The sequence below is a fragment of the Cavia porcellus genome, unplaced genomic scaffold (genome assembly GCF_034190915.1).
Source record: "Cavia porcellus strain 051 isolate PalLab524CR breed Dunkin Hartley unplaced genomic scaffold, mCavPor4.1 scaffold_17, whole genome shotgun sequence".
NCBI lineage: Eukaryota > Metazoa > Chordata > Mammalia > Rodentia > Caviidae > Cavia > Cavia porcellus.
Window position 1 is genome coordinate 66532435 of NW_026947500.1, and position 107780 is coordinate 66640214.

Consider the following 107780-nt stretch of genomic DNA (forward strand, 5'->3'; position numbering starts at 1 on the left):
TACAAAGTCTCCGTGCAGCACTGTCCACTGAGGTTGGAGTTGACCCACACCGCAGGGATGATCAGTGGCCGGTACTCTCCATGTCTGCAAGAGCATCGGGAGGGCCGGTGATCAGAACCTGAGTGGTTATGGCTCTGATGTCCAGGGCCACCACGGACTGTGAGACACCACAGTAAGGAGCAATGGTGCTGACACCTGAATCACGGGCAGGAGGGGAGGGCGATGGCTCTGACATCTAAAAGGGTAACAGTGCATGGGCTGTAGGCACAGGGGATGTGTGCTCCCACTGCCACACTGATAACAGCATGCAAGATGTAGATGATTGTGGAGCAGCGGTTGGTCTGAATACAGAAGCACAAGCGTGCACAGAAGTTCAGTGGTTTGGGGTTAGACTACCTTTATTTGGCAAGTAAGACAGTGAGCAGGGAATCAGCATCTACATATGAGATCTGGGAGTCATGCTGCAAACCATGATGCTGGGGCAGTGGCTGCACTGTTTCAAATGATCTTGGGATCATTTCAGCCACAGAGCAAAGTCTGCAGTGCAGTCTAGTGAAGGTCAGCTGGAGGCTAAGAATCAGGATGCTTTCAGGGTGGGAGCGGGGACAGCTTTTTCCCAAACAGAATCACAAGTGGCCACTGCTCTAGAGGAGGAGGAGGAGGAGGAGGAGGAGAAGGAGGAGGAGAAGGAGGGAGAAAAGGAGGAGGAGGAAGAAGAGGAGGAGGAGAGGTGTGTGATCACAACTCCCAGCCCTGGATTGGCCACAGAAATGGACACCAGGGACCTCCATGGCGAGACTCCAGTATCCTCTCTGGAGCAGGAGACCATGCTGGGTCCTAACCATGGCTCACAGCAATGGCCCCTACTTACCCATCGTCTAGGGAGTTAGTTTTGCTCCACTTAGTACTTGAGAAAAGTAACTTACAGGGGGAAGGACCTGGGTTGGCTTCTGGTCAGGGCTCTCAGTCCATGGTCACTTGGTCCTGCTGCCTCCGGTGACACAGAACATCACAGTGAGGAGCCCAAGGGGGGAAGAGCAGCTCAACTGTGGGGACGAAGGAGAGAAAGGGAGGCACAGGGACCCTGCTCCCCCTTCAGGGGCAAAGGAGCCATGAGGCTCTGTGGGACCTGCTTAATTTGTCCCACAATGTTGGAAAAGATGGCGATGCTTGTGTTAGTGTGGAAAAGATGGCCACACTGTGTTGTCACCCGAGGCAGAATTTGCAAACAAAAACAAAGCTTGCCAAATGTTTTGTTTGTGAAGCAAACTGTTGACTAACAGGGGCACTCATGAACCGAGGTGCCACTGTTTCCTCCATCCTCCCCATCCCCAAGGACCCTTTTCCTGGAGGTGGCTCTGTCATCTGGGGACCAGGCGTCAGCCCAGGAGCCTCTGGGGCCACTTAAGAGCCAGACCGCATCACTGTTCTCTTACTATGCAGACCAGCCAGCAACTTTTGCATGTAAATAGTATTCTCTGTTTTGGATTTGCTTTATTATAAAGAAGGAAAAAACAAAGCAAAATACAAGAAAAACAAGAAATAAAAGAGACAAGTAAACAACAGAAACAAAAACCCAAAACAATAACACTATGGGCTTCCAAAGCGAGGGGTTGGGGGCTTCACAAAGGTTAGAGCCCTTGTTAAGTTTTGCGTATTTTCAAAATAGTCGCTCAGATTACCAGGTAGAGATGCACAATACTGATCTAATCCTATGAGTGTTAACTGTTTCAGTCCGAGAACAATCAGGATTAGTAGTGCAATCATTTTAGCTATCTGAAAGGTAACATTATTCTCTTTTTTTTCTCCTTGCTTCAGATTATTTAATGGACCTTTCAGCCCTTTCTGGCATTTTAAGGTCTCTCTGGCTTTATCTGAGGTGATTAGATGTGCTGTCTCCTCTACCATATTGCTCATACCAAGTGCCTGAATCATCTTTAAAAACAGAAGTCTGTTCAATAATTCCTCCCCTCGAGAATCCACTGCCACGCAGATGAAAATTCAAAATCCCCAGCGTCCTACAAGAGTCCCCATGAGCTGTTTCTGCCTCGCTCTAAGAAACATCTCCTTCTCCCCAAAACATGTCTACCTGTCGCTAAGCTGGATGCTAAGTCCATGCACAAATGTTAAAGTGGAAACACAGACAGAGGAAAGAAGACAGAGTGTATTACTCACAAGAGTCAGGACGTTAGCAAAGCAAACACCCACCAGCTCTCCAAGAGCAAAATTCCTCACACAGGACAGCAGAAATACTCAGGAACGTTGCTCTCAAATAAAAGTGGCTGCCCACGGTCCTCTTCAGGGTCCTTAATAATATTCTTTCTGTAGGTCCAACAATGGATTTTAGAGCTCCTTCCTAGAGGGGTTTTTAGCAGCTGATTCCTTTATACCATTGTAAGTGAGAAATGTCACCCATTCCTGAGAGGTGGAAATGTGGGGGGGTCACCCAGGAATGAAGCAGCAATCAGATATGAATGCATAAGGATTCAGAGCCTCAGGGTAGGGCTTCCTTTTGGCCAAGAAAGGTCTCAGCTCACCGACTACTTCTTTAAGTAAAGACAGTGCCCCCACGTTGATAGCTGCACGGTTTGTAATACCTAATTCTTTTCCAGAAATTACTCATCATATGTTTCAAGAAATATTGTTTAAGATGGCAAGGTGTTAAATTCATATTTTAACTCAGGTGTGAATGTGTTAGTGTGTAGTACTGATTTTTCCCATGCATAGCTGTATGACTCTTCCCATGTACCCTTGTTCACTAATCCTTTGTTAACATGCATCATGTATCTATGTCTAGTGTTTGTTTTATATACATTTTATATATAAATCAGTGGGGAAGGGACAGATGCTGTCTGGTTGCCCTGCTGTTGTAGTAAATGATGGGACCTAATAGCCAGGGAGGACACTGCAGCAAACTGTCCCAGCCCACTGGGGGGCAAGGAAGAGAAAAGGGGAGTAGGCAGGAGGTCAGTCTGCTATTGGTAGGACTGCTCAGCCCCTCCAGCTGGAGAGTGAGTCAGGTTCTTCTACTGTCACCAATTCACTGAGGCAGTGTGTCATTTTCAGTGACTGAAATAATATTCCCATCAGGCTGACCCAGTCCTTGGCAAAACATAAACTCTTTGACCATGATGGTTGAAGTCCACCTTTGCCCAGTTATCATCAATTGGGACCTGTTCATTTCTTAGGAGAGTGTATTTTCTTTTCCTAAGATGTTTTTCTTTGAAAACAAGAATGCATACATATGCCCACAGCAACAGAAATCTATCAGTTAAGCATACCAAATATCATCATAAAATTTCTTTTTAAGCAAGGTAATGTCTGCAAAAGTCATGATAAACACTAAGCGTCAGGGGCACTTCAAAAAAAGAAAGTGAAGCTATGACAGGTGGCCAGCCAGGCTTTTCACCACTCACCACCACGCAGGGTACCAGACCTGGGACCAGAGACAGGAGAGAAACAGGGAAGACTTTGAGGCAAAGAACTCGAATTGCTCATATCCACTGCAAAGCACCAAAAAGGACAGCATTTTTAGCTTTCAGAACAACCATTCAAGTAACCACTCCCAGAATATTAGGCAAAGGCATATAGTAAAATCAAACTTCGGTCTTTAGTAAGAGGATCTATCAAACCCTCGCACTGCCAGGAGAGTTCCAGGAGCACGGCAACAGGGCCGGGTTTGTGATCGGAGACCAAATCATAGCTTGTGAAGATCAAGGCAGCTCTTCGATTTTGTTTCCAGAATATCAATCTTGGCCAGAAAACAGTGCACAGCTCAGTAGCACAGCTCAAACAAAGCCACGCCCCCTCTTAACCAGAGGGGGGCGGGTCCAGAGCGTTCCTAGTGCGCAGGCGCGGGGATGGGGGCGTGGCAGCGCGGTCCCTGCTTCTGGGACTCGCGGCTGTGGAGGCGCGCGATTCCAATTCAGAATGGTTGTTTTTGTTTTCTGATAGGAATACTCTATGGGACTTCAGTAACCCTGGAACTCCTATGCCATGTCAGTTTGGCTCTAAGTGAGGAACTCAATTCATTCTCATGAGATAGACATGAGACTCTGGGAACAAGGTGCGGGTGTAGTACCTTTTAACCTGAAATGCCCCTCTAAAGTCTGTGTGTGGAAATAGTTGGATGGGAAAGGGAGCATCCTCTGCAGAGGACTTTTCCCCTGATGGGTTCAGGGAGTAGATGAGCTCTTAGGGTGTGAGGCTGCTGGGAAGGGTGTTGCTGGTCACCGTGGCCTGAGCATCTTTCCCTCGGCCATGTCCCTCTTCCCTCCTGTTTCTGCCTTGCAGCCAGTCAACCAGAGACTAGAACTGTGAGCCCAAAGAACCCCCTCCTCCTCTAAACTGCAGGTGTCAAGCATTTTGTCCCAGAGATGGAAAGTAAGAAAGACATGAAGGTTTCAGGACACGTGCCAAATGCAGACAAGTTCTTTCTGACCAGAATGTAGCATGCACAGGAAGTTCCCATTTGAAACCTCCTGACACTTGGCTTCACTCTCTGCAGTTTGTCAGCAATCTGGCCGTCTGAGCTCCCATCAGAAACACCCATTAGACTTTGCTTATGGCATTGCAGGGCTTCTCTAGCACACAGCTGTTAACATCCCCAAATCCCTTCCTCAGGACTGTTCCAGATGCACTGAACAGCAGGGACTCATGCAGTCACTGACTGGACTCCACTTCTTTAGTCCCAGTTCTTTGTGTTTGCTCACGGGATCCAGTACCTGGCATCCACAATTGAAGGAGGACAGTTTTCTGTGGCCCACAGTTTCAGGAAACTAAGTCCATGTTTGGCTGGCTCTAAAGCAGATACATCATGGCAGAAGGGCAAAGCTGCTTACTTCATGGCAGCTGGGGGTAGGCGGAGCAGATTGATTTTCCCTGAGAAGATGGCACCAGGTGTCTGATATAACACCATGTGTTACACGTCAAGGACGCATCACGTGGTGTGGTTTCCTAAACTGCCTGTCAGTTCTAAAGTTAATGCAATCCATCTTTAGTGCCACTGTAAAGCTCCAGTGGGGTTCTTATTAGAAACAACACAACTTAGGACACAGATGAAATGACAAATGTTCATAGAACTAAGTTGGTTCATCAGCTTACCATTAGTACTGAGCAATGTCTTCCAAAATCAAAATGAAGTTCATGTTTCTGATATACAAAAGTCAAAAACTATGACAGCACCAGCTTTCCCTACATAGTGGATTCAAGTGAGTCCTATGTTCATAGGAAAATTAACTGCAAAACAGAAAATGTATTAGTGTTGGGGCTGTAGCTAAGCTTAATGGTAGGGTTAGTGTTAGAGTAAATATTCCTGATTAGTTTTTGTGTGCTGATTTTGGCTGAGCAGTTGAGTGCAAATTTGGATGAGAGCTCAAATATACATTTCAGTTAACATTATTGATTTGCTCTGTCTTGAAGGAAAATTATCAAAATAATCTAACATCTCAAATAAAATCTGCAACCAGTTGCAGACTTTATTATGAAGCTAATTACTTTTCTGAAAGGTCCTGATGCTGTGCTGTGAGGACTCTGGATCCCTGCACTAATGACACAGTGCATGCATGAGAGCTAGAGCCACCCATGGGGTCAGGGCACCAGGGAAGCTGAGTCCACGCCCGCTCAGCGATGGGAGAAAGGGCAAAGCTGCATCCGTGCACCCCTGAGGTCCACTGGAATGCCCTCTGCTGCTTCCTGGGAGGGTCTGAGCCCCCCCATCAGTGCAGCTAACATGTTTCCATGACACCGCTTCTCTGAAGGGCAAGAGGAACACCAAGACTGCAGCCCTGAGCACACATTCAACAGAACCCTTCATGCTCATGGTAGGAGAAAGGAACTGAAAGTTTGCTACTCTTTGAAGGCTAGGTTGTCTGTAAAATCACCAGAATTAACTTTATATTGAATATTTTCCAATTTCATTATTAAAAGCTCAATATCTTCCTACCTACAAGGTTAGAGTGCGCTTTGGAGGGCCTGCTGGGATTATTTTTCTCTGATTGAGGGAGAGCAACCTCAAAAAGAAAGAAAATGCATTGGGTTTCAAACTTGGCTCAGGCTGCCATGAACCTGTGCCTGGATGCCGGCCTTTTCCTCCCTCTACAGGCAGAATCCTTCACTCTCCCAAGACAAGAATAGGGCATTATCACATTTGGCCAGTAACTGCTGTTCATAGGTCTGGTATTCATTCTACACCCTATGATTAAACCCTCAGGTAAATCAAAGCTTCCTAATTCCATAAGTGAAGCAATGAGTTCATAGGGGAGTAGGATAACATTCCGTGATTTTTTGATTTAACATTTGCTTAGGATAGTCTGGAGAAATATAAGAATTTTACGGAAGAGCAGAAGAGCCAAAAGACACCCGGTGAGCCTACTTGCTTCTCAAGTCCCATTTCCCCATACACCACTATCAAGGAGACTGTGCTATGGGAGTGAGCGCTCCTGCTTGGGTGGGAACAGCCAGGGCCCAGGCCCCTGAGCACCAGCACAAACTTACAGCAATGTCAGGGAGGACCTGGGACTTCCCAGATCCACTGCTGGTTGAAGAACAGGAGGACAGGAGCAGTTGCACTCAGGCTGAGCTCTCTCCACTGCAGTGAGGCTCAGCCGGTCAGCACCTCTGTCATCATCTGCCTCCCTCGTCCACCTGTCTTCCATCCCCACCCAAACCACCACCCCCTGCCATCTCCAGACCCATGGCAAGGGCTCCACCTGCCACGCCTGGTGACCAGAGAGGATCAGGGTGGTTCCACTCACAAACTCACCCCACACAAGTCAGACTGAGTCTGTTTCCACCATAGAGCAGCCATGAGCACAGCCAGGCAGAGCTTCAGCATCATGCAGATCAGCATCAAAAGCATGATGTCCTGCAATGCAGGGTGGTGGAATGACCCATGGCTTCCCACCTAGATGAAGGTGACTCCACCATCAGAGAAGGAGCAAGGCCATGCCCTTGCCATGGAGCTTCATTTCCACTGGACCTGTGTGGGCCTGCTCATCACAGAAGACCATAAAGCTCTTCAGTTTGTCTCAGATATGAGAGCTGAAATGAACAGGAACAGAGTCTGTGTAGCCTTTATGAAAATGGTGTCAACTGCAGCTGTGTCATATCTCTCAGCTATGCATAAATATGATATCCTGACCACAGATACATCACCAGTCAATGTGGTGCTTATTTATTATGATACTGATAGTATAAATGATGTGAACTACAACATAGTACAAAAATTAGTGACATGAAAAATCTGGATGACAAACTCAAAATGGCATGTGACCTGGATGGAAGAAATTTCATACTTGATCCATTCCATCGTGTTCTTGTATTTTCACACAACCATGAAGAGATTCCGGGTTTTTGAAATTTTGTCCAGGAAGCTACACCTTTCCAATAACCAGATGACACTTATCTGTTTACGTATTGGTATAAGAATTTCCATTATTCATCCTCTGAGAGTGACTGCACATTAGTGAACTGTACGCCCAATACCTCTGTGATTTGGTTGCCTCCAAATCATTTTGACACAGTGTTATAGTCAGGAGTTGTGCAGAGAACAAGTAGAATCAGGACATGGAGTTTATAATGTTATTTTCATAATGGTCACCGGGAGTTATCACAAGGAAATGCAGGAAACCTATCCCCAACACCAAAGACATAGAATATTTAGTCAAGGGCCTAAATCCCACAGCAATGTCCCACATAAGTCCAGATGAAAACCCAGAGCTCATGACAATGCCTCCCACGAGGCCAACTGGAGGTCCAAAGCCCACAAGAAGGACACCTGCAAGGCACCTTTATGGATCCGTGCTGGGAAGACCCAAAAGTCAGGCATGGAAGCCGGAAAGTCCATGCCAGGAGGATGAAGCAACTGTGCAGGTGGGATGATGGTTCTACACTGGAGCCAAGAAGTCACACACAAAAAAGACTTGGGCTGTCCTGAAAGGCACCACAGCCATCCTCAGTGACATGGAGCCCCGAGTTCCTCCAACGACAAGCACAGTCGGGGACATGCCAGGAAACCAGCATGATGAGTTGATCCTGGAGTCCAAGCAGCACAGTCTTCCCCTTCAGAGCCATGAAGCAATGCTCGATGTGAGGGACTAGAGCTTCTCCAGGAGAACCAACAGCTCAAATAGGAACTCATAGGAGAACCCACAATGGCTCCATGCAATAACACATTAATACCTCAACTCCTCAACAACCTCCTTCCCCTTCTCCACCTATCCATGCTGGCAACTTTCCTCAGGTGGAGCATCTGCGCTCAGTACCATGCTAATGGTACCAGCTGGCATTAAGTTGACTACCAGGTCTTAATCCATAACACACAAGCATGAGTGATAAAAGCTACAATACATACAATGGTGTGTACCCTGTGGCCCATGACCTCCATGCAATACTTTTCAAAGAATTACAAACACCACCAATGAGAAACACACAAAGGATGTTCCCCCCCCCTGGCAAGTAATGTGTCTTCCTTTGGATGGCATGCAGTGTCATCAAGGTGTCTCTCTCAAGGTTTTCAACATGTTTCACTAAAGAATATTAGAACCACTTCTACAAAATACATGACATTATATTTCAAATATTGTTAATGGAATAATTCTTGAGTTTAGTAAAAATGATCCTCAATCGACTTCCAGGAGAACATGGGGGATAGATAAGAGCAGCTATGCAGGCTGAGATACCCTGCTTGGAATCCAGGAATGGTGGGAATCTGTGAACGGAGTTGAGAGTGGGACTGGCAGGGAGCCCTGCATCGACCTGCAGTGAGCGAGCAGAATGGCAACCCTTCCATAGAGTAGGAGGCTCCAGCAAAGGACATTCTGGGACCAGGCAGACTAGCCAGAACAGGACGCTGCAGTGACTTTAGTCACATATTGCCCTCTCAAGGGGGATTGGTGTGGAGGGCTTGCCCTGGGTGATGCCGCTGACTAAGACCCAGTAGGCTAGCCCAAACCAGGTCCCAGTGCCTGGAGGTGCACCCTAGCAGTGAAGCCTTTGGTAGGTTGACCTGGAGGGGCGGGCCCAGCAGAGGCTGCCAGGTCTGTGTCTCCCTAGTACACTGCAGTGGGAGGGAACACCTAGCCAGTGCAATTCAAACAAACTGTAACAGACAAAGAGAAAAAAACTGGGCCTCCTATATTCGTTTGTATGGAAGGAACAAAAAGTATGGGAAGAGGAAGCAACAAGAAAGCATCCTCGGTCCCCAATCCTGAGAACACTGATCCAGGAAAGATGAATGCAAAGGAGAATGAGGAAAGAAAACATGCAATATCAGACATGCCACCGATAGACACAAAGCGATATTTCCAGAGCCTCATAGATGAGTTCAAAAGAGAAGTATTTAATGAAATAAAACAAGATGTAAGTAGAATAGTTAGAGAAATGCTAAAAACCACCCAAAAAAAAAACAGATGGTATAATGGAAGAACAGAAAAAAAGGGGAGAATTGTTTGATGGCGAAAAAGAGAAAACACACAATATTTGAAGCAGGTTCAAAGAGATTACCAGGAAACTAAAAACTCTATCGAAACCTGGCATAACAGCTTGAAATAAACTAAGGATAGATTATCTGAAGTGGAGGGCAGATTTGTAATGTGGGAGCATGAAATGAAAAACTTCTTAAAAATAACGAGAAAACAAGCAGCAATAATACAAAGGCTAGAAGATGATAAGAAGATCTATAACTTAAGAATTAAGAACATAAAAGAAGAAGTAGGGACACAAACAAATGGACTACAAAAGCTACTCACAGAAATAATCCAAGAGAATTTCCCTAATTTAGCAAAAGGTAAAGATACTCAGATGCATGAGGCATACAGGACTCCAGCCACCTACAACCCAAACAGAGCTACACCCAGGCATATAATAATCAAAATTCCAGAAATCCAATATAAGAACAGAATATTAAAAGCCGTCAGAGACAAGAAACAGATCACTTACAAGGGAACACCCATCAGAATTACAGCAGACTTCTGGACACAAACCATCAAATCACAAAGAGTGTGGGGGGAAATAATTCAAGCTTTGAAAGATAATAACCTCCAGCCAAGATTGACATATTCTGCACAACTGTCCCTAGAAATTGATGGAAAAACAAGGTGCTTCCAAGATAAAAGGAACTAGGGGAATTTGCAACCACCAGTTCAACTCTACAGAGAATCCTGCAGGATGTTCTAAAAAAGGAAAATACCAAGATTCCAGAAACAGTGGCAGAGAGGCCACAAGGAATGGAGCAGAAAGTGAAATGAAGAAGACAAAATGACAATAAACGACAGAAAAAGAGCTCAACAGAAATGAGGCAGAGAAGATTGGATGGCAGGAACAGCTATTTTGGAGACAAGACATTATAATAGCTAGTGCTGATTTAATATCATCTTGTTTTGAAGTCCCATCAAGCTTTTATTTTTCTGTCTCCATCAGTCTTAGCAGGTTTTATCTTATTGGATTTTATCGTATGTGATAATATAAGCAAAAACTTTTATAGATAAGGAGATTATACAGAAACCATTGTTCATTTTCTGATAGCTGGTTCTAAATACCCTGTAATACTGTCATTTTCTTGAATGGTTTTACATTGTCTTGATATGATTGGGGCTACATTATATGAAGTTATACTCAAAGATTTCAAGGAAAGAGACACTATGGTAATTGCTTTTGTGTCAGAATATCTTATCGTGAAACACTATTTTGCTTAAATGGTTATGCTTTGACCTGTGCTGTTTTGTTGTTATACCCTCTTTTATCTCAATCTCCTTTTTAAAATTATTTACTTTTTTATTTTTCTCTTTTTAGTTAAGGGAAAAAGAAATAAAAAGTAGCAGGATACATTATAGTAACCCACTTTGATTTCCTATTAACTTGATTTGAAACCCTGTATTGCCCTCACCGTCTTGTTTTGACTGATTTTCCCCTATTCTGCTCTGCTTGTTCGAAAGTATAGGCAACAACGGTGAAGACAGTAAGATTTATTATGATGCCCATTCTGGTTGACTATTATGTTCTTTTAAAGTCCTGTAATGTCTCCAATGTTTTGGTTTTATTCTTTACTGTTTTGCTCAATTTTATTATAACTGATGATATAGGCAATTCTTTTTAAGATAGCAAGAAGCAGTATGGTAACCATTGTTGATCGCCTTGCATTTTGTTTGTAAATTATGTATTATGTCCATCCTTTTGATTTGACTATCTCTGTTCTGTTATGTCACATTTGGTCTTACTCTCTCCAAAAAAAAGTAATAAGAACTGTGGGAGGGGCTGGGGATTTAGCTCAGCGGCATAAGCGCCTGGATTGCAAGCAGGTAGTGGTGAGTTCGATCCCCGGAACCAATAAAAAGGAAAAAGACAAAAACCAAAAAAACTGTGGGAGTAATAAAACCCAAAATGTGTAATTGTCACTGTACAAAAGAAAGGAAAAGAAAGTGCTCTAAATGATATAACTGCATGTATATTTAAGTGTATAAGATAGATAACCATATTACTGAGTTTTATAGAATCACTGAACAGAACTGTTTGCAGTCTCACCGTTTGAAAGTCCACTTTATAGGCTTTAATTTTGTAACTTGAAAAACTATTTCTAAGATAACAATATGTAATGTATTAACTAGTGATTTCCTACTGTTTATTTTTTCTGAAATTGTGAATAACTTGTACCCTTTTTCTGTTTTTTTTTTCTCCTTAAATAAAATCTAAAAAACAGAAAAGAAAAGGAAATACAAGTAACTGGGCCACGGATTTAGCTCAGTGCCTTCAGCACCTGCCTGGCAAGGGTGAGGTGGGGAGTTCGATCTCCGGTACCAAAAAAAAAAAAAGTAATTTCATAGCACTCTATGCTTTGAAATCTATAAAATCACTGGAGAACAGCAAAACTGTCCTAAGAAAAAATTAAGTCTCTATAGCTATAGTATCTCCATATTACCATGTCTCTTAACCTATAGGAGTATGTAGTATACTATTTCTCTTCAAATATTTCTTGATTAATAATATTAACAGTGAAATTTACAAGCACTCAAAGATATATTAATGTTAACCTCATTCGTTCAAAGCAGAGGGACAGAGGAAAATCAAGTCATTTTGTCAGGAAATAAATTGGGTTACTTATAGCTGAAAGCATTCTTAGAAGTAACAAAGTTCACAGTCGGCACTCCTTTTTAAACTAAATTCACATGTCCTATTCCAAATTGAGGCGTGTATTTCAGGGATGGCATATCATGCGCAAACTCAGTTTATAAAATATAGTTCAATGTACTAGCTCTTAGTAAAATAAAGCTGATGCTACTAAATGGTGATAATAGAATAAAGTTGGACATCACTGTGATTTAAAGACTTCAAAATTATTTTTTGCCAAATAAGGTGCAGGAGAATGTCTGTAACTGCCCCAGTACTCGTGTTCATGTTATCCTGCAGCACACTGTACAATGTGTGGTCCATTTTGGAAAGAAACAATGAGATAACAACTTCCACTACCATGCCACTGCCACACTCCACACCATGGGCAGTGCAAGAAAGAAAACATACGAAAAAAGGCAGAAATTCGAATAGCAGGATTTTCCAGTGACAATACTTTCTAAGCAAAAATTTCATATGAATAAATAAAGTGATCTTGAATTTCCTAGCTATGGAATACAAAATTATCACAAAAATGAAACCTTTTTCCACACCTCAGTCATAAGTTGCTTATAAAAAAATTGTGAAAATTGATCTTTGTAACATTTAAAAATCATGAAATATGTAGTGATATATCCTGTAATGTAACTTTGAAAGATATCAAAGTTAAATTACTGAAATACTCCTTTGACAATAAAAATTAAATCAGTGGCTGCAGAACGCCTGTTCCCAGATGGAAAGGCTCAAGAACGGAACAGTTTCTCTTTCAGTGTGTCTTCATATGGATTTCCCTGGGACTCAACAATCATGTTGGCTTCCTACTATGAGGTTGTTCATTGAAGACCTGGGAAAAATGCATAAAGTTTTGGTATAGATGAAATAAGTGAAGTAAGGGAGTAATCAAGGCACACTCTGTATTACTTTGCAAAAATAGAAAGATTTCATGCATCTGCCAGATGTGAAAGGAGAATAAATCGCAAGCAGTAGTATACAGGAGTTACTCTCTATATACTATTCTTTTATTTTGTGTGTAGAAACAAATGCAAAAGTGATGTGTGATGATGCACGCCTGGAACCAATGGCTCCCGCGAACTGAGGCAAGAGGATTTTCTGTGAGAACACAGCATTGGCAACAGAGTGAATGAAAGAGATCCTTTCTCAAAGTAGTAAAATGTAAAAGGGTTAGGAATATAACTCAGGGCAAAGCTTCTGAATTCAATCCCACATACTGAAAAAGAGAGGAAAAAAACAAACACTTAAATTATTTAATTCAAGTGGAGTAAGTTTCTGGGAATGATTTTGTTGGGGGGAAAGTGAAATAATATACTTAGGCAAGTGACAGTTTTAATTTTTAATAGATATGGAGCAGTGTGTGAAGTGTCTAGACCATCAATATGCCAATATTCAAAAAAACCACTGCAAAGCCTGCAAAAAGCTGTGACCTTTTTAGCTTGTGCAGATCCTGTGGGGAAAGCTCTGGCTGGCACCGCCCTGAGTCTCCCTGTCCTCACAGCTGCTGTCCTTGGGAAAGAAATTTATCAAAGGGACATCATATTGGTTGATCAATTTTGCGTGCCTGTATCTGATAACGTGAGCAACTAGTTTTTTTGGGTTTTTTTTTTTTTGTCTTTTTCTTTTTTATTGGTACCGGGGATCGAACTCAGGACTGCCTGCTTGCAAGGCAGACGCTTATGCCGCTGAGCTAAATCCCCAGCTCCTTGAGCAACTACTTTGAAGACAGCAATGTATAATACAATGATCATTAAATTCCTATCATCTTGTTTTGAATCCTGTATCACCATGGCTTTATTGTTGTCATTTGACTTTTGTTTTTTGTTTGTTTTTCTGTGCTTTTTTCTCTTTAAAATAAACAATTGTAAAAATCTATCAATGGGCTCAATTTTAAAATAAATAAATTTTTAAAACAAATAATCACTGAAAAAAACAAAGAGCCTCTCAAAGAGAGAGGGTTTGGGTTCAGTTGTTCTCACCTCCTGGAACTGTTTTAATAAGTGTGATTCGGGCTGTGTTTTCCCCACTTTCTTGTTCCTGGGGTACAATTCTGGGCAGCCATAAACTTGAGGGAGGTGAGGTGTCCTTTAGTGTCGATGTCCGCTCCCGGCCGGCAGGAAGGACACACGACAAAGTCTGGCAGTGGACAACCTTTTCTTTTATTTTTCTTCTCCGTACAGCCTGCCCTGGGATCGCTCCCAGCCGAAGCCTCTTCTGGTCCGCTCCCCGCGGCTCCTTTTGGGCTTCGCTCCGAAGCCTCTACCAGTCCGCTCTCCGCGGCTCCTTCTGGGCTTTTACTTCTGGGCTTCTTCTTCCCCCCCAGGGGTGGCACCAGTATATATACGGATACAGTGTCCAATCATGTTAAAGTAAGCAAGGCAAGCTGATTGGCTAACATCATCAGTTGCCAGGCAGACTATATTGTTGAGCGGGTTGCTTACGCGGTAAGCAGGAAACTAACGTGCTCGATGGGAGGGGTAATCTACCTCAGGCTTTACTCTTTACTACAGGCCTCACGTCCGCCAAGTGAGGCGACCGGGCTCGGGGCTGCGGCTCCCAACATCTCCCCCTTTTTTATTTTTTATGAATGTGTGCATCGTAGCCCTTCCTGGACTGGGTGCAGAGGCTTATGCCCTATGCGTAGGCCCACCGTAGGTCCTTGGCTTAGACCCTGGTCGGCCGTCCCATGGTCTGCCAAGGCCCTGAGGCCCTCGTCCTTTTTTTAGGGCCAGGCACAAACTGGACGGAACCTGGATGCACACAAGCTTGCACTCATCTTCTCTCCGTAAAGAAATCCCCTCGGAGAGAAATTTAGACCTGGGCAGCATCTAACAGTCCAGCGGCTTACGTGCAGGATGGGGTAGGGCCTGGCTTAGGCTGAGTCTCACCGGGGGAGTACGCTCTTACCCGTCATTGACTCTCCTACCCAGCTATGTCATAATTTTTTAGAGGAGGAGTGTGGGAAGCTCACCACCCCTAGACTCGGTCGTAGGCTAGGCGAGCGAGCCATGCATATGCCTGAGGATCTTCTTGTCCATTTCGGGCTACCGCTATTTCTATTCATCTTATTGGTTGGTCTGTGATGGATCTCTGGTAGGGCAGGTCTGATCTTTAGTCGAGGGCTTTGTCGCCCGTGTCAGTCTCTCCGGTACCCACAGTGGTTCTCGTCCCGATTCCTGTGGGAAAACACAAACCGCGCCTCGGTTCCAGCTGACCACTGGATCCGGGCCCATCCATTGTCCTGTCAGGACATCTTTCCACTTCACCCACCCTTTATGGTTGGGGGAAGGGTTGCAGTGCTCCACAGCTGGGGAGCGATTATCATTATTTAAATTTAAAAAATTGTGTGTGAATAGTGCCATGGATAATCGTGCCTTTGGGGCCAGGCCTTGGCCTACTCCCCCTTTTTGTTTTTGTAAAATTTCTTTGAGGCTTCTATGAGCCCTTTCAATGATTCCTTGACCTTGGGGATTGTATGGGATACCATGTTTTAATTGAACCTCCATCATTTTGCAGAACTCATTGAAGGCTTTGCCTATATAGGCTGGTCCATTATCAGTTTTTAATATTTTTGGTTTGCCCCATGCGGCCCAAGCCGCCAGGCAATGATTGATCACATTAGACACTTTTTCACCTGTTTCTGCTGTTGCAAATATGACGTGAGAACAGGTGTCTGTGGAAACATGAACATATTTAAGAGTCCCAAACTCCTGTATATGTGTGATGTCCATCTGCCAAACATCACCAGGGATCAAACCTCGAGGGTTTACTCCCATCGGTATGGCAGGTTTGTATGTGGCACAGGAGTCACATAGTCGCATGATATCTCGTGCATCTGCTCTGGAAACATGGAAATGGTTTGCTAGTGTCCTGGCATTAACATGAAACTTATCATGGAAGGCACGGGCTCGCTCGATTGGTGTTAGTAAGGTAAAAATCCATAACGGGCGAGTGGCAGTATCAGCAGCCGCATTCCCCTGTGCCATAGGCCCTGGCAGGGATGTATGTGCTCTTATGTGGGTGGTGAAGACCTTATGGTGTCTGTTCTGAAGCAATGTCTGGATAGACAGGAACAGCCCAGCCACTGTGGAAGTGGCTCTAATTAAACCGGCAGTCTCAAGCACTTGCATAGCATTGACCACATACCTAGAATCGGAGACAATATTAATGGCTTCTGAGAACCGTTCAAGAATCATTTTAACGATCTGCAGTTCCACCACCTGAGGCTGATCAGGTTCAAATTGTATGGTAACCGGGGGCTTGCCTAGGATCACATAGGCGCCTATCCCCGTCTTGGAGCCATCTGTGTATATTGTAGTTGCTGGGACTAATGGCTTAGAGGCAGTAACCTTTGGAAAAATTATAGGGTGCTGAGTGACAAATGACAAGATAGGGTCTTTAGGGTATTGATTGTTTATATCCCCATGGAAAACACATCTCAGAATGGCCCATGTATCTATGCAGGCAGCCAGGGTCTTGATCTGGCTGGCGGTATAGGGTACTCGGATGGCTTGTGGTCCTGAGCCAAAATGTTGGACAGCTCTATCATGCGCTTCAAGGGCCAATGAAGCGACTGCCTCCGGGTAATGCTCTATGACTTTTGCAGGTGAGACCTTAGGGTGTATCCACAGTAATGGTCCTTTCTGCCAAATCACCGCTGTGGGCTGTAGACTAGTCTGTAGCAAACAGACATCAAAGGGTCGCCCTGGTTCAATTCTGTGTAAGGTAGCCCCACCTAAGGCTTTTTCCACTCTCTGTAAGGCAGCTCTTGCCTCAGGAGTGAGCCTCCTGTGGGAGGCTATATCTGGGTCTCCCTTTAGAAGGTCGAACAGGGGTTTGAGATCTGAATTTGGTATATGTAAATATGGCCTAATCCAATTAATGTCTCCCAATAGCTTTTGCATGTCATTTAGGGTCCTAACGCCATCTGTCCTAATGGTGACCTTCTGTATAAGTCTGGAGGCGACACTGAGGTCCACACCTGCTGACCCAGGGGTGGCCCTTGTTGAAGGCTGCCATCCTGAGCTGTCCTGTCTCTGGGGCGGGGGCCCGCCTGTGAAGGGGGCCCCCTCTGGCCGTTTTTTGGCTCTCTAGCATCTCGTCCACAAATACGGTTGCCCTGAGCATCAAAGACCGACCTACACTCCTCAGCTTTGTGTGATCCCCTCTTGCATCGCCCACAAACATATGGTTCTTCATTCCTAGGATGGGGCCTAGCATCTGCATTGTTTGGGCAGTGACGTTTAATGTGTCCTGGCTCCCCGCAGGCAAAACACCCTTTAGCCTTACATTCCCCTTCTAACCCGCGAGGTCCCCTCTGCTGTACAGCCGCGGCCAGGAGAGCAGCCACTCCCGAGTTGGAGAGCGGCCCCCCTATCTCTCTACATATCCTAATCCAGGCGTTGAGGTCCTTGTTCTTATGAGGAGCTATCGCTGCCTTGCACTCCTTTGTACATTGCTCAAAAATCAGCTGCCTTACCAGCGGTCGAGCCACTCCCGGATCAGAAAATATCTTATCGGCAGCATCTTGCATTCGGGCCACAAAGTCAACAAATGGCTCTGTGGTACCCTGAATTACTGGGAAAGAACCCTGCGACTCCTTATCGAGCGACTTAGGCTCCTGACAGCTGGTCTCTTTGGCCTCCTTGCCATTCAACTTTCCCTCGTCCTCGGAGTCAGACGACTCCGAGGCTAGAGCCCCATCCTTCTCCTTAGCATCTTTGTTCCCCTTGACGGGCCCCTCTCGGGAGCTCCCCGACTGGGCCTGCTCAAATACCCTGCGTACTTTTGTAAGCTCTTGAGAGCTTTCTCCACAACCACCCTCGCTCTTAGTGTTGCTACCTAGCATGTTTCCCATCTTTTAATATGTTACTCACCGCGTGAGGCCCAAGGAATCCGCCACTTACGCGTGAGCCTGAGGGGAGTCTAAAAGCCCTGTAGGTGCGCGCCACCCAGAGCCCAGGCTTATCCCCAACTCACCTGTCTCGCAGCTCTGTACTGGAGCGTTGTCTGCTGTCACGTCTCGGGGGTGATCAGTCCCCGTGCGGGCCTCCAAATGTCGATGTCGTTCCCGGCCGGCAGGAAGGACACACGACAAAGCCTGGCAGTGGACAACCTTTTCTTTTATTTTTCTTCTCCGTACAGCCTGCCCTGGGATCGCTCCCAGCCGAAGCCTCTTCTGGTCCGCTCCCCGCGGCTCCTTTTGGGCTTCGCTCCGAAGCCTCTACCAGTCCGCTCTCCGCGGCTCCTTCTGGGCTTTTACTTCTGGGCTTCTTCTTCCCCCCCAGGGGTGGCACCAGTATATATACGGATACAGTGTCCAATCATGTTAAAGTAAGCAAGGCAAGCTGATTGGCTAACATCATCAGTTGCCAGGCAGACTATATTGTTGAGCGGGTTGCTTACGCGGTAAGCAGGAAACTAACGTGCTCGATGGGAGGGGTAATCTACCTCAGGCTTTACTCTTTACTACAGGCCTCACGTCCGCCAAGTGAGGCGACCGGGCTCGGGGCTGCGGCTCCCAACACTTTAGCTCACATTTTCAACTCACATTCAATTGGCTCCAAAGCAAGAAGGCCATGGTGAAAGGGTCCACCTCAGAGGAAAGCTGCTCATACGTGGTCCCCAGAAAGAGCGAGGAGGAGACGCAGGAGGAGGATGCACACTTACAGGTGCCTCCTCCATAGCCGGTGTCTCCCTCAGCGCCTCCTAGGATCAGCCAGCTATAGTGTCCCAAAACCAGTCACTGTCCACAAGCCCCACTGGTAAACCGGTGAGCCTTAGGAGGCCACTCCCACAACAGGCTGCAAAAGTAACGCCTTGGAAATCATTGAAGATCGTCCTTTATTTCCAAGCTGGAACGCTGAAGGCTGTCCGACGGGCTTGCTTTGAGTTTGCAAAGCTGTAGATATCTGCAGAGTCCTATCTGGACACCCAGTTAAGCCACCTCTCACAGCTCCGCTCCAGACACATCGCCGGCAGTCCGTCTATACTGTGCCCTTCACCTTGAGGAGAGAGGGTTTGACATCAGTGGTACATTTTTTATATTTTATTTTAAAAAGGGTAAAACTAAACAAAATAAAACAGGTCTGAAGAAAACAATGTAAGTGACACAGATTTCAAAACAAGACAACAGGAGATCAACAGTGGCTACCATAATGTCTCTTGTTTTCTTCTAAATAGTTATCCATATCTTCACACACAATTAATTCATACAAAAATGGTATTAAACTGATCAGAACAGAATGAAGAAGGCATTTAAGCCTTCAAAACCAGACAATAGGGAAGTAAACAATGGCTGCCATAATGTCTCTTGTTCTCATCAAAATAGCTGTTCGCACCTTCATGTATGTTGAAATTAAACAACACATAACAGAGTAAAACCACTCTGAACAAAGAACAGAAGCATTACTGGATTTCACAGATGACGATACAGAATCAGCAATGGATACCTTAGTGTCTCTTTTTCTTCAAAGTAGCTGTTCATTTAATCACGCATAATATAATCGATTCTCATAAACTGTTTAGGAGAAGTTCTAGGTATGCGTGAGTCTCTACATGCATACCTATCCTTTTTGTATTAGAGAGAAAAATAAAACAAGACAGATTACTAGAAAGCCATGAAACAAAGAACACAAAAAAATAGCAGTAGCAAAGAGCCCAAAACAACGACGATACAGGCCTTCAAAACAAGGTGGTAGGATCATAGCTAGGGTTGTTATTTATATAATGAGCTTCAAGATTTCCTCAGATCACCAGACACTAACATGCACGATTGTCCAATCCTATGAATGTTAGCTGCTTTGTTCCAAGAACTTAAGGAATTTGCAGCACAATCATCTTAGCTTTCCTCCATTGGCAAGTCTTTCAGTGAAGTTGGGTGTGGTTCCCGTCTCCAACCCCAACTTCAGGGAAAAGAGCTCAGCACTCACAAGGTTTGGAAAACCGCCCCTAATGTTATCGCTGAGAGAGCAGGGACTCAGTCTCACGGGTGAGGGAATGCCCCTGTGGAAAGACGAACACAGGAGACCGAGTCCACGAACAAAAACCCCCGGGAAGGGGAAACACGTGTCTGGAAAAAAACAAGATGATCCTAGAGATACTGAACGAGCGGAACTCAAAAGTCCCTTTCTGTTCTGGTTTCCTCACTCAGGGAACCTAATTGTTCAGAGGATAGAGGCACACAGGACAATTAATTTAATGAGCACGCTTTAGAGTGTAATTTCAGTGTCCTACAAGAGTCCCCATGAGCTGTTTCTGCAAATAGTGCTGCAGCCCCATCAGCCCCTCAGCTCGCCCTGCTGTGCCAGGAAAGGGTGAGCTCCTCTGCGCCTTGCAGAGGGCTGGACCTGATGCCATCTTCCTGCTGACCTGGCAGCTGAGCTGGACTTAAACCACCCGAGGCAGAGAGAGTGGTCAGCAGGTCCTGATGTGGGCAGCAGGTAGGAGGCGGCCGGTGGTGACGGACGAGGTGGTGAGACTCCCTTCATGGAGAGAATCCTAGGTGCCTAGTTCCCACGCCCTTCTGGGTTCTGTTCCACCCAGCATCCTCTCAGATGGTTTTCTCCTGCTTCTAAAAGCCAGTTCTGAAGCTCTCTGCCTCCCTAGCCCTGCACCTGCCCCAAGGACCAGCATCTCACAAGTGTTTCTTATCCAGCTTCTTATCTTGGCCTTGTGTCTTACAAGGGTCTCTATTCTCCTCTGTGCAAAATGTCAAGCATTCATTACCCTTGTATGCTGCTTTTGTGAACATTTAATTTGCTCTGTATTTTCCACAGTAGTGCATTGGTCTATAATTTATATACAGGCTGCGTAAGCCATTTAGCTCAGTGGCATAAGCACCTGCCCAGCAAGCACAAGGTCACAAGTGTGGTCCCAGGTACCAAAAAACAAAAACAAAAGCCCCATCATTCTCGCATTCTGATATTCTCCAACAATGTTTTCCTTGATAGTTTTCTTAATTTATAACTGTTATGACTGTCTTTACTTTTCTTATTTCTACCAAAAAAACATTTTTTCAGGAAATACTGGTACTTTCCAGGAATATGTTGTCAAATTTAAGTATGTATTGTTTATTTCTTTATGTCTCTTTTAGAGAGCTGAGGTACTGCTAATGTTTCAAAATTATTTTGAATTAGAGAAATTAGTATAATGTCATTTCTCTAAATATTTAAGTAATCATTAAACATTTATTCATAGCCTTACAAATCCCCTCTAAAGCACCCAGGAACAAGAGCTACAAGTTAATATGATTTTTAAAGTAGTGAGTCATGTTACATTGCAAAACTCCAGGACTATCCCCTTTGCAAGAAAAATAGGAATTCTGAACCTCACAACACAGTTTAACGAGGATCTTGGATTTTTGCAATGGTAAGTCAGTAAGACCCCCAAAAAGCATTATGTATTAATATTATTTAGGGATTAGAAATGTATGTAAAATAATTAATAAAGAAATGCAGGACCAAACAAGATACATCAGTACAGAAAATCAAAACCTTTATTACTGTACTAGAAATAGAGATATAATATGGAAGAATAGCATTCTTCATGGCATTAAACTTAAGTTGTGTTAAAAATTTCTTAACAAGAAATAACACAATCTACAAGTTAAGATAAAACTTCAAGAAAGCATACCAAAAAGTGGATTGAGATATACAGACAGGTACATACCTGTTACTGGAGCAAGCAGGTGAGCATAAAGAAAAGGGGACTCTTTTCCTAATTAATTTATAACTTTAATGGAATCACAAATAAAATTCTAACAGTATTTATCTTTTACCATGACTGGAGATTGCAACATTCATCCCCAGCGCAGATTGGCACCAGGAACAGAAGGACGATAGCAGTAGATAATCCCAGGTGACCTTCATGCTCAGCTTTTCGCTATATCATAAAGGTTTGAAAGCATGGAAAATAGTAGCTATGTCATAAGAATGTGAAAAAAAAGAAATATTTGGAATTATATGAAATATTTGAAATTCTATGACTTTTGAGCACCTGGCAAGAAGCCGTTAACTGATTACCTAGAAGGAAATATAAAATTAAGATGAACCCAAAATATATTCACCATAAGTAAAACTAAATAAGAAAGTTACTGTTCAAAATAGGCAAACAGAAAGAGCCATTTCCATATGGTGGTCATTTTGATCCTGTGAGGATCATACAGTGGAAAATGTAAGCTCCTATTCTGCACTTAGAAACTCTAGGATATGTTATTTGACTGTTGCAGGGTGCATGGTCTGAGGTAGGGAATGTGGTAATTAAAATGCTATAGAAAAGGGAATTACTAATGCACATTTTCTAGCAGAAGGACCAGCCAAAGAACAAAGAATGGGACGTGCAAAAATTGCAAAAAGCCAGCACAATAAACAAAGACCTTTCCAGTGACTGACAGATCTACTAGATTTAGGAGATTTTATTCCCAGGTGCACGCATCCGAACGTACCAGAGGAACCCCCAGGCATGCTGCAGAAGGAGGATTCCTTAGAGATGCAGACACACCCGTGTGTGAGTGTGTGTGTGTGCCACAATCAAAGAGGCCTTCTTCAGACCCAGAATGTGGGAGGAGGTCACAGGTGACCCCGAAATGTACACTTCTGACAACTGTCCTGAATATGTTCCTACTACCCTTCTGGGGACCAGCATTTGAGAACCGCTGACCTAAAGCTGATGTTTTTCAGACAAAAAAAAAGATAACTACGACTTGTCTGCAAACACCCAACAACTAGCCAAAAGGCAAGATTTCTCGAGTTCCCTGAATTTCAGTCGTAGTGAATGGCAAATCCCTGTAGAGTGAATCTTGATTTTATTTCTCCTCCCAAGCAAATTCAGGGGCCTCATGGAAACCGGGAATCAGACTGGATCCCCACACTTCCTCCTCCTGGGATTCACAGAGGACCCGGCCCTGCGGGCCCTGCTCTTGGCGCTGCTCCTGCCCATGTACCTGGTCACCCTCGCGGGGAACCTGCTCATCCTCCTGGCCATCACCTCCGACCCCCACCTGCACACCCCCATGTACTTCTTCCTCTCCAACCTGTCCTTGGCCGACGTGGGCTTCACCTCCAGCACCATCCCGAAGGCGCTGGCGAACCTGCGGGTGGAGGACAAAGCCATCACCTTCGCGAGCTGCATCTCACAGATGTTTTTCTTCATCTTGTTTGGCTGCCTGGAAAATCTCCTGCTGACTGTCATGGCCTACGACCGCTTCGTGGCCATCTGTCACCCCCTGCACTACGTGGGCATCATGACCCCGCGGTTCTGCGGGAGGATGGCTCTGGGGTCTTGGATGGTCGGTGTCGTGGGGTCCCTGTCCGAGACTTTGCCCGTCTTGAGTTTGTCCTTCTGCCCCAACACCGAGATCCCACACTTCTTTTGCGATCTGCCCGAGGTCCTGAAGCTCGCCCGTTCCCACACCATCCTCCACAATGTCGTGGTGTATTTGGGGACCATCTTCCTCGGGGTTTTCCCTCTGACTGGGATTCTTTTCTCCTATTCTCGGATTTTCTCCTCCATTCTGCGAATCTCATCAGCTGGGGGCAAATACAAAGCCTTTTCCACCTGCGCCTCTCACCTCCTGGTGGTCTCCCTGTTCTACAGCACAGGTCTTGGGGTCTACCTGGGCTCAGTCGCCACGCTGTCCACTAAGGCGAGCCTGATGGCCTCGGTGGTGTACACCATGGTCACCCCCATGCTGAACCCCTTCATCTACAGCCTGAGGAGCAGGGACCTGAAGGATGCCCTGCGGAGACTGCTCAGCCAGAGGGTGCGGGTCAGCGAGCGGCCCACGGCAGGACCCGCATGACAGCCTGGGCCTCTGCACCGGCTCGCGGGCTCCGCTGCTCCCCACACTTTAAACCAAGGCTCTCTTCACGTCTGCGCCCGGGTCTTCCCTGCTGTAGGCATTCTTTGTGACTTAGGCGATGGATCAGGCTTTTTGTTACCTAACGGGAACCTTAACTTTCTGGGAATGCTTCAGGGCTGATTGTCAGCTGTATGTAGAAGTGATTTGGGCATTTTATTTTTATGCATTTTGTTCAGGAGTGAAAACACACATAGGATGTGACAATGAAGTACATGTGTATAGGTAACGGTCAGATCAGGGAGTAGCATTTCTGTCTCCTAATCACTTTTTATTTCTTGTAGCTTTTTAATGGATTTTTTAAAATTTGTATTATTAAAAAAATTTGTATTGTTACATACGTGTTTGCCATTCATAATGACCACGTTCATCATAGAGGGTTTGTACATATATGAATATATAGAGAGAGAAAATTTGTTTTCGTAAATTTATTTAAAGAAAGACTAAACAAAAGAGAAAATGGGTAGAAATAGTACATTCATTCAGAGAAAAAATAAACAGTAAGAAATCACTAGTTTTTAGGGGTGTTAAATAGCTGACTATATCAATGTTTTTGGATCATTGAACACAGCTGTTTGCAGTCTCCCTGTTTGAATGTCCACCTTGTATGCTTTGATACTGTGATTTGAGCAACTATTCTCAAGATGATAATATGTAATCTATTAACAGGTGATTTCTTACTGTTATGGTTTTTTTTTTTTGTAGTTCTGTATTACGTGTACCCTTACACCGCTTTGTTTTGTTTTGTGTTTTTCTCTTTTTCCTCTTAAATAAAAAAAAAAGAAATCACTAGTTGATGTTTACATACTGTCCTTTTACAAATAGTTGTTCAAGATACAAAAGTGGAACATATAAAGTGGGAATTCAAACAGCGAGACTGCAAACAGTTCTGTTCAACTACCCAACAAAAACTTAGATATATGGTTGTCAATCCTATATGCTTAAACATACACACAGTTATCCATATCTTCATTTATGTTGAGATTAAACAAACTAAAGCAGGCTAAAATCATTCTGAACAAAGAATAATAGAATATACTGCTGGATTTCACATCATGACACTCTAGGATCAGCACTGGGTACTGTAGTGTCTTTTTTAAAATTTTTATTTAAAGAAAGACTAAACAAAACAGAAAATGGGTAGAAATAATACATACTTTCAAAGGAAAAATAAACAGTAAGAAATCACTAGTTGATGATTACAGATTGTCCTCTTACAAATAGTTATTCAAGATACTAAAGTGGAGCATATAAAGTGGGGATTCAAACAATGAGATCAACCAGTTCTGTGCAACTATCCAACAAAAACTTAGAAATATGGTTGTCAATCCTGTACACTTAAACATACATGCAGTTATCCATATCTTCAATTATGTTGAGATTGAATAAACCCAACCAGGCTAATATCACTCTGAACAAAGAATAATACTATTGCTGAGTTTCACATTATGACACTCCAGGATCAGCACTGGAAGACAGAGAATTTGTGTAAATATATACAGACAGAGACAGAGAATTTGTATATACATATATATCTTAATCTTTCTTTTTTCCATTCCTCTCCCCTCCCTCAGCCCTTCTCTAGTCCCGTTTATAAAAGCTTTGTCTCCATTTTTTCCTTGCATCCTCTTTTAAAGCCCTTTTCCTGTCTCACCCTTCCCCTCTGCCCTCCACGTTCCCCTTCCCATTTGAACACCTCCTTCCTCTACCTCATCTCCATTTTGCTTTTTATTTACCCTTTGGGTTTCTGACACAGAGAAGCAATGCAATACTTAAATTTTCTTATCTTATTTCACTTATAATTACGGCCTTAAGTTGCAGCCATTTCTCTAAGAATATACCAAGTTCATCCTTCTTCACAGCAGAGTAGTATTCCTTTCTATAAATGCCAAATGTTCCTTGTCGCTTCCTCTGTTGAGCACTTGGGCTGTTTCCAAGATTGAGCCTTTATTAACAGCGCTGCTATAAAGAAGGGTGTTCATGTACCACCCTGATATGATGCTTTTAACTCTCTCAGGAAGATAGCAAGAAGGGGAATAGCTGGGTTGAATGAAACCTCTAGTTTTAGTTTTTTGAGGAACCTCTGACTGATTTCCACAGCCGCTGTACCAGCTTACATTCCCTCCAACAATGGGAAAGAGTTCATTTCCCCCACAGCTTCACCAGCACTTGTTATTGGCTGATTTCTTGATAATAGCCATCATTTCTGGAGTAAGATGGAATCTCAGTGTTGTTTTAATTTGTATTTCTCAAAGGACCCGTGATATTGAACATTTTGTCTTGTATTTATTTGCTGTTTGTGCTTCTTCATCTGAGAATGGTATTCATTTTAGATGCCAATTTTTGAATTGAGGCCGTACCTCTCTACCTTTAATAAAATACACTGTAATTGTCATGGACTGTGGTCACTCTCCTGGGCTTTAGGACATGATAATGTGTTTCTCTTACGTGGTTCCCATTAGCCAAACTCTCTGGCCCTCTTTACCCTCCCTAATTCCTAGTGACCATGATTATGCTCTCAACTTGCACAAAAACAATTTCTTTTGCATTCACAGGGAACCAAGATTATGTTGTGTTTGCCTTCCTGGTCTTCCCAATAAGTCTGTCTCACATGCTTCAAATATGTCTTCCAAAGAGAAGGCATGTGTGCCTACACCATGGTGAAAGTGTTTTCTTGTGGGGACATCTACAGAAATGTCCTTTAACATGAATATAAACAAAATTAACTTGAGGTTTTCACTCTCCTTACCTAATTCATTTGCCTGTAAGTCATACTAATTTTATTGAATCTTTTTCCTCACCCACAGCATGGATTCTTCGATTTCCAGCACTTATCTTATGCACCTCTAAAGTGACAGCAGCCAGCTCAGGTCCTGCTTAGGTTTTCTTTTCTTTTCTTTTGGTGCCGGATTTGAACTCAGGACCTCGCACTTGCCAGGCAGGTGCTTATACCACTGAGCTACATCCCCAGCCTCCTGATTAGGTTTTAATGTGCACTGTGTCTTCACTGTACGGAGAAAAAGGTAGATGTGTGCATGGTTTAACATAAAATAAAACCTGAACCAAAACCTACACAGTTATTAATCGAATAAAAAGCTTTAGCAAGAAATTCACATCATCTGTGTATCAATGGTAACAACACTCACCCTGGCTGCCACTACACCAGTTTCTAGATACATTATCTCACTAATTTTCCAAAAACTCATGTAATGTATGAGTTTATTTTTCGATGCTGTAACAAAGGAGCTCAGGCTGGACCCTTCATAACGGTGGTTCCCAACCACTTATGGCATGAGGAACTGGTTTCCGGGGAGGCAGCATTTCTATCCTTGAGGGGAGGACATTTCTAGCAATGAGGGTGGTCCAAAGGCACACACACCTCGTGCCTCATGAGCTCACAGCAGGATTTGCACTCCTACGAGACCCTGACTGTACTGCTCTCACCGTAGGCAGAGCCCAGGCGCTAACGTGAAAGCCTGGGGGTGGCTGGAAATACAGAGAAAGCTTCACCCCCACACCCTCCACTCACCTCCTGGTACCAATCCATAGCCCAGGGGTCATGGGACCCTGCTGGGTGCCATGTATTTATCTCACGGCTGTGGAGGCTGGAACATCCACCGGGTAGCACGACCCTGATTGTAGTCTGGATATGTCAGACTTCATCACATGGCGGAGGACAGAGTCACAGTAAGAGCACTTTGCAAAGGAAGAGATGACACATGAGATGGGGAATCTCAGGAAGATGGGGAGGGTCTGGGCTCGCCCTTCAGGACCACCAAGTCCCACAGACAGCAGCTGCGGAGACCGCTTCTCAGAGCAGAAGCCTGGCCGAGACTCCACTGCTTCGAGCTCCCAGCAGGACCGCACTGAGGACCAATCTCCCCACACGGGAATGAACCTTGGGTCGACACAGAACTTAGGGGTCACGGTGTCAACATTCCTGAGAGAGAAGCTTATTTCTGTGAATGTTCATGTCGGTCAAGTTCAAATTAAATAACCTGAAGATGTACCTGAAGGTTCGAGGAAACAAGAACAGTGAAAGCACAAGCCTACTACAAGGAAAAAATCATAAATACCCAAGTGGATATTAATGAAACTGAGATTAAAAATAATACAAAATACCAATGAGTCAAAGATCTGGTTCCTTGAAAGAATAAGACAATAGACAAACCCTGAACCAACCAGCATTTGCAGAAGGTCTTTCTTCCTTTCCTATTATCTACCTTTTATTTTTCTCTTTAAATTATTTACACATTGGTTTATTCATATAAGAGTACCCTTGGGATATTTAATCTTGTTTATCTGCTTTATTTTACTTTAGCTATATTTTTAGGGGGGGTAATACATTTCTGATACATATTACATATCAAAGACTTGACAGATGCATGTGCAATCAAGGAGCCAAAATCAATGAATTTCAAGAGAAAGGAAATATTCTCTGAGTTATATAAATTATAATTTATATAATTATAATAATATAAATTCAAATATTATATGAATTTGCTGCATTTCTATTTTGTTGAATTCCTAGCAAGATCATGCCTTGTGATCATCTGTTACAGTACCTGCAGGAGACTAATTCAGGCCCTAATGGAGGTTGTTGGAGTATTTGGAGTGTCAAGAGAATTAGCTCTCATTTTGTGGCTCACATTTTGCAGATGACCTGGCTCTGCGATTTCTATATTTCTCCCTCAGCTCCACTGCCCCTGGGCTAAGCGTGCATGAGCTCTGACCCATGAGGAAGGACTCTGGGCACTGCAGGGTGCAGTCATAAGATATGGAGGAAAGAGCACAGAGCAGACCCTATCTCACCCTTGTGAACTTCCCCCCCTCCCCATTCTGTATCCATCTTCCCTCTTCACAGTGAAAAGCTAGTAACACGCTTTATAACCGACTGCATCTGAAAATAATGTATGCCTTGTTCTGACCACCACAGAATGAAAATACAATGTGACCCCGTGTATCATTCCCCACAAATAACCTGTCTCCCCGAGCCCAAGAATGCTACAATCTGGAGTTTCCCCAAAGGTCCACGTGTTAAAGTCTCAACCCCAAGTTTGGTGCTGCTGGAGGTGATGGATATTTTGGGGCCCAGTGGGAGGTCTTCGGGTCCTTAGAATGGCCCCCAAAGAGAATACCGGACCCCCATCTCTTTGTTTCTCATCCCACATACTAAAACCTTATTATCAAGGCCATTTGTGACATCATGGAAAGTTGGTGAAAACAGACTTAAGAGAGAAAATCGGCATGGAAGAGGCTCCACGGGCCTTCGTCCCTTGCCCATCTCGGCTTCTTCCCACAGAACCTTCTAGAGAGACAGATGGCTGGCCATGGGCTGGGGTGGAGCGGAGCCAGAGGCTGAAATCCCAGTTGGAGATGGGGGGGCCTGGGAAAGCTCCCTGGTGTCCCATTGTCATGGTTTATGTCTGTGGCCCCCAGGCCTCATGAGTGTGCATTGGGTATTTGTGATTGGTTCATGGTCTAGTGCTTGGATGATGGTGTCAGGGCTCCACCCACAAAGGGGTGGAGCCAGGATGTGATGTAATGGCAGGAAGAAGGTGTGTCTTGCTCTTTGCTGGTTCCTGCTTGCTGTCAGCAGCCGCCATGAACTGCGGCCCAGCCATGTCCGCCTGCCTGGGAGTCAACTGAGTGTGGACTGAAACCTCCAAAAACGGTAAGAAATAAACCTTTCCTTTCCCAACTTGGGCTTCAAGTATTGTGTCTCAGCAACGAGTAAAAAGTAACCAAGACACCCATGAAGAGTTTCACAAGCCAAAGCGCCTCCCGCCTCTAGAGGCGTGGACCCCAGTCTCTGCCATAAATGTCTGCACTGCTGACACGTGGACTGCAGATCGCTGGCTCCCTTCCCCGTATTTCTCAATTGGGGGTTGTATGAGAACCCTAAAGAATCATGAGGAAAATGTCCTCAAACATAAGTGCACTTGGATTCCCCCCCACTTGGGGCCATGTGCTCACCTGAAACTCAACTTGGTTTAGAAAAACCGAATATTGCTTTTTGAGACCAAGGCGTCGTCAAGGTTTTGCTAGAGTCGGGCTGCCCTCCGTGCTGTGATTTGAGTGTCTCGGTGCAGAATGATGGATTGGGGGGCCTTCGGGTACAGGGACAGAGCCCCCATCAATGGATTGAAGTCCTTCTGATGACCATGACCTAATGACTGTGCACCTTTCTCTCCTGATTTCGTCTGTTCTCACCGCTGCTGGCCCCCAACACAAGGTCTTAACCGATACCTCCACCCAGTGTTGGACTCCTTAACCTCCAGAACCATGAGTTTAAGTAAACGTCTTTATTGTATAAATCATTCCGTCTCAGCATAGTTCTACAGGAATAGAAAATGGACCAAGACACTGTATTTATTTATTTTGTGTCTTCCCCAAGCCTTTGGGGTCCAACCTGATTCTTCAGGCTGCAGGACAATAATATTCCTGCAGGACAGGACATAAACACCCATGAGACCAGCGGTGGGGAAGCGGACCCCGTGTTCTGCTCAGTTCACTGACCCAGTTATGGACCTAGTTATTCTTGGTTTCCAAATTTGGAATCTGTGCGGTAACGTGTTCATTTAGGTCTCAGGGTGTTCAAAACCCGCACATCCCAGAGAAAGAACCGTTATCTGCCTGTGTCCTGGGAGATGGCGCCTGAGTTTCTGAACAGCTAGGGGGTCTGTGACTGGTCACCTGGGGCCATGCCAGGTAGTCTATGATGACAATGTGATTGACGTGGGTCATGGTTTGTTCACATGATGCCTGGGGCCAGGCTGTATCAGACTGACCTATGGGGAAACTGAGGCATTAATAGCTAAGCTCCAAGGTGACCAAGGCTCAGTAGAACTTGGGACACCACAGCTCAGGTGGGCGTCCTGGGGCCATGCGTCATTGCTTGGAGAGGTCAGCACGGACAGTGATTCCTTTCAGGGTCAGGGGAGGTGGCTCCAGGAGACTCCTGAGCGTCCTCTCCTGGACTATGCTTGGTCCGCACCTTCCCTTTGCTAGCTGTAATCTCTACCATGCACTGTGATCGACCGGAGTTGGGGGAAGCGTGGCTCGTCTGAGCTTCATGAATCGCTGTGGTGAATCACTGGATCTGCTTTGGAACCCCAACACCAGGGCCATGAATACTGTTTTATTGTGAGCCAGTGGTTTCCTGTACGCTCTTCAGCTCCCCTCTGTTCTTGAGGAAAACAGCAAGAGCTGGCCTCTCTCCTCCTGCTCCCAAATCCAGGAGAAATCTCTCCCCTCCTGTCTCGGTCGCCCCCTCCCAGAGTTCTCCGCACACAGCCAGGGACAAACAGACACCTGACACCTTTCATTCCTGCTCCTTTATCTCACTGCCCCCCTGAACAAGCCAAGCAGACTGGGGGTTCAGCCGTGGTCAGCCGGGTTGCAGACTGTCCCCAGAGCGCCCTCCTCGAGAGGCAGCAGACCCGGAGGACCCTCACATAGCACTCTCGTTGCCAACCCGGCCTCTGGACACCCCCTTCTCCTGTGCCATGAGTGACTTGTAGGGCTTCCCCAGGCTGGGCATGGTGAGCTCCACTTCCTGCATGTCCAGCTCCTGCTGGCTCAAGTGCTCGATGACGGCCGCTCCGATCGAGTCCCCCAGCACGTTGGTCATCGTGCGAAGCCGGTCACTAGCGGAGGAGAGAGAAAAGCTGCCATTAATGGGAGACCAGAAAGCTTCATGGGGAGGAGACGGCAGCCGGGGTTGGGGGATTCCAGGCTCACACCCCAGCCCCGTCCAGGACGGCAGGACCTCAAGCCAGTCCCTCCTCCTCTTCTCTGACCTGGGTTCACCTCCTAAAACTCAGGCTGCGTCACCTCTGAGACGCTGGGTTTGTTCTTAGCACTGTGATTCTTTTTCTAAAGATGTCGTATCTGAATCAGACAATGAGGGGGTCTCACACTGAAGCACATGTAGAAAAAGAAGGTCATGACCAGGAGTAAACCAGGCCAGGACCGGGCAACAGAGCAGCTGACCAGCACGGGCTGCACCGCCCAGATGGGACCTGGCTCAGGGGTCAGCCTGCATACGGGAACCTGGACTTTACTGTTTTGTTTTCCTGTGAATTTACTGTTGTTGTTTTTAATGAAAGAAGAAAGGAAGAGAAGGGAGGATGGAGGAGGAAGGAGAGAGATGGAAGGAAGGAAGGAAGGAAGGAAGGAAGGAAAGATGGGAAAGAGGAGGAAAAGAGGGACCCCATCCATCTGAAAATGCTGTTCCTATTTCCTTTACCTGTGAACATTCTAGGCCACAAATCCACCAAAGCAGTCAATTGAAACTACTTTACACATCCTACGGGAAATTCGGTCCATCCAAATTCATCATTGAATGTTGTGGATACACTGAATTTCCTCTCCACTTATAAAATCTTTGTCTTTAAAAATAAAATATTTTTTAGCAGGAAAGATAAAAACGTCTGCTTTTCAAAGATGGGAATTTAAAAAGAAATCTGTCCCCTGGTTTTTACGATTTCTGCTCGCAGTGAGTCCAAGAGGGGCTGTCTGGGCTCAGGGGTGAAGCCCTCTTTTCCCGCCATTTTCCATGGCTAATTCAGTGGACGGGCGGTCCCCAAGCCAAAGCCTGCAGGTTTGCTCAAGGGCCCCCTTTTTCTCTTTAAAATTCTAGATTTCTGTCTTTGCAGGATCCTGCATGGGGGAAGTGGTCTGGGAAAGACGGTTCATCTCAGGTTGCGTCAGCTCTGAGATGCTGAATGATTTCTTAGCACGGCAAACACCGACGCCAGGGGCCGAGGGGCACTCACAGGAACCAGTCCACCGCTATGATCAGCGTGATGTCCTCCGTGGGCAGCCCGACCGACGTGAGCACAATGACCATAGTGACCAGACCCGCCTGGGGGATGCCGGCAGCCCCAACGCTGGCCGCCGTGGCTGTGATGCTTTGGGAGAAGAGAGAACACGAGAATTCAGGAGGGGGCCAGGGAGGAGGAAGGGCTCAGAGCCCCAGGGCGCCTGCAAAGTTAAATTCTTGAGCCGGCACAGAAAGGAAAATGCTGCGTGATCTCACTTAGAGAATCTTTGAAAGTCAGACTCCTGAAAGGAGACAGTAAAAGATGATTGCCAGAGGCAGGGTGTTTGGGGGAAAACAGAGATGTTGATTAAAGAACACACAGTTTCGGTTTTAAAATATCCATGTCGGCATGGTGCCTATAGCTAACAAAACTACACTGCATACTTGTAATTTTCAAGAAGAGTAGATTTTAAGCATTCTTTCAAAAAAGGGGAAAAGAATAAAAGACATGTAAGATGAGAGAAATGTTAATTAGTCTGATTATGACAATCATTTTTGGAGGGTTGTTTTGAGACAGGGTCTCCCTGTACACTTTGTAGCCCAGGCTGGTCTCGAACTCACAAGGATCCTCCTGCCTCCGCCTCCCGAGTGCTGGGATGACAGGCGTGAGTCATCACGCCTGGTCGTGACAATCATTTTATAATGTATCCCTACATAGATCACCACATTGTACACCTTTAAAACGTAATTTTTATTCATCACTTATACCTCAATCAACCTGGAAATCAAAATTATTGTCTATATGTGCAGTTAAATATATACAAAATAAAGGCACAGTGCTGGTCTAAAGGAGGTACGCAGGTTGCTTACATGGCTCCCTATAACTGCGACAGTTCAGCTATCAGCGTTTCAAAAACGTGGAACTGTGCTTCCTTGTTATCTCTAAGCAGCTCTGGTTTAAAGGCTGCTTTGCTGTATGTTTAAAGTGGATTATAATAGTGTGGTAGCTCATAAAACACTTTTTTTTCTTTTGAAAAAATTTGTATATGGGAGGAGGGTGGAGCTGGGAGGAAAAGAGAATTATTAAATTATTTAAAAATAAAAGGACTCAGACTGGGAAGACTGCATGTTAAATGCTGTCTCAGCTCTGACTGTCCACCCACCCCTCTGCCCAGTGACCTCTGAAACTGTTCCCCAGATCCCACAGTCATGAACACGGAGTCATAGAAGAAGCTTGCGGAGGAGAGAGAAAAGCTGCCATTAATGGGGGACCGAAAAGCTCCACGGGGAGGAGATGACAGCTTTGTCAGAACAGCGAGGGCACGCACAGCAAGTGGTCTTTGGAACCCAGATTCCGGTCCTAAGCTGGACAAACTTGGACTCGAACTCAGAACCTGCGTTTCCTTATGCGTGAGAGGGTGAGAGACACGGACTCTCAGTGAGCCACGGAAGATCACTGCGCTGGCACACAGCGAAAGGCTCAGTGGTATCTTTCACTGTTATCGAAAATATAAAATGTCATTTTTTTAAAGATCACCCAATTTCTCCTCTGTGTGTCCTGTTTGGATTTGGGTTCCTCAGAGAAAGAAAAAGGGTGCAGAGCTTTATGAGTGAGGTCTCAAGGCCGGGCCCTCAGGATGGGATGAGCTAATTCCACCAGGATCTAAGATGACAACTTGAAAGCCTTCGGATGGAGTTTACTTAAGGTCCAAACTAGGATCCCCCAAGCAGCCAGTCACAAACTGCTCAAGATTTCTCCAGGATTTCCCAGGAAATCTCAGGCTGGCCCATGTCAGCAAGTCTCTCCAGAGGTCCCCAAAGGTAGAAGTGATGCTCGGTCCTTTGGTCTGCTTAGGGACACTCCCTGAAAGGTCTCCCATCCTCTCCTTTGTTCTAAACTTCCCTCTACCAGTGACCTTAGAGTTTCCCCTCAAGAAAGGGATGACTTTCCTCCCTTCCAGACACCCAGAGTCATCCAGCCAAGACTCTTCAAAGAGTGTTGATGGATCTACACTCCCAGCACCACAGGCTGGACACCTCCAGGCGCTCCCCGGCTCGCACTGAGGCCACATCCTGGGGTGGGTTTCAAACGCACTGAGCACACCTAACCATCCCAGCCTGGACACCCAGGAGAAGATCTGCTATTTCCCTCAACTGAGGAGGATCTGTAGCTCAGCCTCTCGCTATGAGAGAGTCTTACATAAATCATTAACCTGGGGAGGGAGCCAAATTCAAATTCAAAGTAATTCTGTACACGAGGCACCCAGATCACTGCAAAGTCAAAGTATCGTAAACCACCGGGCACGTGGCATTTGTCTGTAGCTGCAGCTGCTCAGGAGGCTGATGCAGGGTGATCACTTTATCGAGGTTGGACATCCCTTATCAGAAATACTGGAGACCAGAAATATCTCATGTCTGGGGTATTTCTCAGATTTTGGAACACTTGCGTCTACATAACCCACTCTCTTGGGAACAGACCTCAGCTCGAAACAAGAAATCTATTTCTGTGCCACACAGACAGACCTTACACACGCAGCCTGCAGGTACTGTGTTCCTTTTTTATTTTTTATTGGCACGTGTTTGCCGGACAAAATGACCCCACTGAGAGCTGGAACACGCACACCACACTTTTCCTCCCCACTCTGTCTCGCCTTCCCTTCCCCTTTTGCAAAAGATCTCCCTGTCCGTTTCCTCCTATCCATCTTTTACTTGGCTCTTTATTGACATTTTGAATTTTTCTTTTAAAAGAAACCATGCAGTGTTTATTCTCGTGTGTCTGATTTATTTCAGTTAGCATCGCGGTCTTGGGCTGCGTGTATTCACCTACAAATCACTCAGGTGTACCCTCTTTGCGGCACAGCAGTACTGCAGGAAATTTTAAACACAGTTTAAACAGAAGCTGGGTACGCGTAGCCGTCAGAGGTCAAGCGTGGGGGTTTCCGCGCATGGTGCCCTGTCAGAACTCGAGAAGTTCGTTTTGTGAGCATTTTGGATTTTAGGCTCTCGGGTTCGGGGTGGTGCCTTTGGGATGGCTAAACGGGAAACACTGCAGGTGGAGCCCAGAGATCCATACTTACAACAAAAATGTGGAGTTACCACAGGGCACCCACCATTTCAAAAGCCTAGCGTAAAGAGAACCCCAAACACCACGCGAGGCAAGAAGGGGCTGCGCTGGGTGTACCAGTCCCCGACAATCCAGGTGCCAAAGTCTCACCGTTGGTGTCCCAGACACCCCCCACCCCAGCTTCCAATATCTGAATGTAACGCAGGTCTAGAATGTTCCTCGTATGTTCCGAGCTGGCTGATCATGGAGGAGCCAGCCTCGTCCGTGGATGAATTCCTAGCCAGATAGAGGAAATGGGGTCCCCTGGAGGAGGTGGGTTCCCGGGGCTGCACCACCCTTTCTGTCTCCTGGTTTCTTTTGCTGCTCGCTGGTCTCCACACCCTGAGCAGTTTCCTTCTGTCCCACCTTCCCCGAGCCCCTTCTGCCTTAGAGCCAGTAAACTATGGCCTGCAGCCTCTAAACCCTGGGAACTAAAATGAACCTCTCTTCAAATTGTGGGTGCCAGGTCCAAGTCACGAAGAAAGTGATCTAAAATAGCCTCTTCATGTGCATGTGTGGTGCTGCAGGCTGGACCGGGGCCTTTATCACCCCTGGCCATTTCATTTTTTTCTTTGGAGACCGAGTCCTTCTAAATCGCTGAGCTGTCCAGACTGCATCCTGGCAGGGCTCAGAGCGCCGAGATGAGTGGGGTGCACCCCTCAGTGGGCCCTGAGGCCTCTCCCCACTTCTGGCCACAGATTTCTCCTCCCCCAGCCAAGCCCGTGACCCCCCAGGCCCCGCCCGAGTTCCCTCACCTGATGGTGGTGATCTGACCAAGGTTGAGCTCATAATTATTGACCTGTGCAATAAAGATAGCGGCCAAGGCCTCGTAGAGCGCGGTGCCGTCCATGTTGACGGTGGCCCCGACGGGCAGCACGAACCTGGTGATGCGTCGGTCCACACCCAGGCCCTCCTCCAGGCAGCGGAAGGTGATGGGCAGGGTGGCCGAGCTGGGGGAAGAGAGCACAGGCATGTGGCAAAGGTGGGGGACCCTTGGAGACATGGAGGGGCCAGGAGAGGACTGGAGCAAGAGGAGGTGGGTGGAGGTGTGGCAGGGGGAGAGGGGGGCCCGTGGGGTGCAGAGAGAGCCCAGCATTGGGGACCCCGACTGAAGCCAATAACTGAAGACCAGTAGTTTATGCCACCAGTCCACTCCCAGAGGTTGAGGGTCCCCCGCCCGAGGGCTTAGAGAAGCGTACTGTCACCCAAGGCCTCCATTCCCACTGCCCCCCACACAGGAAGCGACCTAAACTCTGCTTCCCTCCATCTCCCCAGCCACCCCCCAGAGAAGGAAAAGGGCTCCTCTGATGGCTGAGTGTGATGGGAGGAATGGGGCAGCCACGGAGGTCAGCTTGCCCAGAGACACGCGCTCTACCCGGTCAGCCCTGAGTCACACCGTGAGGAGCCAGGACTCACGGGCAGGATCTCTGGGTATCCGGCCCCGTGGTGACCTCATGGGTTTAATTTGGGGTACAGTGCTGCCAGTCTCACTTGGGCAGGCACCAAAACCCACATCGCTTGTGGGCAGTAGAAAATGGTGTTTTCTTTCATCTGCTTGGCTCTTGGGATCCTTTTCCAAATTGCTCGGAATTTGGGCAGTCAGAGTTTGATGGGAGCTCCTCATTAAACCCCCCCCAAAAAAACAGGAGAGGGGAGCCAAGAGCCCCAAGGGGCTCTCAAGGGACAATAAGACCCAGGGTAAGGAGCAGCCCTCAGAGGCAGGCAGCCGCCTGCTTCTAGGGACCCGAAGAGCTGTCCATGGCGGGGAGGAGAGGACCCCAGGAGGAGCCCACGGAAGGTGAGGGGGGAGCAGGTGGGAGAGCATGGCCCTACCTGGAGGACGTGCCCATGGCGGTGATTAGGGCCTGCAGCAGGCCCCCGATGAAGGGGAAGGGGTTCCGGTGGGTAACCAAGAAGTAGATGAGGGGCAGGACACCCCCGGCGTGGAGGAACAAGCCCACAATGACGGTCAGCGTGTACATCCCCAGCTGACCCCCAAGGACGGCCATGTCTTCCATTTCCAGAATCTTCCCCGCAATCAGGAACAAGATGCCCACGGGCGCATACCTGGGAAGCCACACAGCCATTAGACGACATCCCCGCCCCCCAGTTTTTTTCAGCACTGGGGACTGAACACAGGGTTTCTCACGCTGACCTGCAGCCCCATCCATTTTTTTAAATTTTTATTTTAAAACAAGTTCTCACTAAGTTGCCCATGCGGGGTTCAGACTCGCAATCCTCCTGCCTCGGCCTCCCAAGTAGCTGGAATTACAGGCCTGGATGGCCGCACCCTGCTTAGGGATCCCTTCCAGCCTCCCCTACAGCTCTGAAGCTGGGATTTCAAAGCTGTTCCCACAGACACCTCGGACCTAGGTGGAGGCTGGTGTTCTGCATCCTGTCCACACCGTACCCCAGTACCCCATATATTAACAATCCATTTCTACACCTCTGTGCAGTCACACTTCATCCCGATGGCAGAAACGGGCCGGTGCAGCCTTTCCACGCCCTCCTCCAGCCCCCCACCGAATCCTCTCGGATTCCACATAATCAGGGCCCACAGGGCCTCTTTCCTAGACCCCACTGACACAACCCCTTCTCGCTGGCCTTCTAAACTTCCATTATTTGCTGCCCCAAGTCCGTTCTCATCCTTAGCCCTAAGGCCCCAATTACTTTCCCGCCAGGAGAGAATTCACTGCCCCCCACCCGGAGCTCTTTCCCTGCTTCCCCACATCTCAGACCAACTCTCCTACCAAAACCGTCTGTGTGTCCTTCACCAACACAAAAAGTACCCACCGAGCACCTCCTGCGTTCCAGACACGCACTCCCTGCCCCACGTCGCCCGCAGTGGCTGAGTACCTGTGTCCTCCTCGGTGGGATCTGTGCTCTTATAGAGAAACCTGAGAGGAGGCCTCCACACCCTCACCACAAGGACGTAAGGGGGAGATGCCTCGTGTGCACCGGAACACAGCCCTCGCCAGACAGCAGAGCCCTGGGCGCCTCGATCTGGGGCTGTCCACCCTCCAGACCCGGGGAGTGAGCCTTTGGGGCGTAAGCTGCCCAGCCAGGGCTATTTTTGTTGTGGCAGCCAGTTGAACCAAGACACAAGAGATGCACGCAGAAACACACAGAGCAGTCCCCTTCAACCCATGGAGGCTGTGCTCCAGGACATCCTCAGATGCCTGAAACCACGAATCCTACCATGTTTTATATACGACAGAGATTTTTCCCGCAGAAAAAGGTAATAGAAAATGCATGTATCTATTTGTAGTCAGTGTGTGCAATAATGTTTCTTTGCTACATGCAGTCGCTGCAGGCCCGCAACACACCTGGACCCGTCCTCTAGCGCCCCCTTCCGGTCTGAGGAAGAGCTGCCTCCTATTCTGTGCCTTTCTGTTTAGCTCTTGATTTATAATTGGAGTTTAATTTACAAAGTAGGCACAAGTAGGAATTCAGTAACGTAATTGGCAAAATAAAAGATAAGAGAAAAGGGGAAGATAGAGCTTTCACAGAAGAGAAGGATACCGAGAGACAGAGGGAAGAAAGAGGAAGAAAAAGTAAAAACAATGATCACTGTGTCCATGCTCCCATTCCCCCCCGATGAACTGTACTATAAAAGCCAATTTAAAGAAATGTCAAACAAGAGACCAACAATGCTACCAATAAAATAGGAAATTATAAAAATGTACAGCCACAAACGTTGTTTAAAGCCACGAAGTGTTTACGTCTAGGATATTCCACCCACTATTGTTTGGAGCACGGTTTACTGTGGGTAACTGAGTCCCACAGCTCAGCAGAGAGAGGTGCTGTACATAAAAATGTTAAGTGGTGAGCCAAGGGCGGTGGCACACACCTGTCATCCCAACACATGGGAGGCTGAGGCAGGAGGGTCGCTGTGAGTTCGAGACCAGCCTGGGCTACAAAGTGAGCTCAAGGCCAGCCTGGACTGCACGGCGAGACCCTGTCTCAAAAAGACAAAAAAAACTGTCCAGTGGTAATAAGTCCGTGAGAGGTCCCTGGAGGGGGCTGCTTCAGAGAGGAGGTCAGGAATGACTTCTTGGAAAAGATGACATAGAAACAGAAGCCTGGAGGGTGAGAAGCCCAAAATCAGGGCCCCAGCATGCGAGGGTTTTTGTACCGTAACACAGTGAAAGGCATCAAAGGACAGGAAGAGAAGCCATCAGCTCAGGGCTCTGTTTACCCCACTTACAAAACACTAATCCTCTTATCAAACCCCTTCGCTGCGACCTCATCTGATCCTAAAGGCTGATCCTCTCCCAGAGGCTGCATGTTCGAATCCAGTCAACACAGGAATCTGAGGATGAATTTTCCCACATACGGGCTTCCGCGGGACGCATTCCAGCCACAGCACCTGGACACCAGCTCTCTGCTCAGTCCTGTGAGTTTCCATCAGTGTCGCCGTCACTCACGCATCCCGGGCTTCCTTTTTTGCTCCTCTGTCTTCAAGAGTCCAAGTCCCTCTGTGGTTTCTCTCATGAATGCATTGGAGGAGACAGGAACCACGTGGGAAGTTGGTGTCACCGTGTGGGTCAGAAAGGAGGCTGCGGGATGCTTTGCCCTGTCACCTCTGTGTCTCCAAGCGGGGCTTAGGGTGCACTCTGGGGTAGGGTTGCAAAATTATCTCCAAGTCTTGATGTCTAGATCTCTAGGCTGTGCATTCCCCCCTCACTGCCTCACCTCCTCCTTCTGCCTCACTCTTGCAAAGTTCTGCAACCCCAGGTCCCTTGCACGTGACTTGGTACTCAGCTACTCAGTACATCTGCACATTTCACCCAACCAGGCCAATCATCCTGCTCTATATCCACAGTCCTCAGTTTGGTGGCACCTCCAATCCTCCCTGTGAATCCTCTGGCAGCCTCAATGACCTCACCCTTCCATTTTTTGGGCCTGGAACTGTCTAAACAACTATGAACCCAGTAAATCTGAAATTATTTGGGAGGTGTCACAGTTTGGATGGGTTCTGATTGCATCCCTCAAGGGTTCCTAAAGGTTAGGTCCTGGGATTTTTGTCTTCAGGGTGGCAAAATTAAAGAGTCAGTGCCACCTCTACAAGGTGGAGCCTGGCTGCAGGTCCTGCCTGGCCCCTTTCTTTCAATCTGGTTCCCGTTTTACCTTGTGATCTCCCGTCCTGCGTGAGCTCTCATTGTGGTGATGCCGTCTGGCAATGAGTAATCACGGCAAAACCAGGAGGCCTGGGCCAGAGCTGCACTGCTCCAGCCCTCTCTGCCCGATGCAGGGTCACCCCCCAACTCTCCAGTTAAGAGTCCACAGGCCTTTCAGTGTCCAGCTAAGAGCTGAGCTTCTCCACAGCTCCCAAGAACCTCCCTTGCACATCCCTCTGTTCTCAGCCGCCTCTGCAGTAGCCGACACTTTGCTAACATGCTTTTTGGTCCAGAACCTCCCACTCGGTGTGATGTTTCTCTCGCGTGCATCCCCGCCTCCTCCCAGACTGCAAGTTCCTCCAAGACCAAGAGTGAACACAGGATATCTCTGGGTTTCAGAGTTTGATACAAAGTCACCCGGGGCCAATGCCTGCTGGAGGAAGTGGCTATGAGGGAGGCAGAATTCAGACAGTGGCTGAATACTACTGTCATGGTTTATGTCTGTGGCCCCCCAGGCCTCATGAGTTTGCATTGTGCATTTGTGATTGGTTCATTGTCTAGTGCTTGGATTGATGGTGTCAGGGCTCCACCCACAAAGGGGTGGAGCCAGGATGTGATGTAATGGCAGGAAGAAGGTGTGTCTTGCTCTTTTGCTGGTTCCTGTTTTGCTGTTTGAAGCCGCCATGAACTGCGGCCCAGCCATGCCCGCCTGCCTTGAGCCAACTGAGTGTGGACTGAAACCTCCAAAAAGTGTAAGAAATAAACCTTTCCTTTCCCAACTTTGGGCTTCAGGTATTTTGTCTCAGCAATGAGCAAAAAGTAACTAAGACACTACTGAGCAAGAAACCAGGGAGAAAGGAGCGAGACAGGAACTATTTGGAAGGAAATGAGAGAAAAATAAATGTACCGATGAATGAGTAAGTCTAGGAAAGAATTCAAATAAGTATCTGATTTAGGTTAGGAAACAATGTAACTAATGTTGTAAATGATGTAACTAATTCCCAGACAAAGTTATGAATGGATGCAACTAATTCTTGGACAAATTTATGAATCGTTGTAACTAATTCCCTGCCAAAGTTATGAATGGATGCATGTGTGAACTAACTGATGCATAGAAGAAATTAAAAATATGAGTGAACGAATACATGGAAGATGAATATGAATGGGAAAGTGACCAATGCGTTACTCGGTGCATAGAAACATAAGTCAACAGCAGATGGGTGAGGTGTGAACAAGCCAATAAATCATTGCAGGAAAACATGATCGGTGTATGAATTAATGAGTGAAAAATTAGCCGATTTGTGGGTGAAAGGCCTTGGTCGAGGTCTCCCCAGGGCCCCTCTGCCTGGCCGATCGGCCCCAGCCCTGATCCTCCGCTCCTTTCTCAAGCCACTGCCGTCCACCCAGGCCCAGTCCCGCACTCACCAGATGATGATGCCCACCAGCCTCATGATGGCCTCATTGAGGCTGTCGAAGAAGTCCCTCAGGACCCGGCCCTTGTGCTTCATGCCACCGATGACCAGCCCAAAGGCCACGGAAAAGACCACAAGGCCCAGCGCGTTGATGCCATTGGCAGACCCGGGCACGGGAACGGTCTCCTCGAAGCTCAGCACCTCCTGTAGGGTGCCCAAGGCCCGCGTGACATTCTCCAGGATGCTAGTTTCATTCTCTGCCGAGGAGGGCAGAGGCACAGAGGTGCCTAGCTCGGATCCATTCTCTGTCCTCACAACGGTCCTGGTCACCACCCTTGTGCTGTACTGGGTCTTGAACTGAAACACAGAAAGACAGAGCCCACATGCTCAGCGGCTACGCCAGAATCACGGAGAGGAATTCCTGAGCTCACCAAGGAGAAAGTCTTACTCGGTAGATCTGAATTTGTGATTCAGTAACTTGACCAAGGCACAGAAGGCATGAATAATGTCCAGCTACCCTGGACATTACAGAACACAGAATGGAGATTCCATAGAAAGCTAGAAATAGAACTTTCATGCCACCCAGCAATCCCACTGCTGGGTACCTAAGCAGAGGACATAGAATCAGCATCTCCAAGCGATACAGAATAAGCATCCCTAATCCAAAAATCCAAAGTGCTCCAAAATCTGAAACTTTTCAATTAATGAAAATCCAAACTGACCTTGCCTGACAGGACACAGACAAAACACAAGTGCACTAAACATATTATATAAAACTGCTTCCACACTATGTTCCTAAGGCATACAGGAAGCAAATGAACTTCAGGTTCAGGCTTGGTCTTATTTGCCAATGTAGGTCATGAAATAAATGCCAATATTCCAAAAAAATTATTTTAAATTTCAAAATCTGAAACACTTCTGGTCTCCAGCATTTAAAGTAAGAAATAGTGAACCTGTATCTGCATTCTGGTGTCTGCTGCAGCCCTGCTCACAACAGTCAAGAAATGAAACTTATCTCAGGGTCCTCTGATAGGTACACGATGGACATGTGCTACATACACAAGGTGGAATACTATGCAGCGTGTAAAAAGAAAGAAATCTTGCTATGGGCAGCTGCATGTGTGGCCCTAGAGAACGGTGTTTAGTAAAGTATACCAAACCTCACTGACACGTGAAATCTGAAACAGCTGGTGTCATAGATGCAAACTATTAGAATGGAAGTCATCAATGGCTGAAGTAGAGGGCAGTGATAGCTGGAAAATAATCTGGAATTCCAGTCAGACAGGAGTAGGAGGTTCAGGGGACCTGCTTCACCACATGTGACTATGCTTAGCAACCTTGTATTGTGTACTTAACATCACTGAAAGAATGGATAGTTTCAAGTTCTCCTAAAACACTTAAAAAAGATTAAATCTACAAGATAATATGTATATTTTTAAAGAGGATAAAAATAAACAGAACAAAGCAGATCAGAAGTAAATAATCTAAGTGACACAGATTTAAAAGCAAGACAACAGGAGACCTATAGTGACTACCATAATGTCTCTTGTTTTCTTCTAAATAGTTGTCTGTATCTTCACACACAGTGAATTCATACAAAACAAAATAGTATAAAACTGATCAGAACAGGGTGATGAAGGCATTACAGGCCTTCAAATCCAGACAACAGGAAAATCAACAATGGTTACCATAATGTCTCTTGTTCTCTTCAAAATAGCTGTCCATACCTTCATGTATGTTGAAATTAAACAAAACAAAACAGGCTAAAATCACTCTGAACAAAGAATAGAAGCATTACTAGATTTCACACATGACGATATGGAATCAGCAATGGATACCATAATGTCTCTTTTTCTTCAAAGTAGCTGTTCATTTCATCATGCATTATATAATCGATTCTCATAAACTGTTTAGGAGAAGCTCTAGGCATGTACAAGCCTCTACATGTATACCTATCCTTTCTGTATTAGAGGGGAAAAAACCAAAACACATTATTGCAAAGCTAAAAAACAAAAAAGATAAATAAATAACAGTAGCAAACAACCCAAACAATGAGACACAGGCCTTCAAAACAAGGTGATAAGAGCATAGTTAGGGTTGTTATTTTATGCAACGATCTTCAAGAGCTCCTCAGATCACCATGAGTTCCTCATTTTGCAACATGCAAAATTGTTCCAGTCCTGCGAATGTAGCTGTTTTGTTCCAAGAACTTATGGAATTTGTAGCACCTTAGCTACCCTAAGTGTGTTTATACAGTTGATAGTATGTATATTAGCTACTTTAGCTCAGCTGTTCCACAAGGTACACGTAGTTCACAGCATTGTGTCAGAGCCTATAGATACATACCGCAGGGCTTCCATATCCATGGGTTCAACATCATGGATTCAACCAACCATGGCTCACAAATACCAGGGCAAAAATTGGTCTGTACTGAACATGCAGAGAGACCTTTTAATCATCCTGCTCCCTAACAATAGAATGTAACTACTTGTATAATATCTGTATTATCAGGTCTTCTAAATCATCCAAGGGCGATTTCAAGTAGACAGGGGGGGACAGCAGGCTTCATGCAAACACTCTGCTGTGTTAGAGAAGGGATCCGAGCAGCTACCGACCTTGGAACCTGCAGGAGACCCTGGAATCAGGTCCTGCCTATACCAAAGGATGAAGTGAATGAAGAAGCGAGTGACCCGCGAACAGAAGCATGAATATAGAGTCTGAGTTTTTTTCCCAAGCTGCTTTGGCAACGCTCGGCTAGACCATGGGGCCTCCGTCTTCACCACCTGGGTCATAAGTGCTGGAATCTTCTCCCAGCCGCAGGCCTCCTCCTGCCATGCCCAGGCAGCCACGCCCTAAGCCATCCCATCACCCTCCTGTGGTTCTCAGACTCATGAGATATATATTTATTCTCCCAGGCTGCTCCAAACGTCCCTTCCCACTCCTCTCTCAGGCCCTCCTACCTACCCTCAGCCATGGAACACCCAATCAGCAGCCTTGCAACACCCACCCAGCAGCACTGGAACACCCACCCAGCAGCCTTGGGACACCCACCCAGCAGCCCTGGAACACCCAATTAGCAGCCCTGGGATACCCAGCATCTTAGGACACCCAATCAGCAGCCTTGGAACACCCAATTAGCAGCCCTGGGACACCAGCATCTTAGGACACCCAATCAGCAGCCTTGGAACACCCAATTAGCAGCCCTGGGACACCCAGCATCTTAGGACACCCAATCAGCAGCCCTGGAACACCCAATTAGCAGCCCTGGGACACCCAACATCTTAGGACACCCAATCAGCAGCCTTGGAACACCCAATCAGCATCCATGGGACACCCACCCAGCAGCCTTGGGACACCCAATCAGAGCCTTGAGACACACACCCAGCAGCCAGCCTCCCACCCCCCAAACTTTGTCAAACTGCATGCTTCACCCTGACCTGTTTGAAGCAGGCCTCCACGAGGTTGGGTGGAAACATATTTCTGCAGAGAAACAGTAGAGAAAGGTATGTAGTTAGACTCTGCAAGAGAACCCGGGGTGATCATTGTAAGGGAGAAAAAAGCCTCAGCAATAATCACAGTCAACCAGGTCAGACACTCAGGGAATTTCAACCATCTGATTTAAACACTGAGATAATTCTAGAAGCCAGTGCCACTGATGCTCTCATTTGAGACACCAAGAAACCTAAGGACAAAGAGTGTACAGAAGTTATCCAGAGCCACACAGCTACAGAAGGTGTAGAAAGGGCTTGCAGGGTTCTGGGTATAGTTTGTCTCCTCCCAAACTCATGCTGAAATTTGCCTGTGGATTGCGGTGGTGGACAGAGGTAAAGCCTTGAAGGTGATTAAGTCCTGTAAGTTCTCACCTCGTAAGTGGAGAATCCATTCACAGATAGTGGATTTACGGGCTCGTGGGGAGTGGCTTTGAATCAGAGCAAGCTCCCTTGGGTATGCTTGCTCTGTCTGGCCACGGGGACGCCCTCTACATGCTATGAGGCCCTCACACAATCCAGTGCGTACTCTCAGCCCTCACAGCCCCCAGAAGCACAAGCAAAATAAATCTGTTCTTCACAGCTCAGTCAAGTATCAGGTATTCTGTGACAGCCGTGGAAAACAGACTAAGAAAGACCAGCAGCCCTGGTCTACGAGAGCCTCCATGTCTTCAAACACACATGCCAAGGGTACCCCCCGCCCCAAATCACAGGGAATCAGAACGTTTCCAAAGGAGCTGGGGGACGCCAGGCAAATGGCAGCTGTTCGGACCCCAAGATGCCACAGCTGCGGCCTCCCCAGGTTAAGGGCATGAGATTATCTGCTAGGCGAGGCTCCCAGAGTAAAAAGCGGGTCACCAAGTTGAGAATTAAGCAAGACTTCCACTCCCTGACCAGGTCCACCGTCCCTTTTGTCTCTTCTTAAATGAGCTGTCCCGTGCACCTCCAGAATCCCATCGACATGGGAAAGAACGTACCTGACCAGGTCCATGAAGGCGTCCGCTGTGGGGATGGTCTCGATTCGGCCCTCCCGGTGCAGCCCCTCCTTGGAGCCCTTGCCAGGGTGGATGATGGTCACCATGAGGATGCCGATGAAGACCGCGATGACCGTGGTCACCATGTAGTAGACGGCTGCCCGCATCCCCATCCGCCCGGTCGCCTTGTTGTCCAGGGATGCCATGCCTGGAGGACACACAGTGCAGTCCCCACGTCTCCATCCATCCACCCCGCCAGCCCAACAACCACCTCCACCGGCAGCCCTCCTGCTCCAGCCCAGAACACACACACTCATCCAACCTGCCCTCCAGGGACCCCTGTGCCACATGGGTGCCTCAGTTCTGCACAGCACTGTTTGTTCCTCTCATGGGAAATCTCCCTCTGACCCAGTGCTCTGTGCCCTCTCTGCACGGAGACCGCAGGTGCCCCACCCAGATGTCCACTGCACCTACCCCTCCTGAGAGCTGGCTGCTAGCCATCATTTAAGAAGAGACCAAAGGGACGGTGGACCGTCAGGGAGTGGAAGCCTTGCTTAATTCTCAACTTGGTGACCCGCTTTTTACTCTGGGAGCCTCAGGCCTCTCCTCCTGAGACCTGCCCTCCGCAGACCCACCCAGAAAGGCCTCGGGGGCAGCCTACAATCAAGGCTTGACTGGTAAGGGGACTCAAGAGGTCAGTTCTTCTGACTCAGGTAGGGTCACAGAGGGTCAGGGTAGGATGGGGCATGTCTGTGATACTGCTCACACTTCACAGCTGCCCACGCCGTGATTTTCATGGATGGCCCCAGTGCTGGGCACTAGCAAACTGCCACTCCATGGCCAAATCAGGCCCACTCTTTGGGTTTCGTGTGGGAACACACGCAAGTTCCACATGGCTTATGGTGGCTTTTGTGCTACAGTGGCTGAGCTGGGTCATTGCCAAGGGATCAAATGGCCTCAGAAAATCAAAATCCTGGTTCTGAAAAACCCATCTTCATTCCTGTCCCACTCCATCCTCCGTCCTGACCTCTCCGCCTCACTCACCCGTGACACCCTCAGCACCCCGTGCCTGCTCAGCCCGGCTGGATACCAGCTCTGGCCACTCCTCCCCCTGCAGTCTTCCTTCAAGTCCTCTGGATAATATGGCGGCACCCACAGGTTGCCATTTTGCTCTCAATCAGAAGTACAAGAACATGCACTAAGGTAAGTGGTGTGGGTCTCCAGGGGGCTGGAACCTGAGCCCAGCTGGGACTGGTTTTAGCCAGGGACCCAGCTCCATGCCCCAGACGTTGAGTCGGTACAGCGATCCCATTCTTGGGACAGCCGTGGTTTGCTCCTCGAACCTGGGCTCTGAATGGGTCTTGGAGGCCAAGCCTGGCCTGGCGCGCTCACCTGTGACCAGGCTGGAGACGATGAGCGGCAGCACCAGCATCTGCAGCATCCGCATGAGCAGCTCCCCGGGGAACGAGAAGTACTTGATCTGCCGGTAGGTGAGCTGGTACGGGCGCAGCGCAAAGGCCAGGCTGACACCTAGAGCCACACAGAGGGTCTGTGGAGGGGAGCGTGGGTCCCCGGCCCCACGCGGGATCCCTCGGTAAAAGCGAGTGTAACGGACAGCGAGAGAGACACATTCTGTTTGTGTGGGGGGGGGGGGTTTGCAGGTGTATTTAGGATCATCAAAGTGTGGCTGTGTGCTCTGGGGAACTCACGCCCTCGTTCACGCGAACCTGGACTTGTGTTTACGAATTCTAGCACAACCTGCCCTTCAGAGCCCCAGGTGCCAAGCTGTGGAGCCAACCAACTATGGACGGGCCGCAGAGCAGCTATGCACAGCGGTCACTGTCACAGGTGCCCTAAGTCACCTGGACTCCAGGGATGGGACAGGCTAGAGCCCAGTACACTACTGTATTTAAGAGACTTGAGAATGCATGGAATTTGGTGCCCACAAAGACCCAGTCTCCCACCCAGGAGACCAAGGGACGATCGTCTGTCCATGCACGTGTGCACGGGAGTTTGCACCTGCACCAGTAAATCCCGTACATGCGTAAAACCACGCTCCTGCTTGTGCGTGCCTCTGCACACTGTGTCTGCACACGCGCGTGGACACGGATCATGTGACGCGGTGTGCGCGCCCCCAGCTGTGTCTGCACAGCTGTGTCCTCACAGGGCACCAGCGCAAGGCGTGCACCCCCAGAACGAAGGGGCGGGGCGGGGCGAGGTTCCCGGAAGTCCCCCTCCCCCACCCCGCCCCGGTGGGGGGAGGGGCCGAGCTCACCGATGACCACTGCGCTGACCGTGAGCAGGATGAAGGCGTGGCGGCGCAGGAAGCGCAGCACGCGCTCGCGGGTCAGCGTCTGCAGGCGCAGGCGCGCGCGCAGTGCCCTCTGCTGCAGGCCGTCCCGCAGCCTGGGCAGCCAGCCCGCCCGGCCCAGGCGGTGGCCGCTCTCCCGCAGGAACAAGCTGTTGGCGTGGCTGCTCATCGTCCACCTGCAGGGAACAGAGGAGCGCGGGCCTGGTGAGGGAGGGCGCGGGGACACACGGGGAGGGGGGTGCGGGCAGAGCGGGGAGCCCGGGGACCCTGGGGCCGGGTCACCTCCTGGCCACAGAGGTGGAGAGCTATTCCCGGGGCAGAAAACCGAGAAAGAATGGAGGCTGCCGGGGCTTCCGGCTTGCAGAGCCCTCCTCGTTTCCTGGGACCCTAAAGGAGCACTGCGGGGCTGGCCCAGGCCTCAGACCAAACTGGCAAGGCCTTGCTGACCGCAGAGCCCTGCACCGAGCGCCTGTGCACCGAGCGCCTGGGCACCCAAGGTCCGCGCAGGTCGAGGTCCCCTCCTGGGGCCTCCCTCCCCCCCCCCCCCGTGAGCTCCCCCACAGACAAAATCACTGAGCTAACAGTAGGCCCCCAGTGCTGGCCGCTGCTCCCCCGGGGAGCAATCACTTGGGGCAGACAGGGCGACATTAAAGGTGTCACCCTGGGGCCAAGGCATGGTGCTGGTTATTTCCCCAAATTCACTTGGTGTCTCCTCTTTACATCTGGCTTTCCCTGCGACCTTGTTTACTTATTTATTTAAAGTTTCGAAAAAGGAAACCTTAGGTCACAACTTGTAATGTTACATTTTTTATTTCTTCCTTTTTTCTTTCTGAATTTTGCCACACAGGGGAGCAAACTCAGTGCCTTACGCCGAGCTAAGTTTCCCAGGCTGAGCTCAGTTTTTGCCCGACCTCTGGAATCCTGAGATTATAGCTCTGTAGCCCATACTGTGCTTATGTGTGTCATAAATACTACGTGAAACTTGCATAAAAATAAAAACCAGCCCATCTTTGTTCTCATCTAAACAGCTCACAGGGGGATAGGGTGGGGGCAAGCTTAGAAATTTTGATTCCCATGAACGGGAGGGACTTTTCGCTTCCTGGATCCCTTGCTCCGTTAAAAATTTTAAAAAGTGAATGAAACTTATATTTCCTAACTGCATTGGTATCAAGATAAAGATGCCCAGTCCTGGCTCACAGTGCTCTGACTTTATGATGTTACAAACAGTGACACAAACAGTGACACACATTTGGTAGAAACTGTACTTTGAATTTGGATCTTTCCCAGACTAACTAGACACCATCTAATAACTTTCTGGGGACGGTTGGGGCCGGAAGCAAACCCCAGCTGGTCGTCTACCCCTCCATCCCTGGGGACACACTGGAACTTGCCCATGGGGGTATGGCTAAACTGAGATGTCCAGAGGCAGATTCAATAATACTTTTGGTTTTTGGAATGGTTTGTTCGTTTGATTTTGCGGTGCAGGGGACAGAATCCAGGGCCTTGCATATTCCAGGCAGGCATACAGATCTCACCACTGAGCCACACTCCCCCTGTTCGGTGCATTTTGACTTAGAGAATCTTCAGCTTATGATGGGTTCCTCCAGGCATCGCCCAGCACAAGCCAAGGAGCCTTGGGGGTTATTTTAGACCCTCAGGGAGGTGAGGACCACAGAGCACTGAGAGTATCAAACACCACTGAATGCCATTTTCCGTCTGATGTTATGTGATGTGAATTTTGCCTCGAGTTAAAGCATGGATTTATTAAAATCCCATTTTAAAACGTTTCCTTTGACCTAAAAGTTTAAGGGGTTTTTTTCTAATTTGAAAAGAATTAAAATGCTTCCTTTGGTCTCTGAAATCATCATGAGCTTTAGACATTGGGCCTCCTGCCCAGGAAGAGAAACAAGGCTAGCCTGGGTGGGTCCCCTGGCCTCCCTGGGCCTGGTGGACGGGAATCCTGCTCCCCGCTCTGCACTGACCCCCAGCCTCCTCGGTCTCCGACTGGCGTCCCCTTCAGCCCGGCAAGTGAAGCATGGAGACCAAAAACAGTTCCCTCAGTGACAGTTCCTCTGCCTGTGGCCGCTCATGGGCCACTCTTCTGCTTCAGCCAAGACTGCCTGGGTCCTCGCCCCGCCTTTTCACCCTAGAAATGGTGACATCTCCTCCCAGACGCTGGTCTCAGTGCTGCCCCACCTCTGGTGACTGCTTTTGGGGTCCACACCTTTGTAAAGTCATGGTGCAAGCCTGTAACCCTAGCTCTAGCAGGCAGAGGCAAGCGGGCTGGGAATCAGAGCCCACCCGGGGCTGATGAGCCACTTAACAAGATGCTGTCTGGAAATTAAAAATTAAACGAGGGAGAGGTGCGACTGTAGCTCAGTGCAAAGGCCCTGTGTTCAATCCCCAGTGTGGAGAAAAGGGAAAAAGCCCTTACCCTGAACTCTTACCTGAGACCTAACCTACCCAGATGTGCTCCAGGGCCCGAAGGCTTACAAGGCGTAGTATGGAATAGTTTGTACCCCAAACCCACCATTCTGTACCATGGAATCAACCAATCTCAGATCAGAAATATGCAAGCTGGAGTGTGTGCTAAGCCCCTGGTCCAGTTCCTAACACCAATAAAAAAATCGCGTCTCTACCGGGCACGTACAGGGTTTGTCTCCATTATTACTCAGCAGTGAACACCACAGCTGTGCAGATAGCATCTCCATCGCCTAGGCGTGCAGTAACAAGGCAGGATTTCATTCTCACGGGAGATGCACACATATTGTGCAAACACTGTGTCAGTTGACTAAAGGGAACTGAGTATGAGGGGTCTTGGTATCCCTGGAGACTCCCAGAGCCAATCCCTGCACAGAGCAGCAGCTGACAATGTATATATCTGCAGGCCTCCTCTGGCCCACTCCCTAGCTTTGCAAATAAAGTTTCATTAGCACACGACCCTGTTATAGCGAATTATACATTATCTATAATGGCCCTCAAGCCACGATGGCTGGCTGGGTTCTTGGAACGTACACGGCATGAGCTGAGAAGCTGAAAATATTTACTCTCCAGCCCTTTAAAAAAATGCTGACACCCCACCCCTCCCCCACGCCTCCCCCACCCCTCGCCCACCCCACCCCCAGCTTGGAGACAGACACCGTGAGCCCTGTCTCTCAAATCCCTGCTCCACCCTTCAGGAACCGGCCTAGGGCCGCTTCACAGCTCACAGGACCCCTAGACCTGATCCTTAGGACACCCCAGAGTGGTCACAAAACAGCCACCGAATGTGACAGATAAATGCAGGGACTCGTCAGCCGTAAAATGGAGAGAGAAAAATGCTGGGGGGGGGGCTGCCTTATTGACTTTGCTCAGTCCTGTCTGCACTGCCCTAAATATACACAGCTGTAATTTGTCAGTTAAAAATGATGCTACGGGCGGGGATCTAGCTCATGGCATAAGCACCTGCCTGGCAAGCACAGGGTCCTGAGTTCGATTCCTGGTACCAAATGATAACGATAGTGCTAATTTTTATTGTTAATCGACACAATGATTATACATATTTGTGGGGTAGGGGGCAATCATTTAAGACATGAACATGGTGATGATGATCAAATTCGGGTAATGAGCATTTCCATCTCTTAAGCATTTATCATTTCTTTGAGAGCCTTTTAATCTCTTTTAGTTCTTTCTAAAACATATACTTAAATTGTAAATTATAATTATCCTGGACAGGGGATAGAGCTCAGTGGCATAGTGCCTGCCTGGCAAGCGTGAGGTCCTGAGTTCGATTCCCGGTACAAAAAAAAATAATTATATATGACGTCTGCTCTGGTCTTACCTCCTATGAGATCAGTTTTGTTCGCCTGCACCTATGACTGAGAACAGATAGCATTTGTCTTCCGGGGCCTAAAGTATAAAAATAACTTTCTGTACAGGAGATGGAGCTCAGGACCTTCACACCGAGCTACACGCTAAGCTCTTTTCTTTTCTTTCTTTTTTTTTTAATCTTGAGACGAGGTCCCCAGAGTGGTCTTGAATTTATGATCCTCCTGCCTCAGTCTCCTCAAGTACTGGGATTACAGCTATAGGCCACCACGCCTGGCTAAAATGATGTCAGTTTTTAAAAACACTTGATTCTCTGGAGTTTCTCAGGACCGTAAAGTCCTCTTGGGCCTTCCTGGGTCTCTACTGGCCCATCGGGATTCTTCCCTGGCCTGGGCCTGGGGGTTTCTAGTCTGTCCAGATTCTAGATCTTCTCTTGATCTCCTTTGCTAAAGTGGCCCCTCCAGCATCCTGGAATTCGAGGTACAACCGGGAAGAGGTAGGTGCTCCCGCAGGCCCCCGGCTGTGGGGCACTGTGTGGTCATTCTGGTGAGCTTGGAACACAGGGCTGGAGGGGAGAGTTTCTCTTTTCTTTCCTTCCTTTGCTTGTTGATTGACTCGGAAGCTGTGCGTTACAACTGCCTGTTTCCTCTCCTGCTCCTTTCTGCCTGGCTTCTGTCTTAGCTTAGCACCCCCAGAATCCCACGGAGGCTCCGTGCGGGGAGGAGAACGCGTTTCTGCCCACTTTACCCCAAAGCTGTGCCAGCCGGAGTGGGTGGGGGAGGGGAAGACGGGGTGGAAATCGTGCACATCGCACACACGGACTGGCACGAGCAACTTCACACGTCTATCGTGTGCAACCGATGTGCAAACCGTCACCAACACGAACTCTTCAAACGCACAGTCCACCCACACCCAGAAGTACAGCTCTGTGCATGCAACTCTAGTCACACAAATCCCATGCACACGCACACACACGCTGCCATATTTGTGCACACCACCACACAACCGCATACACACTTTCACGGCCTGCACAACCACCTTTTACAAGGTAAACTCCATGCAATGATTTTCTAACAGTTCTCTCTCTCTCTCTCTCACACACACACACACACACACACACACACACACACACACGCCCACATACCCTGACGGTCAGACAGCCGCACACAGCTGGCTTTTCCTCCACATGTAAAGTCAGCCTCACTGGCACCCACGCGCACCCACTCACACCTAAGCCTCCTCTGCAGCGATGGTCAAAGCCTCACACCCAGCAGATGCGCCTGGCGCTGGCAGCTTGATCCCCGGTAGGAGAAGAAGCCCTCGGGGAGGGGTGGAGAGAGAGAGGCTGAGGCCCGCGGCTGGGGAGGTGGGGAGGTGGACCGGAGACCCTGGGTCACCATGGAGACGGGACACTCAGCAGGGCGGCCTGGGCGACCACCTAAAGGGCGGGGAGGAGCGGGGATTAAGGGTGCCCGAGAGCTGAGGGCGAGGGCGCAGGACGCGAGCGTCCCAGCTGCCCCGGCGCCGGCCACCCGACCCCGCCTGTCCGGAGCCCCAGCGCGCCGCTGTCGCCCCACTCACCGACGCCCGGAGCGGCGGGGGCGGCCTGCCGGCCTCGGCCTGCGCGCTGCCCCCGGATGCAGGAGCCGGAGCCCGGCGATGCGCCCGGCCGGGGCCGCGGGGACCCGCCAGGGACGTGCAGCGCGGACGGCGAGGCGAGCGACCGCGGAGGCTCCGGCGCGCAGCCGGGACGCGCTGTGCAGGCGGCGGGAGCGGGGCCGGCCGTGCGCTCACGTGGGCGCGGGGGGACCGGGGCCGGGGAGGGGGCCGGGGGGGCGGGAGCCCCGCCGGGATGGCCCCCCGCCTCCCACCCCGCACCCAGCTCGGGCTCCGAGAGCCGCGCGGGAGCCGGGGGACCGCGTGCTCGGCGCGGGAGGGAGGAGGGGACGCGGGGCGGCGGGGGTGGTGCCCGCTCCGGCTCGGCCTCCGCCCCTGCCCGGACCCGCCCCCCGCGCCGCCCGCCCGGGCCCCAACCTCCCCGGGGTCCACGCCGCGCGCCCGGGTCCGCCCCGCGTCCTCCGCCGAGGCCGGCGGCCCGGGACGGGAGCGGCTCCCCCGGGGGCGCTGTGCGCCCTCGGCGCAGCCCCTCTCCCTCTCTGAGCCTCCCTTCGTGTCTTAGCGAGGGAGCTGACTCGGCGACCCCGGAGAAAATTAAAGCTGAGAAAATTAACGCAGCGCGCGGCCGTGGAGAAGCCCCGCGCGCGGAGGGCGCTCAGCAAGCGGCAGGCGGATTCGGGCTGGCGGGATCCTAATTCACAGCTGCTTTTCCACGTCCAGGGTTGCGAGGTGGCGCTCCGCGTCCTCCCAGATGGCACCAGCTTGGTGGCTTCCAGGGCCTTCCCCTCTCCAGTGCGCTAAAGCCTTTTACAGAGCTGAGCCTCCAACCCGGCATCAGCATAAAAATTCCCTGAGGTTACTGTTACAGTGTAAAACCTTATTATTACAATGTAACACACCTGGTTACAGTGTAACACGCGGTTACAGTGTAACACACGTTCGTTATTAGCTGTAATACACTATCCGTGCTGTTATCATTGTTGCTAACTGAGCAATTGTTGGCCGCAACCTCCTGGATTAGGGCGGCTCTTTACTCCTATTCACCCACGCATCCCGTGACGAAGACTCCGTGCCCGAGCTGCACTCAGCTCAGTTAAATCAGTTTCCCTGGGAATGGAGCCCAGGCATAGATGGATTCCAGTATTACCCCACCACCCAGTGATTTGAAAATGTAGCGTGGAGGAACCCAGCTCTAGCTGTCAGATGCCCCAGGGCCACACCCACACCCACAACCCGCTGCCTTCTCCTCAGGCGTCGACTGTGCTCCAGGTTCTGCTCCCTTCTCCCAGCCTGGGCCTGCTCCCAAGCACCTGGCGCTTAAGGTGGTTTACTCCACAAATATTTATTCTGCACCCAGGGTTCCGGGATGTGCTGGAGGCTGGAGATGCAGAGGGAAATATTCGCTTTGTTACGTAAGATAATAAGCGAATCAAACAGCAAGCTAACTTCTGGGTCTTCCTTTAGGCCCTTAAAGATCAAAGAGGACCCCAAAACCCTGTTTCTCAAGTTTAATCATGAGGAAAACATCAGACAAAAAGGGGGGAACACATTCTACAATCTACCTTACTGGTCTCCCCCAAAACCTGTCAGGTTCAGAAGCTGTCACAACCAAGGGGAAGCCGACCACATGGGACAATGTGATGTAAGCTGGGATCTTGGAACAGAACAAGGCCACATGCTGACCATCTCTAATCTGAAATCCTCCAGATCCAAAGCTCTTGGAAAGCTGCTGTCACAGCACAGGTGCAGAGTTCCACCGCACCCAGGTGACGGGTCACAGTCCAAATGCAGGTGCCCAGAAGGGTGTGTGTGTAAGCTGCCTAGGAAAACCAGGAATCCCATGTTTAATTGTGGGTGCCACCCCCAAGGTGCCTCACTGTGATCTGTTGTATCCCAGTGGTCCAAAATCTTGGGGAAGAAATTCAAACTTGAGAATATTTCTGACCCCAAGTGCTGGGTTTCAAGTAAGGGATACTCCACCAATCTATGTCAGGGGAAAAACAACCAGAGGAAATGCAAAGGGAATATGGTCTGTAGTCAATACCCCATTCATGTACTAGTAACCAAAAATTACATATTGATGCCCATGGTATTTAGTTAGTAATGTATCAATATAGTAATGTATCAAGTTCATACCTGTAATCCCAGCGCTCAGGAGGCTGGGGCAGGAGGATCTTTGCAGGCTTGAGACTGGTGTGGGTTACAAAGTGAGCTTAAGGCCAGCCTGAGCTGCATAGTGAGACCCTGTCTCAAAAAAAAAATAATAATAATAATAATGACTGGCATTATTTTTTGTCTTTTTCCTTTTTACTTTTTCAATTGCTTTAAAGTCTAGCTTAATAAAAAGGGGCATTCTCATACAGCTGATCATTTATATTCTTGAACTGTGCATGTATGTGGTAGTCACCACCTTACTCAGTTTTGCTTTCCACAGTTTCCAAAAATATTAAATGTAAAAGGCCAGAAACAAATAATTCCTAGGTTTTAAATTGCATGCTGTTCTGATTCATATGAGATCTCTCACTGTATCAACCCGTCCTGCCCCCTGGAGGGACCCCCTAGCACAGTGTATCCACTCTGTATACACCACCCACCTGTCACTCCTTCAGTAGCTGTCTCCATTATCAAATCAACTGTGAGGGCACTGTGGTGCTGGTGTTGAGCTATCTTTACCTAGAGGCCTGAGGCCACTTTTGTCAATCCCTTCATGTCCTTGTATCATGCCGGTGCCGTATCATGACCCATCATCCCAAGAAGGATGAGTCCAACATATCGAGAGACAGCAAAATCATGTTTATATAATTTTATTACAGTACTTTATTACTGTTTGATCAGTTATCAATCTCTTACTGTATCTAATTCAGAAATTAAATGTCCCCAAAGATGTGTCTGTGCAGGAAAAACACAGGACCTTTAGGATTTGGTATCTTCTGCAGTTTCAGGCTCATGGCAGCCAGTGGGGGTCATTGAACATGTTCCTTCTGGGTGAAGGGGAGCTGCTATATTTGCAAATTCACTTACCCACTAAAATTTATTTACAACCCACAGGGTGTGTTCCCAGTCATTTTGGGACATGCCTGGAGTGATTTAAATATACATATACATATATATATATATATATATATATATATATATATATATATACTATCTCAGTGTATGGTTCTGTAAGGCAATAAGATTTTGTTCTCTGTTAATGATTTTTTCTTCAAATTGTGCACTTTCTGCTGATTTTGCTGCTAACAGTAGCCCCGGGCCTAGTGCTGAAGGACTGGGCATTGCTTCTAAGCACTGGACAGCTGTAATTTGCCTTAAAGAGGGAACCATGCCAGCTAGACAGGCTTCATTCAGACACGAATGGTGGCTGCTGACCGAAAGCCAGTGCTCATGAATCAACCGCACGTGTGCGCTTGTGTGTGTACGTGTGTGTGCATGGTGGTGCTTAGAGCACGTGAGCTCCCTCCAGCCCCCAGAGTGCAGCTCACACTCCACAAACCCCACACTAGGGACCTGGGAGGAAACCCAGCCTGTCCTTACCTTGGACAGAACCTGCTGGGAGATTGTTCTGTGTTGTGTTTCTGTTGTTGTTTCCTGTTGCAGAGCGAGGAGGAAGTTTAAGGATGGAGGGAAAGTCAACAAGGGGAGGCAAAGAGGAGAAAAAGGCTAAGATGCCATCCGTGCATAACCAGCTTCCTACCGTGAGCGTATGCATTAGGAAAAGCAAGCAGCTGTGAACAAAAACTAAAATTAAAAATAATAATAATAAATGGTGCCAGGAAAACTAGATACCTCCATGCAAAAGAGCCCATCCCTGGTATCTCCATGTGGCCTGAGGTGTTCCCATGGCAGCAATCTCCTGCATGTCATAAGCATGACTTCTATGCCAGGCCCTGACCGGGAACTGGCCTGCCTGAGTTTGAAATCCACTCCTCCCTTGATTAGCTCTGTCAGCTTACCATACCATGCATAGTCACCAGGCCTCAGTTTCCTCATCTGTACAGTGGGAGTGACAGGAACCTCTCCGTGCAGTTGGAGTGGGGGTCACACTAAAGACTCAGTACTGTCATCCTCCAGGCTCACAGAAGGGGGAGGTCAGTAGGGCTCGGGCTGTGGGTGAACAGTCCTGGTGAATGCTACACCAGATAAACCTCAGCAACATTAGGCTCAGAAAACAAAGAATCTGGGTTAAAATGGTCGAAGGAACTGAGCAGACATGTCTTGAAAGAAAGAAGGGTACTGTTATGCTTTGTGTCTGCATGTCCCCCAAAGCCTCATGCATGCAGTCATGATGGTGTGAGTGTAACCTGTTCCCCACGTGTGACTGTTTTCTACTCACAGCACAAGGGACACAAAGAGTCTTCTCTCCCTGCCATCCTCCTGCCTCAGCCTCCCAGCGTGTTGAGGTTATGGGTCTGAGCCACCGACCTGCCTGCTTTTGACACTTGTGCTGTCCTCGGCCACCATGAACAGTTGCCCCCTGCCTGAGCTGCTCTGCCTCAGAGCCAGCTGAGTATGGGCTGAAACCTCCACAAACTGTGAGCTAAATAAACTTTTCCGGGCCCAGGGATTTAGCTCAGCACTCCAAGCGCCTGCCTGGCAAGCACGAGATCGTGAGTTTGATCCCTGGTATCAAAAAAAAAGATTAAATAAACTTTTCTGTCCTTTACTTTGAGTGTCAGGTATTTTGTCTCAGCAACGAGAGAAAAGTAACCAAGACAGGTAGACAAGGGGCCAAGTCCATCACCAATCATCAGAGAGCCCCAAGTCAAAGCCACAGTGAAATATCACCTCGTGACGGTTGGGATAGCAACTACTATTTAAAAGACAAAAAAAAAAAAAAAAATAGATCAATCCAGACCTGGTGGCACATGCCCATAATCCCAGCTACTCAAGGATGCTGAGGGGGGAGAGGGAAAGTCCCAAACCAGCCTGGGCTGCTTACTGAGAACATATCTCAGAATAAATATCTAGGAAGAGCTGGGTATGGAGATCATGGGAAAGGATTTACCTCATGTGCAAGGGCCCTGAGGTTAATCCCGGTACTGCAGGGGGGGGAAAGGCCAAAGGAAAGCAAGCACATGGCAAATCACACCTAGAAATAAGTACGCTCTGAAAAAAGGCGGACAGAAAGGTCACAGAGAATATGAGTCTATATGAAATGTCCAAAATAGGTGAATCCAGAGAAATAGTCAGCTGGGGAGGGGGAAGAGCTGCCAGCCGCAGGGGTCAGGGTTTCCTTTTCTGAACTAAAATCAGCATGGAATTTGATGGGGTGAAAGTCACACAACACTGTGAATTACAGTAAATGCTACTGAACTGTAGCCTTTGAGATGGTAAAAATGTATGTAATGTGAGTTTCACCTCAGTCAGACAGAAGTCAGGAAACACCCAGCCCCTCGACACTTAAATAATATTTCAATGCAACAGTGTTTAATACTGCAAATTTGACCTCCAAAACACCCAGTACATTTACCAAAAACACAATCTCTACTACATCCAGCATTAAAAGTGGTAATACAGTAAAACCAATACATAAAAAATCCACAAGGAAAAAATATCAACATGGTAAATAAAGATAGGATCAGAATTCTTAGCGAGGAAGGTCGGTGGCTCGGACCCACAACCTCAACACGCTGGGAGGCTGAGGCAGGAGGATGGCAAGTTCAAACTCGAACAATTCAGCAACTTAGCGAGACTCTGTCTCAAAATTAAAAATGAAAAAATGATCTAGAGATATACAGCTCAGTAGAAAAAACCTGGTTCCATCCCAAGTACAGGGGGAAAAACTCAGAACTGCTGATTTTTCTGTCTCCGGTTCCTCTCTGCTTAGCTATGCGGAGTTACTGATTCCCTTGTTAATACCTGGATATTTTATTTGCCATGATTTTTTTTTTTTTGGCAATTATTTTTAAGGGTCTTTAAATTATTGGAGCATTACTCGGCTAATTGCCGAGTTTGGCATTTTACATAGCAGGCAAATATCTGACCCCGAGAACTGCTGGTTCTGAGCTCCCTCAGAGATGCAGAGGGGGCTCCTGAAGAGGTTAGCATCAGCTTGCAGGGTCAGTGCCGGGTGGGGGCCTGGGTCGGGCCCAGGAGAGGCTGAGAAGCCCCCAGCCGGCCGGCCCAGGTGATCTCGGACCCAAGGCTCACCCAGGGAGCCTCCCTGGCTGCAAGGTGGGGGCCTGGACCCCGGCTGAGCCTCCTTGGCTCAGAGGAGCCAGAGACAACAGAATCCAGGCTAATTCCTCTGTGGGAAACGCTCCTTGTCAATTAATTAGGACAGAGCTAGCCTGAGGCAACCCCGGAGCCCCCAGAGTCATTAAGGGGGGGCCTCTCATTTGCAGCCCGCAGCTTCCCCGCTGTTCCCAGGCCCCAGAGCAGAGGGGAGGGGAGGGAGCCGGCCAGGTCTCCCTGTCCCCTGCCCCTCTCCGCCTTGGGGACCGCCTTGGGGACCACGGTGACCTCACCTTCCCGGGAGGTGTCTGGAAAGCAGAGGTGGAATTTCAGAGGGAGCGAAAAGGGGAAAGTCAGCAGTGAGAGTCTAAAGATCACGCCCTCCCCGTAAATTCACGCTGCTGTTAGGGTTCTGTGAAAGTCAGAATATGTCAGTGCATAAGGACAGAAAGCAGATGAGTGGCTGTCAGGGACGGTGGTGGAGCAGAGACGATTGTGACAGGGACCAGGGTTCCACCGTGGGGTAGGATTCAGTTCTGGACCTGCACGGAAGTCAGGGAGACCCAGCATCGGGACTGTCACATTCCGCTCAACCATGCACTTTCTGTCCATTTTATGTCACACATTTTTTGCAACTTTAAAAAAGCAGCCCCACTATTTGGTCATTAAACAAAGAAGGAACCTGAGCAGGGTGACGCATCCTGTCATCCCGTCACTCTGGGGAGGCTGAGGCAGGAGGATTGCAATTTGGAAGCCAGAGTGAGCCGCTTAGCAACTTAGCAAGGTCCATCTCTAAATAAAATATGCAAAAGGGCTGGGGTGTAGCTCAGGGTAAAGGACCCAGGTCCCATTCCCAGGGCCACAGAGAAGGAAAAAGAACAGGAGGAGGAAGAAGAGGACAGGGAGGAGGAAGAAGAGGACAGGGAGGAGGGAGAGGCTGAGGAGATCCTGGAGCCTGGAGGGCATCATGTTAAGTGCAGTAAACCAGACACAAAAAAAATAAACTGCGCTCCCGCCTAGGTATGGAATCTAAAAGGAAAATCTTCACCTCATAAAAGCAGCCAGTAGAATAATAGGCAGCTGGCAGAGGGAAAGCTGAGACAGTGTTTGTCAAAGGATACATAGTTGCAGTTAGATAGGGCCAATCAATTTCAGGTCTGGTGTGCAGAAAGAGGAGGACAGTCATCGATACAATGTTACAGTCTTAAAAAGTAACCAGGCAGTGTTAAAAGTGCCCAGTCACCAAACAATGATAACTAGAGCCAGGCGCCAGGGCGCTCTGGGAGGCTGAGGCAGAAGGGTCAGGAGATCAAATCCAGCATGGGTAACTCAGTGGCTTAACAAGCCCCTGTCATTAAAGAATACAACTATAAGAGGTCATGCATTTGTTACTTAGCTAGATGTAACCATTGCATAAAGTCAGCCCTCCGATCTGAAGGTTCAACTAAACTTGCATGGAAAATATTTAAGCAAAAGTCACCAGTGAGCACATAGAAGATTTTTCCTGTCAGTGTCCCCTAAACGACAGTAATATATGTAGCTCTGGCTTTGTATTAAGTGTTTTGTTATCTAGTGATGATTTACAGCCCACAAAGGGCTACATGGAGGATCTATGTGACTCTATACAAGGGACTGGATCCCAGGCAGGTTTTGGTATCTGACAAAGGTTCTAGAAGGCTCTAGAAGGTTCTAGAAGGCTCTAGAAGCAATCAGTTCCCTGTGGACACCAAGAAATCACTGTATTCTTCCAGGCCTTACATTGCAATATTAAGTGACATAAACCAGACACACAAGCTTAAATATTGTAGGGTTTTTTTCACCTGAGAAATTCAAAATATAAATAAAAAGCAAAATAAAACATAGGTAACAGGAAACTAGGGGATAGATTCTACCACAAATGAAGAGATCAAGAGGTAGAAAAGAGGAGACATAAAAATGAATTAAGGTTGTCACATACAGGTACCAAACACCCAGAATGAAAGTGGTCATTTGTATATCACAGATATTTATGAATAAATAGATTTTTCTGGAAAAGAAATCCATAGATGAGAAGAACCACATGATGGGCCAGCCAATCACCATGTGTAAAGACTTTTGAATATTTATTCCCAATAACAACCATAAATCTGGATATATTTCAAAAATTACACTTTAAGTCAAAGTTGGCAGGAAATAAATACGTTTTTCTTGTTGTACCGTAGCATTTTGGTAATATAGTGAACACAAGATAGATCCATAGAATGGAGCACATGGATGGAATAAACTATCTGAAGTTATCTTCGAGATCCCTCGAGTTTGGATAAACATAAAAACTGAAATTTGTCAGGAGATAATTGTTGCTGAGGCTGGGTGATAACTACATGGCTATTGATTAAACTGCTTTGTCTTTTTTGTTTTTCATCTTTTTGAGACAGAGTCTCCCTATGCAGTCCAGGCTTGTCTCGAACTCACAGCGATCCTCCTGCCTCAGCCTCCCGAGTGCTGGGATGACAGGCGTGCACCACCACGCCCAGCTACTTTATTTTAAAAAAGAAACCTACCACTTTTATAAGATTAAGACACATAACATCATGTATTCACTTAGTTTTTAAAAATCTGTCTCCTTGCAGTTCATCAACAGTATCTCAACATTTATTAACCCTGACCTGTCTACACTCACTGAGAGAGGTAACCTGGCCCGCCCGCAGAGCTGGGTCTTGGTGGGCAGAGGTGCTAGAATCCTCCACGCGGCCCCGGAATGCGCTCCTCGGTGGCAGGAACCAGCTCTGTGCCCTCTGGCTTCTCCTGGTTTTCCAAACCCCTTCCCACAGCTCTATCTATCAAGCCTCGGGGAGGGTGCCCTCTGCCACCCACTGGGCGAGAGGACACGGGAACGGGGCAGGAAATCAGAGGTGGGATGCAAGCACCTCGAGATACGGAGCCCTGTTTCCCTGAGCTTTGCAAATACTGCATTTTGCACAAACTGGAGTTCTTGAGGACCCTGGCTCCAGAAAATCTATCAATACTGTTTTCCCACAGCCCAGCGGATCATTAGCATTTGGGGAGCAGAGGTGTTTTTACTTAGGTATTTTTTATTTTTTATGCTGTTGGGGCTTGAACTCATGACCTCATGCTTAACCAGGTAAGCATTTGAGCCACCGAGCTAAATCTCTGGCTCCAATTTTTAAATTAAGATGTGCATGCTTTTTTAGGCATAATACACACTTAAGAGACTGCAGTGTAGTATACACATGACTTTTTTTTTCAGTACTAGGGCCAGAACCAAGAGTCTCCAGCAAGTACTCCAGCGCTGAGGCACCCACCGTGTTTTTCATTTACAGAAGGTTTAGACAGGGTCTCACTGTGCAGTTTGGCTGATTGAAACTCTCTATGCAGCCCAGGCTGGCCGCAAACTTGGGAGGTCCTCCTGCCTCGGCCTCCCAAGTGCTACGGTGACACATGTGCACCACTGTAGCTGACTGAACAACTTTTATATAAACAAACAAACATACAAACCAAAAATCATGGGCCTGGCTTTACCACAATTATTTTCTTTATTGCAGAGTCTGAAACTAAAATGGCTCCTTATGTGAGGTCTAGTTGCATGGCCAAGAAGGAGCTTCCCTATGTCCACCTGCAGACAAATGCATATGGGAAATGTGATATTTACACAATGGATTACTAGTCTCCTCCTCCTCCATCTCCTCCTCCTTCACCTCCTCCTACATCTCCTTCTTCTCCATCTCCATCTCCCCCTCCATTTCCTCCTCCTGCATCTCAGACACAAGCTGTTGACAGGAAGGTGGGCAAACCTTCAGGTTTCAGCATGAAATAAAGCCAGGGATACAGCTCAGTGGCACGGCATGTGCCTGGCAAATGCGCGGCCCTGAGTTTAATTCCTGGGTCCAAGAAAGAAAGGGAAAAAAAGTTAAATGAAGTAAATCAGACACACAAGCTTAAACATTGCATGATTTCTCATATTAGAAACTCGATCTGTAAATGAAGTGCAAAATAAAAGATAGATAGCAGGAAAAAAGAGAGAAAAAAGACAAGTTGTTGTAGTCCAGGATGGACAATGTGTTTAAGAATGTACCTTAATTAGTATAATTATGTGTTTTACACATTTTTGGCCTATTTGGTCCCATTGTTAATTTCCGTGTGATAATTAACTTTATAAGGACTTACAAGGTAGAGAAATGAGTTTGGCGGTTTTGTTTTAGTTTGTTTTGCGTGGGTTTGGGGTGGTTGGGGGGTTTTTTTGTTTGTTTGTTTGTTTGTTTGTTTGTTTTGGTTTTTGTTTTTTGAGGGTTTTTTGGTACCAGGGATCGAACTCACAGCCTCACTCTTGCCAGGCAGGCACCTATGCCACTGAGCTAAATCCCTGGCAAATGAATGAACTTAAAGCTGGCCCAAAAAATGAGGAGGAAGGGGAAGGAGGAAAAGAAAATAATTAAGATGTATTTCCCACAAGGACTGTGATCATTGCAGACTAGAAATGAGGGCTGGTGAGGATTTTAAAAGAAAGAATGAAATTCTGAAGCTAAGACTCTAGCGCAATGGTAGAGCACTTGCCCACCATATGCAAGACCTTGAGTTCCATCCTGGACACCAGGGAGGAGACACGGAAAAGAGGAGAGGAGGAGAAGATGGAGGAGGAGATAGAGGAGGAGATGGAGGAGGAGACAGAGGAGGAGACGGAGGAGGAGACAGAGGAGGAGATGGAGGAGGAGGAGATGGAGGAGGAGGAAGAGATGGAGGAGAAGGAGATGGAGGAGGAGGAGATGGAGGAGGAGGAGGAGATGGAGGAGGAGACAGAGGAGGAGACGGAGGAGAAGACCGAGGAGGAGGAGATGGAGGAGGAGACAGAGGAGGAAGAGATAGAGGAGCAGGAGGAGATGGAGGAGGAAAAGGAGATGGAGAAGGAGGAGATGGAGGAGGAGATGGAAGAGAAGGAGATGGAGGAGGAGGAGATGGAGGAGGAGACAAAGGAGGAGACGGAGGAGGAGATGGAGGAGGAGGAGGAGATGGAAGGAGGAGACAGAGGAGGAAGAGATGGAGGAGCAGGAGGAGATGGAGGAGGAGAAGGAGATGGAGAAGGAGGAGATGGAGGAGGAGATGGAGGAGGAGATGGAAGAGAAGGAGATGGAGGAGGAGGAGGAGGAGGAGATGGAGGAGCAGGAGGAGATGGAGGAGGAGAAGGAGATGGAGGAGGAGGAGATGGAGGAGCAGGAGGAGATGGAGGAGGAGAAGGAGATGGAGGAGGAGGAGATGGAGGAGCAGGAGGAGATGGAGGAGGAGGAGGAGATGGAGGAGGAGGAGATGGAGGAGCAGGAGGAGATGGAGGAGGAGAAGGAGATGGAGGAGGAGGAGATGGAGGAGCAGGAGGAGATGGAGGAGGAGAAGGAGATGGAGGAGGAGGAGATGCATGAGGAGGAGATGGAGGAGGAGATGGAGGAGGAGAAGGAGATGGAGGAGGAGGAGATGCATGAGGAGGAGATGGAGGAGGAGATGGAGGAGGAGATGGAGGAGGAGATGGAGGAGGAGGAGATGGAGGAGGAGGAGATAGAGGAGGAGGAGATGGAGGAGGAGATGGAGGAGGAGATGGAGGAGGAGGAGATGGAGGAGGAGGAGATGGAGGAGGAGGAGATGGAGGAGGAGGAAGAGGAGGAGGAGGAGGAGGAGGAGGAGGAGGAGGAGGAGGAGGAGGAGGAGGACGAAGAGGAAGACCAGAGGAAGGAATTCTGTCATTTGCAGCAGTGTGGACAAACCCAGACAAGGGCATAGTAAACGCCCGCAGAGCTGCCCACAGAAAGGCAAACGCGAAGCCATCCGTTCACGCGTGGAGGCCCAGGAAGCTGCACTCAGATGAGCAGTAAATAAGGCGGCGGTTACCAGGAGCCTGGGTGACTGGGGCAGGGGCGGTGTTGGCCCGAGGACGGAAAATTTCACTTAGCAGAAATCCAGGCAGGAGGCAGTGGTGCCCAGCAGGGGCCGCGCTTAACATACAGGAAACTGACTGCACCCATGAAGCAAAGCCGAGAGGGACCCTAAAGCTCCTCACACCGGAAGGCTAGCTGGCCTCCTGCCTCAGGGGCCTTTCAAGACGTGGTGTCGTGAGTGCTAAGGGAATGCAATTCCTTCTGTTCTAAAATCAATCAATCAATAAATAAATATAAATAAGTGATTTTTAAAAATTATAGACCCCAAAGTTGAAGCAAATTATGTCAATTATGTTGCAACAGTGAGCAAGGTAAATCCTCAACTCCGACATTAAAAAGAGAAAAAGTAACAGGAGGCCTTGAGTAGGATCCCCAAACTTTGGCTCCAAAATAGAGGCAGGATCCAGGGGTAGAAGGACCCTCAGCCTTAGACCCGGGACTTGGGGAGCCCCAAAAAGGGACACTGAAAAGGCACAACGCTGGTAAGGTTAGCCACGAGACAGATTTTTAAAAACATTTTTATTATCAAGACCGAGCCTGTTCCTTGAAGAAAACTGGAAAATTCAGGAAATATAAAAGGAAACTCCTTCCTCCCAAAAAAGCCACCCAAATCCTACAGCACCCAGAGCCGATGGGTCACTGTCCAGGTAACCCTGGAAAGATAATAAGGAGACCCCCCAAAAAAGGGGAACCCTGCCACATGCTAGCGTCACACAGGCAGCCGTGGAGGAGGTGGCGCTAAGGGGGGGACAAACATTGCAGGATCCCCACTTATCTGAAATGCCTAGCATGGTCAGAACACCGGCAGAGGGTGCAGGAGCGGTGCCCCAGCACTGGGCGGTCAGGGGACGACGGAGAACTGCAGTCTGCTGGGGACCGGGTCCCCGCCGCGGAAGAGAAAGTGGGGATTTTGCACAACAGCCTGCTTCTGCTTAGCCATGGAGCTTCACCCGCAGAAAAGCATAAATTTCACACAATGGAAAAGGCGAATCTTGCAGTCAGTTTATTATCCCATCCGTGATGAGGAGACCGCGGGCCACCACATCTTCAGTGGCCGTGAGCATCGGACGTGATCTCAGCTTTGGGTCTCTTTTAGTTCCTAGTTTGCTCTCTTCCTGAGGGGGACCGGACCAGGACCCAAGAACACAGAACTCAGCCCGTGCTCGCGGCTGTCTTAGGAGACAGGACACACCTGCATGTCACACCTGCATGACACACCTGCATGTCGCACCTACATGTTACACCTGCATGTCGCACCTGCATGTCGCACCTGCATGTCACACCTGCATGTGGCTTACACACCTCCACCCGTGTGCCTTAAATCACCTCTGTGTGACTCTTAAATCCTAAGTCATACAAATGCTACATAAATAGTGGTTTACTGCTTAGGACCACAGTGAGGGGAACTCTGCGCACGTTCCATAGAAAGGCAGTTTCTTCTTCCTAATCCCAGCCAGTGTGGGCTGAGTGTGCAGGTGCGGGGCCGGCTGTGCCGCACTCCGGAAGGGCAAGCTCTGTGCCTTCACTCACTAACTGACACATTCTGTGACCGAGCTTGCACACCCACTCTCCCCGTGGTTTTCCAGGATGCACTGTTTCTGTAGTTGCAGGTACTATGACTTGAGATTTACCCCTCCTGTCTGACTGTAATTTTGTAGCCTCTGCTCCGCACCGCCTGCTGTGTCCGGCTTGCTCCCTGCTCCTGGCACCCCACTCTAACCACACTACTTGAACTTGTGGCTTCCACCGATGAGTGGCATCAAGTTGTGTCTGTCTCTCTGTGCCCGCCTCACTACCATCCTGCAGGGGCACGCATGCGGTTACAAGTGACAAGATTCCATGTTGACGGCTGAATAGTATTCCACCATATCTACGCAGGCAGCCCTCTCTGGGGTTCCAATCTCAGTTTAACTGAATCTTCAGCTGCCGAACCCGAGGATGTGGAGAGCCCACTCTACTTTTCAAGCCATCCACTCAGTGACTCAGTCCACTAAGAAATAGAGGGCTGGGGGGCTGGGGATTTAGCTCAGCGGCATAAGCGCGCCTGCCTTGCAAGCAGGCAGTCATGAGTTCGATCCCCGGTACCAGTAAAAACAAAAAAGACAAAAAAAAAAAAAAAAAGAAAGAAAGAAATAGAGGGCTGGAGCCAGGTGTGGTGGCGCACACCTGTCATCCCAGTACTCAGGAGGCTGAGGCAGGAGGATCTCTGCGTGTTCGAGGGAAGCCTGCGCTACAAAGTGAGTTGAAGGCCAGCCTGGACTATGTAGTGAGACCCTGTCTCAAAAAGGCAGAAAGAAAGAAAAGACTGTTCCTCGGTGTTGTGATCCCTTTCCTGGCACAAACAAACAAACAAACAAACAGAGACAGAGAGAACAGAAATTGATTCTCATGCAGCCCTGGAGACAGAAGTTGGGAATTAAGGTGCTATCGAGGCCATGCTACCTCCAGAGACTCCTGTGGAGGTTCACCCTGGCGTGTTCTAGATCCTGGTGGGGTTCAGGGTCGTGGGCATCCCTCGGGTATAAATCCTCCATCTTTGTGTTTCGTGAGTCCATTTGTGGTACTCAGTGCGAACTTCATGGTGGGCCCTCAGTACACATACAGGGCCTCTCCTGCCCCTCCCTCCTCCCCGTATCTCTGGGTCCTGGTCTGGTTTACACACTGTGTCAGTCTGAGCAGTCTAGAAGTCTACGGGACCCGGCAGCTCTACATCCTGGGTGTAGAGGACCGGCTGTTCCCGTCCTGGGATGCTGTTCAAGGTGTCAGGCCGAGAAGGCCAGAACTCTAAGTGATGCGGCAGGGGCAGGGGCCTTATCTGTCACATCTTCAGCCTGTGCCAGAGGAGGGCAGGCAGGTGGGGTCAGTGCCACACCCCGCCCCGGGAGCAGCCTGCATGCAACAAAAGGCACAGGAGGAGGACCGATTTCTGTCCTGGCAGGAGCCCCAGTCTCTGCCTTCAGCATGGCGTCATCTCCTGACCTCTGGTGCAGACCGTCCGGCTGCTGCCTGGACTCCTCAGCCCTCCACCTCAGACCCCTCGGCCTCCTGATACGGACTTGCAGGGGACACTGCAGCGTCCACCCCGCAGGCTGGACCCCGCAGCCTCCAGCGTGCAGATACCCCTGAGGCTGACCTGTGAGTCAGGCCTGTAACTTTGTATCCATTTGTGCATCTCCTGTTTCTCTAGCAAACCCTGACTGATACAGTTTCTTTCCCCGTTAGCCAAAGATCCATCTCAGCTACTGTCTTTCATTTGAATCTTCCATTTATTTGTACTATGGTTTTTCCTGTAGGAGAAATGATACAATGTTTAAGCTTGCAGGTCTGATTTCACGGCCTGTTACAGATTCAGGTCCTCACATTATTTTAATTGATCCACAGAAATTGTATACAGTCAGCCTATCTATCTGTGGGGTCTGCATCTGAAGGCTTTATGCTCAACAACCACTAACAAACCGTTATTTTAGGGCTGGCAAGTGGCTCAGGGACACAGCTACGCTCTACGCTACGTAGTAACTGTTTCACTCTCAAAGACTGGGACATGTTTAGACAGCAGCTGAGATCAGTGCTTATCTTTCGATGCCTGACTTATTTTATCTAATGTAAGGTCCTCTGGATTAATCTCCATCAAGATGACAGGATATCCTTCCTTCTCAGACTGAGCAGTACTCCATGATGTACAGACACCGCCCTCCCGTCATCCATGGTCACATGGTGAATTCTGCATCTTGGCCGTTATGAAGCAGGCTGTGAGGATCAGGGAAGCATGGGCATCTCTTTGACACAGACTTCAATTCCCTTGCCCATCATCATGTCATTATCCTGCCCTCCCCCACACACATTTGTCTTGTTATAACTGTACCAGTGAATCCAGGCATGGTGGTGCACGCCTGTCATCCCAGCACTCGGGAGGCTGAGGCAGGAGGATCCTTGCAAGTTGGCCATCAGCCTGGGCTCCAAAGTGAGTTCAAGGTCAGCGTGAAATGCACAGTGAGACCCTGTGTCAAAAAGACTTTAAAAACAAACAGATACCAGTGAAATAAGATCCACCCTTCTCAAGTGCCACCTTTTCTTAACTAATTATGGACCAGCAATGTCTCAACCCAAAATCGATGGGGCTGGGGGTGTGTCTCAGTGATAGAGCTCTTGCCTGGCAAGCAGGAAACCCCAAAGATCTGTCCCACTACTGCATAAAAAAAAAGGAAAGGAGGAAGGAGAGAGACAGAGATGGAAAAGAATTTAAAAAGGTGTCATGGAAGGATTCAAGTGCAGGGTTTCAATGCAAATGGTCAGGTGGAATGGAACGGGACAGATGCTGTGGAATTGACTGGTTGCAATGGACCCTGACGACCTTTCCCTGAGACCTTTCAGGGGACCGATGGGGTTAGACAAATGGGCCGGTCCATGTCACTGACGGACCAGCACGGTGGCCACCTCTGCACAAAGTGACCAGAAAGAACGAGGCATGTCCTCCTGTCACGGCCTGGGGCTTCCCCCCACCGCCCGCCACCTCCACCAGGAAAGCGACCTCGTTTCTCAAAGACAAAACCTATTCTAGGTCACATCCCCCTGGAACGAGCGGCCAAGGAAGTGATTATCTCCAAGAGAAAGGGGGGCACCTACTAAAACTAGAAGCTGGTGCCCCAGAAGGGAAGACATCGGGGAACCTGAAAAGGGGTCTCTGATAATTACCTGCCAAGGTTTCAGAGCAAAGCGCGTCTCCCAGCAACGCTGAGCGAGACAGAGGCAAGAACAGCCAGAGTTTAAAAGGTGCTCCGTCTGCACGCGCCCTGCAGTCGCTCTGCCTCACCGGGCGGGCTCTGGCCCCTTCTGTGCAGCATTCATTACAGACGTGTGTGCGCCGGTGACCCTGGAGAAGGCAATTACAAAAGCAATTTCTATTAAAAAGGTTTCCTTTATTATAAAAACCGGAGAGCTGGTTTCACAAAGAAACGTTCAGTCCCCACTGGCCTGAGTTAGAAATACTTGGACCTCAGGGGTTTGGAGGAAGGAGAAGTGTATGATTGCAAATGCACACACACAGGCACACACATGCACGCACACAGTGAGAGACTGTGTACAATGAGGAACATTTTCATAATCAGTACTCTGGGTAGAACAATTTTAAATGCTTTTTATTCTTTTCATTATAGTTTTCCGTATTTTACACTTTTTACACAATGTATACATATTCCTTTTACAGCATAAACGCAGGCTTATTGGGTAGTTTAAGAGAGGTATTTGAACTTGAAAAGTAATGAGAAATTTCTCCAGAGCTTGGGGTAACGGGTAAAGTCCTCCCTTGATATTTATGGGATCCTGGTTCCAAGGTCTCTGTTCAGATACCAATGTCCTTGTACCCTCAGGTCCCTTGTAGATCCCTTGATGTGCTATTTTGTGATGTTTTTCCTTGGTACCCGGGATCGAACTCAGCTTGCACTTGTCAGGCAGGTGCTGTGCCACTGAGCTGCACCTCTGGCCCAATATTGGTCGCCCGGGAGACTTTAAATCACCTCTAAATTACTTACAATATTTCCTGTGGCCCTCAAAGACACACGAACTCCAGCGCAGGTGAACGTGGGCCTCCAGCTTCGCGAGCTGCGTCCCTCGGCCCTCAGTCCTGCAGAATCCCAGGTCCACACAAACTGACCCGCGGAGACTAATGCAAGCACACGCTCTGTGGACCCACACTTGCGGTTTGGCTTCCTCTCTCCCTCACCCTCAACAACCGCATTTCTTCTCCAGTGTGTGGAGGTTTCAGTCGATAATCAGCTGGCTGCAAGGCAGGGTGTCACGGCACTGGGGCAACACTTCAAGGCGGCAGAAGATGGCAAAAGCAGCCAGATCCAAAGGTGGTGGCGGGGAGAGATTTCCCCATCTTATTCCTCCCCATCACTGAACCAAGCTCGGCTTCTGCCAAGCCATGATGATTCATTTCTGCTTCACCTCTGCCCTTCTCATTTTTCCACAAGAAATCATGGATTCATTTTACACTCTTTCAGGAAATACTTGCTGTGTACTTGCTATGAGCCACAAGGGTGATAGGTGCAAAAGTTTTGCACAGTGGTGCAAAACTCAGGGAAACTCGCTGTCCTCACGAATCTCACAGTCTGATGGGAAAGATAAAGAAAACAAGAGGGAAAAAAGCAAATCTGTATCAACACTTAGACGGATACACAGTGAAGGTATGTAAATGGAGGGAATATTACCCACCCAGCAACAGGGAAGATACACTGGTCTATGCTAGTGTGTGGATACATCTTGGAAACATGATGACCAGTGAAAAAAGCCAGAGGTAAAAGGCGACAACATTGTGTCACTCTGTTTCTATGACTCACCCACAACAAATCCATGGAGACAGAAAGCAGATTAGTGGTTCCCAGGAGCTGAGGATCAATCTGGAAATGATGAAAAAGCTTCAGAATTAGACATGGTGGTCGGACAACATGACAATATACCCTGTGCCTCAGGACCACACACTTTTAAAACATTGATTTTCATTAATAAAAATTCCAATTCACGAAAGAAATCAAATGGTGACAGCATATTGGTGCCACCCATTTTTCATGGACATTGAGAGACCTGATCAGTGCCAGGAGTCCAGGTTCCTGCTTTCAGGACTCCGAGGCTGGTGAGGAAAAACCAAAAATTTTAAAGTAAATGAAGACATGGATAAGAGACTTCAGATAGGGTCAGTGCTACAAAGGAAATGTGAGACAAACACAGCTACACTTCACGAGTCAGGGAAGGTCCTTCTGAAGGAAACTGTGTTAGTCTGTTTTCTGTTGCTGTAACGAAACACTTGGAGCTGGCTGCTTTTAAAGAAGAGAGGTTTTCAGTCATGGCCTTAGAGGCTGAAAGTCCAAGATCAGGGGTTCCGTCTCCTCAGCCTCTGCTGTGGCTGCTTCACAAGGCAGCAGATAAACAGGAGCAGGGAAGGCCACACAGAACAGAGCAGACATGGGGGACCGAAAGCCAAAAAAGGATCCAGAGGTCAGTCAGCTTTACCCTAGAAAATAACTACAGAACTAACCAGGATCCCGCGATGCCTGCATTCACCTCCTCTGAGGACACCCCCAGGGACCCCACTACCTTTCACTAGCACCCATCTCCTAAGGCTTCTGTACCTCCCAAAGCTGCCATGCCGGTGACCAGACTTCCACATGTGAACCCTGAGGGACCAGACACATCTGATCCATAGTAGACACCAGAGAAGAGCAGACCACACAAACGCCAACAGGCCAGAAAAAAATCTCAAGGGGAAAAAGATACAATCAAAAGAGTAACGTGGGTGGGGATTTAGCTTAGTGGTGCAGCCTGAGGTCCCGAGTTCAACTCCTGGTAGGAGAGAGAGAGAGAGAAGCGGTAAGTGCAAAGGTCCTGTGGCAGGAGGAACCAGCTAACCTCTGAGGGAAACACAGAGATAGCCAAGGAGATTCAAGACAGTGAGAGAGGCTGCAGGTGAAAGATAGATGCCAAATTAGTTCAGAGAGGTTAAAAAAAAAACAGATCATGTAGGAAAAGTTTTTAGGCTTTAAGCCTCATGAGGTCCACCGAAGAGTTTCAAGTAAGTCAGTGACATCCTCTGGATTAAAACATCACCACTGGCTGCAGAGAGCACATTCAAGGAAGCCAAGCCAAAGAAGATAGGGAAGGAGACCAGGTCGGTGACACGGAGCGAATCAGTGACCCGACGGGGTTGAATGTTAAAGGCAGGGCAGGCGGGACTTGTTGATGGAGAGGATGTAAAAGCTAAAAATTGTCCTTTGCTTTTTAATTCTAAATTGTTAACGCGAGCAGCTGAGGTGGCACTGGAGGGGGAGGGAGGAGTCCAGGAGACTGCTCAGGAGTTTGCTGGGCCGCCTGCTGAGCTGAGGGCCTCGGCCAGAAGGAAACAGGCGAGGGTCCGATGGAGAAAGGCAGGAGCGGAGAGGACGGGCCCTCGTCCTCCGTGTTCCCAGTCTCCTTCTGCTTCCCACAGAGGCGGGGTCCCCGAGACGGTGTCAGCGCTCCCACGCCTCGCCGCGGGTGGGGCTCTTTGTTTGAGTTTTGCTTGAGATCTTTGTGTTCATGAGACTCATGCACCAACCGAAAGTCTCATCTCGGGACGTTTTCCTTCCCTTTCATGTTTCATCTTTAAATTACTGATACTTTGTGCTTCTCCTCATGCTAAGGCAGGTAATGCGTAACCCACTGGGTCTGATTTGTTTCTGCTTGACATGGCGGCAGGGACTTCCCGGCAGAGGACTCCCCCGTGTCCTCCTTTGGTGAATTCCCCGTGGCATAGAGTTCACGCCTGCCAGTCCCTTTCACTGGTTTACGGTCACAGAGGCCACTTCGGAGACCCAGCTGCTGTGGGTGTGCATGTATCCCCACAATCCAGTGACTTTAACTCTTTTGAGGATGTATCCAGAAGGGGTATAGCTGGCCCAGTGTTTCCTTTCTTCTTAATTTTTAGGGCTGTAATCTGACTTCTAAGCCACCTCTGTGCCTTGCCCTAAAAATCCTGAGTAGGGTGATGGGGGGGAGGAAACTCCTGCCCTGCTATGTCCGGTAGGAGTCTGCGTTCTCTAAAATCGAAGAACGGATCTTAGGAACAACAGAGGTTAACAATGGAATGTATTTATAAGCTTCTGTCTGAGAGCGAGACAGAATGGGTCCTGTCCAGAGTGGGTTGCCAAACACTTTCTAGGGTTCTTTATAGAGCAAAACCACAAGATGAGGCGGGTCCCTGGTGGGGGAAAATGGGAACTTGCAAGGCGGGCATGAGGGGGGACAGAACTGTGGTCAACCAGTAAGATTACCAGTGTAATCGATCAGCTAAGATCGATTAAATCGGGAGCAAATGGGGAAGCGAGCCACACACCAGGCAGGCAGGAACACAGAACAGGGCGTCGGCTGCAGGGCTTGGGTTAGTGACTGGGCCTCCTCGGGGTAATAGAGACCTAGTTAGAACACCAATCCTTAGGGTGGGGGTGTGTTCCCTTGATCTTCTGTCTTGAGATCTAGCCCAGGGTGGTGGCAGGTGTCTGTGTCCTCCAGAGTTCAAGACAAACCAGGTCTTCTGCACGGGCTCCCTGAGGCCCAGCCCTGCCTGGCTGCCTATAATATTTCTAATTAAGTCAGCTGCTTGGAACATTGGGGAAGAGGAGGGCTTAGTCATGGTGTTGGGGGAACCCCGTAAAACATGGAAAGGGGTATTCCACACAGAGCGCGCAAGTTCTGAACTCTGCACTGGGCCAGAGCCCAGGATGTGGTTAGAGCCAGCGTCTGCTCTAAGGTGCTCTGTCCACACACACCCAGCCTGAAACCTGCACTCTGAGCATCTATACAGAGGAGATCAATACGCAGTACAGCAACTACCCGGGTTTCCTTCTGTCTTGTTTTTTAAATCAAGTATTGTTCTGGTTTGTTCTGTTTTATGGTTTTGTTATATTCCTTTTAAAATAAAAAACAAAAAATAAACACCCCTGAGAAGTGGGGTTACAGGCTTCCCACTTTCCAGGCTCTCTCGTCCGTCTTAGACAGAAGCTTGCTTTCTTCCCGGCTGGAGACTGCGCTCGAGGGTCCCGCACGTGCCTGGCAAACGCGAGGTCCCCAGTTTGGTTCCTGTACCAAAAATCAATTTTTAAAAATAAAAAATAAATAAGTTCATCCTATTGTTCAAGAAAGTACTTTGTCCTTCGTGATGGCATCACACACAAAACTGTCTCTTCATTTTGTTCGGGGAGGGCAGAGTTTAAAGCTACAGTGGGCAACTGCCAAGTTTGTATTTTTCAGCTTTCTAAATTTAGCGGTACCAACAGTTTTTACTGGCTTCCTGAGGATTTTCTACAGGCAAGATCAGGTCGCCTGCAAGTAGGATTTGCCTTCCTCCTTTCCAAAAAGAAAAAAGCCACAGGGGGGCGCAGCAAGAATCGGAAAAAACGCCTCCCACAGACCCTGTCCCTCCCAGGAGGCACCGCCCATCCTTCAAGCCACGCCCCCTACGGCCACGCCCCCTCTCGCAGATCCCCGCCCACTCCCTCCCAGAAGTCTCCTCCCAACCTCGTAGCCCCGCCCCTAAGGCCCGCCCTCCCTCGAAGCCCCGCCCAGTGCCCCGCCCTCCCCGAGACACCGCCCCTCCGGAACTCCGCGCGCTTTGTTGTCTCCGTAGCCATGGTGACGCGCACGCTCCTCGGCGCACCGCGTAGCGGGGACCCGGTGGTGCGCGCCTGTGTGCGCGTTTGCAGGGACCCGGGAGGCCCAGAACCGAGCCGACACGATGCCGGTGCTGCTGCCCCCGGCGGAGCGCAGCCAGGACACCCGCGTGGGGGCGCCGGCCTGGCGCCAGGCCGCGCACGCCGTGTCGCGGCAGGCGCACCTGGCGACCGAGCGCTGCGGGCGGGAGGCGGTGACCATGTGGCAGCCGGCCGACAGCGTGCGCGACCCGCACGTGGCGCGCCACCTCTGCCGCGCCGCCTACATCCAGCCCTGGCGCTTCCGCGTGGAGATGCTCAAGGGCGGCACCACCATGGAGAAGCCGCCGCCCGGGGAGGGCGTGACGCTGTGGCGGAGCAAGATGAAGCCGCCGGCCTGGAACGCGCGCCTGCCGCTGCCGCTACTCCGCGACGCGCGCGCGCTGCAGACGGCCGAGGTGGCGCAGGCGCATGCGCGGGGCGCGCGCCTCACCGCCGCCCGCCTGGGCCGCGCGCAGCAGCAGATCAACGCGCAGCTGCGGCTGCTGCAGCGCCAGCGCCTGGCGGCGGACCGCAGGCTGGGCGAGGTGCGCAAGGGGCTGCTGCTCAACGCGCAGAGCGTCAAGCTGCGGGGCTTCCGGCCCGAGCTCGAGAAGGTGGGGGCCCCCGCGTCCCCGCACCCAGCTGCACGAACCCACGGCTCCCAGGGGGCTGGGAGGGCAGCACGCTCGCGTAGCGCGCACAGGGCCACGGACGTGAACCCCTGCATCCCCAGAAAGAAAGAAAAAAATTAATAGGTAATACATAATGGAGGCTGAGGCAGGAGGATCGCTGCAAGTTCGAGGCCATCCTGGGGTCACTAGTGAGTCCAGGGTCAGCCGGAACTACATAGCGAGATTCTGTCTGAAACTGAAGTCTTCGGCTAAGATGTTTGGGGTCGCTTCCCATATTCCACTCCAGCCAGTCGAGGTACAAGGTGAGGTGCCTATGCTTACCAAGGAGTGAGACCACACTCCCAGAGAAATGAGGTTTGCAGTTCCCTCCCCCCAAGAGAAGAAAACTGTTCCAATCCCCCAGCCAAGGAAAGAGAGCAGGACTCCTGACTCAAAGAATCTCCCCCTCCAAAAATGTATTTATACACAATGGAATACTGCTTAACCATGAAGAAGGATACATTTGAGTCTTTTGTAGGAAACATGGATACATCTTGGGGCCAAGTGAGATCAGACGTTTCACGATCACGTTTCTCTTATATGAAAAACCCAAAGTATACTTTAAAGAGAAAATACAAGAAAGAATAGGAAACAGAGAAATACCTCTGCGGCACGATGTGGGCAAGAAAAACCCTAACACACACGTGTCCCAGCGCCTCACGACAAATGTGACCTGACATGCCGCAAACACGGACTCATGCAGCTTGTTAAAGTTAAAAGAGAAAATTAAACCAAAAACCTTTCCACAGAGTGAAATCCAAGCCCCCACATACAGTCACCCACTGAGCTCCCGGGCCCCGAGGAGAACCTTGCCTAGTGTGAGACTCTCTGTGTCCATGTAGCTAAAAAGAAGGAAGAGGAGCCCCCCTTTTTTATATGTGGTTTTTGTTTTTGTTTTGTTTTGTTTTTTGTTTTTGTTTTTGTTTTTGTTTTTGAGACAGGGTCTCATTATGCAACTCAGGCTGGCCTTGTGCTCACTTTGTAAGTTGAACTCACAGCAGTCCTCCTGCCTCAGCCTCCCGGTGCTGGGATGACAGGAGTGCGCCTCCACTCCCGGGTTAATACCCCCCTTAAGAAGTGGGAACAGACCTCCTTCGGGTCCAGTCATCTCTGTCCCTGCCCACTGGGCTCCTGTCTATAAACAAAAGAAGCCCCCAGCCCCAAACTCCAGAAAGTGAGATTCCCCCAAGTGAGAGCCCCTAAAAGTCCCAAGTCTCATCAAGCACTGAGACCCCCAAGTAGAAGATTCCCCCTAACTTTGCCCTCCAAGTCCGCAGTTTGTGACCCCGGCTGGCCCTCTTCTCCCCTCTGGCCGCCCTCTCCCCGGTTTCTAGATTCCGGACAAAGCCGACAGCATGCTTACGTGGGAGAGAGAGGAGCTGAGGTCCATGAAGCGGAAAATGGAGAAAGAGATGGAAAAGTCGGAGGCCCTGCTCAAGGTCAGGACCACCTGGGGCCAAGTCCCGGGCCGGAGGGGTCCCTAGGTGCCTGGGGACGAACAGCTCCGACCTTGGGGACCCTAACAACAGTGAGCTCCTCAACCCAAACTCACCTGGCGTTAGGCACATTGCCACTTTTGTAAAGTAGAGAAACTGAGGCACTGGAGAATGTTATCCTTGAGCCTCGGGATAGCACTGAGCACTGCGGTGTGTAATCACTGGACTCAGCCTCTGCCGTGAAATAGAAGCTTTAATTCTCTCTTTAGGGTTGGGAACACAGGCTCTGAGACCGATGTCCCCAGCTGGGGCCAGCTTGAGTGTCCTTTGAGTTCAGCCAGGAAGGACAGCCGGTCACCTAACCGTGTGTGCTGTGGACTCAGCCACCTGACAAATATGAACCCAATGTCCTGCTGTCCCCAGGGACCTGTGCCTGGCACGGGTGACAGATCAGGGCTGACCTACCTTGGCAGTGCTGACGTTCCAGGAGGCATTCAAAGGGGGCACAGGCAGACATTGGGGGAACAGGGTGTAAAGAAAGTGCCCACCCGTGGTGCTGCTCCGAAGCTGGGGACGATCCCCAACCACCGTCCCATTCCTTGACATCTGGAGAGTCCTGAAAAGCCCTTCCAGCCATCTGACACGGACAAAGGAGTCGTGAATGAGTGAATGAGGGTGGGCAGAAGGCCAAGGGATCCAAAGGGAGAAAAGCACACGGGAAGGGGGCTGGGGATCTAGCTCAGTGGCACAGGTGCCTGCCTGGCAACTCTAGGTCGTGAGTTTGATCCCCGCAACCAAAAACAGACAGCAATGCAAGACAGAAACTGAAACCCAGCTAGCAAAGATCCAGGATTAAAAGTGGGAAATTTTAAATGTTCTGTGCCCAACAAAAACAGCGTGTAAGGAACTGGAAACACCCCTTGGCTTGTGTGACCACTGTGTACCACGCACACATCAGGAGTGTCCCACTGTGCCCCAGAGTATACGAGCTATGATTATTTCCTAGTTAAAATGAAAACTTAGGTTACTACAGTCCCCAGATGCCCGGTAACCAGGGAATGGATAACATGCATGGGATCTGATACCGTGGAGCACTACTCCACTGTAAAGCAGGATACACTCAGACGTTTCTGGGGAGATGGGTGCAGCTGGAACCACGCTCAGGGGTGAAATGAATCAGACTCGCATGTTTGAACATCCTGTTGTCTCCCTGATGTTGGAAGCTGAAAGGGGAAATGGGATCAGGAGGGGGAAACAGATACCATGAGGTGGGAGGAAACTGTTCAAAAGGGAACAGATACGGGGACGGGAAGGGAGAGAAGAGAATGTATATAAATACAGCCCCAAACAGGAGATAGCTGTAGGAGCTTTGGAAGTGCCCACATCCAAGGTACTGGCTGTTGTTCCTCTCTGACAATCTGAATTTGAAATTTCGTACCGGTGTTTTTATTGTTTTGTTTTGTTTTGTTTGTCTTTTTCGTTTTTATTGGTACCAGGGATCGAACTCACGACTGCCTGCTTGTAAGGCAGGCGCTTATGCCGCTGAGCTAAATCCCCAGCCCCCTTACTGTTTTTTCTTGAAAACCCATATCCTTGTTATGCAGACCCAGCAGCTGTCAACAGTTCTCACGCTTGACCTGGGCACCTTAAATAAAATGATGCAGGGTAAAAAAGGAAAACTTAAAGGATAAATGAATAAAAAGAACCCGGAAAGGTGTCATGATGTGGGCCAAGAGGGGAAAAAACTTTCTTATGAAATACAGAGTTGTCATTTTCAAAAGAGATGTCGGAGCTGAGCATGGTGGTGCACACCTGTCATCCCAGCACTCGGGAGGCTGAGGCAGGAGGATCCCCACAGTTCAGGGCTAGCTTCAGCTACTAGTGAGTTCGCGGCAGCCAGGACTACATAGCAGGGCCCTGTCTCCAAAAGGTTCATGGTGAGGAGGAGGAGGATGAAGAAGAGGGATCCCTTTGTAGGCAGAAACGTCTTGTGGACTTGAAGCCTCTCCAACCCACCCCCTGCCCAGGTGAGAAATCATCCAGCTCAGTTTCCTCCCCGCCCCCAGAGTCTGGCCTCCTGCAGGGACACGCTGGGCTTCTACTGCAAAGAGAGGCTGCAGGCGGTGGAGCTCATGAACCAGCCACTGGACAAGGTCCTGGAGCAGGCCGGCCGCCACTCCTGGCTGGACCTGTCCCGCCAGCCCACCCCGCGCACGCAGGGGCAGAAGACGCCCCCTCCGGACCCTGTGGGCACCTACACCCCAGGTGGGCCCCCGGGGAGGGGCCCTGACTGTGAGTGCACCCTTCCTAACCCTCGCCTGAGGTACAGCCGGCTAATCCCTAGCTCTCTTGCTGAGCGCCCCTGGGCACCCCACCAGAGTCACCACAGGCTTTGGGGGAGTGTTTTATTGTTTGGATACCAGGAATTAAACCCAAAGCGTTTGTTTGCAGTAAGCTGCATCTTTAGCACCAACACACACACACACACACACACACACACACACACACACACACACACTTTTTTAAAAAATTTTTGAGACAGGGGCTTCATTAGACACTAAATTTCCCAGGTTGAGCTCAAGCTTTCGATCCTCCTGCCTCAGCCTCCCAGAGATCTAGGATGACAGACATGCACCACCAAGCCCGGCTCCATTCACAGCTTCCGCTGCTTTTAGGGAAACAGTCCGAGACGCAGCCCTCCACTAATCAGCTTTGACTCCTCCCCCAGTCCCTCCATAAAGCCCCCTGATCCCTGTGGTCCCCGACTTCCTGAGGATAGGGGGGCCCCTGGGCGCTGATGGGCCTCCTTGCAGGCTGACCTGGGGGAGGGGGAGAGGGAGACCCGGGGCCAGGGTCTGGGAAGCCAGGGCCGCCTGTGTCCCCAGAATGCGCCGGGGCGCTGAACGAAGCCAAGCGGTTGTTGGTGGAGTCCAGGGAGACCTTGGCGCAAATGGCCAAAAACGAGGCGGAGGTCAAGGAGCACCAGCAGCAGATAAACGACCGCGTGTGCGCCACGCTGGCGCAGAAGATGCAGGAGACCTTGGAGCTGAAGGTGCGTGGGGCGGCAGGGTGGGGGGACCTGGGCCGGAGGTGGGGGCCCGAGCCAGCATGACCCCACTCCACCCCGCACCCCTAGGAGAAAATGAACATGACCTTAGGGCTGATGAGGGGCACGATTCACCGCTGCACGAAATTCAGCCACGAAATGTTCGTCACCAGCGGCCTCATCAAGGTGAGGGCGGGGAAAGCGCGCGGGGGCTGGGGACCGGGGCGCCAGGGTCCCCCAGGGCCTCACCGGTCCCCGCGCTCCGCCAGGGTCCTGTGTGTGAATGCCACCTGGAGACGCGCGAAAAGCTCAACAGGCCCCTGGTTCGCGTGTACCAGCGACACGTAGGCACCCAGCTCCCAGAGGCCGCGCGCCTGGCGCAGGTGCGTCCCCTCCTAGTCCCCTTTGGGGCGCCTCCCCGCCCCATCTAGGCGCGGCCCCAACCGGCAAGGCTACTTCCCCCAGCGCCTCGGATCGGGTAAAACGCCCTCGCCCCGGGCAACCCGCACGGAGACCATCGGTACCCAGGGTCCCTGCAACGTCTGTGTGCCCCAGACACGCGCGCGTCTTCGTGATGGGGGCCCCCCTCCTTCAGCGTGGCCCCGAGGGGGTTCCTGCACACACACCTGGCCCAGGGGTCCCCCATCCGAGGTCCCCCCGTCCTCCATTCTAGAGCCTCCTCTGTCCCTCTCTGTCCACCCTACTTCTCGGATTCTTTGGCACACCCGGCCCAGGGGTCTTTCCCGCCCCTCTCCAACCTCCTTTTGAGGTGCAGCGCTCCCCGGAGGGCGCACCAGCTCCACATGTGACTCCTCCCCTGCGCGCTCCATCCGCCCGCACACCTGGCCCGGGTGTGTCCGCCCATCCCAGAGAGGACGGCTGGGTCCCCAGCACGGTGCCACCCACCCTCCTCTCCAGGGCACCGACCGGCTGCAGCGTCACATCCTGCACGTGGAGAAGAACCTCAAGAGCCTGCTGGCTGCGCGCGACAAACTCTCCTGGAGCCACAATTGCAAGAAGCTGGGGCAAGAGGTGGACCACTGCGTGGTGCGTCTGCGCCACCGCCACCAGCACCCGCACGTGTACTACCACGAGGCGCAGCGCCTGGTGGACGACTGGGACCCGCGCGCCCCGGCCAGCGCTGGGCGCAAGTGACCCTCCTGCGTCCCTACCCCCTGGCCTGCAGTTCTCATGGGCTGGGCCCTGGGGACGCCAGGCTGCGTGCTCCATGACTCTCCCTCCTCTCAGACTGGCTTCTCCCTCGGGCTGAATTATAATTTATGTATCCAGATTATCACATATTAGGTGCCTACTGCGTATCAGGGGGTCACCTGACAACGCGCGTAGGCGGTGCGTCCTCGAAGTAAACAGAATAAATCTGGGCACCAGTTCGCTGGTATTCAAATCCACACTCACCGGTTCGCACCTGCGTGGCCTTCAGCAGGTCCCTGTCCTCTGCCCGCAGAAGACCTGTGAAATGTCAAGGGACGCAGCGCACACCTCCCCCTCGTGCAGCCGGGGTCGGGTAGGTGAGCGCACGGGGCCGCAGCACAGCTGCTGCATATCCCGGATCCCCGATGTTACTGTCAGCACCTCCATTCCGAGGTTAAGGAAAAGAGGTGTGGAGAGGTTCAGTGGCTCGCCCGAGGCCACACAGGAGGCCACAAAGCCGACAGTTTCCTGGCTGATGGTGAGGCGTACCCTCGGGAGGACTCCCTGAGCCCGGCTCCGAGCTAACCTCACGGGGCACAAGGGGCACCAGGTGCAGACTCTGCAGCAGGGATCCAGGGGGATGTGGCCCCTACCTCAAGGAGGTCACGAGTTAATGCAGTGACGTTGGCATCACCTCCGGGGTGAGGCTCTGGAGTGGCCGCCCGCAGCAAGGAAGCCTGTCCTGGTAGCATTCGCCCAGGCATGGGTAGCTCGGTTCGTCCCAAGCGACTCCACGACCTCATGGATGCCACCACAGAGCCCTGCAAGCTGTGCTCTGGCTCCGGTCTGCCCTGGCCTAGAAGAAACCCAAAGAGCAGCACAAAGGAGACGATGTCCTCAGCAGCCACAAAACAGCCGGCCCACGCACACCCACCAGTTCGGCGTCCATGGGCTCAAACAGCCTCCCACCGAAATTGTCAGAAGAAAAACGCATCTCACCTAAACATGTACAGATTTTCTTTCCATGTCTGTATTCCCCAAACAACACTGTATCATTCTTTTTCAGTGCTGGGGATCAAAGCCACGAGGCTTCCACTATTGAGCTATAGATCCCACGTCCCCTTCCTGTTTTGGGACAAAGTTTCCCTGAGTCACATTGGTGGGACTCCAGTGTGTGATTTCCTGCCTCAGCCTCCCTCAGCACTGGGATTGCAGACATGAACCACTGCACCCAACTCAGCAGATGGGTGACGAACGTTAAGTCAATGTGTGTGTGTGTTATCTGGAGATGACTTAAAACCCATCTGCATTTTGCACAAGGGTTCATGCAGATAGGCACAGATATGCACAAGCGCGTATTATTTTTACATGTGGTCCTCCAGCATCTTCAGGTTCCAGTGTCCTTGGGGTTCCTGGGACCAGGGCCTACAGGTAGCCCAGGGTGACTGACCGCATTTCCTAAGCAACTTCAGAGCTGCGTGAGTGCCCGGTCCCTATTCGGGACCAACCCAGACACACCCCCTCTCGCGGATCTGACGGTGCGAGGCAAAGAACGGCCTCAGCAGTCTGGGTCTTCTGGGCGAGCCAGCGTGTCGCAGAGGAGATGACATTCAGAAGGTTAAGTGGACCTGGCCCAGAGTAAAAGGCCAGCGTGGAGGTAAAGTGGAAATGCACGCTGTGGGGTACAAGGGCTCCCGGGGGTTCACACTTTCACCCCGGCCTCCTCCTCCACAGCACGTCTTCCCTGTAAGATCAGAACAGCCACAGGAAACAGACAGCATACACCATTTGAGGGAACTTAGTAAAGATGTGAGAGTCCATCCTCGTCAATCACATATCCCACACTCGGGAATTCATCTAGTGACTTAAAAAAAAAATCCCCTGCCTCAACATGGTCTGGGGGCCGTTTTGCAGACATGCACAGAGCATGTGGTGGTGGTGCCCGCTGGCAGCGAAAGGGTTAAAGCCCTGACCAGCAGAACTTGGGTTACAGACACCCCCAGACCACAGCAGAAGTACTGACCTACTTCCACTCCCCCCTCCCGAGAAGTCCCAATCGGTCTCCTCCAAAATATGGGTGCAGACCTTGCCTGTTACTGCCTTGATCTAAAACCAGGAGCCTTGGGGAGCTGGGGGGACATGGTCTCTGTCCCAGTGCAGCTGTAAACCCCCAGAGCTGCTGGAGTCCACGGGGAGCCAGGTGACCCAGGAAAGGCACCCTCAGATCATCACGCTCGCGGCTCTTTCTGCTTCCCTCCGACCTATAAAAGCCCTGGTGATGTCTTGGACGCTCACCCGCCATCTCTGCCTGAATCCATGCAGCTCTTCCGTGTCCCTGGTCGTCTGCCAGGTTCTTTTTCCCGCCTGCGTCACCCACCCACCATATGCGCTCTGGCCATCACGAGCGTCCCTGTCACCAGCTACTTAGGACCCTGCATTTCTGTATTTTTATGTTTTTTTATTGCTGACTCCTCTGCTTAAGATGTCCCCGGATATAGTATAGAAATGTAGCAAATGTCCCTAAGAAAGGAAAAGTCTTTTATGTCAGAGAAGCTTCCTGCAGGCAGCATTTACCAGGCTGGTGGCCAGGAACTCAGAGTGCATGAATCCACCATGTGCCTGTTGAGATGTCTTTAAACAGAAACACTTCAAGCAGGATTTGCAGTGATGCAGACAGATAACGTTGGAACCCCAGATTCACAGGCACTAAGTCTGTGTTTCTCTGGGGCACCACGGTTCCGTGCTCATTGATTCAGAGTTGAGCCAGCTTCGGAGAGGACAGCTACGTGGGTGGCAGGCATTGGCTGTGCGGGTAAAGACGTGGCAGCATAGGAGGAAAATCTCAGGGGGCAGAGTGACAGCGGGGGCCCATCCTGGTGGCATGCAGGTCTGCAGGGGTAGAGGCAAGGAGCTGCTGGGAAGGAAGCTGCCAAGTGAGATGCTGGGGAGCTGAGACCCCGCCACCTCCTCCTCCCTGGGCCCAGGATTTTTACTCTCAGAACCAGTCTATAGCTTTGGGGCCTTTTTCCCTCTAAGATATTCAGGATTGAACCCAGAACCTTCACTTCACCCCCAAACCATTGCTTGTTATTTTTATTTTGAGGCAGGCTCTTGTTAAGTTGCAAGTTGCCCAGAACAATCTCAAACTGGCGATCTTCCCGCTTCAGCCTCCCAGAGAGCTGGGACTGCGGGCGTTTGAGTCCCACGCTCTCCCACCCATTTGAAGTCCCGAGACCTTGCACAGGAACTCGAAGGCTCCTCTCCCAACCCTGTGCCCCCAGCCTGCCACCGTCCTCCCCGCCGAACCTGCCCGTGCAGTGTTCGCGATTGGGACACCGCAGGGTGGGTGTCACCCCACACACTGGAGATGACGAAAGAGGCTCGGGACGGTGGGAGGGTTTGTGGATGCCACCCGGCACGTACGGGGCTTAGTCTGAGCTGCAAAGGTCATGAGTCAAAAGCAAAAACCGACAAACAGGATTAAATTCAATTAAAAGGTATCAGCAGGGCATGGTGGTGCAGGCCTGTGATCCCAACCCTCAGGAGGCTGAGGCAGGACGATGGCTGTGAATTCAAGGTCAGCTTAGGTTACAAAGTGAGTTTAAGGCTGGCCTGAGCTGCATAGTGAGACCTTGTCTTAAAAAGACAAAACAAAAATTAAAAGCCTACTGCACAGTAAAGGAAACGGCTGAGTGAAGCCTAGAGAAAATGTTTGCTAACTCTCCACCGACAGAAGGTTAGTATCCGGAAGACAGGAGGAGCTCAAAAAGCTTAAAGAAACAAATGATACCATTAAAAACCGGGCAGGATCCCAACAAATCCTTCTCAAAGGAAAAAATACCAATGGCCATCAAGACTGTGAAAAATCCCCAGTATTGTTTTTTTTTTTTTTAATTTTATTTAAGGAGAAAAGAAAAAAAAAGCAGAGAAAGGGTACAAGTTATACAGATTTGCAGAAAAAAAAATGAACAGTAGGAAATCACTAGTTAATGGATTACATATTGTCATCTTAGAAATAATTGTTCAAGTCACAAAATTAAAGCTTGTAAAGTGGACATTCCATCAATGATACTGCAAACAGTTCTGTTCAATGATCCAATAAAACTCTGTGATATCATATTCTATCTTATATACTTAAATATACATGCAGTTATATAGTTTAGAGCACTTTCTTTTCCTCTCTTTTGTACAATGACTATTACACATTTTGGGTTTCATTGCTCTCACGGTTCTTATTACTTTTTTGGAAGAGAGTAAAACCAAATGTGACATAACAGAACAGAATCGGTCAAGTCAAAAGGGTGGACATAATAGATAATGTGAAAACATAATACAAGGTGATCAACAATGGTTACCATAATGCCTCCCGCTATCTCTAATAGAATTGCCTATATCATTAGTTATAATACAATTGAACAAAACAGTAAAGAACAAAACCGACAAAACCAAACCATTGGAGACATTGTAGGTCTTCAAAAGTAGATAAAAGTCAACGAGAATGGACGTTATAATGAATCTCATTATCTTCTCAGCTGATGCCTAAACTTTCGAACCTGATACTATCCAGCAAAACAGAATAGGGGAACATCAGTTAAAAACCAGATGGTGAGAGTAATACAGGGCTTTAAATCGAGGTAATGGAAAGTCAAAGTGGGTTACTATAATATATCCTGTTATTTTTTTCCTTTAATTAAAAGGATAAAAATTTTTTAAAAAGTATTTAAAAAGTAAATAATGGAGTGGAGATTGAGATAAAAGAGGGCATAACAACGAAACAGCACAGATCAAAACATAACCATTTAAGCAGAATAGTGTTTCACCACCAGATAATCCTGACCTAAAAGTAGTTACCATATTGTCTCTTTCCTTGAAATCCTTGAGTACAACTTCGTATACTGTAGCATTAAGTATATCAAAAACAATGTAAAACCATTTAAGGGAATGACAGCATTACAGAGTATTTAGAATCGACTAACAGAATATGAATAATGGTTTCTGTATAATCTCCTTGTCTTTACAAGGTTTTTGCTTATACTATCGTACATAATAAAATCCAGTAAGATACAACCTATTTAGACCATTGGAGACAGAAGGACAAAAGCTAGATGAGACTTCAAAACTAGATGATCTGAATCAGTATTACCTATTAAGATGTCATTTTCTCCAAAATAGCTGTTCCTATCATCCAATCTTCTCTGCCTCATTTCTGTTGAGCTCTTATTCTGTCAGTAGCTGTCAGTTTGTCTTCTTCACTTTGTTCTCTGCTCTATTAGTTGTGGCCTCCACTATTTCTGGATTCTTTGTATTTTTCTTTTTTTAGAATATCCTGCAATACTCTCTGTAGAGTTGAATTGGTGGTTGCAAATTCCCCCAGTTCCTCTTTATCCTGGAAGCACCTTGTTTTTCCATCAATTTCCAGGGACAGTTGTGCAGGATATCTCAATCTTGGCTGGAGATTATTATCTTTCAAAGCTTGAATTATTTCCCCCCACGCTCTTCGTGATTTGATGGTTTGTGCAGAGAAATCTGCTGTAATTCTGATGGGTGTTCCCTTGTAAGTGATCTGTTTCTTGTCTCTGACAGCTTTTAATATTCTGTTCTTGTATTGAATTTCTGGAATTTTTATTATTATATGCCTGGGTGTTGCTCTGTTAGGGTTGTAGGTAGCTGGGGTCCTGTATGCCTCATACATCTGAGTATCTTTACCTTTTGCTAAATTAGGAAAATTCTCCTGGATTATTTCTGTGAGTAGCTTTTGTAGTTCATTTGTTTGTGTCCCTACTTCTTCTTTTATGTTCTTAATCCTTAAGTTATGGATCCTCTTATCATCTTCTTGTCTTTGTATTATTGCTGTTTGTTTCTTTGTTATTTTTAAGAAGTTTTTCATTTCATTCTCCCATATTACAATTCTGCCCTCCAGTTCAGATAGTCTGTCCTTAGTTTCTTTCAAGCTGTTATGCCAGTCTTCGATAGACTTCTTAGTTTCTTGGTAGTCCCTTTGAACCTGCTTCACGTATTCTATGCTTTCCCTGTTTTCTCCATCAAACAATTCTCCCCTCTTTTTCTGTTCTTCCATTCCACCATCTGTTTTTTCTTGGGTGGGGCTTAGCATTTCTCTAACTATTTTGCATACTTCTTAGCTTCAGGTCGTTGATAACTTCATTCCTGAATTGGTCTATGAGGCTCTCTATATGGCGCCTTATGTGTAATGGTGCGGTGTCTGCTATTGCCTGTTTCTCAGAATTGGGGGCCGAGGAGCCTTTCTTGTTGCTGCCTCTTCCCATATTCTCTGTTCCTTATATATGCAAGCTTATATGAGAGGCCCAGCTTCTCTGTCAGCCACAGCCTGATCGAATTGTGCCGGTTAGGTGTTCCCACTCACCGCTGCGCACCAGGCAGCCTACGCGGGGGCCCGCCCCTCCGGGCCTCCGTCAGGCTCTGGGATCTGGGTTGGGCCAGCCTACGGGGTCCGCCAGCAGCGTCACGCAGGCCAGACACTTTTCACCAATCCCGCCCGAGAGGGGAATGTGTGGCTGGAGTCTCCACCGCGCCCTGCTCCCGCAGGACTGCTCGGGCCCAGAAAGTCCGCTGGAGTCAAACTGTGGTGGAGTGTCAGTTTCTGTCACTCACCTCGCCACAAGTCAGAACATGCCTCCCTGCCCGTCCCTCGACTCCGTTCGCAGACTCCCGTTCTCAGAGTTTCCGCGCGTCTCTCTCCTTGCCGAGCCGATGTAGAGGCAGCCAGCCACCGCGCGGCGGGAAACCCAAATCGCGGCTTCCAATGGCGCAGGGTCCAGCCTCAGCAGCGAGACTTTTCTGTTCCTGTTTTAGCACCAGGACTGCATTCCAAGTTGGTTTCTCTCAGCCGAGTTCGTTCCTGAGTCAGCAGAGCATAACTCCACCTGCTTATGTCTCTTTAGTCCGCACCATACCTGGCTTCTGAGCCTAGTTTTTCAGAGAGCCTCCGGTAGTTGCTGTTATCTGTCCGCCATGTTCTCCCGGAAGTCAATCCCCAGTATTGTTAGCCTCCAGGAAAACGCAAGTCAAAACCTCTGGAGGATACGATCGCACACAGACAGAATAACAACCATCAGAAAAATTTGTGTTAATGTTGCCAAGATTGTGGAGGAAAAAGAACTCTTATACAGTGTTGGTGGTCTGTAGATGTGCACAGCTACTGTGGAGAAAAGTACCACAGCTTCTCAGAAACCTAAAAGTAAAATTACTCCAGGAACCAGCGTTCCCACACCAAAAGGAAGTCTATCCAAAGGAAATAAAACCAGCACATCAAAGAGATGCCCACACACTCGTGTTTGTTGATGTTCTGCTGATGGTAGCTAAACTACAGAATCAACCTAGGGTCCATCAGCAGCTAAGTGGATGAAAAAAACCATGAAATAAATACATAGTGGCGTATTAGGCAGCCATAAAGAAGAACAAAGTGCTGTTATCTGCCGCAAAGTGGACAGAGGAAGTCATGGCATTAGGCGACACAAATGACACACAGAGAGACAAATTTTCCAACATGTTCCCACTCTTGTGTGGAGACTGAAAAATGCCCGACCTGAACCTAGGGTAGAAATCCTAACTGAATATTGGGGAGGCTGGGGCAGGGGCGGCCAAAAGAGAGGTTAGGTTCAATTAGTAGGTTACAGGAATATCACAGGAGCTCCGTTAATGTGTAAAATTAAAATATGTTCCTAAAACATAAAATTTAACATACCTGCAGTGTCTCCTGTCCCCAAAGAATGGCTCAGGTGCTGTCTGCATGAAAGCGTGAGTGTTGGTGATCACGATGCAGATTCTTGGTGACATCTCAGCCCTGCGGAACTGACTCTTAGGCACCAGGCCTAGGAATCTGCATTTCTCATGCATTTCCCAGGGGAGCCCCCGTGCACACCTCCTTGCTGAAACCTCCAGATTCCCGGGCCAACTCACCCACCGGGAGCCCAGGACCCACCAAAGTGCTTTCACTGCAATTTCTTTGTAAAGAGGAAAGATAGGAACAGGGCAATAATAATCCAGGAAAATGACAGAAAATAACAGAAACAGCTTCAGGCAATTTGGCCACTTGGTCCTTCACAGAGGGGTTAAAAACGCAGGCTGGAGGAAAGGCGGCCTCTGGCAGTGGCGCTGGGAAACCAGTCACATGCGTGAGAAGCCTGAATCGCGGCTTCCGTCCCTTGCTGCACTGAACTTAAAATGGACCGGAGATCTCAGCACTAAATCAGAGACTCTGAATCTGCTGGACAGATCGGCACAAGCAGGAAGTTTCTGAACAGAACCCCAGTTGCATGAGAAATGACATCAAGGATCCACAAATGGGATGACACCAAATTAAAACCTGCACAGTAAAGGAAACAGCCAATGGAGAGGGGGATGGGGAAAAAATTTCCAGATGGAGGAATAATATCTAGAATGCACTAAGAACTAAAAAAAAGTAGTCCCCCTGAAATAAGACTCAATCAAGAAATAGGCGGCTGAAACGAACAGGCATTTCTCAGAGGAACAAATGGCCAAAAGATACGTGAGAAAAGGGGTCAGCATCATTGGCCATTGGGGAAAAGCAAATCCAAACAATACTGGCACTCCATCCTAGTCTGCAAAGAATGGCCGCCATCAAGAAATCAAATAGATCGCTACACTGCTCATGTCTGTGAGTTTTAGAAACCCAAAATATAGATGGAGAGCAAAATAAAAGATAATGCAAAACAGAATTTGCAAAGGGGGGACCAAGAGACAGAGGGAGAGGGAGGAGAGAGGGAAGAAAGGCAAAAAAGCATTGCAAGGTCTTATGTACGTCCACCACCTCCCGCAGTGAATGCAAACATTTCATGCTGCAAACATGTACCAAAAAAATTAACCCAAAAAAATTAAATTAAATTGAAACTGAAAAACGAAATCTTGCACAAGTGTGGAAAGAGGGAGCTACACATGGCAACTGGCGATTTTTGTACAATCTTTTTTCTGTTTAGACTGACATTCCAGAGTGCCTTCCACAAGTAATTCATCCACCTCAAACTCTGATCTCCACTGGGAATGGTGGCGTGTGCATGTAATCTCAGCACTCGGGAGGCCGAGGCAGGAGGACTGCTGTGAGTTCGAGGTCAGCCTGGGCTATAAAGTGCATTCAAGGCCAGCCTGAATTGCATAGGGAGACCCTGTCTCAGAAACACTAAATAAATAAAGAAATAGGGCTGGGGATTTAGCTCATCTGTGTAAGTGCCTGCCTGGAAAGTGTGAGGTCCTGAGTTCAATCCCTGGTGCCAATAAATAAACAAACAAATAAATAAAATATATAATGAGACTCTTTCCAAAAAGCCAACCAAACAAACTCTTAAGATCTCCACACTCACTGTCTTATAGTCAATAAACCAAAAAGTAAATTATATGTGACTGACACAGTGTTGGAGAGGGTGATTATTTAAAATCCTCCTTGTAGCCAAGTGAGGCAGTACACACCAGTAATCTCCACTACGTGGAAGGCTGAGGCATGAAGACTGCTTGTGCCCAAGAATTCAAAGCCAACCTGAGCAACTTTGCAAGACTGTATTTCCAAAAAAAAACAGTTAAAATAAAATAAGAGAGGGCAGGTTTATTTCGAGTCATCATTTTGTAGGCTTCTGTCTACAGTCAGTTACCATCGTTTGCTTTCGTGCTTGTGGTGAGGGAGCACATGATGGAGGGAACAGGTGGCAGAAAAAACTGCTCACCTACAGCTAGGATGGGAAAGGAACAAGAAAAGGAGGAGGCAAAGGTCCCATAACCCACTGCAAGGTCACGACCCCAATGACCTCACTTCCTCCTGTGACTTCACTTCCTCTGTGACCTCACTTCCTCCAGTGACCTCACTTCCTCCCACAAGGCCCCACCTCTTAAAGGCCCCACCACTTTCCCATAATGCCAGGGGTTTGAGGACCTAACTTTCCACATTGCTAGCCTTTGTGGGACATCCCAGATCTAAACTGTAGCAAATCCAAAGTAGGCAAATCCATAAAGAAGGAAAGTAGATCCATGGTTCCCATGACAACGAGAGCATGGAAGATGGGAAGTGAATGCTTGCTGGAATGTGTTTTATTTTGGAATGAGACATAGGAAGTGGAGTTTGCATGCTATTACAAGTGCACTAAATATCTCTGGATTAATTGCTTTAAATGGTTCATTTTGGAGTGAAGTGTGGCTCAGTGGTAGAGCACTTGCCTCGCCTAGGCAAGAGCCCGGGTTCCATGCACAGCACAACAAAAATAAATAAATACATTACTGTTCTGTTATATACCACTGGGCTGGGGACAAGAAGAGCCAAGGTGTCCCCACCCCTCTGCCATGGTGACCGGCTGACCTGGAGAAACCAGGCTGTGATGGTAGCCATTGAGGTGAAATACAGCTTAATGCTTGTGGTGTTTAGGGTTTCACTGATCCTGCAGGCCTAAAGCTGGTGGCCTGGTCATCTATTTAGAGGGCAACAATACACAATGTGGCATCTACACGGATCTCCTTCTGAAGGGGGTGGCCACTGTTAATTGTCTGTTACCTGATTTTGAGGTCCTGTGTCATTTTCATTGTTTTGTTTGGCTGGGTTTTGTCCTGTTTTGTCTTGTTTGATTTTATCGCATCTGATGGCGTGGGCAGCTATTTCAAAGATAACAAGAAATAGTAGCCATCTTGGATTTACTATTGTCTTGTTTTGAAGTTCTTTGTTGCATTCATTGTTTTGTTTTTATTGGTTCTGTTCTGTTCGGTCTGATTCTACGTCTGAAGGTATAGGCAGCTATTTTGAAGACCACACGAAGCATCACGATAACCATTGTTGATTTCCTATTACCTTATTTTGAAGGCCGGTGTCACTTACACTGTTTTGTTTTGCTTGGTTATATTCTCTTTAAAGTAAAAATTACCAAAAAAAAAAAAAAAAAAGAAAGAAAGAAAAATATGCTATGTGCGCCACTTACCTTGACTTAAAAAGGACAAAGAAGGGCCTGGGGATTTAGCTCAGCCGCATAAGTGCCTGCCTTGCAAATGGGTGGTCGTGAGTTCGATCCCTGGTACCGATTAAAAAAAAAAAAAAGATCAATTTTCTTTCGGTAGGAAAAGCACTTAACATAAGATCTACCAAACCCGTCCATCGAGAAGGTGAGGGTGAGGAAAGGGAGGCTGGGTTTTGTCTGTAAGCACGGATGCAAATTTCATACCAAAACCACTCACATGGACAATTCGCTGATTCCAGAAAGTTACAGTGAGTTCTACCGTCTTGGGGATCCAAGATAGTGGAAGAGAGGATACACTCAGAGAGGCTCAACTGAAAATCCAGATAATGGGCAGGAGGGGAGGAACTCACAGCTGGAGACAAAAGGTCATTTTGAAAGAAAAGACTTGTAACCACATAAAAACATCTGCATAGGAGTTTTAAAAAGGCCATGGGTGGAGGCCCGCAATCCCGAGAGCTGGGGGGTCCCCTCACCAGGCCCAGAGGAGGCTGCACCTGGCAGCATTTTGCTGGTGCCCACCAGGGTGAGTGAGCAGAGCGGGTGTGTCCCTCCCCACCCAGCCGGCCTCAGACTGAACAAGCCAGCCATCGCTGTCTGTGTCAGGAGTCTCCGGTACTGGGTCTCGGGCACACCCAAGTCACCACTGGGAGCCTGACGCCTACCCCAGCCCAAGTGGGATGCTTGTAGGGTGTGCAGGGGGGGCCCAGGTCTGCAGCTCCCTAGACCTCTCCCGCCTGGTAAAGCATCAGGGCTCTGCCTGTGTTGCCCAGCACTCCAGATGCCCATGAGGCACTACCCAGACCCCTGTGGTCTCCCCGGTCTGTAAGCCTCACCCCACATTAGTATTGGGTGGGTTTGGTTCCTCTGGGCATCCCGATTTGACACATGCTTGGTGTCAGGAGCCAGTCCCACGAACACCTGGATATTCATCGGGGAACCAGCACTGATCCCAAACCAGCAGGAACCCATGTCCGGAGCCTCAGAGCCAGGGCCCACACCTTCCCCGGCCTGATACAGGTGGTTAACTCTGTCTTACTATGGCTACTGAAAGGGGGGAACTGCACTACGGGGTGGATATTTACTGCACGTGATTTTCTGATTTATTTTAGATTTTGTTACATAACTACAAATCTTATACTGATGGTTCAAGGTGGGAAAGCAAGGTGATTACAGTTTGTTGTTTTCCGGTTTGTGTTTGACGCTGTAGTTGTTACCAGTTTACAACTTTAGCGGAGTGACATCGTCCCTCTGGTCAGTCGGTCTCCCCTGTGTGCTGACCCTTGCACTGTCTGGGAGTCATAACAAACCTGAAGTCCAGTACCAAAGAAAAGGGTGCTGGGCCTAACAGGCTGCCACCTGTCACCCCTGATACACAGAAGAAGTAGGCTCCTGGGACAACTGAACACCAAAAGCCAGCTACGCCTAGAACACATCTCTAAACAGTAATTATCTAAAGAAACCTCCTTCCAGTAATAAAGCTGCCTGTCGTAAGCGATTTGTAAGACTCAACACACACAATTACAAAAAATAGAAAATAAAACACAGAAGCAAGATGCAATCCAAACTACCCCCCCCCCAGTCTCCCAAAACAAATCTGGAGGGCACTGAGGTGGGAGACATCAAAAGGAACCCAAATTTCCTCAAGTGGTAGCAACTGAAGAAACAAGATTGGTGAGTCAGTCTCTGGACAAAGCCAAAAGAGAACTAATGGAGAGAATTAAAGAGATGATAACCATACTGAGGACACGGTTACTATGGCACGGTAGACACAGATAGAAAAAACATAGAGAAACTTAGGAAAGACATGGAAACCATGAGCCTCCAACATATGAACAGGAGAAAACATCAAACAGAATCAGACAGAACACGACGGGATTAAAAATCCCATTGAAAGTACGCACAGCAGAGCCCACCAGAGTTAGGGTAAAATATCAGATCTAGAAGGGTTGTAGCTGGTGACACCCGATGAAAAGCTTCTCTAAAATGCCAGAGGACACAAAACATGCCAAGGGACCTCAAAAAAAATCAATCCAACGGCTGACAGATGAGGCAAAAAAGACTAATACAATACTGATTGGAATTAATGAAGAATCAGAAGATTGCACAAAGACATTCTTTTAAAACCTGTTCACAGAAATAGCAGCAGATTTTCCAAGCATGGAAAAATAATCGGACATACAGAAAAGTGAGGCCTATACAACTCTAAATATCCTCGATTAGGAAAAAATGTACACCAAAGCATGAAATAGTCCAGAATCCTGAAATTCAACTCAAGAACAGAATATTAAAAGCCATTAGAGAAAAGAAACAAATCACCTATAAAGGTAAACCCATCAGAATCACAGACTTCTGAACAGACTTCTCAGCACAAATTCTAGTGCCACAGAGAGTGAGGAGTGAAATATTTCAAGCTCTAGTAGAAAACAGACTTCACCTCACATTGACGTGGCCTGAAAATTAACTTTCAAATTGATGGAGAAATGTGAGAGTTTCATAACAAAGAATGCCCACGAAACTCATGACCATCAAACCAGCAGTACGAAAATTTCTGTCGGATATTCTAGGAAAAGACAGCAACCCAGCAGAATGAATCCACCAAGCAAAGCCACTAAATAAAAATGGAAGGTTAAGTCAATATCCATTAGAACCACCAATGGGGACAGACTCAATTCACCAATCAAAAGACACAAATTGGCAGAATGTCCAGACACGGGGCCCAGAGTATGCTGCATCCAAGAAACACATTTAACTCGAAGAGAAATTCATAGATTAGAAAATGAATGGAAAACAAGACTCCATGCAACAAGAACCCAGAAAGAAAGGCAGGAGCAGCGATTCTAATTGCAAAGTGGATTTCAAACCAAGACTGAGCGGAAGGGACCCAGAAGGTCACCACGCACTCATTAAGGGAACAATCCAAGAACAGGTCACAGTCATAAATACGCAAATACACATGCACCGAATCTTGGCAGCGAAACATAAATGTTTATGCATTCAGTACTGGCACACCCAGTGAGGCCAACATTACTGGATATGGAAATTACATAAGCATCAATACAATTGTAATAGGGAACCCCAACACCTCCCTGTCAGATAGGTCAACTAGACAAAAAACTGGCAAACAACTATCAAAGCTGAACCAAACTTTTGAACAAATGGACTTCACATTTAGCTACAAATGTCCCACTCAGTGACACAGAGTACACGTGTTCTCAGCATCACGGGGGCCTTTCTCCAAAATAGAATAGAAATAGAAAAAAAGTAATTCATAGAACATGCTTAAGTAAATGTCAAGGAATTGAAATTACAGCCTCCGTGCTATCAGATCGTGGTGCATCTGAAATTGGAAATAAATGATAACAGAAATTACAAAAGCTACACACACACACATGGAAATTGGATACTACTGTCTTGCACAACCAGCGGGCCACAGAGGAAATTAAAGAGCACACGAGCGTTTCACCATAGGTGAACTACATACCGGAATTTGCAGGGTGCTTGAAAGAAGTCCTACGAGGGAGGTTTGTAGTGGAGAATTCCCACGCCAGAAAAACAGAGTGAGCTCAGAGAAATCACTGAGTACTGAACCTCGAGGCTGTAAAGACAAGAGCAGTTTCAGCCCAAAGCTCGCACGGGGAAGAAAGAAAGATCTGAGCAAAATTTAATGCAATTAAATCAAGAAAACATACAATCAACAGATTGAAGAGTTGGAACATGCTTGGTTCTTTAAAAGATTTAATAAAGTAGATAGAACTTGATCCAATGTTACCCAAACAAGGAGAGAGGAGACCCCACGCCGTGCAGTTAGCAGTGACAGGGTTGAAATCACGATGGATCCTGCAGAAAGCCGGAAGGCCCTACTGTGAGGACCTGTACTCTAATAAAGATTGAAAACTGACAAGAAATGGATATATGGCTAGATACGGATGAATTACCAAAGCTGAATCAAGAAAACATAAAAATTCTAAATCATACAATATCAGTCCATGAAATTGAGAAGTAATTTTTTTAACTACCAGCAGCCCAGGACCTGACAAATGCATGGCTGAATTCTACAAGAAATTTAGAAATTTCCGTTCCCCAAACTCTTTAATGAAATCGGAAGAGAACGAATACTCCCCACATCAGTCCATCCATGGATGAACGGATCACCCACACGTGTATTTCCACGTGGTGAAGTACAACTCTGCCCTGAAAAATGAATCTGAGCCATTTTTAGGTAAATAGAGGCATCTCGTGACCGTCATTGTAAGGGAAATAAATCAGACACGAAAGTTTAAATATCATGTTGCTTCCATTGTGTGAGAAACCCAAAGGGTAAATAAGGAGAAAATTGATGGACAGACCCTGGGGTGTAGGAGGAACTTTTCCAAAAGGAAAGAGGAAAACAGAGAGAGGGGAAGAAAAGGAGAAGCAATTTAAAAGCAGAATCGAAGGCTAAATGGGAGCACGGCCTTTGTAAGTGGGGAGGGTGAGAAAGGGTTAAAGGGAGAGGAGGGGTTTGGGGGGAAGGAGAATCCAGCCACACCATGTCCGGGTACAAATGTCCTGTGCCGAACATGATCATCATATCAAACACACATGCAGAAAAAATAAATACAGCATGAAAACTTTTTGAATTTTAAAACCTTTGAAAATTTTAAATCAAAATTTAAAAACAGGAAAAGGTCTACCATCTTAGCATAATTTCAAATATATGTTACAGAATTATCCATCATGCACCCTGTGCTGGACATTTGACCCACCAAACTTATCTTTTTTTGTCATCTTTTTGAGATGGGGTCTCGCTGTGCAGTCCAGGCTCACCTTGAGCTCACTGTGCAGTCCAGGCCGGTCTCGAACTCGCAGCGACCCTCCTGCCTCAGCCTCCCGAGTGCTGGGATGACAGGCGTGAGCCACCACGCCCGGCTAAAACTTATTACTTGTATAATTGAAACTTTATGCCTTTTGGCCACACCGACGCACACACACTGGCCCTTGGCAACCTCTGTTCTGTGCCCGTTTCCCCGAGCTTGGCTCCTGCAGGGCGCACATGAAAGGAAGCTCGTGTCATAATTCTTCCTGAGCCTTTGCACACATTCACGTCGTGGCGGATCTTCTTGTGCGTCAGGCAGCCTCTGACATCCACGGTCCCCACCTCCTGGGTGCTCTGGACCGAGGGTCTTCCTTCTCGTGAATAAGAACACGGCAGAAGTGGTGCGATAACCCTCCAGACGAGGCTGCAGAAGGCCTGGGGTCTTTTGTGGGCTTTATTACTCGCCGTGCCTGGGTCACTGTAGACAGACAAAAACTGTAGGCAGAAATAAAGGAAGGGAAGGGAGGGAGACAGAATAGAAGAGAAGAGAGAAATGGGAGAGAGGGAGAGAGACAGAAAGGAAAGCAGAGAGAGAGGGAGGGAGAAAAGGAAAATAAACATAATGTCCCACCTTAAAATATTCCCCCAAATATAGAAAAAGAACACTGTGGGGAGGGGGTTCATTTTAACTTGTATTAGTAGGGTTTGTGGTGTGTAATGGTCACAATTATCAAAGGCAGTCAATTCACAAACACAACACATCTGAGCTCCCTTTTTCTCCCTTCCCATCTCCTTCTTCCCCCTGCCCTATGTTTTGGTCTTTTTCCCTTTACAAAACATTTATGTCCCTTTTTGCCTACCTCTCGTATTTTGCTCTTCATTTTCATTTTGGGCTTCTTGTATGAGAGAAACCGTGTGATATTTAAGCTTGTGTGTCTGGTCATTACACTTAATTTTATTCCCAACATACAGACATTTTCCTACAAATGACCCGAATCTGTCCTTCTTTAGAGCTGCGTAGTACTCCATCACGTAAAAATATTTTTTTTTTCACCTGTTGGTCTGTTGATGGCCGTAGGGGCCACTCTGAAGATTTAGCTTATTATAAATTTGCTGCTGCAATCATGGATGTGCATGGATCACTGTCAGATTATGTCCTTAATGGTTGTGGGAAGATGCCTGGAAGGGGAAATAGCTGAGTCGAATGGAATTTCTACTTTTAGTTTTTAAGGCATCGTCATACTGATTTCCACTGGGTTGTGCTGGTTTATATCCCTCACAGCAATGTAAAAGCATTATTTTCCACAGCACCCTAGGCACGAGTTTTCATTATTCTATTTCTTGATGTCACTCATTCTAGAATAAGAAGGATACTCAATGTCACCTTGATTTGCGTTTATCTAATGACCAGAGATGTTGAAAATTTCCACGTGTATTTATTGGCGATTTGTGCTTTTTCTTCTGCAAACTGCCTATTCATTTTAGTTTCCCATTTTAAATTGTTTTGGGGGGGGAGTCTACATTTTTTAGTTGTTTTTATCACCTAGATATGAGCCCTCTGTGTGAAGAATTGACTAACAAAAATTTTTCCCGATTCTGGAGGTCGTCTCTTCACTCTGTTGGTTGAGTGCTTCACTGTGCACAAGATTTTAAATTTGATACCACCCCGTTTGTTGGTTCTTGGTGTTATTTCCTGTGCAATTGGAGTTCTGGTAAGAAAATCCCTGCCTGTACCTGTGTCTTCACCTTTTCACCTTCTGGCAGTGTCTCTGCCTTAACACACAGCTATTTGATTCCTTTTGAGTTTAGTTTAGTCCGTGGTGACAGGGACAATCTCCTAAGTGCAGACAGCATTTTCCCTCGCATCATTTATTAAAACACTGTCTTTCCCCCAGCGTGTTTGTGGCCCCTCTGTCGGAGGTCACATCACTGGACACGCCTGGATTGTCAGAACTCTTTCCGTGTATTGCCATGATCCGTTTCCCCAGCAGGAGCGGTCGATCCTGCTCCGGGGCTGAAGTCAGCATTTCGGAATACCTGATTTTGCATAATCCTCCCCCCGCTGGCTCCTGGGTCCTGGGCCCCATCACACACCCCCTGAGGTCCCCAGATGACCTCGCTCCGCCCTGCTGTGGAGAAACGGGCTGCAGGAGCAGCTCCCCTGAAATCTCTTTTCCGGCAGAGATCTTTCACCCCGGGCCCATTCAGACACTCACCAGCGTTTCCTCTCTCTCGTTCTCCCCTTACTCTTCTGAACGCAAAAACGTGCTCGTGAGGCCTCGTTGCAAAGAAGTCACTACTATGGTTTCTGTGCCATCCTGGTCCTGCCGTGGAATTATTCTTTGATCCTCTTCTCTTGCCTCTATAATAGCACAGCTCCAGGAGCTGTTATCAATCGCTGGGAAGCCATCACATCCCCTGCCAGGGTGATACCCCAAACCAGGTCCTCCCCGTAGACCGGGCTCGGCTCAGTTGATGGCCACATCGGTCTTCTCTTCTTTAAAAAGATCCACGTTCACGCGCACGGTGACACACACATCCCGGCCCAAGCAGCCGCTGGAGGCCCAGGGCCAACTCCCTATGTACAGGGAAGGAAACCATCCAAACTCACACCATGGATGCTGACAGGAGGACTGAAAATCTGAGCCCAGCCTGGCAACTTACAGAGACCCTGTCTCGAAATAGAACTCGAAAAGATGAGAGATGTCACTCAGGGCCAAGGAGCCTGGTTCACCCCAGCATCTGGGGAGAGAGACAACAGAGACATCTCTCAGTGTTTTAGACACATTCACACCCCTGACAACTCTCCAGAAAGGTAGTGATCACCATCTCCCCTTTTTACAGATGAGGAAACTGAGTCTCCAAGAGGTTACATGATCCACGCCAACCGGGGTCAGGAACCCAAGTCAGAGGCGCGGGTTGCACAGCGTGTCTGTCACCATCAGGCTGCAGTGTGCCTTAGACTTGATTATCTGCTTGCTGCAGACGATGCGTCTTTTCCGCTGACCCCTCCTGTCCACATTTCACATGTGCATGGACACACACACACATGCACACGCACACACGCACACAGACTTGTAGCAAATTAACAGGTGTCAGAGCACATGGAGACGCTTCCCAGGACACGGCCCACCTGAGGAAAGCTGCCAGCATAAACAGGGGACCTGGAGAGGGAGAGCCACGGCGTGGGTTCTCCTAAGTGTTGCTGTTTGGAGCTGTTGGCTCTCCTGGAGAAGCTTGTCACGCTGGCTCCCCTGACATGAACTCAGCTGTCTTCATGGGCAGAGGAGCTCGGGACCTCACTGTCGCTGAGGATGGCTGGGTGCTTTCTGGGAGAGCCCTGGTCCTTACTTTGAGCGTTGCTTCCTGGCTCCAGGGCAGATCCTCAGCCTGCTGGCACAGCTCCTTCACCCCGCTGGCACAGACTTTCCAGCTTCCACCGCTGGCCTCTGGCCCTTCCCAGCAAAGATCATGGAACAGACCTGCATGAGTCATTGTCACGGGCTCTAGGTTTTCAGCTGGACTCCTGCAGGAAGTCATTGCCACGGGATCCAGGAGCTCGGCTGGATTCTCTAGGTCTTTAGTCTGTGGGCAGGTTTCCTGCAATTTCTTTGTATTTGACTCTGGGTAACCAGTATAAATTGTCGATGTCCGCTCCCGGCCGGCAGGAAGGACACACGACAAAGTCTGGTAGTGGACAACCTTTTCTTTTTATTTTCCTTCTCCGTACAGCCTGCCCTGGGTTCTCCCAGCTGAAGCCTCCTTTGGTCCGCTCTCCGCGGCTCCTCTTGTGCTTCAGTCTGCCCCGAAGCCTCTATCGGTCCGCTCTCCGCGGCTCCTTCTGGGCTTCTACTTCCGGGCTTCTACCTGGCTTCTTCTTCCGCCCAGGGGTGGCACCGGTATATATACGGGTACAGTGTCCAATCATGTTAAAGTAAGCAAGGCAAGCTGATTGGCTAACATCATCAGTTGCCAGGCAGACTATATTGTTGAGCGGGTTGTTTACGCGGTAAGCAGGAAACTAGCATATTCGATGGGAGGGGTAATCTACCTCAGGCCTCACTCTTTACTACAGGCCTCACGTCCGCCAAGTGAGGCGACCGGGCTCGGGGCTGCGGCTCCCAACATCTCCCCCTTTTTTATTTTTTATGAATGTGCGCATCGTAGCCCTTCCTGGACTGGGTGCAGAGGCTTATGCCCTATGCGTAGGCCCACCGTAGGTCCTTGGCTTAGACCCTGGTCGGCCGTCCCATGGTCTGCCAAGGCCCTGAGGCCCTCGTCCTTTTTCTAGGGCCAGGCACAAACTGGACGGAACCTGGATGCACACAAGCTTGCACTCATTCTCTCTCCGTAAAGAAATCCCCTCGGAGAGAAATTTAGACCTGGGCAGCATCTAACAGTCCAGCGGCTTACGTGCAGGATGGGGTAGGGCCTGGCTTAGGTCGAGTCATGCTGGGGAGGCACGCTCTTACCCGTCATTGACTCATCTACCCTGCTATATCATAATTTTTTAGAGGAGGAGTGTGGGAAGCTCACCGTCCCTAGACTCGGTCGTAGGCTAGGCGAGCGAGCCATGCATATGCCTGAGGATCTTCTTGTCCATTTCGGGCTACCGCTATTTCTATTCATCTTGTTGGTTGGTCTGTGATGGATCTCCAGTAGGGCAGGTCTGATCTTCAGTCGAGGGCTTTGTTGCCCGTGTCAGTCTCTCCGGTATCCACAGTGGTTCTCGTCCCGGTTCCTGTGGGAAAACACAAACCGCGCCTCGGTTCCAGCTGATTACCGGATCCGGGCCCATCCATTGTCCTGTCAGGACATCTTTCCACTTCACCCACCCTTTATGGTTGGGGGAAGGGTTGCAGTGCTCCACAGCTGGGGAGCGATTATCATTATTTAAATTTAAAAAATTGTGTGTGAATAGTGCCATGGATAATCGTGCCTTTGGGGCCAGGCCTTGGCCTACTCCCCCTTTTTGTTTTTGTAAAATTTCTTTGAGGCTTCTATGAGCCCTCTCAATGATTCCTTGACCTTGGGGATTGTATGGGATACCATGTTTTAATTGAACCTCCATCATTTTGCAGAACTCATTGAAGGCTTTGCCTATATAGGCTGGTCCATTATCAGTTTTTAATATTTTTGGTTTGCCCCATGCGGCCCAAGCCGCCAGGCAATGATTGATCACATTAGACACTTTTTCACCTGTTTCTGCTGTTGCAAATATGACGCGAGAACAGGTGTCTGTGGAAACATGAACATATTTAAGAGTCCCAAACTCCTGTATATGTGTGATGTCCATCTGCCAAACATCACCAGGGATCAAACCTCGAGGGTTTACTCCCATCGGTATGGCAGGTTTGTATGTGGCACAGGAGTCACATAGTCGCACGATATCTCGTGCATCTGCTCTAGAAACATGGAAATGGTTTGCTAGTTTCCTGGCATTAACATGAAACTTATCATGGAAGGCACGGGCTCGCTCGATTGGTGTTAGTAAGGTAAAAATCCATAACGGGCGAGTGGCAGTGTCAGCAGCCGCATTCCCCTGTGCCATGGGCCCTGGCAGGGATGTATGTGCTCTTATGTGGGTGGTGAAGACCTTATGGTGTCTGTTCTGAAGCAATGTCTGGATAGACAGGAACAGTCCAGCCACTGTGGAAGTGGATCTAATTAAACCGGCAGTCTCAAGCACTTGCATAGCATTGACCACATACCTAGAATCGGAGACAATGTTAATGGCCTCTGAGAACCGTTCAAGAATCATTTTAACGATCTGCAGTTCCACCACCTGAGGCTGATCTGGTTCAAATTGTATGGTAACCGGGGGCTTGCCTAGGATCACATAGGCGCCTATCCCCGTCTTGGAGCCATCTGTGTATATTGTAGTTGCTGGGACTAATGGCTCAGAGGCAGTAACCTTTGGAAAAATTATAGGGTGCTGAGTGACAAATGACAAGATGAACACCCATATAAGTCTGGAGGCGACACTGAGGTCCACACCTGCTGACCCAGGGGTGGCCCTTGTTGAAGGCTGCCACCCTGAGCTGTCCTGTCTCTGGGGCGGGGGCCCGTCTGTGAAGGGGGCCCCCTCTGGCCGTTTTTTGGCTCTCTAGCATCTTGTCCACAAATACGGTTGCCCTGAGCATCAAAGACCGACCTACACTCCTCAGCTTTGTGTGATCCCTTTTTGCATCGCCCACAAACATATGGTTCTTCATTCCTAGGGCGAGGCCTAGCATCTGCATTGTTTGGGCAGTGACGTTTAATGTGTCCTGGCTCCCCGCAGGCAAAACACCCTTTAGCCTTACATTCCCCTTCTAACCCGCGAGGTCCCCTCTGCTGTACAGCCGCGGCCAGGAGAGCAGCCACTCCCGAGTTGGAGAGCGGCCCCCCTATCTCTCTGCATATCCTAATCCAGGCATTGAGGTCCTTGTTCTTATGAGGAGCTATCGCTGCCTTGCACTCCTTTGTACATTGCTCAAAAATCAGCTGTCTTACCAGCGGTTGAGCCACTCCCGGATCAGAAAATATCTTATCGGCAGCATCTTGCATTCGGGCCACAAAGTCAACAAATGGCTCTGTGGTACCCTGAATTATTTTTGAAAGACACAAGGAGGCTGTTCCAGCACCACTTACTTGCTTCCAGGCGCGGAGTCCTATGGCATTGATTTGCTCATAGACAGCGCCGGGGAACTGGGTCTGGTCATCAGCGTGCCGACCTTCTCCCATAAGCATTTCCTTGTTCCACCCCCGGTTTCCTCGATTGGCGTTTTTCTCAGCCTGCTCGGCAGAGAACTCTGCATACCAGGCTCGCCAATCCAGGTAACTGCCCGAGGGCAGACAGGCCTTTGCCAGCTGAATCCAGTCCGCGGGGGTGAGGGGCCCAGAAGACAGATTCTCCAGCATGGCAATGGTGTAAGGCGCAGTCGGCCCAAAGGTTGTAACTGCATTTTTAAGTTCTCTAATCTGCTTTATCTCAAAAGGCTCCCATACATTGCGTCCCTGGCCCATAGCTACTTGTACAGGAAATATCTCGTAGGGGCCACTATCTATCCCAGGTGGATGTACCTCATGAGACAAGCGTCCCCCCTGCCAAAGCCGCCTGTAAAAATACCGACCTGCCGGCGGCGGAGCATAAGACAGCGGCCGTGATTGGGCGGAAAATGGGGGCCCGTGCATCACTTCCTGTTCTGGCGAAGAGGAAGGGAGCTCCCGGGCGGCCGCCCCGCGGCGAGGGATCGCCTCCGGAAACGGCCCCCAAGGTGGGGCGGAAGGCTTCGCCTCCCTCTCGCGCCGGGGAGCGCTCAGGAGCTCTCTACTCCTCCGCAGACCAGGTTGAGCAGAGCGCAATTCGCGGGGCAACGCTGGAAAAGAACCCTGCGACTCCTTATTGAGCGATTTAGGCTCCTGACAGCTGGTCTCTTTGGCCTCCTTGCCATTCAACTTTCCCTCGTCCTCGGAGTCAGACGACTCCGAGGCTAGAGCCCCGTCCTCCTCCTTAGCATCCTTGTTCCCCTTGACGGACACCTCTCGGGAGCTCCCTGACTGGGCCTGCTCAGATACCCTTCGTACTTTTGTAAGCTCTTGAGAGCTTTCTCCACAACCACCCTCGCTCTTAGTGCCGCTACCTAACATATTTCCCATTTTTTAATATGTTACTCACCGCGTGAGGCCCAAGGAATCCGCCACTTACGCGTGAGCCTGAGGGGAGTCTAAAAGCCCTGTAGGTGCGCGCCACCCAGAGCCCAGGCTTATCCCCAACTCACCTGTCTCGCAGCTCTGTACTGGAGCGTTGTCCACTTCCACGTCGCGGGGGTGATCAGTCCCCGGGCGGGCCTCCAAATGTCGATGTCCGCTCCCGGCCGGCAGGAAGGACACACGACAAAGTCTGGTAGTGGACAACCTTTTCTTTTTATTTTCCTTCTCCGTACAGCCTGCCCTGGGTTCTCCCAGCTGAAGCCTCCTTTGGTCCGCTCTCCGCGGCTCCTCTTGTGCTTCAGTCTGCCCCGAAGCCTCTATCGGTCCGCTCTCCGCGGCTCCTTCTGGGCTTCTACTTCCGGGCTTCTACCTGGCTTCTTCTTCCGCCCAGGGGTGGCACCGGTATATATACGGGTACAGTGTCCAATCATGTTAAAGTAAGCAAGGCAAGCTGATTGGCTAACATCATCAGTTGCCAGGCAGACTATATTGTTGAGCGGGTTGTTTACGCGGTAAGCAGGAAACTAGCATATTCGATGGGAGGGGTAATCTACCTCAGGCCTCACTCTTTACTACAGGCCTCACGTCCGCCAAGTGAGGCGACCGGGCTCGGGGCTGCGGCTCCCAACAATAAATGATATTGTAAATTAAGTGCCCTGTATCATGTTGTTCTCCTCACAGCCCCTGACGACAACAGTCACTTAGTGTGTCAGCTCCCACGATAAATGCAATCACATGCACTTCAAACAGACACTAACAAAAACAAAAGTGTTTTAAAAGCCAACGTAATGTTTTTGTGGTGCTGGGGACGGAACCCGTGGTCTTATCACTGGACCGCATCAATGGCTCTTTTTTATTTGCCTTTTTTTAATTTTGAGAAGGGATCTCAGGAAGGCACCGAATTGTGCAGACCAGACTCAAACTTGCAACCCTCCTGCCTCAGCCTCACTTTATCCCAAACCTCTGTTTTCTCTGTACAGTTACACAGTTGTCAGCAGGTCTTTGAGGTTTCATGTTTAAAATCTTCCTAGGGGGTGAAATGCAGCCCTTAACCTAGCAACTCCGGTAAGTGAAATCTAGGGAAAGGAATATTTTGTCTTAGGTGAAATATAAGTATT

The 107780-nt window shown here is 48.8% G+C and overlaps 3 protein-coding genes and 2 long non-coding RNA genes across 8 annotated transcripts; 3 read left to right on the top strand and 2 right to left on the bottom strand.

Annotated features, from left to right (window-relative positions):
- Positions 1–22951: 22951 nt before the first annotated feature.
- Positions 22952–23914, top strand: LOC100729857 (olfactory receptor 7C2). The gene has a single exon (XM_003461837.2). The coding sequence runs from the start codon at positions 22952–22954 to the stop codon at positions 23912–23914; it is 963 nt and encodes a 320-aa protein (XP_003461885.2).
- Positions 23915–31293: 7379 nt separating this feature from the next.
- Slc1a6 (solute carrier family 1 member 6) lies at positions 31294–54667 on the bottom strand. The gene is made up of 10 exons (XM_003461803.4): positions 54535–54667; positions 49111–49322; positions 48228–48365; positions 46839–47043; positions 45811–45853; positions 42387–42730; positions 37675–37908; positions 36597–36791; positions 32752–32886; positions 31294–31620 (listed from the first exon to the last, which is right to left on the bottom strand). The coding sequence occupies exons 2-10, from the start codon at positions 49313–49315 to the stop codon at positions 31425–31427; spliced, it is 1695 nt and encodes a 564-aa protein (XP_003461851.1). The 5' UTR covers positions 49316–49322; positions 54535–54667; the 3' UTR covers positions 31294–31424.
- On the top strand, positions 49218–59233 carry LOC134471030 (uncharacterized). 3 transcript variants are annotated; one of them, XR_010040366.1, is made up of 4 exons: positions 49218–49350; positions 49994–54257; positions 55133–56313; positions 58906–59233. It is a non-coding gene; the product is annotated as an uncharacterized LOC134471030 (long non-coding RNA). The 3 variants fall into 3 exon arrangements; XR_010040365.1 differs by having other exon boundaries at positions 49314–54257; XR_010040367.1 differs by having other exon boundaries at positions 49314–54257; positions 55291–56313.
- A 10676-nt stretch (positions 59234–69909) lies between these two features.
- On the bottom strand, positions 69910–71533 carry LOC134471031 (uncharacterized). Of its 2 annotated transcripts, XR_010040369.1 has the most exons (3): positions 71355–71533; positions 70525–70674; positions 69910–70409 (listed from the first exon to the last, which is right to left on the bottom strand). It is a non-coding gene; the product is annotated as an uncharacterized LOC134471031 (long non-coding RNA). The 2 variants fall into 2 exon arrangements; XR_010040368.1 differs by having other exon boundaries at positions 69910–70674.
- Positions 71534–76865: 5332 nt separating this feature from the next.
- Tektl1 (tektin like 1) lies at positions 76866–83444 on the top strand. Its single transcript, XM_063229312.1, has 7 exons — positions 76866–77496; positions 78888–78992; positions 81056–81254; positions 81875–82041; positions 82126–82221; positions 82305–82418; positions 82954–83444. The coding sequence occupies exons 1-7, from the start codon at positions 76927–76929 to the stop codon at positions 83188–83190; spliced, it is 1488 nt and encodes a 495-aa protein (XP_063085382.1). The 5' UTR covers positions 76866–76926; the 3' UTR covers positions 83191–83444.
- Positions 83445–107780: the final 24336 nt, after the last annotated feature.

Coding starts and splice junctions, on each gene's coding strand:
- LOC100729857 (XM_003461837.2), top strand. CDS start 22,952: ATGGAAACCGGGAATCAGACTGGATCCCCACACTTCCTCCTCCTGGGA.
- Slc1a6 (XM_003461803.4), bottom strand. CDS start 49,315: ATGAGCAGCCACGCCAACAGCTTGTTCCTGCGGGAGAGCGGCCACCGC. Junction 36,792..37,674: donor GCCATGGGCACGTCCTCCAG/GTAGGGCCATGC, acceptor CTCTTCCCCCAG/CTCGGCCACCCTGCCCATCA. Junction 32,887..36,596: donor GGTCAGATCACCACCATCAG/GTGAGGGAACTC, acceptor CTTCTCCCAAAG/CATCACAGCCACGGCGGCCA.
- Tektl1 (XM_063229312.1), top strand. CDS start 76,927: ATGCCGGTGCTGCTGCCCCCGGCGGAGCGCAGCCAGGACACCCGCGTG. Junction 78,993..81,055: donor AGTCGGAGGCCCTGCTCAAG/GTCAGGACCACC, acceptor CCCCGCCCCCAG/AGTCTGGCCTCCTGCAGGGA. Junction 81,255..81,874: donor TGTGGGCACCTACACCCCAG/GTGGGCCCCCGG, acceptor CTGTGTCCCCAG/AATGCGCCGGGGCGCTGAAC.